This window comes from Melospiza melodia, chromosome 4 (genome assembly GCF_035770615.1).
Source record: "Melospiza melodia melodia isolate bMelMel2 chromosome 4, bMelMel2.pri, whole genome shotgun sequence".
Taxonomy (NCBI): Eukaryota; Metazoa; Chordata; class Aves; order Passeriformes; family Passerellidae; genus Melospiza; species Melospiza melodia.
The window spans coordinates 72,736,211-72,880,389 of NC_086197.1; the positions used below are offsets into that span (position 1 = coordinate 72,736,211).

Sequence of the window (144,179 nt, forward strand, 5' to 3'; positions counted from 1 at the left end):
GCTGTGGCCTCCCCCACCATGAACCCAGGCAGAGATGATTTTCAGCACAGCTGCTGAGTTTGGCTTCCCTTGTGAATTCATTCTTCTCCCTCAGCCTTGTTTACTTCTCCTTAGATCTGAGATATTTGGACAAAAGTACCACCTTTATCTTATCTCAAGTTCCCATCAGAGTCCAAATTCCTGTCTGGAGCCATATTTAGGGAGGGGTGGCCTTCACTGGACAGTAGTCCCTACAGTGGACAAAGGTACTTCAATGATCTTAACAATGTGTAAAACATTAATCATTGATTCAGTCTCTCACATTTGCATGATCAGTATCTGTGACAAAGTTAGGAGAAGAAAATATGAAAGAAGGGAAGTAACTTAATTACCTTCCAGGCCCATTTACTCTAAATTCTGACAAAATCCCAGAAAAGAAAATCATCTGAGTATTAGTTTTGAAAATTTACTTTAAATTCTCATATATTAATGTGAAATATTGATTTGAGGTAATTTTCAAATAATACATGAAATCTGTGATTATAAAATTTTAAACTGAATTCAAGACAGTACAGTCCCAGATGTTTTAAGATCCATTTGCACTAACTGATAAAAAAGTGGGTAAAATGTTTTAAAAATATAAATCTGACTCAGTGTCTCTGGATTTTGTCCAGGTGTATGATCTTTCTTTTATATCTTGTAAGAAAAAAAAGCAGAACTTTGGATTAGGTCAAGAGTTCCTTTGTACAGAAAAAAAACCAGCAAGACTGAGGCCTCATGCTAGTCAAAAAAAGAACAGAATCATATTCTCACATATAAGATTTGAGGTGAGAACATCATTGTGTTATACAATAGGATGCCCTAAGAAGCTTCCATGACAAAAACAGGCCTTCAGCAAATGGATATATTTTAACTAAGACAGACTTACAGTTTGATGTCACCAGGCATGGGTAATTAGAAGTCATCTAATGAAACAGAACTACTTATTCAACCAGTGGATCACAATCACCAATTATGTGACTTAATACACATACTTATAATACATATATATCACTTAATTTTCTTTGACTTATGATTCAGACTTTAAATTTAAAAAAACCATGCCGGTACCTCCAATCTCTATCTGTAATGTAAGAAGATGAAGCAAGACATAATGTGCTATGGCAAATGCAGATGCTTGCCACCTTCTAGTCACCTGTGTCCTCCTCAGATTCCCAAGACTGTTGAAACACAGTTGCTAGAAGTCTTGCAATGACATCAACCAGTACTCTTTGAGTAATCTCAGATTAATCCCATCAGGTCCCATAGACTTTTACGGAACCAGCTGGCACAGCAGATCCCACACAAACTCAGGGTTGACTGCAAGTTATAGATTAGGAACTTCAATGAATGATAATGTTTTTAAAGTCCCGATCAGAGGAATAAAACTGTGGAAGCCATTAATGTTGAGTTGCAATGGCAATGCAATCTATTTACTCAACTTGGAATAACTAGCAGAGTTAAAAGGGCTCGATACTAGAATAAAATAACATTTGTTGGAAAACAGGAACAGCTTATATTAGAAACGGACTACAGATTGAGGTCTCCATTTATCTTGCCACTACACTATAAAAATACAAAACCTCAGTTATAGGAATTATTTTTCTGAAATCAGTATCTATTTCTCAGCAATGTATTTTAGTCATGCATTTAGATTCAGTGAGGCAACATATCTTTAAACATGAAAAGTGATATCAGCTGTGTCTTTGAGCAGGGTTAAATATTGTATCTTGTTCATTGTTGCAAAGGGACAATATTACTACTAGAATTTTTAAACTGTTTTTTGTTTTTTTGCTTGGTCAATGACTGAAAATGGATTTTTATGATTATTAAAACATTTATGCAACTTTTACAAGGGTCCATAAACTAAACAAATTCTAAACATATATCGGCAGCTGAATCAAAACTTCTGTATCATGAAGATTATATGTATAATTCTTTGAAAACAGATTTTACAGTTATTAGAAATATAACAACCATTTGTTTTGTTAAAGTTATTTCTTTCTTATTTGATAGTTCATTTTTTATATCTTTGCTTTCTAGTAGCTTTCTGTGCATCTATCTAAAAGGTAGATAGTATGCAAAGGTGCATCTTAATATTGTCTCTAACACCCCCCATAATACCTTAATTGTAATTATCCAATCACATTCTGTAAATAACAATTTAACTGGGGCAAGCAATCATAGACTGAAGTCAATTTACAAAAACATAGGAACAGATAATATTCAGAGGATACAAAGTAAGACTTATCTACACTATTTCAAGTAAATTTCTGTAGCAAAACGAGTATTGGTGACCAAGGAATAATATTGTATGTGTATGGAATATAGGACTACCTCCAAGTCCAAGTAATGGGGAAAAGAAACCCTGGTGTCCAGATGGCACTTGAGTTATGTATGAGAATAATTATGGTGAAATTAGGAATAGCAATGGGTTGGTACAATGTTCTGTTACTAGTAGCAGCTTTTCTCCACAGGAAATTTGAAGTTCTGTTTCTGTACGCAACAAGAAGTGATTCAGAGATCTTTGCTACAACTGAATAGTGAATCAATCTAAATATCTATGAATATTTGTGCACTCTGAAGGTGTAAATAATATACTATTAAGAAGACTGAGAAAATAGAATTTACATCCTTTCAGAAAAACTTTACATGGAAATTTTATTTTCATTTTTCTTTTTTTCTCCCAATTGCTTATTATACACAATTTTAATTGTAATTTCCCATAAATATATATGGACAAACTTGACATATTACACAGTAGTACAGGCCTGGAATAGAAGTTATTGAACAAAAATGCATTTAAATACAATTTAATGCAATGCATAAGCACTTTACAGGGTTAATATACATTATGAACAATGAATTTTGTCAGGTCAAAAAAAGGATTTGGCATCTAGAAAGTTATCATTCACTCATATCTCTTTGGAACATAAATAGCACCTCTAGCTAATAAATGATTGTCAAAAAAAAATCTAGCCAATATATTCAAGTAAAAACCATACAGTATTGCAAAATACAGAAAGGAAGAAACAACTTTATTAGTCAACAACAATGGTTACTGCATGTTTAATTATTGCATAGCAATACCAGGTTCTCTTGATAAACTGCAGAAACGGTGAACTTTCCAAGTAGGCTGTAAGTGGAAAATGCAGCTGTATCACTCTTTGAGGAAGGGAATTTATGTAAATAACTTATGTACCACTCTGAAAAATCTCCCACTAATTTTAAGGTAATACTTTTTTAAAGAGTGAGAGCCAAATGTAGACTTTTCATGGGCCTGCCTACTTGCAGACAAATTAAAACCACCAAAACCTGTTAAAGGTATGGTATATTTTCAGTGTTTTTAATGACTAATGTTCTGGACAATTTCACATATTAATCTAAGAGGAATATTGTTTGCACAGGCTTGAGTATTCTCACTTTCCATACTTGTTACAAAAAATATCATGCCCACCACTATTTTGTATTAAGTGGTCATACATATCACATTAGCTGAAAACTCAGTATATTGGTTGCAGTCTGTTCAGAGATCATTTAGTTAATATTTCCACAGCAATGATACCCCACTAATGAGTTCACCAACAATGTAGGTTTTGCCATCTACCTCAATGAACATTATCAGTGATCTTACGCTGCTTTGAACTGAGTCATGGTTGGAAACCAGTGTTACATAATACTGCAGCTTTTTGAATTAATTTCTACTATAAATAATTTTAGCAGAAACTGAAAAATAGCATATGCTCTTACAAAAAAAGCTTCAAATTTTTCTGCCATTAGAGGAAGTTTTTATTTGCTTACAATTATGTTTCATTTATCAGGCACAATATGCAACTTACTCTAAAATATTATATATATTTTATATATACATAAATATATATAATATATATAAATTAGAGTTTTATATATAGGGGAATACATATATACACATACCACATCTGCATATATATTCCCTTATATATGTCCATATATACATTCACAGATGACATAAACCATTTTCTCGGGAAATAAGAAAAATGAAGGTTATAAACTGCTCAAAGAAGGCTTGAAAGGAAATAAATAATTTCCTTTGGGGTTAACAGACTTGTTTGGATATTTATTCAAATATATCCTCTCTATTTTATAATCTACATTCAGAGTGTATGGTGGGATTTTTTTTAAATTTATTTACATAGGCATTTAAAATAATACATGTTGTGCGTTAATTTAGGGACTGATTCATTAGGAATATTATGCAGGCATAGAAAAATTGCCAGCTGTAGCAAATCCTGTGTTTACTGAGTTATATCTGATGGTCCTGAGATTTGGAATGGAGAGAATAAGGCTGAAATCTCCACTGAAGCCACATCACTTCCAGTGTCTGGTGAAGTTCTTTGATTGGTATTTTCATTTTGGCTTTAGCGGACTATGTACTAGGTCCTAGAAGGCAAGAATAGTTTGAAGAATATCTTTGATGGAACAATCATCTCTGGTTTTGTGAAGAGCATATGAAGAATAATCATCATTCCTTGACCCCAATCTAATATTTTGTGACTACTTCCTTCAACTGCCCCAAAAAAGGAAAAGCAAGCTAAAATTTGCTATTATTTCTAAATCAGAAACATATTTTATTTTTCAGGGATGCAAAATTTTCTGTAATAATTTTATAAACTGTTTGGATATATTAACTTTGTTAATTTCCCTAACTCAGAAATTGTAAGAAAACAAAAAAGAATAATGGGCCATCATCTCACAGAAAAATCATTAGACTTTCAATAGCTAAATGACACATTGAGTTTTTAAACCAGATCAGTGATGCAAAAACTTCACAGGTAAGGGTTAAGATTAAAGATATGTGAACTGATACAAAGATGTGGACACAGAGATGCCCTGCCTTGAAAACAGAAATGTAAGCAGCTTTAAATATTTGGGAGACTTTCTAATAGTCTGTACAGGTTTTACCATTATGCATTTTGTTAACACTTCTTCCAGGGTTGTGCAAGTCTCCAAACTTCAACTGAGAGGTAGATGATGAGAAAAATTTGAACTGCAAAACTACAACATGCAAATTATGTTGAAATCACACAGCAATGCTTATGCAAATTCTCATCAAAAATGTGATAGTACATGCAAACACTTTCATTATATATAAATTTGCACAAATATCAGAAGTGCACCCACCCCCAAAAAATTCCAAACAACCTTATTAAAACTGGTAAGCCATCTCTGAAAATAATTATTTCAAAATTCCCTTTATATTCCTCTCTGTGAGTAGAAAAATAGTCATCTATAGAGAAACTAACAAAAATTGCCTGATTCAATTTTGTTATAGGCAAAATTGTCTGTGTCATTTATAGCATGTTCATCCATAAACGCAGTGACCAGCTTTGTTTAGTGAAATCCTGATAGCAGTCCAAAATCTGGCTGCATATAGTATCTTTAACTTATGTATCCCAGTAATATCTCTCCACTAATATTCACAACCAGACATGAAAAAAGGAAGTGAAAAATGTTGCATTTAGCAACATAGAAAATGTGTCATTTCAGGAAAAAAACCAAGAAATATTTAAGGATAAGTCACTACATCCCCAGTCCAATTTTTTTTTGTTGCATCAAACAAAGTATGGGGTGGTGGACGTGGAGAATGTTTAAAAGGAATGAGAATTCTCTGGGAGGAACAATCATGTCCACATTGCCAAATGCTTTTTAAGCACAGTGGATGCTGATACATAACACGACTATTAAAATTCACGTGAATTTTGCATTGATTTGAATCAATGTTGGTGAAATTGGCTGCCATTCACTTCAGCAGTAAGTAAAACTGTATCTCCTCTCAATAAGGACAGCATCACTTAAAAAAATCTATTTGAAGATGAAGTAAGATTTTCCCTAGCTCTGTCAAAGCAGTTCACAAAACACACTCCTGAAATAAAAGCATTGTACTCTTTCATACAAAAAGATGCTTTTCTGAACTTCATGGAAATACAGAATTAACAACAATTGTAACCACAGTTCAACGGGGAGAGATAGGAGGGGTGAAATTTTGATATGTTCCTGAAATAATACAGAGAATTATTAGTGAAGAGTCTTTCTCTGGAGTTGAAAAGGGCAATACAGGAGAATTCTCCAGCTAATAGAGTATATGACATAAAAACTGAAAAGAGAGAGAAGTATCTGAATGTGTACTTTAAAACAACTTGAAATTTAACCCTGATATGAAATTGGGGAAAATATTATTGATGCTATCCACCTTCCTACTACTTTTAAAATTTTTGCATTATTATTTCTAGAAGAGAAAAAGGGCAATCAGCTTAGAAATTCTGTAGCAGAGAAATTAAAAGAATGAAGTATGCATGAGTATAAAAGAAAACAAGACCAATTATGGATTTGCTTGCACTGACTGAGACTATAGATTCTTAGAGCGCATAAGAGACACATGTGCTAGAAAATTGGGGTAAATTTCTTCATCACTGATCAGGGGAATGTCTTAGTCCTGACCCTTCAGTGGTTCAAACTGAGGGAGAGGTAATTAAGAGAAACCAGAGCAATTCAGAGAAATTATGTACATACCCAGGTCTAATCTCAAAAGCAGAAATGTAGCGATGAAATTATTTGCAGTACAAATTACAGGTCAGCGCAAGTAGGAGTGACATTCAGGAGTTTGAAGGCAAGTTATACTCATTTCACTACTTGATGTTCAGAATAAAGTTGATTCAAGGCAATTTATTATTATCATTACTTTTAGAAATAAGAGCTACCTATACTAGGCAATTGCCCCTTTAGGACCTGCTATTTGGAAGACACAGGTTTTTAATTTGAGGCAGTTTTTGCATAGATACAGTTCCAATTTTCTTCACTCATATCTGGTTTTTAACTTCTTTAATATTCATTAATATCAAGAGTATGCTGATAGGTTTTATTTTGTTGTCATTATTAAGAGAAAGAGTAATGCAAGGAAATGTTTAACTTGTCTCTTCCTACCTTGTATCACTGTAGTTGCCTGTCACATCATTTTGCCTTATGGGATTAAAAACTGCACATTGGTGAGTGGTGGTAAAGCAGCTCTTGCACTCCTATTAACTTTTAACATAATGGACCAGAGATGAAAGAGTAGCATCTCCGTAGAGTGTTTACAGAAATTTTTATTTCCTCTGAGATAGTGATATAATTTTTGCTACTAGAGGTCAGATGTGTCTATGGCTCAAGGAACTTTGTTTTTCCCTTATTTCCTATGCCATGTTGTTTTGTATTCTGAGATCCTGCATAGAACAGGCAAGTTGCCTGCATATTTCCTGAGAGTCTTTTTTTTTCATAATTTTTCTGAATCCTTTACTTACTCAACAGCAACTTGTAACAGCCTTCAGTCAAAAGTTGACACTTCTTGTATTCTACCCTTATTCTTAATCATGTTCTTTTATTGCAAAGAGATAACAATAAGCACCTACAATTTTACCTCAGACATTTTGGTTCAGTTCCTGTATTAATCTCTTTTCAAATAATCTCTGCATTTCTATCAGTGGCTAGCGAGAGCAGAGTGATATTCTTGATAACCACTCTTCAGCTAAAATTTCAGTTCGTCTTTCATAATCCAGTATTTACAACTGACAATCCTCACTGTATGAAAGCTTAGCATCTATGAAACATCCCTTTCTGGCTATGGGCACACAAGGCTCCTGGAATTCACTCAGTGTGTTTGTACAGCCATAAAGAGAGCAATGCTTCATGTCATGGGGTGCTGGCAAGGCTAAGATTTGGATGCAGGTGCAGTGAATTTACTTCTTCTCTGAAGCTGGGGCTTGGGAGAGGAACTGTAATTTTACTGGGACTGAATCATTTCTCTTTACAAAGTACACAGCTTGAGTCTGAACATGCAACCCATATTTTATACCGAAACTCTGAAATGCACATATTTTGATTCTGATGCTCCTAAAAATTTATAGGATTTGTTGGAGAAGTTTGGTTTTCCTGAATATAACTAGGCAAAAAGTAGGTATTAAATTCTGTACCATGATGAGAGTAGATTCATATTTCTCCCCAAAACAGTGATGAGAAAATTAAAAAAAATAAGCAATATTGTGGAACTCTATGAAATGATAAACCAGTAAAATAGAAGCAAGCACTATCCACATTTTTAGAAGAAAAATTAAAATAATTTTGAACATAATAATATTAAGAAATTACTTTCTTAAAAGCTCTCCCGTATCTACTAGATTTTACTATTGAGTTTTTAATTTTGTTATTGGCACTTCAAAGTGTGTTTATCACAGTTAGCTCTCTGTCCAATATATTTCAAACTTTTTGGGATTTAGAAGAGGACTAAAATGAATAATTTTCTTTTCCTGGAATTGAGTGTAGGTGTATCCTGCATAAACAGTGCATAAATGTTTTATGAATCAGACCCTTAATTTTCACAATTTTTGAGGCATTTATAAGCATCCCTCAAAAATGAATACCACCTTTCCTTACCTAGAAATAGAACAGAAATAATTCCGCATATTATCTTCAGAAGCTTTCACTTTTAACTTTTAAAGCAGTACTAAACAATTTGTGTAAAGTAAAATTGTAGGTTTATGCCATGTTTTGTCTAAAGGAAGGGGAACAATTGTGTACATTTTAATTTATATGATGGTCTGCATGAAATTGTAGACACAAGACTAAACATCCTGCATAAAACTGGTGTGTCAATACAAAGCTTCCAGACTGGCATTGTCAAGGTGCCTTGCAGCATTTTTGCTCAAAGCAGCACTACAAAAAAAGAAGTAGCTTTTCACTAAATTCCTGGGAAAGGGAAGTGGGAACTGGGAAGCTACCCATCTGCAAAGATCAGAAGTTAGATCTTACATCTCCTCTCAAGACACCATCAAACAACTAACGACTTGTCAATAAGGCCAAGCATCTACTTTGAAGTCATTGTCATGAAACTCAGTAAGGCCACAAAAGCCAAGGGTTAGTATCCTTTTAACATCAGCAGATTATGAATCTAGTCCCTTTAGGAAAATGGCTTCACAGTCTGATCCAGATCCTTCAGCTACAGAGTAATACATAGGCAAACAAACTGATTGCCGCTCTTGTTAGAAATGTAAAACTTGGGTTTAAACCCTTTATGTACAGGCAGATTTTAGCTAGTTTGAATTAGCAAGGTGTGAACATACTTTGAATTCAAATGTACATGTTGAAGTACTATGTAATCAGTTATCACTGGAGGAAACTACTTCTGGAATATATTATAAATCAGCTTTTTATTGCATTTTAGAGGTGTGATCACCAATTATTTGTCTCCTACACTTAACTTTTATATCCATAATTGCATATGCAGCCATATTTTTTATCAAGTGGATGTACAAAAGAGAAGAATGTCTCAGTGTGCTACAGTCAGGTATTATGTCTCTTTTGAAACAAATCTTAGACTTTATGTTCTCTTTAAAATTAATGGTAAGTAGAATTTGGACAGATTATTTCAAAAGACTTTAATCACATCATAAAGATAAATGCAAGTATCTTCCCAAATAAGAGCAGGAGATACTCTTGCACTAGATACACTTCTGAAACAAAACTGTCATTGGAAGGCTTTATAGCATGGTTTATCTGACTCTTGATTGTCCAGAGTCAAAATTCAACGGACTCATTTGCATTGAGTCACTACCTCTGTAATCGCAATTTTGTATCTCTGAAACAAATTAACTGTAGATAGTAATTTAGCTTTGAGTCTTACCATAGGGCAAAAATCTGTTTCCATCCAATATTGTGACTGATCATTATTACCACAAAACCTGGCCTGTGTCTTGAAGACATATTCCTAATGGAAGTCATAAATGTTGCCTTCTTAGCTATATTTCAGATTAAATATTGGTTTCTCTTTCTGATGGATCTTCAGGAGCTTTATCAGCTCTGCTGGAAGCATCTTCATTCTCATTGTTTGTTAATGGTTCTGCTTCCTTTGGGTCGGCGTTCTTCTGTGCTTTCAGCTTCTCATCTTCTAACTTCTTTTCTTTTGCCAAAAGCCTGTAGTTGATGGCATTGCCAATGAACAACCAGATACTGGCCACAGTCACGATCACTCCGCAGACAAAATACATGTACTTATATTCCCCAGTAACATCTACTAACCAACCTGAAATACAAAGATAAGAAAAGAAAAAGTTAGGATACTTAATAAAATCCACATCTTTCCCTTGGTAAAAGTATCTATATATTTTTGGTTTTGAAGTTCAAGCAGAAATGCATTTTCAACATGTTAAAGCTGTCTAACATAAACAGTGGAACTCATAAAAAAACCCTGTGTTAATCCAGAGAGCAATTGAAGACACTGACAATCATAAAATGTTGAAGAACAAAGTAAGTAAATCTTAATGAATAATGACAGTTTTTCAGTTCTTTTATGTTCATTCTTTCATTACCTTATTATTTTATTCACCTCCTAATTTTGTTTTCCTATTGTTTGGAGTGACAGTCTGACACTCACTGAGGCTGCATAAAGACAATAGGATGAAGAGGTATGTGCCTTTTTAGGCTCTCTGTGCATCAGCTGCCTGCTTTTCACTTTTACTTTCCTTTGACTGGTGAGAGATAGAAAGGCTTCTGCCTTCAGCCATCACACTCAACTGCTGAGTTTTAAACTCTGAGCCCTGTACCTAAAACTTGCATTCAGACCTCTGAGATTAAATTTCTTTATGACAAGGAGAGTAAAATATAACAGTTCTTCCAATTTATGAGACATTCCTTCTAAATTTTCCCAATTCCCAAATTAACATCTGTATGTATCCAAGTATTTAGCTCTGAAGTTTCCTACACTATAATTGAAACTCACAGAGTAAGGTGCACACTTCAATTTAGTATGCATTTAGATGCTTTTACTGGGCTGAAAATATAATGCCAGCCTATTCACCTGATACATGCTTACAAGCCATGAAAGTATTCCAGACTTTTTTTTTTTTTTTTCACAAACCTAGTATTAGGACAAATTCAAATAGCATTGCAAGTGTACAACTCACTTATTAATCTAAATAGTGCAATCTGTTGATTTTTATCACTGAGCAGTCTCATAAAAATATATTTAAAAACAAAATTCTGAATTAGAAATGCTTCAGCATACTATTTTAAAACATATGAACTAGTCAAAACTGGAGCTTAGCTTTTCCATATGTTCACCCCCTTTGTTGCCTCTGTTCAACAAGTTAAATCAATTATTCATGGTGCTATAGCACAAAAAAAATGCTTTCCAAAACTCCTGAAAAGTTTTTATACTGAAAAATAAATAACTGTGTAAGCTACGTCTCCATAAATATTGGATTTTACATCTTTTGAGTTGATACTGATCTCAGAACCTCACTGAAAAGGCTGGACTCCAGTGGTTAGAGGCTCAGACTCCCCACTAGGTGGCACAGAAAGAGTCTGTGTGAGGATATATTCTGGTCTACCTTAGCCAATGCGGATTTGTATGTTAAATGATGAGAAAAATATGGAATGCTTTTAGACATATTAAAAATTTACTTGTATAAATATTATTTTACTGAAGGGAGTGTAACTGTTTTGGCATATTCAGAATTGCACACAACAATGCTATTTTCATTGAAATACTGACAGTAATCTGAAGTATTTTGGTATATATAAATGCTTTTAGGCACACAATCTTGCTGACTTCTGAGGCAGTGCTAATGTGGGTACAGTGCTAATGTTCATTAGTCTGGCAATCTCACTATCTTTATATTTTCATATTGTTGGGCTTATACTGCGACACATGCACCAAGATAGACATCAATGCTTCTCAACAAAATTAGAACATCTATTTTTTAATCTCTTATATAATCAGAAATCTCAATAATATAAAGCTTGTTATCAGCATTACTGAATACTGAGAAAATAGATAGCAAACAGAAAATACTTTCTGAAAATACTGTTCATTTTTGCCGCTAGAAGGCCAAGTGTCTTGAATAAAGTCTAGGTGATACACCTAGGCTCCCTTTAAGCTCCCCTTACACTTGAAAAGAGAAGTTGGTGACGCTAACATCTTTCAGTCAGTTCATCCTCTGCATTGCCTGCCCCATCTATTGGCTACAGAAACAGGCTAAAGGACTGGCTGTGAGCAGAGCTGGAGTGTGAAATGATGCCAGGGTGCAATGCTCCACAGCACTCTGATGGAACTCCACCATGTGTGCACCCTGCCTAAAATGCTGAGCCGGCCTGTGTTTCTTCTGACACTTTCCTGTTAGTTTTTCCTCTCTGGAAATGCCCGTTCTCTCTGTTTAGATGAATTAAAGGTGTTTAAGCAAGTGTAAGTGAGCACTCTTCAGGCTGCCCCTAGGTTGGAGAAAAGTAACTGCTGCAGTTATTTTTTACTGTCAGGCTGTTACGGTACATTTCTAGTAAAAGGAAAACATTAAGGACAATGTTTATATTAATTCAATGTTACATTGCAAGATTATGCAGTAATGTCTGACAAAATGGAAAGAAATAGATTCTTACCTCCTAGAGGAGGGCCTATGAGCACAGGGCAGCATTCCACAATGGTGACAAGTCCCACCGCACTGGAAAATCTGGCAGCTCCAACAAGGTCCATCAAGGTCTCAAAAAGAACGCTGCTAACCATTCCAAATGCAAACCCAAAAAATACAGCATATATCACCAAGCCAGTGTAATTTTTTGCCAGAGGGCACAAGATATGACAGACTCCATTGTACAAGACAGCAAAACTAAAAAAGTACTGAATCTTTGGCCGGATAAACCTGGAGTTTGCTACAAGTCCCATGGAAGGCCTAGCAAACATGTCTACAAAGGCTAAGATAGAGAGCAAAAATGCAGCAGAATATTCATCAATTCCCTTGTGCTTGGCATAAGGAGCCAAGAATACTATTGGAGCAAAGAAACCAATAAACATAATGACATTTCCTGACAAATATATCAGAAACCCTCTGTGTTTGAAAAGGGACAGATCTAGATACTTATTCATAGTTTGCCAACAAGACTTCTTGTTGTTTTTGTGCAAGGCAGAATCTCCTGTGCCTTTTTCAACATCTTTTTTCACAGGAGGGGCTTTTTTTGGTCCAACAGGTCTCATAAGTGACCCAGCCACACAGCAGTTCAAAAGAAGTCCACCCAGAATAAGAAAGCTTCCTTTCCAGCCAAAAGCATTAAAGAGGAATTGATTGAGAGGTGCCAATGTGCTCAGAAACACTGGACTTCCAGCCATTGCCAATCCATTAGCGATGGGACGCTTCTTATAGAAATACTTGCCAATCATGGTCAAGGCAGGCTGTAAGTTGAATGCTAAACCCAGACCTAAACAACACATAAAAGACAGTATTATTGCACGTCATGCAGTGAAAATCACATCTCAGCTCTTTCAAGTTATTTTTAAAATGACCAGTATCCAATCCAGTGATTCTCAATATTGAAACCAACTAGCATCAGAAAATGAAATACAGCCTCATAGATGTCTATGAGTGCTCATACCAAGACTGTGTCATGGTGGCACTTGGTACATTTCCCCTGCAGTGCTGCATTGAAAGCCAAAACTCCTTTTCGTGTTTCAGCAGTGATAGAGACAGGGGAATCACATACAGAAGAATGATGGTATCTGTGCCTTGACTCACCATTTTTTTATTTGCTAAACTATAATACAATTCTCTCCTGGCTCATTTAACAAAACTTATTAAATGTCACCTCAGCTACAATGAATGCAGTGTTTATTTAAATGCATAAATCTCCTAATTTCCTATTTCCAACCCTAATTAAGATACAACTTGTCTGTAAAACTGGAGGATAAAATAGAAAATTATTTCCCAGCATATTCAGCTCTCCTTCCCCAGGTCACTATTAAGAAGTTTTAAAGGACACATGTGGGAGCAGACCACCCACCCAGATCAGTTGAGTGTATAAACTGAACCCAAAGCTGAACCTCTTGGCCTTCTCTCTGTATTAAGACATCTAAGCCATAAATTCTAATACGCCATAAATTCTAATATGCCTCTGCTTGATGGTACAGGAGAGAAACTCTCTTCCTTGATAGGCCCATTCCCAGATTCTGACATTACTCTTTCAGTAGGCACCAAGTTTAGGATGTCAAAAATAAAGACTTTTAAGGAACAATCACTGAATAAAAACAGACTCCTTCAGTCCCAACATAAAGGAAGATGAGCCTGAATATACAGGTATTATCTCATTCATTTACTACCTGCAACATTTCACCCATCCTTCCTTATTCTGAGAAGGGAGTTAAAAAAAACCCAGAACTTTTAATAAGGAGATTCTTTAATTTACTGGCATTACAATGAGTTTAAATCATTACTTTAGGTGATATCTAGGCCTGTGATAGGTGATCATGAATAATTTTATTTGGTGACTGACCCTGGGGGATTTTAAACAGAAAAAATTTAACTGAAAGTTGTTAGACTTTTCTGTGAGATTATGTGTATGTAAAAAACCTACAGAAATCTGGTGCAAGTTTTCACAATTCTACTAGAATTTGGCCAGCCTCTGCCACCCTGTTTGCAGTGCAACGTGACTGACAGCTAAAACAAATGTGAAATTGTACACAAATGACTGTAGTAAGTGCTGTCATGAGCCAATCAATTTTTATACCACAATTATAGTGCAATGTGGAAATACATACAGCATTTATTGAATAAATTCATCCGTTGTTTCTGAATTGTCCTAGGAAATAATTTAATATCATGCCAGTTTCCTTTAATTTAAAGGATTAGATAGCTGAAATGAACTGATCTTACTACCTTCTTGGATTGCATCTGTACACAGAGATTTCTTGGTCGGTGAGGCTGATTTGTAGAACAATATTAGAAATGGTTTGTTATACATAATATAACCTTTTAAACAGGACTCTTACCTCCAACCACACCAATACATATATACAGCTCAAGGACACTATTGCAGAAGGAGGATGCAATCATTCCAAAAGAACAGAGGATACCCCCTGCTATCATCACAGGCCGGCTACCATACTTATTCACCAAAATGCTGCTTATGGGACCTGTTGGTAGAAAGAAAATGCAATTTCAGGTAACAGGTAACTCTATCTTTGTATTTACAACGTATTGGAATGCTTTCCTCTTCCATCCCAGGAAATGTTAAACTGTTTCTATACCAATCTGTCTTACAAACACTCTGTGAATTTGCAGACACAAGACTGGATGTGGATATACTGCCTCCATGACAATATAAATATTGATCAGTTATGGAGATGGATAAAAAGATTAAAGACATCAGACAAGCAAGAGGGATTGTTACAGTTCACAAACAATCAATACCAAGATCGGTCAATGAAAATTTTGAAAGTGCAAGGACTGAAGAATTTCAAGTATGAGACAGGTATCAAAACTCCACAGAGCAGGAGGAACCTCCAGGCAAGCAGGCTAAAATTACTTAAACTGCAGCATGTCCTGCACCCCTACTTAGAACCACACATAGGCTTAAAAATATTGTCAAATCAGAACATAAATCTCTGGCCCCTGAGGCTTGCTTTCCCTTACCTTATCAAGAGAGGAGTGCTAATGCACAGTAAGATAACTATAGACTGTCTGGGAAAATCTAAATTGTGGTTCAGCATAAAAACCTATAAAACTAAAAAATATTGCTCTAGGTCCATTTTCAGTTTCAACTGCAATTCAGTTTATGGTATAATTACATCCATACTAACCAAACAGCTAGTGTGCAATTTAGCATGACATACATTATATGTTTTTGAACAACCATGGCTAGAATAGATGGTGTGCTACACATCAAGACTAAGAGGTTGTCAAAGCTCTTTAGGTAAACCTGCATAGCATCTGCTTGCACTATATTTGGTCCAAACCATTACAAACAGTCTTCCTTTTGCAATAACAGAAGGTAGCCAATACGAATTTTTTAAAAAATAAAAGCAAAGGATGCAAAAAACCCAATATCATAGAAAGCAATGTATTTCAAACTTAAGACAGAGCAGGTACATATCACACAATGGAATGCCGTGATTTGCATCTGAGTTCACTGCAAGTTATTCACTATACTGGTAACAGTTTAAAGTGTCTGGTTTTATGAAAATCTAAAGGAAAAAATCCCAGAAACTTCATGCAGTGAAGAGCCAAATCAAATGAAATTTAAAAGTGTGCTTTCATAGGCAAAGTTATATTTTAGACTGCAATCTTTGAATTACCTTAAATGCATTAGAGAATTACTATTGATAGGCTGAAAATGTTAATTACTATTTGCATATACACAACAGAAATCTTAAAAATATGTCAAATGATCAATTTTTACCTTACTTCCTTATGGAAATAAGCTTCTACAATAGAGTTGCCCTGTGCCTGCCTGTCTTTTCTAATATCTCATTAATAGAGAGATCAAATTGAAATTAACTTGATTGGAAAGCAAAGATTTGAGTAATGTTTGGATCTTAGTTTGTGTATTTAAAATAGTCCCAGGGAGTCTTAAGCATAACTATTTATTGAAGCCAACAGACTTAAACATCCACAGCATGGAACGGACACCCAAATAGACAACAGCCCAGGGGCTTATTAAAAGACTTTAAAACACTTATGAAGCACTAAAAGATTTAACTGAGAGCTTATATGACAACATAACTAACATTTCTTTATTTCCATTTGCAGGGAGCCACTAAGCAGAACTGTGACAAGCAAGGCTTTCCCCTTTGAAACCATATGAAGAAAGCAGTGAAACATGGAATAACATTATTCTAGAGTTGTGTTTGGAAAATTAATGGTTGGGCTTCTGTCTGAGTTAGAAAGCAAGCTCTTTTGAAATATGTAAACAATAGAAATAATTTCTCTAAATAAAAAAAAAAAAAGACCCTTTTAACTGGAAATCTCTTTTTAACTCAAAGCAAAAAGTTTCATTCCGGTATCAAATAATAGCTATAAGTTTGAAAATAAATAAATCTAAGGCAAGTAAAAAAAATCTAATTGTTGTTATTGCTAAACACAGTAACAGTATTCACTTAAGACATGTAAAAACAATTCTTTTTCATTAAAAAAAAACATAATTCCCCAGTTCTTCTTCCTGTGATGACATGGAAGTATTTACAAAATTGAAAATGAAAAATTTGTTTAGTATTTGCTAACAGACAGTTCCTTACCAGGAACAGGAAAACTGCATCTCTGCTGATCTTCACTGTAGCAGTTAGGCTGGGACTTTTAAGTTACAGCTCTCCAGATCAAAGCACGTAATGTTAGCTTCACCTACAAGACCTAATAGCTGAGCTCAAATATGGATGTATTAATTCAGATAGGTTGTCTGAGCCTGACTCCATACTTTCAAATGAGATAAATTTGGAATGTATCATGAATTTAAAAACCCTTCAAATATAATACTCCCTTTGAGCTGTTTTCTTTAAGTTAATGATGTGTACTTACCACCACACCTCCCTTAATTTGAGGTTTTCTTTACGTATATTCCAGTATTTTAATTTAAAATTTGTGCATGTGGGAAATATTAATTTTTGTACAAGCCACAATGTTAGTTTAAGCTCCCTAAATTATCTAGGACACTCTTCCAATGTGATAAGTTGGAGGTTAAACATTTTATTCTGACATCCGTGCATACACTTTGTTAAGAAATCTCATAAAATAATGCATTTTCATACCTTAACATAGATGTTTCTACATAAATTCCAGCTGTTTTCCTGCCATCATATGTTTCATAGCCTTGTACAAATTTCATGTCGCATCTAACATCTTCTACAATTATTTAAGTAATACTCACATGCCAGCATTCCTTGTATATTCTTTATTTTTAGACAAAGGAAGATTAAGCTGTTTAATTACTATTACACTGCCAAAACCTTGCTATACATTAATATATATTAATGCACTAAAGGACTGCTGGATCTCTGAATCTACTTTCCCAAAGCCTGAAGTAACTGCATAACAGATGTTAAGTCAGGAGACCCACAAGAATATTTACTCTGGTCTCTCCCTTAACACCCACAAACCATCAGCCACAAAAGATTATATGCTCCCTGAGGCAAATTTAAGACCATTATCGTAATATGCTAACACTCTCACAGCTGTACTTTTGTTTTATATCTTTCTGTTTCAAGCAAAGGACCAGGCTGTGAGACAGTAACTGTAACCAGCACCACTGAAAAACAGTTTCAGGAAGGGCTGTGCTTTATAAGACAAGAAAAAATAGCTGATTTTCGCATTGTTTGTCATTATGCCAAGGGAAAAGTGGCAAAAGTAATTTCAGTTGTGTGAGCAGAGATGGGATCATGCATTTTGGAGCTGTGTATGATGTTTCATACAGAATCTATAATACTGTGACACCTATGCTGTGTTTCACTGGCTCAGAAGAGCATTTAATTGCACTTGTGCACAAAGAAGTTATGGATGCTGAGAGCACATTTTCCCTGTGAGGCTGGTGAGGTCCTGGAAGGGGTTGCCTAGAGAAGCTGTGGCTGTCCCACCCCTAAGTGTTCTAGGCCAGCTTGGTTGTGGCTCTGAACACTCTGATCTACTGGCAGGTGTCCTGTCCATGGCAGAGGGGTTGGAGCTAAATCATACCATCAGTCATAGATTGGCCTGGGTTGGAAGGGACTTTAAAGGGTATCTAGTTTCAAACCCTTTAAGGTCATTTGCAAAAAGTGTCTCTCCATCCTTCTTGGAGGGTCCCTTCAGGTAGTAGAAGGCCACAAATAGGTTACCCCACAGCCCTCTCTTTTCCAGGCTGAACAATCCCAGTCTCTCAATCTTTCCTCACAGGAGAGATGCTCCATCCCTCTAATCATATTGGTGGTCTCCTCTGGGCCTGATCTAACAGGTCACTCTTCTTTCTGTGCTGAGGGTCTCACAGAGGGATGCAGCGCTGCAGCTTGCAGAATATAGGGGCAGTACAGAGCAGAACAGAGAGGAATCCCCTCCCTTGCCCTGCTGGCCACGCTGCTTGGGATGCGGCCCAGGACACGTTTGGATCTCTGTGCTGGAAGTGCCCATGGCTGGGTCATGTCCAGCCTCTCCTCCCCCAGCCCCCCGAGCCCCTCTCAGCAGGGCTGCTCTCCATCTGTCCATCCCCAGCCTGTGCTCATACCAGGGTTTGCCCCAACCCAGGTGCAGCACCTGCCCTTGGCCTTGTCAAACCCCATGAGATTCCCAAAGCCCCAATGCTCAGGCCTGTCCACGTCCCCCTGGATGGCATCCTGTGTCAACTGCACCACTTCTGTGCCATCTGCACCACTCAGCTCAGTGTCATCTGCAAACTTGCTGAGGGAGCACTTGATCCCTTCATTCCTGTCATTAATGTAGATATTCCACATTATAATTTATAAAAATAAAAAATAAAGTCCCAGTGCAGACCCCTGAGAGAAACCATGTGTCACAGATGTCCATCAGGACTCTGAGACATTGACCACTATCCTCTGGATGTGGCTGTCTGACCAATTCCTTATCCAGCTAAAGTCCACTCATCAAGTCCATCTCTCTCCAATTTAGAGACAAGGATGCGGGGGTCAGGTCAAAGGATTTACAGAAATCCAGAGAGATGACATCTGTAAACCTTCCCCTGACCACTGGTATGGTGACTCCATCATGGAAGGGCAGTAGGTTGGTCAGGCAGGGCCTGCCCTTCGTGCAGCTGTGCTGGCTGTCCAGAATCACCTCCCTGTTCTCCACGTGCCTTAGCAGAGCTTCTAGGAGGAGCTGTTCCATTAGTCCTGGTTTGATTTCTCACTGCTGTAATACAGTGATATAATTAGAGAGCACTCTGTAATTTCTCTCGCATACTGCCAGTGTATTCATGCTTTCTATTTTGCTACCTCCATTAATTTTAAAATGGAACTAGAGATAAACTTTCCTGATAAAAAGGTAATTCTTTTAAACATATATTGACAATGCCATTACAGTGTTCATAGTGTCATCAACCCAAAGCAACATGAAATGACTCAGTCTGAACAATACGACATTTATTTAAATGAAGTGAATTTCTGAAAGAAGTTGAAAATAAATGTAGTAATATTTCAAATTACACTAATGCTACATTGTAGATTGCATCCTGTCAAGTGGCTTAAAAACATTTTCAGCCATCTGCTCTGCAGAGTCAATGCAGCTGTCTTTCCAGTCAAGGTTTATCTTTTATTTCTGTTTCCTACAAGGCTGGAAAAGCCCAAGGAGCCCCAAGAATTAATATTAGTATAAACTATTTGCTAAGATCAGTCCAAATTTTCTCTTTCTTTTATTTTTTTAATATGAAGTCTACTAATGAAAACTCATTCAATCACAAAGGCTTTAAGCAAGTTCTTAGTTCTGCTAACAAAATCCTATCTCTGGTATTCAGAGGAAAAGCAACTCAAAATGCTTAAAACCTGTTAATTATCTTGGAAAATACTTTCAAAGTATGCTGTTTTTCTCAAGTAGGTCTAAGACCAATTATGCATTTTGTGACAGTTTAATCTCTCATTCAAAAGCCTTTTGCTAAATTCTTTTAGTATTCTTGGACAGGCTTTGACAGAAGAAAAATAAAAATATTAAAAAGTCATGCAACTATTTTTGCATTATTTTTTACATTTGTATTCTTTATCATGTTTCTGGGAACGGTAACCTGCATTTCTGACATATCCCATGCGTTTGTGTAACAGTAGTGAAGTAAATTAGTTCAAGAATCCTTGGAAAGTTTTCTCTGTAGTTCTCTGTGCATTTGGCAGCATTTTTTTTTCCGTATCATATAACATTTACAACTGGCTGCACTGATTCCATACACCTAGATAACACAGTAACCTTGACGGAAAGCATGAGAAAATATGCTCTTGCAGTAAATACCACCAAACAGAAATGTGTAACAACGAGTTAGGGCTGTTAGACTATGAGATAGGAGAGCTCAGCAGCTAGAAGCTCAGCCTGCCAGGGAGGACGCAGTCAGCTGCTCAACCATCCATCACACTTGGCTCTCCACTTCCCCTGCTCTTAACTACATTCCCTCAGTGTCATTACTCTGAACGCTCACATTCTCACTGGTGTCCTGAAGGAGCCTTGTATTCCATCAAGCTTTTATCTTTTGATCTCTAATGAGCATTAATTTGACCTTCCTCTATTCCTTGGAGGTTTACAAGGAACGCAGTAATTGTGTGTGTGGTAACACACAGGAGCCTGACTGATGAAAGAGTGCTCAGCTCTGGCTTCTCCCTCACAGTTCCTCCTCCCAAAAAGGCTACATCTGCAAGGTTTGAAGTGAAGTGTTGAAGTTAGAAACACATATGTCTGACTGCAAATATAAGCTGCCTTTTCCTAAAATGTTCAGGAAAAGCAAAATAAGTTATCAGTGGTGCTGGTACTTGCTCTAAATGTATTGCTTTTATGGAGGCATCACTTGATCTGCTTTGGTATTTGTGCTTTTCTAGTGATACATCAGAGACATGAATCAAGGTTTTTACATATTTTGATTAAAGCTCTTGTTTGGCTTGCAGGTTTTTTTCTTGTTTGTTAGGGCGCAAATGTGTATGGAGTTATGGACCATGTAATTTAGAAAATGTCTTCAAGTTAGCAAATTGCTCTATATCTATGAATTTTAACAAGCTGGAAAAATGCCCAGTTTTTAATCAAGGAGTAGCCATGCTGATTATTATTTACATGGATACGTATCAATGCTTTATATTAATTATGTTTTGCATGCTCTACTGCAGAATTTTTTTCGTGAAAGGCTAAAACACTTGATCACAATGCAGAAGACTTTCAGACATTTCATGGCATTTCTTTTGAAATGAGCAATATGAAACTTCATCATATTTATTAGGAAATTAGTGCAATTCTGTGAGCTACTGAACACTCAGCAGATTTCAGAAACATATATGGTCACTGACTAAAAAAGCTCTGGCCCAAAATTAACTGCCAAATTTCATATTGACACCTTTATCATGAAAAGAAATAAGATGCAGAAAAATACTTCAGCATTCTTTAAAAGTTTCCTTATATTTGGTTTCCTGTTACCTTCAGTATCACTGAGTAGACTGAAACCCATGCATAGATATTTTCAAAAACTAGTCTTTCAACTTAGAAAAAGGTAGTAAACAATAAAGAAGAAAGGAGGGAACAAGTTAACGATGAGATGGAGCACAAGCACCTATAAGAGAGTTGTATTTAAACACAGACCCTCTAACACCAAGCACATTATTTTTCCAAAAACATCCTGCATCCCTCTGTAAAGGGAAATAGCATCAGTGATGCAAGATTACACTGCAAGTAATCTTCTTCATTTCTTCACAGAAAACCAAAGCAACCAGCTTGTAAATTGAGCATGTAGTGTATCAACATGAAGATTAGAAAATTCAGTGGCAAATAATGAGATATTGGGAAAAATTAATGAAAGTTTTCTGCAGAGGAAAAGACAATGAATTTTAAAGCTAAGTATTTAACAGTAATTAAGACCTCAGGATGTCATAGGCTTGCATGAATCTAAATTTAAAACAACTTTTCTGACTCAAAAAATGTGTTGGGGATTTCACTTAATATTACTGTTAAATGTACAATGAACCTGTGCCATTAAAAGCTACTTGTTCTTCAAATGAAAAATCAAACAAGGACTTATTCACTATTCCCCCCTGGAAATACAGAAAAGATAATACAAATATATAAATATTAGTAAATATAATTATCTACAGCAGTATACCCTATACAAGGCAATAATTTCCATTTCTTTCAGGGATTCATTTGAAATTTCATGAGGCATAACTCAAATGTTCTCATGAAAATGTGCAGTGGGTTTTTTTTCTAGAGATATCATCTTTGGAGTGTTATCCTTCTGTAGTTGGTTGAAATGACAGGCTAAGTTCAATTTGGTAATAACTGTGTTTGAGCATGTGAACTGGAAGTATCCCATTTCTGAGTATTTAAAATAAAAACTAATAGGTTTACTTTGAGGGCACAAAGGGAAATTAGTACTACTCAGAAACTAGAGGTTTAATTATAGTTATGCAGAATTTCTATCTAATAGTTTTTCTGTCTCAAAAACAATCTTATTAAAAAACCTGCTATACCCAGACAAGGAGACTACAAACTCACACAAACACAAAACAAAAAAACCCAGTGTTTTCCCTCATGTGATTGATAGACTCAATGATAAAAACTGATTGTTTTTTCTAGAGATAACAGAAGATACCTATCCCATTTATAAGTATTTTTCACCTGAAACCTTCTGAACTCACTCTAACTTCCAAAGAACTCAAAAATTTCTAATTGAGGACTCTGTGTTTAGTACTTTTTGCCTTTCCAAAGCAGATTACATTTTTTAGTTATCTATTTAAGTTACAGCTTACTAACTGTGAACCAGATTGCCAAACAAGTTCTGTATATTCTGCTGTACCAAAGGGGGGGTGATGTTCTGCAGATATAAAACTAAAAAAAAAAAGACAGAGGTTACACCATACCACTGTAAAAATTAGAATTATAGCAAATTGAAAATAAGAGATATGTAGTTTATCTAAGAGATAACTGTTGAGAACTAAAAAAGAGCTAAGCCCCCCATCCCCTAAAAAAAACCAAAAACAAAAACAACAAAAAAAAAATAAACCTGAGGAATTCATGCAAATATTGATTTTATTTTGTCATAGACATTTTCCATAAACCATGTTATTGGATATTTACAAAGGCTTTCCTTCTTTTCTTTCTTTCTTACTTCCTCTTTGAGGAATGGCTGCCTTTTCTAAAAATCTGTGTGTATGCACATGTGAACACAATAATTGTAGATGTACATTACTCACCACCTTCTATTTATTATTCACTATTATCATTCATTATTTTTATAACCCCTAAAAAATCCATGGCTACTTTTCCTGGAAGCAGAATAATACTTTGTCAATTCTGCCCAGAAGAATTTTAGAGAGCAAAAAGTCATAACAATTACAATAGCCCAGGCTATTGAGTAGTTCTTGGGAATGTATTCTCTCCAACTCGAACCAATAAATTTTTCAGATAATGCATTTACACTGAAAGATCCAGCCAACTTCAGTTAAGATTAATATTATCATTTGGATTTCTCTGTCTTCTACAAATTACCCATCATATTAAAGTTCATACAATATCCCATTCCCATCCTGCACCCCATCCTACAGTTTATTTGTTTTCTTCCAGAATAATATTATAACTGACTCAAGTTAGAAATTATTCCTTATATACGGTTGCAGGCAATAATATGTAATTTCAGAGAATGCACAGGACACTTGCTTCCTCTCAGTTGCTCCTTTATCATATTCCCTTCTGCTCTCAGTTTTGCACTGTATAATTAAACTTCAAATTGAAAATACTGAATCTATTACCTATGATGTGTCTCTGGACCTCTTACTGTGAATTATGGATCATGAGTGGATCATTAAATCTCATCTACATACTTAGAATAAATGTGATGAGAAGTATAAATCTGGATGTATGTATTTATAACTTGGAAGTGTCCACAAAAGTCATCACATTTAGGTCATTGTCAATAACATTGTAAGATTATTTCCAAATGCACTTAACATATTAGTATGATCAGGCTTAAACTCTATTTTATAGGAAAAAAACCCAAACCCTAAAGCATTATCATTTTAATTACAATTTTTTTACTAATATCCAGTAAAATGCATATGGCATCATTCAGTGCTAACATTTAGAAGCCTAAGTGTGTCAGTTTCCCAAACTCCTTTACAAACCATAAATTAAGCCATAATTTCTAAATAATTTGATACTTTAATAAAATATTCTATTTAGTAATAAAATAAATATTTAATGATACATCTTCCCATAGTGCTGAGGGAATGGGAACATGGAGGGAAAAGAGAAAAGGGAAAATGGAAAGTTGAGGGGAAAAGAAAGGACAAACAAAACAGAAGGGGGAAGGGAATTTATCTGTGTTTTAAAGATATCATATAAAATGGGAAGTAAGCATTCTCATTAGATTTTGGCACCTATTTAGAGTGTAAGTGGAGACAGTGGTAGTGTATTAACGGGATCATACTAGTTCCCCACTATTTTTCAAAATATATTCAGTTGCCAGTTAAAACTGAGACTCTGTGAAGCTTCATTTGCTTTGGTTTTTTCCCTGTTTTCAGACAAGTGAAAAATAGAACGTCCTTATATTGAGAAAAATCTGTTAAATTATACAATTATATATAAAGTAAAAAACACTGACCATTTGTCCTCCTGATCAAAAAGACTAAAAGCAATATAAACTGTTAAATGCCTAGAAACATGAAGAAAAAAAAAATCGAAATTAGAATAATGAACAGCTAAAAGTTATCAAAATAAGTCTTGATCGAAAACAGTAACAATATTTATGCGATGTAATGTTTTTCATTTTTTTCATTGCATGTTCATTTCAACTGTGCTCAAATTAGTAGCCTTCATTAAACCCTTAAAGAAGTGGAAATTTTGAGGACACCTCAGTCAACATGTATAAAATTCTGAAAGTGTCCCAACCCAACCATTCTATGAGCCTATGATTTCCAATTTGCTTAAATTTGAGACAACCTATATTTAACTGCTTTCTAAAAATAATATTAAGTAAAAAATTTACTGAATAATCAAAAATTTAAGAGTGGTTTCTAATATCTTCTCATTCTATTTTCCTTGCATCTCTCTAGCCTTTTATGGACAAATACATGTCTCAGAATAACTCTATACAATGAAGTTGATGGAGAAATCAGATACACTTCTTAAATCTTTACTTCTGAGTAGATGTCAGTTTTTCTTTGCATATTCCCATACTCACCTCACATATGTTTTCTCATCATAGCTGAATTTGCCATTGAACTGTCACTTTTAGATTTCCATCTGCTTTAGAAAAAGCTTTACTTGATGTGGTTTCAAATTTTTAAATTGTTCTCTGTGTAGAGTCACATGCCATTTATTTTGTGGACTCAATCAAAATTAGAATAAGTTATGACCAAGTTAGGAGTGAAAGAGTCAGGAAAAAATAGTAGAAAAAGCCTGGGACTTGGACAGAGGAAAAGAAATATATTATAAGGGAGTTGGACAAAGGCCGTTATGGCATTTGCATTTTGGCTGGACTAGAGAGGAAACAACATTCATAAAATTCTCTGCACAGTATATATTGTAGAGCAGAGGATGCAGCTCCACAGACAAGATTTTCTGAAAGTGTGCAGGTGGGAAAGTCTAGGTCGGCTCTGCTTACATGAACAAGGAGTACGTGAGCTCTGCTTCAAAAAACAACGTGAAGGGGCTTGGTGACCTAGTCCCATCCTCTTGCACCTGAAGATAGTATTTGTGTGGCTTTTGAAAAAAGAGGGGGTTTTTACCTGCTGTGAAGAAATAAAACAACCTGCCACTGGCAGAAACCTTATTCTCCATCTAGTAATGTAAAGCAGCTTTCTTCTAATGACTGTGATGCATCATAAATTCAAAATAAATTAGTGCCCATTAAAATACAGGCTTTTCATCATTTGTATTACAGATATTGCTGGAGCATCATGCATTTCTGGAGCCACCTTTCCACTAAAGAATTATGATGACATTCTTCAGCAAGAACATATTAAAATAATCCAATGAAATATACCTACTTCTGCAAAGATTTACCATGCGTGCCTGTGAGGAGAATATTACTGAAGTTTACTGAGGAAAGTAATATTTTCTTCCCACAAGAGGAACTATGTTTCTTTTAGTAAATTTTAATGCATCTTACTGGAAAGCAGTTGGTCAGAACTTTGCCTGATCTAGACAATGTGTATATCTGAACACCCTGTCAGGTAATTTTTTATAACATCAGGTGAAATAATCTGGAAGAAATTCCATAATACAAATTTGTTCTTGTCTTAACCCCATTTGCCACTTCAGCTCTGGCTCTCTGAGCATAGGGTCAAGTGCTTTGCACTCAGCTTACTGTTTACATTTGAGTAAGTAAATATGAAGAGCTTCTAAATCACGGTGGCAAATGTAACCTTGCACACTCTTTCCACAGGTATAAGCTATGGTGCTGTGTAAAAGACAAGAGAATCACTCCCACATATTTTATGCGGCATGCTAGTTGATTTTTAAGGAACAATACAGAATATTCAAAAAGCATTGCATGAACCAACTTTATGCTTTAACATCAATTTTATTCCCAAGATGAAATAAAAATTTCAAGCCTCAGAATTTCCAGTTAAATTAAAGCTCTTAAAAAAACTCACTCTGAAATATCTCTACTGTGTTCTGCCATATAAATAAACAAATTAAAAATATAACTGTGTGGCATTACCAGGAACTAATTCTTCCTCTTAGCTCAAAATAATTACAAACATTTTTTCCAAGGTTATAAGGTATCATATTGCATACCATTATCAAGCAGTCTTAGGAAACTTGCAACTCTACAGTTTCTTATTTTAGTAAAAGCCCAAAGTGGTGTTTATTACTGTATATGCAGTCACCCAACACACACTGAACCTGTCTCTGAGATGAACTGCCACATCTCATTCTGTGAGGTGTAGTCCTCTGAGTGATTGCTCATGTGAGGGGGCTCGAGCCCCTCAGAATCATCTCCAGTGTCGACTACATTCTTTTCCCATGTGAGAATCGTACAATTTCAGGTCACTACCTGGAAATGTTTTGTTACAGAATCTGTTGTTTCAATGAATAATCCTTACAGTCACAGTCCCTGATTCTTGATTTCTCAGAGAACTTTGCAGCACCAGAGCTCTAGGGAATGCAATAAATTAAAATCCAAGTTAGAAGATTCATACTTAAGGGCAAATTGTACTGCGTCCTTAGATTTTTGTTTTCCATTTATGAAGTAGATATCAGCCTACTAACAAATAAGTCAGAAGACGTATCCTATGACTACTTCAATAAAGTTAATACCACAAGCTTTGCTCAAATCTTGTAATTCTTCAAAGCTAGTATTCTATATTTTATTTATATTTTATTTTGGGGAAAAATATTAATCACTTATGAATCATGTCTTTTTAGGGTGAATATAAATAAAAATGAGATTTTAATGAATGCCTCTGAAATCGTGAAAGTCATTGAAGATACATTGTCAAGAAATCTTGATGTTGCAAACACACCTAATGATGAAGATATTTGCATAAATATATAAACATGTTTATATGTTGACTTGTTGACTTTAGGTAGGTGAAAAAAAAATTATTTAACTTTGAACTTTATGAGATCACTATGGTATTTAAAATGAAGCATTTCTTGAAGGATAAGCATCAATGCTCATACTTGGGATGGAGCCCCAGGCAGTTGTTTTAGATGTCTCTGATAAGAGAGTAACATCATCAATGAAGCTATTCCTTCTCTCCAGCTTTAAACTCTTATGCTCCTTAATCAAATGTTTCATGGTACCTATTCTGGAATCTTGGTTTCTTATGGATTGTATAGTTCCTCTAAAGACAGTCTTTAAGTTAAATATCAAGAAGTAAAACCTCCTGCACTTTGTTTATTTACTTGCTGCTCTGAAAATTACAGCTATTCTGATGAGGCAAGTAATAGCAGATTCATTTACTTTATTATGTACACTTAAAGCTAATCAATGCCACAAAAAGGAGAGATTAATTTTGCAAGTTGGGTACATGCCAGTAACTCAAATAATTTAGACCAGCACAGCTCTAGAAGCTTTTCTGAGTGAAATTTCATTTCCAAGGACATAAGATTACTCCACTTCCTAGGGAAGGCTAAATAGGACATTTTCTGCCTTCTCTTGTGCCAGTCCAATCTTGAAAGCTTGTGCAGAGTTCTTGGGAAATCCTGCAAACCTGGAAGCAATATATGTGGGACAGAGAAGCTCAGCCTTTTAAAAGAACTACAAATTTCACTCAGGCAAGTTCTGTTCCAGGAAGAGCAAAGGATTCCTCCATAGGAGAGCAGTATGAGTATGGTTTGCAGCATGACAAAGTTGGTGCTGCCAGCTGATACCAATAAGAGAAGTGTTTGGGGGTCTTGTTACAAAGAGAGTGAACTGTATTTAACTTTTAAATCATTCACAGAGCATAAGAAAATATATCAGATCCACGGATTTCTATCAGCTTATAATCAGCCACAGAAGAATGTAAACCTAGACAATTATTAAACAGGCCAGTTTTGTTTTTTTTCTTATCTGCTTATGGAAGAAAGGGAATTACAGGTATGAAGAAAGTCATTGCAAGGTAAGAGAAGATTTACAAGCTCAAAGGTATTGTTAAAATTACCAGGTATTTTTAATAGGGCTAAAACTAATGCAACTGAGTCAGTGTCACTGGAACTTGGGAGAATTATAACCCATTCAACATAAAAGAAGATTAAAGAATAAATCAAACCTTAAAAGGTTAAACAAGCTTAAAACCCTTCACAGCGGGTGTTTATCTCAAATAAGAATGTTCTTAAATTTCAAGGTCTCTAGGTAGCAAAATATAATGTATTAGTGTTGGGCAACAATCATGTAGGGTGGCATCAACTCAGCTTTGTGGAGAATTTGAACTTTACCTCTAGATTCTTTTAGTACTCAAAAGCCAAATAAGTCTTTGTATTTGATGTGTTTTGGACATTTAGCTTCAGAAGGAATGAATTAGAAATTCCTATCTTTATTGATTGACAACAGAAGATGTCTAGACAACTGGTCAGATACAGGTGCCTTTGTTGAGGAAGATGAAACACATGAATCCTGTTCATATTATCTCCAGCTACTATTGCAAAACAGCGGTAAGGATACCATTACTTTCTTCAAAATTTTCTAAAAGTTGAACCTCTTAATGATACATGCTTCCAAGTATTACACATAGAAAACCAAACGGGCACACATTTCCATCATCAGTAAGAAACTGTTAAAAGATGTGTTTGAACTATATGAGGAAATCAACATCTTATTTCACAATAGAGTTCCTGTTTTAATCACATTCTTTCATTTGGATGTCATGTCATAGTAGATATTCCTCCAGACAAAAATCAGGTAGAATTGCAATGCAAATACTTAACTGTTTCTTGACAATGAAAAAATACCGGCCAAAATTTGTGGAAAAGAAAGCTAAGATTTTCTTTGGCTTGTATGCACCAAAAAAACATGTATTACCTACTAAAGCTGCATTTATTTGCATTCTTGGAGGTACAGAATTTCAATAGAATATAACTATTAGATTAAAAGGTTTTTGACTCCTAAAAAATGCTTCATATGGTTTATACATTTAAACACATTTACCATGGTTTTTGCAAAAATCTTCAAAATTAGTGAATCAATTTAAAGAGTACCTAATACAATGATAAAAAACATTCTAAACCATCACATTTTTTTATTTCTGCTGTTCCTCTGGCATCACCATAAGCCTGTCACGAAGTGCCTGGCACACTCACCTCTGCTAATGACTGCATAACTACATATCTTGAACCACAGTACGTCTCAGCTGTTGCCATTTGATACTGGCTTAGAATACCTTCTAAACATATCAGTACAACTCTGTTTTCCTTGAATATACTCTTCAAAATAAACAAGGAATAGTTCTTAGACATTCCAAAACAATGGACCAGTAAAATTCTATAATAAGTTCTTTGTAAAGTGCTGGGTTTACTCTTTCATTTGAAGTGCTGGGTGACTACAATGGTATACACAGACTTTTCCTTCCCCACAGTTCTTCTCTGGTATCTGCATAAATGTCTCATGATTTCCAGTTGCGCTAGACCATTGTTCCATTACCTTTGAATTACCCAACACACATCACGAACACAGCCATTGTATGATCCACTGGAAAACTATATGGGAACTAGTCCAACATTTGCAGTACTCACAAAATAAGCATTCTTTCCTCAAAGTTTTACAAGCTCAATGAACATATCAAAGGCCACAGTTTGTCCCTTGATACCTTTCTTAAACAAACCCAAAGTTTTAGCTCCTTAGAAAATGATGCATGTTATTTATTATTGTTAGACTTTGACCTATTAATTGAAACTAAGTGGAAATCAAAAAAGCATCATTTTTGCAGATAAAAAGCTGTCAATATTTATTTACTTATTGAAATCCCTGCCTGTAAAACCAAATTAAGATCAAGACAAAGTCTTACAAAGGGAGAGTTATTATTATTGTTTATTATGTAATCCACATAGCCTACTTTTGTGTAAATGAAACCTGTTTTAGTAAAAGGCTCAAGTTAATTAAACTTAACTTGCTGCAAATATTTCTATAGAATCATGGAATTGTTAAAGTTGGAAAAGACCTCCAAGATCACCAAGTACAACCATTAACCCAGCACTGCCATGTTCACCTCTAAAGCATGCCCCAGGTGATCATATGTATCAAACCATGACAAATACCCTGTGGCTGGAACATCAAAAGAGGTTTGTAGAAACACAGTGGGAACTCATATAATGTCTTTCTGACAACTACTCAAAATTAACACAAGCATACAATAAGAGACAAAAAACTCCGTATTTCTCCCAGTGGAAGCATGTCCTTAGCTTGAGATTGGCTTCCTAAGTGTATCCAGATCCAAGCAAAGCCCTTTTTTCATGAAAACTTGACAAAATTGGATCCTCAAAAGGCAATGAATATTTAGCAATTAGATCTTATCTGTTCAGCAAAATGTAACAAGTTGCAGAGTAAAAAGCCATCTTGTTCCTGTACATAAGGTGACAAGCCTTTTGGAAAAGAAAATTTATAAAACCATCTAAAACAGATATGCTTTTTGGTTTTTTTTCACCTTTCTTCCCTTGACCATTTTAGAGTGTTTTCTAAATGTCTAGGAAGACATCTCGGTTTAAAACATCTCTGTTTAAAACATGCATTGCTTCTGCAGAACGCTACCATATAATGTTCAGTTTTACTAAAACTCAAAGCCTTGAAAGAAATACAAGACCTGGCTGTATTACCCTTCACAGGCTTTAGCATTCAGGTCTTGTTTTTTAAGAACTGAACTAATGTATATTTATAATATTTTGTTACTCTTATCTCCATTTGCTAGTAAGAGTCAAAATGCTCTGTTCTTGTGAAACCTCATTACGACTCCTTTTCCTTTATCTGTGAGTCTCAAATTAACTTGACATAGATGCTTTTCATATATCTCAGGCTAAATGTGAAGTAATCCCTTATGCCCATGAGGAACTCAGAAAGTTAGTAAGTTCTGCTTTCAAGGGCACTCTAAATGAGGTTATTAAAATGCAACACTTTGCATATTCTGATGGGGAAAAACACTTGCCCCTGACAACAAAGGAGATAGGTCAATTCAAGAAAGCGTCTCAATCTCCATATTGACGGCCACTGAATTCCTTGTGCCCGTATTTGCAAAACCGAAATTAGAAAATGTTATCAGGAAGGAAGAAAAGTGTAGGAACCCAGGTTCTGCCCAAAAGTAAAAATCCATAACCATCTGTTGTTTGTGTTACATGGATTTCACAACTGTCATCTCTACCGTGCACGCCATTTCATCTTCACAGCAATATCACCAAAACACCCACTGAGATAAAATCACAAATATTTTGAACATACCATATGATATGTTATTTTCCAAATTAATATTAGAGAAAGTCAAAATGAGGACTTGTCTGTAGGTTACTTTTGTGCTGTCAGATGAAAAATCCTTCAAGGGTTTGCTACTGTTTGGAAACACTTAACTTTAGACTTTAATAACTTATGCAATACTGAAGAGAAAGGAAGATATAAGTGCTACCTTTTTAAAGAATAAGTGTGTTTTGAAAAATTATAATGGCCACTCCATACACTTATATAGCAGCTTTATTCCAAAGCAGTCTAAAAATGTATTTTCAACTATTTACTCAGAAACATTATCCAGAATTTAAATGAAACTTTTATGTTTTCTGAACTTCAGACCAGCAAGACTGTCCCACATTTCACACCTGGGTATGGCTTGAAGGATTTATCAGCTCTCAATCTAATCTTCACAACCCAATGTTACACCCAAAAAGTACTTTTTGAGAAAACAAACAAACAAACAAACAAACAAAAGAAACAAAACCCGCAAACTGAAACTGTCTTGGAAAAATGATAGAAAAATAGTTAAGGACCAGTGAGTGAACAAACTGCTTTTTCCCTGAGGAAATCTAATACTCAAGGTCAGTTCTGTCTGAAATCACCAGACCGGTCACATGGCTTTCATAGCTGCCACTGTGGCTCCTATCAAACCCACACTGAAAGCAATGAAAACATTTTTGCTGGAAACAGATCGAGCTCTGATAAGAAGCTCCTTAATCACCTTTGGCTGATAACGCTGCACAAAGTGAGAGGTAAAGTTTTGAAAAAGAGAAGAGTGAACTAAGAGAACTTGAGGTCAAATGTATTTGACCTTTTTCTTTAATTCCTTAATTTCTCTGTGTGTTGGAGCAGGCATATTACTCTGTAAGTATAAGGATACATATATATTTTATATACATAGGAATACATACATGCACACGCATTTTATACACATATCTGTTCATACACATGCAGGAACACAGATTGTGCTGTCAGGATAACTCAACTAATTCCATTTCATCCCAGCTTCTGTCCTCCAGTAACAAAAGTCTGGTGGTCCCAGTCTCAGTCCCTTAGGTGTAGGAATCCATCACAAACCCATCACCCTTAATTTAATGCAATTGACAGTCTCTGCTCAAGAGAGGCAGAAGAAGGAGTTACCATGGAGACTGAACGACTGCTCTTCTCCAGAGGATGCTTTTATCAAGCATGGCCTGAACAGTAGAGGCTGTGCAATACTTGCAACCTTAATCACATCACTGGATCTTGCTTTTTGGGATGCCTTTTTAGTAAACTCTAACAAACATCAAAAGGTTGGGGGGGTGAGGGAAGAAGGAAGAGAGAGCTTAAGAAAACAAACCAACCAACCCCCTAAAACACGACAGAAAACAGTATGAAACTGCATATTGTACCAGATTGAGAGAGAAAATTAGTTTCATATTGATTTGATTTATCAGATTTGTCACCTCTGCCTGGTGCTTTCCTAACAGGGTGAATGCTGTGCTTGACCTATTTGCTGGAATTAACCAGGACTGCAGGAGACCATATGGATTGCCAGATGGTCTGCTATAATTTAATGCCATTTATTCTAAGTATGAAGTAAATGATAAATATAATTAACATTCTTTCAGCTCCTTATTGGAGCTTTTTTCAGAGGCATTGAAAGGTAAGTTAATACCTTGTTGCAGAAACACAGATGCCAGCTAATTACTGCAAGAGGCTGCAGCCTCCAAAGCAAAAAGTGTCTGCACAGAGTCTAACTTATTCACTGACCCCACTGTGATGATTAATAGGTTGAATGCTAAGCTGTAATGAGGATGACAGATCTTAGATGTTTTCAGGTTACCTTCATTAGTAGCATGATGAACAGTGTTCATTGCAGGTGCACGTATCACACTCCATAGTAAACAACGCACCTTGTACTTGTGGCCTGAATGTGTATTTCACATTACAGCACATCAAATGTGAAAGAAGAATCAAACCACCTTCAGACAGTAAAAACAATGAAGTGATTTCCTTCAGAAATGTTTTTCCGGATTGCTATTTCATATTCTGCCAGTGATTGTCTAAATGGCCCAGTTATTAGGAAGTGATCCTAGAGAAGCTTTGGCTTCAAAGAGTGTTTATATCAGGCAGGGTCGTCACTCTCAGCATTTTAAAACCAAGAGTCTGTAACAAGATATCCAAACAACTCCGCTTACTGTTCCTCTGCTGATAATCTTTGTAGTAAATGGGGTAGGTGTCAGCAGAATGAATAGCAAACAGTTTTGTAGTTTTTAATGTCAATATAGAAGCACAGTTAGTAACTGGTAATCAGAACAGTCAAAGAAGTACTAGAGAAAAGGCAGAAATACTGAATCTTTCGTATTTAATAGGAAAAGTTGTGCACATTGAACCTCACAGATAAAAATGACCACAGTGAAATGCCCTGAGATTTGCAGGTGCACTATTAATGTAACCTGGGTGAACTTTGACCTGACAGAAATGGCATAGATGAAATGCTACGCAGAGAACACAACATAGCAACACCTGCACTATTGAGCAAACCTGCCTCACATTGTTAAAGGAGCTCAGGATCAGCAAGTCACAGCATACAGAAAGCAGAAAAATTATCCAGCTTTTCAACACCTGCGCTCTTCCCATACAGATGGGAAGATGGGTTCAACACTTGTTCAGAGGTTGCCACAGTTACTCAGGTACACTCCATCTCCATAGTGCAAGTACTGATGCACCCTTAAGAAAGTGCTCCATTAGAGGGGACTTGAATGCAAGGAGATATACCCTCTTTCACTCCACTCTTGAATGCTTCAAGTTATTTCTTCACCTGGTGAATTTTGGTGAATTCACTTGACTATTGTCGCTGGTTCTATAAAATCCTTTAAATTTCTCCACCAGCTTGTGATGAACTCACAATTTTCTATTAGTATACGAGTAAAAATAGTATCAAAATACGTCAATAGCATACTTTTGTTGACACTGATACTATTTGTCAAGACATCTTCATAAGGTCTCTGTAACTGACAGAATTTGAAAAAAGATCCATTTTTCCATGCCATCAACTGAGGTGCAAAAGCTAATGCTCCAGCTTCATGATTGTAGCCAGACAGGGAATAAGAGGGAGTTGGAGAGAGCAATCCAGATAGCCTGATCCTCTTTGTAGGCATGCTCCTTACTTCCCTGACTACCAAGTAAGGTAGGGCCATTCATGTGTCAGAGTTTAGGGAGAGTGAAACAAGAGATAAAAAAACTACCATGCTGGAAATGACACTTTATTCACCCTTCAATAGATCATTTGCTGGACCTGACAACACTGTACTTTTACACAGATACCTCTTCTGAAAAATACTTGAGCAACAATCTTCAGCGATTAAAGAGTTTCAGTATCAGTGTGCCATCAGCACAGTGTTTTCAGTCTCTATGTCTATACATTCACACATATGTACATATACATAAACACACGTTTTAAATGTATCCATTTAATTGCTTCATCAGTGCAATCAGTCAGATGCTCCACGTGGTTATCTTTTAACATTAAAAGAAAGGGAAATACCAGATCTGTTGCCTGAATTAACATAATTCACACCTTTGAACTGTCTAAGTATTTTGCCTAAACAGCAGCTAGCTCTCACCAATATTTAAAGGAGAAAAAAATTCTGATAAAATGAAGAAACCACGCATGATTTAACAAGTTAGTCTTTGGGGTTGATAGACACAGATCTGACACTTAGTTCTTAAACATAGCTTTAGTTAGTTCAAAGCAGATCTGACACTTAGTTCTTAAACATAGCTTTATACTTCAAAATCCTTTTACATCTGTCTTGTTCTTTACTTGCTTGCTTGCAAGAAGAAAGGTATCAGAGAATTTATGTTCCCTGTTCAATCCCAAGAATAAGATTGTCTGCCTCTTAGCTGTCATACAGATGGCATGTTTGAAATATCACTCTTAGGACAACTAAGGACCAGATATAAACCCCTGTCCACAGAGGAATACCGATGCCTCATGAACGAACCCTCATTGCCATAATAATTTTCTGTGATTAAGCTTCATCATTGGATATACTGAGAAATCTCACCAAGTCAGTGGAAACTGACCAAATTTACTCCTAGACCCAGAAGAAATTATTTGGGCGATGATTTGTTGGGAAGTTATACTCTTAAAAATTGTGAATTTAGGGAAAGACTGCAAAATCTTTTTTTATTCAAATTACTTGAATCTTAGGTAGAGGAACAAAGAAAAGGCCCAAAGGGAAAAAATGCTTTAAGACCATATGAAAAAAACAACCAAGCAAAGTTATTTCCTAATTTCAGGAATGTCTTACCTCCTGCATACATGACAGCAAGCATTATTGATGATATCCAAGCTATCTCACTATATGATGTGTGGAAGATCTCTTGTATTTCTTTGAAGAACACTGTGATGGCTTTGGGGAAAGCATAGGAAAATCCAATGGAGATAAAAGCCCCAAAGACCACAACCCATCCCCAGCCTCCATCAGGAGGTGGGTAATCTGGCGCTCCTGTTGCAGGTGGCATTTTTGGTCTCTGTCTCTTCTCCAATTAGACTGAAAAACAAGGAAAAAAACAGATTGTCAAATATTTTTTCATTTTTTCCATACCAAACTATGTTATTCAATAGTCATCTGCAGGGAACATAAAAAACCCTTGGAGGAAAGATCAATTTCCATCTTTCAAGGGACCACAGAACAAGAGTACCTGATTTTAGAAACAAAAGTTTTTTTGCAAAAAAACTTGTGGCAAGAATATTTCCAATAGCCTAGTCAATATGTGGCAACTGTTAAAAATCACTCATCTCAGTCGCTGAAGTTGCATTTGCAATTAGTCACTTATTGCGAAGTGACTTGTTTGTGTGGGTTAATTTATGTAGCTCTACAATCTACAGTGTGGAAAAGAAACAATTTGAAAAAAGTTACACCTAAATTATAGCTAAATGCTATAAATAAGTGTTAGTGAGATTTATTGGTACCGCAGCAATATCATCATCAACAACAGAGAGGAACAAATTGCAAACATCTGAAAAGCAGAGATCTAAGCAGAGATTTAAAATTCCCTCTGTATCCTAAAATAAATACGTAATATTTAAATTCCACATTTTACTCTTAAGATTTTGATATTTTAATGTTGATATTACTTGCAGGAACAAGGTAGAGCTTGATGGTATTAGCTTTGCTGTTTCCACATATTAGTAGACATGAGGAAGCTTTCCACAGGGCTTCAATAATTTAGAATTGATCTTAAGAGCTGCCACCACAATGATACTTTACAGAGGTTCTTAGAGGTGTAGCCAACACATTCAGGCAGCTCAAATCCACACAAAATTTCTGAGGCTTGAAATAAATCTCATATTGCTAATATCATCCTGATATCTAAAACCTTACTTTTTTACATTCTTCATTAACTTTTTTAGAAAATATGTAGTGATGAAAATATGTTTTTTATTTCTGAGATTTTTTCCACTAACAAATCCCGTTGTTATTATTAAACACTGAACTGGAGTTTTTTCAGCCTCCACATACAGTATGAACTGCAAATTCTTCTTTCCTGCCCATTTCTTTCTTGGGCATTTAGGCAACATTACTCTTGATTGGTCTCCTGCCATACTAGTATTCAAAACTGTTGATGATAACAGTGAGTAGGTTTCTGTTATGCTTATGATTACCAGCAAGCCTCTCCATGATTCCTTCAGTGTCACTTACAGCATTTTCCAATTTCTCACAGTAAACTGCATTAGCAGTGGGAGTGAGATGATTACTTTAACAAAAACGAAAAAAACCCAACTGTGTCAGCTTATACTTATCTCTTGGGATAGTGCCTGGAGTACTTTTAGGGCAAATGCCATGTAGCACTGCATGCAATATATGCCACAAAACAAGCAAAATATTGTTCTTAAGATTACCTATTACTAGGCTAGCCCTGTGATAGAAACCCAGTGTACTTTTGATTCTCCAGTTCACTGAAGCTGACTGTAGACATCAGCTACAATCTCATATAGGTAGCACATCACTGGGGAAAGCTAAATCACTGACTAAAACATCAGGCTTTTAGGCAAAATTTTAAAAGCCTAGGTAGTTTGGCTTCTGCATCATATAACTGAGATTTCCTGCTGGCAGCAGTAGATATCTATTGCTCTGTACACAGATCTTTTTATATGCATGTCCAGAAAGAACTTCTGGTATGTACTTTTTTTTCTGCTTATTCCAGTCTCAGTTTAATGTTAGTTCACTGAGAAAACTCAGAGAGAAAAACCTGGGCCTGTCACTAGAACAAGTTGGACAAACAGAAACAATTCTGGTTGCTGAGACTGAACTTTTTGAACACTGCTAAACACTACTTTCTTTTGGCTAATAAAGATCCATTAGAAGGAAGAGTATCTCAGAAAGCCCACTGTAACTTAGAGCACAAATAAAACTGATCAACTGCCTGTTCAAGAGCAGAAAAACTCAAATTTGCCATAAAAAAGCAGAATTCTATTTCTGTGAGTTCAGTGGAAGTAAAGAACAAGAGTTTGCCATCCATCCCCAAAAAACTGTTGTTCTGCTCATCTGAGAAAACTTTTAGTTGCTTAATGAAAAAAGGTTCACTATTGTTTTCTTACACTTCAAAGGCTTCAGCATATTTGTTTTCATATTTAATATTCACATGACAACACTTCTATCGCTATTATGAATTTTTGGGATAGCAAACAACATCAACACACTGCTCTTCATAAAAATGGAAAGGGCTTATCAATTTACTGAGGAAGCACTCCTTTTCCTAAAAATAATACAAAAGCACTTTGAAAAATCACAGCTACCACATTAGTTAAAAGAATGCTGAAGTTTCCTGAATGTCACTAATAGTTTGGAGACATCCCACTATATCCACCCCTTTAGGGTAGAAGAACAGGCTCTGACAGTTCAGTGCTTTCCTCCCTTTAGAAACTTCACAGTAAATTACAGCAGCATTAAGGAGACAAGCAAAGGGGCATTGGCTGCTCCTGTGCCTTAGCCTAGAGGCAAACTGGTGCAAAGGCCACTGCATGGTCCTGTCTGCCAACCTACAGTGGGCATCATGCTGCCACAAAGAAGAGCCTGGATCATAGTATCTCACACCTCCTGTTTATTCCACAAAGTAGAGCTAAGAATAGCTTCCCTGATATTCCTTTATGATCATCATGGCCAATATTAGCTCCAGTCAATGAAAGGGGAAGAGAAAAAAATAACAAATACATGTTTGTACCAAGGTGAAACTAAGTGTTCATTTTCTCACAAACATTAAATCCAACATCTCACACACGCTCAGGACCTAAAGAGGCATTCTCCCGTAAAATCTGAATTTAATGTCCTGCTGCAATTCCTGAAACCAAATCCCTCCTAAAGAAGGGATTAATACACCTAGCTCTAACCTAAGCCTAACTAGTAATATTTGAGTAATACAGGTAGTATTATGACAAGTGCAAAATACATCAGCAACCAAAAAAACCCAGGATTTTACATTAGTAGACACAAATGTTGATAAAGGAAGAAGCAAGAGATGGAGGAATGAAGCAATGATAATCAAAATGCCTTTTCAGAAACTCTTATAGGTTATAACAGGCTGTGAAGAATAAAAAGAAATATGGCAGAAATCCTAAAAACAAGCATGTGTGATGATGTTCATGCGAAGGACACAGTACCAGACCAAAATAAGAAAAAAAAGAAACAGCACTTGAGTAAATAAAGATCACCACCAGTGTTCTTAGTCAGTCATATGAATTCTGTCATGTGCTTAAAGCTAGCAAGAGAGCATTGCTAGTACCTATGCCTTTATAGGCAAGCAGTGGGCAAGGAACACTGCCTGCCCCCTCCCAGGGAAACAGCAGGGGAATAGTGACTGGAATGGGTCCTGAGTGAAGCCATCAATCTCACTTCTCGCTGTCAAATACAGAGATTCCTCAGCCTTTACATACCCTGAGTCAGATGTGCACAAGGATTTTCTCCTAAGCTCTTTCTAGTTCCCCTGTATAAACCCCATCTATGCAAGCACTGAACAGGAATGCAGTTTACTGTGAGTGGAGCTGCATGCATCTGCTACAAAATAATAGAAGAGAAACAAGAGGACACTTTTATAACATATGATAAGCAACATTTTTATTGCAATTTTCATCACATTTGAACTTAATTAGGCATACAAGAACTAGTGAATAAAAGAGAGAAAGAAAAAAAAGGAAGGAGGAAGAAGGGGAAAATGATAGATGTGAAAGGAAGGAAAAAAGGGAGAAAGAAAAAGGAAAAAAGTAGCAAGCAAGCAAGAAGGTCAAACTAAGAGCAAATGCTACAAACAAATAATGTATCTTGATACCATGCATTGTAGACTTCAGTTGCAATCAACCTGTTCAGAGTGCTCATGTGCCTACCAATGCTTCATTAATATTCTGCAGTTGCCAGCTGCCAGAATCAGCTATCAATACAACAGCTTGTCAAAGACCCTTCTGAGAAGGGTTTATATTGTTCCCTTGTTTACTAAGACTCTGCTTTTACTGGGAGTTTTAGTTTTGTTTTTCTGCAAAGTTAGAGTAACTGTTTGTTTTCCTGCTTGCATTTTGTCTGCCTTGTCCTTAATGTGCCCCATCACCACTTGACTCAGCAGCCACATGTCCCAGAGTATAAGAACTGGTGTGTGAAAAATCTATCCCCAGCTGCTGTTAGGATAGTAGAAATACTCCATATTTGTGTACTGCCCTACAGTTCCAGACAGTAGGCCAAGAATTGCAAAAAGCTTTGCAAACTTGAGCAAAATCAGTCTTATAACATCCCTGTGAGGTGACTGAGAAATATAATCCACTTTTAGATGTGGGAAACAAATATGATAACAGACTGAGTGATCTAAGTCTCATGTCCTAAGATCAGTGTCAGAGCTGGCATATAGACTAATGCCCAAATAAGATGTGAGTTATGACTGAAATTTTTAAATATGTGCGCATTTTAGAATCTCATTAAGTAGCCAATGCAGATTATTTGTACTGCTTAATACTAGAGCTAGGAGCTCAGGTGGGGTACAATGTTTGCTTTATGGGTTTGAATAGTCTGATGCTCCAACTTACCCTTAACACATGTTAATTACACTGCTGTATTTGAAATAAATTACTTAGAAGCATAGAAGCATTACATAGAAGCATTAGAACATAGTGAGTTAAGAATTCTACTCTTATCAAAGATCCTTGCTTAAATGCTGTAAGTTTTTCCATTTTCATTAACCCCTCTTTAATGAGTTCTAAGCAGGATGGCAGATTAGCAAGTACCATCTCATCAAATGGCATTGCCTCACCAACTTCCATAAGTTATTGTCATAATCTTGGGAACAATTTTGAGCCTTTGAAGAAAAACATATCTTTTTAGTTTTGTGAGAAGGCTTTGCTCCTACTTATGATGGTTTTTTGGTTTTTTTCTGAAGGAAGGGAAGATGTGCAAAGACTGTAAGGTAGCAGCAAAGTCTGTTCTCTGCTTTTAGTTCTAACTTCTCAGATCTGGAGGAAAAGTAGCTCCTAAGGAGCTCTGGTACCTAGCCTTAAAGAACTGGTTAATTATCCTGAAACGGGAAAATAGTCTCCTTTTCATCTGTGTTCAGAGACTTAAGGGGTATGTGATAAATAAAACCCAGGTAGATGAAAGATGCACTCATAGTCGGAACTCACTGCCTTTTTTCCACTAGGGTTTAATCTTCAGGACAAATATACCCTGTGTGAGACCAAGACTACTAAATTGTGCCCAGGCCAGACAGCATTTTAGAAAGATGCTGGGTTTCTTATTTTAGAAAGATGTTGGTTTCTTGAATCTCAGGGTCATGTCTGTAAATGCTTTCCAGGCTTCTATGTGACAATAAATAACTTACATATAACATATTACATTAAATTGTACTTACAGGCCTAACATTAGAATTTGCTACTCTTGCTAAAAGTCTAAGCAAAAATAATCCCAAAACCACCATTGTTACTTAAGCTTATTTCACTTCATTCTTAAAAATATATCTACAGGTATTTTAAGCCCAAATCACTAGCTTATTGAGAAACAAAAAATTTTGTTTTTTCTTGAAGAGCAGATGAAGGAACTAGTTCTAAATATCTGTATCTATGAAACAAATATGTAATTATCTGCAGTTCAGAATCAATATTGTTGTGTACTCGTCATCCCGCTGAAGCAGTAACAAAACAAGTGCTTGAAGCGGTGTGGGAACATGAGAGCCCCTCACACATCCCAGGCAAACATGCCTTGATATGCAAATCATTGTGCCAGCTGTCTAGGAGGTTGGCAGAGATAGGCTCCATGGAGGGAAGCAGAAAAGAGGGGAAAAGCTCACGTTGAAAGATAAAATTAAATGAAAAATCCCCATAACTTTCTTTCTTTTTAGGGTCTAGCATTTCAATGGACAGATTCTTAGGAACAGCATCAACTGGGCTGATGACTGGATGTTACAGCAAAAACTGTTTGCTGATCCATACTGGGATAAACACAGATCTGAGCTCACAATGGCTGTGGGAATATTCACAGAATATGCTGAGTTGGAAAGGATCATCAAGTCCAACCCTTACCTCTGCACAGGACACCCCAAGAGTCACACCATGCACCTGAGATTTCTGCGCAAATACTACTTGAACTCTGTCAGACTGGTGCTGTGACCACTTCCCCGGGGGGCCTGCTCCAGTGCCCAGCCACTCTCCATGTGAGGAACCATTTTCTAATATTCAACCTAAACTTCCCCTGACACAACTTCAGGCCCTTCCCTCTGTCTGTCACTGGTCACCATAGAGAAGAGATCAGTGCCTGCCCCTCCTCTTCCTCACAAGGAAGTTGTAGAGCACAAAGGTCTCTCCTCGGTCTCCTCTTCTCCAGGCTGGACAGAGACCAGGTGACCTTGGCCACTCCTCACACATCATCCCCTCAAAGCCCTTCACCATCTTTGTTACCTTCCTCTGAACACTCTCTAATAGTTTAATGTCACTTTTATATTGTGGTGACCAAAATTGCACACAATAATCAAGCTGATGCTGCACCAGTGCAGAGTGTATTTGAAGGTCTGATTCAGTTTGACAAGAAGAATTCCTTTCTTCCTCTTAGAAGACTCAAAACAGGATTACTGACACAGAAGTGAGTCCTGAAAGATACTACCCTATAAAAAGCAAAAACATATAAATTATGCTGTTAGTGTAATTAAAATTCCATTTGCTCTACAGCCAAAAGTTATTACTAGGTCAGTAACTGAAGTGAGTTTTTTTGCAGTACTGGAACCTGCATGTGGGAAAATTATATTGTAAATATACTGGAGTTATTACATCATTGAAATCAGATTTCGAGCACTACTAAGTCAGTAGTGAGATGACTAACATAACCTTTTCAAAACTAATATTAATGCAGTATTTATAATTAATTTGATTTTTGTTGCTGGGTTTGGTTTTTTAGTTGTTTTTTATTTTAAACTTCATATTTTGTACATATTCTCCTGGGAATCCATTATTTGCCTTCACAGTCACAGTCATGACTTGGACTTCCATTCATCATCTCTTCTGTTACTACATTTTTCCACTGTTTTTAAGGGAAGCCTATATGACTCTGGATGACTAAACATCTACATAGCTAGAGTTAAGTGAAATGAATTCCAACCAAAGTCATTGCAATTTTGTTTTAATTACTCCAAAAAGACAATCAATAGAATAGCTAACCTAAAGAGGTTGTCACTCCACCCAAATTGAAGTGCACTGAAATGAACTGTTGATGGCTAAATTGAAAATGCCAGTGATCCAGTTTGAAGAATTAATCAGATTTAACAATAAGTTGACTGACGTTGATGAAAAATTCTTCAGACCTGAAATAAACAAACCACCAAACTAATAATCTTTTCAAAAAAACCCAACCCAAAACTTTTTTCTGCCATTAAATAACTAGTTTTAATAAGCTCAGCTAAACCCTTTATAAGTCAAAGTCTTAGCTCCCTACACTGCAAGAGTATTGATAAACTTATTAATTAATTTCTAACCACTCTTAAATTCTAGTGCTTCTCCCTCATAGTTAAGTATGGTGGTTACCAGGTTGACAATTTACAGATGCTTGATATTGTAACTCTTTTTAGACCAATATTGAACAATATTGGTAACATTAGCCTTTCAACTACATCAGCACACTCATCTTCTCTAAAACTCACACTGAATAAATGTTTTAAAAATAAGACTTTCCAGAATAACAGAAGTCATGTAAATTTGGAGCTGTTTGTTTGATATGTACTTGAATAATTCTGATGTTTGGAAGGAGGGAGTTATAGATTCACGCAATTGTAATAAATGGAAGAACTAAGGTTTTAAGTTAGTGTTAATGGAATTATCTGCACAGCTGTTGAACATTGCTTGAAAAATAAATAGCATAATCTTTCTAAAGCAGCAGATTTTCCATTATCAGTAATAATGGATATTCATTTTAATACCATTCTTTCAATACTAAGCTGCAGTAAAAAATATCAATCATGGGAAAAGCTAGCCTATTCTTAGGCTGCACCACTAGTTAATATTTTCAAAATCTAAATTTTTATCTTTTTACATAAACATGTTATTTGGAAGTGGCAAAATTGAATTCATCTATCGCTGAAGATAATGTTCACATTCATCTATGAGCTGAATATTTGGCATTGGGAAGATGCAATAGATTCCAATTGAAATTCTGCTGATGTTAAATTTTGTAAACTTTATAAAAGATACTCCGGGCTCTTGTGATCAGAATCCAACCCTCGGCTGTCTTCTCTGCTCCAGTATTATGGCCCAGTGTAATTTTTATGTATGTTGTACCACTCATTTAAATCCCAGCCCAAAAGGATCATCTCTTACATACTGGGAAAATATTTTTCTTCTATCCTCGCGCAACACATGACTCCCATGGGTGGAAATAGTTACTAATGTTTAAGTCTCTCAGTGACAACTACTTAGATTATGTAATAGGAAGTAAACTGATCTGGATTCTGTTCCTAAGAGCATATGACAGGGAATATATAGCAGGCCAAGGCTGGAAACAACTCCGGACTGCAGAAATTTATACAGGATTCACATTTCATTTATTCCTGCCAATGTGGAAACTGTTACCAGTTTAAGATATTTTTCTCTATTTCTAACAAAATCCACAAATTTAGGAATGCTTCTGATGACACAATCTTTTAGAAATGTGAACTAGGAAAGCTAATGAATTATAAATCACTTTTTAGCAAAGCTACAGTTCTCTTACCTTCTTTATAGAGAAATAAGTAAATAAGGCGAGAAGGAAAAGGGCAGAGCTATCAAAACTTACAATGAGGAAAAGACCTTTTAAAAGATATTACCTGGGGACCATTGCATGTTTAAAAAACCAGCAAAACTTCTGCAGTTCTGGGTATCCAGTATGAAAACCTCCCCAGAGCTTAGGTAATAAGCAAGAAGCTGTTTAGTTAATACAGATTTTAAAAGTTGTGTGAGAGTAGAGGAAGTAAGCCATCTATTTGTCTGAAATAAAACTAAAAACATATAGATAATTGAAACTGCAAAATCCAATTGATTAAACTCTGCCTTTAAAAGCTTGATGTGTGAGCTCTTTCTGCCAGCAAGAGTTAAAATGTGAGCCACTGATTCCAAACTCACTATAGCCAAAACGTAAATTAATCCAAAAGTCATTCTGGAATTACTAAAACATATTAGGTTACGTATTAGGTTAGAAAAAAGAAACAGAGAAAGAGGGAAAGGAGAAAAGAGAGAGAGAGAGAGAGAGAGGAAGAGAGGAAGAACAGAAAGAGAGAGAGAGAGAGAGAGAGAGAGAGAGAGAGAAAGAAAGAGAAAGATTTTTCCCACTTATAGAATTGAGAAGATATTAAACTTTTTACGCATTTATAAAAAAGCAGTTTTAGAACTAAATCAATGTGACTTTGCAAAACAAAGTGGAAGAATCTCAGAGTGTCAACATTATTCTCACAGAGACAACTAAACAAAAGTTTTTTTCAAGTCAAAGGCACTAATTTTCATTAATTTTCATCTCATGACCAGTGATAGCTATGGCTCTGAAAAACCAAAATTTGACAGCAAGTTATGCTCCCCTCTCCAACAGTTTCCAGTTCCTGGCAAACACATAATCACACAGTATCATGTCAGGTATACTGACATGGTGCTTGTGCTTGGGACCAACCAGGGGCCAACCCTGAAGATGCACTTGCCATTTCTCAGGCGCAGAAATCAGACGCTACTAGCACCTTGAGGACTGTGCAGGGGAATTTAACTTCTCTAACCACCTATCATTACAGCTATGTCCAGTCCACTCAACCTTCTGTCTTTCTTATGCTCATATTTATGCTGGTAAGAGATCATAAAAGAAAGTCTACTCCTATTTAATAATCCACAACTTTGAGCAAACAGCTAAACAAATGGGGAGGCATACATTTACATGGGACAGTGCAGTACTATACAGACATGCTTGCTATCTCTTGATGACCAAACATGGCTAGTAGGAACAGAAGAGCTGTGTTAGCTCAGAATCCCATTGAGGGAACTTAGCTCTGTTTGAGCATCATGGCATGGTGCTATATAAAATAAGTACACGTATGATGTTTATTTGTCCAGTCTGGAACATAATGATAAAAAATTCATTTGAAGTATGCACCAAAACTAACATAATTTAGGCAGCAGCAATGCTCTAACATAAACAAATACAGGGAAAGAAGAATTTGTGATTGTATTTGATTTCCATGGGAAGGAAGAGGATGTTTAATTACAAACTTACTATGTACTTTGTCCAAGTGTTAATGAGATGACCTCCTGGTGTATATACAAAACAACTTTAAAGACCAAGATGGTTTAATCAAATTCTGACACGTACTCCTCCATCCATTGTAAGAAATTGAGCATGGGGAGATCAAAAAATCTCTCTTGATTATTACAGAGGACACTTTTTCCTAACACAGAAAGTACACAACATCCAAAGAGTACAACATATTGCTGTACCTCTTAGAGAACAGTTCTATAATGCAACAGCAAAAACAATCTTCAATCAATTTCTGGCAAGCTTTATAACTTATCAACGGTTTTATGTAAATCTTATTGTTTATACATTATCACTTGTAACTTTTTTACTCTGCCATTTACTAAGTCCTCATAGAATACCCAGAACATATGCATGAAGCCCATGGTTCTGCTCTGGCACAGTGGCACTGAAATGTTGTTTGGTGCTTTGTCAATACACTCAAGGAGATGACCAACCAGCGAAGGATTTGTGAGAACTGCTAGACCTTTCTGAAAACCCCCCCAACTCATGCTGACATCAAGAATTTCTGAAGAATCTAGAAACCAACTTTTTCCCATTTTTTTGGTCATATTTTCCATTTTTGAATCTCTATTCAATCCCAGCACTATGGATTTAAGTTAATACCATCTGTTTTCAATTTCATTTATGATTAGGAAAAAAAAGCCTTCTGGAACATAAGCCTTTTTATCAGAACTTACCAGCTATCTCAGCCTGGTGTGAAAGTGCTCCTTTCACACGTTAAGGCAAGAGGAACTCTTTTTCTTACTAAGGACAATCCACAGGTCGCTGCCTGGGTTGCAGACCCAAAAGGCAGACCTGAAAGCGGAAGCCCTGAAGTACCAGAGCCTGTTAGTTACGGGATATGAACATGCTCATGCATTAGCTGTGTGTTAGCTGGCAAATGTCTCATTTTGCTTCACAGAGAATATGGGGTAGCACTGCTTCATTGCCCAAAAGTAACCTGATAAATCCACTACAAGATACATTTTTGTTGAGTTATGCTGGACTCTTAACTGTGAAACTTGTCTCACATACCAAAGTGCTTTGCTCTACATAACCCCTCTTTGCCAATGCCATACCTACGTGAACAGACTCACAACCATCAGCTCTTAAATTTCTGCATCAACACAAGAAAAGCTTTGCGCTTCAGATTATTTTTCTGCAAACTGAGATAACATAGTACTCATTATTGAGAATATAGAACAATAGAATTCAGAGCCTCAAAATTTGACTATAACAGCTACATAGAAACAGTAGTAGAATTTACAAAAATATATAGCAAATGAGACAAGAAATATAAAGATCTCTGTGACATTTGCATCCTTGCAATTAGCAAAAGGGCACAAGAAAAATATTCACAGAAGGGACTAGTTAAGTCATATTTACCAGGAAGCTTAATAAATCAAGACTAAACCATATCCAGTGTAGGGCAACAAGCACATCAATCTAAGAAATGAGTCTGTTGTCCCTTTCAGGACAGACGTTTAATCAGTTCAGAGGCAAAACACTGAGCTGTATTTTTCCTTGTAAAAAATGGATATATATACACATTTGGTTGTTCATGAACTCTGCTGAAGGCCCATGTACTCATAGGAGTTTAGACAAACTTTCTATATGCAAAATTGTTTGCAACACATAGAAACATGTACAGCACACTCCATACACCTATTCATTTTGTCTTGATAACAAGACAAAGAAGTGGTAGTGGAGTTGTGTAAATCTCAAGGTTTTTTCTTGAAAAGCAATACAATGCTGGGATTCAGAACCTGAGCATTACAGTCCCCTGAAGGCCACTTGCAGTCTTCAAGGCAGTAATATTCTTCCTTGTGTAAAAAACAACTCTGGAGTTTGTGTGTTTTTCTAAAGCCTTTAACGATACCTCTTTGAATTATTTTCACTGAAGTCTTAAACTATTATCTACCTCTTAAACTATTATCTATCTATGCATAGGTATGCATAGACTATGCATAAACTTCCTACACATAATCTTTCACATACAGGCCAACTGCCTTCAAAGAGGAGTAAATGGATTTGAATTCCATTGATGTTTTATTTACCTAGATCCTATCCCAGTCAATAGCTGCAGATGAAACAGCCACCACCTCCTGGGATGACTGGGTTTAATTACGATTTTGTTCCTCTGCATATTCTTCTCCAAACATGCTTTTCAATATTTTTCTTACTTCTCAAAATATTACTAGATACACTGTGAGGTGTTCCTGAGGGGAAGTTGTTCTTGTAATCTGATTCAAGTATAAAATCTATTTTCTATTCAGTCCTAGCATTATTATTTCAGTTTCATTATATTTTGCAATTTGAACATTAAATATGGAATTTGGGTTTGTCCTTTTTCTTTTCTTCCCTTGAAGCTAAGCATTGTGAGATTCATCATTCAACAAAATGTTTATATGAAAAAAGAAACACTGATTAAAACAAACTCTGCCCTGATGGGCTCCAAATAAATCTATATGGCTTTTATGTACAGAAAAAGCATGGGTACTTTCTTTCCTTTTTCCCTAGTATAACTTACTGATTCAAAAATCATACCTGTAGAATGCCACATGCATTTACTGCACCTTTACATGATGAAAGAAGCATATGATGGAAAAATATATTTAAGTTGGGGGTTTGTGCCTGTGTATACAGGAAATGCTACAAAGTATGTAGATCATAGTACCTATGGAATGACATTTCAATGCACAGAGTTTTTTATTTGGCCTTTGTAGGAAAAAGTGTGACTGGCCCCTGCATAATAAAGATGACTTTTAAAGATGCAGCACTGATAAATCTTGAATTTTTAGGAAGATAAGAAGGACATTAATAGAATGTACAGATTGCCAGAGCAAGGATCAGAGAGGAAAAAGATGAAGTAAAGAGTGTTGTTTTCATCTTCAAAATGTGAATAAAGCTATAACTCCTCTGCAAAGCAAAACAGGATTTTGACGTGGGAGCACATGAGACGATATCTGGCTCTGGCTATTTCAGTATTTCAATTGGCTCTGCTTTCTATCTGTTCTGCATCAGATCCAAACCTGCTGTGTAGGGTCAGCTGAATACATTTCCAGCTCATATACATTAAAAAAATAGCTATTAATAATACCCACGAAAGCTGAGAATATTTTAAATGGTACAATAACATAAAGTACTATTTAACTTCCACCAATCAAAAGAAAAGCATAACCTTTTTTAGCAGCATCCCTAAATAAGACTATCTTTTTCATATGCCAGTTCAGTTTCATTAAAAAGAAAAAAAAATAGAAATGCAAAGATGATGTACAAATTCTGAATGCAAGTGAATAAAATGTTTTCTGATACAGACTTCTTCATTCACATTTCTAGAAAAGACAGAGCGGGGATTCCATATTGTACTGATTCCATCAGTACAATAACAGAGCAGAAAAGCAATAACATGTAATGCAAAAATCTGATTTTGAATGATGGCAAACTTTTAAGTACTTTTGATACTTTTAAGTACTTTTGATACTTTTCACACCCCACGTTTGAACAGGCAGGTAAGTGGTGGTTTATGGATGTTTATGTACCTACCTCCTGCAAAATAAAGCATCAGTGCTCACTGAAGTTTAAAAACAAAAAGTTCCCCTGAACTTCATTTGTATTTGACAGTTAATTCTGATCTGGAAGGCTGTCCCACATAAACAAAGATAAAATCTTTTTAAAACAGAGCAGGTACTCTAATAATTGAATTATTCTTAGATATAAAATTAATAGATTGAAATTTTTCACTTAGAATATTTATACTGTTATACTGAATTTGTACTATTAGAAAAGCCAAACACAGAACTACAATACAGGTCTTAAATAAGAATACTTGACCGAAATTGTGACCAGAAGCGCTATAAGAAAACATAAATACAAAACCAACCAAACAAGCACTCTTGTCATATAAAGTTGAATACCTTCTGTGATTCAGGAAAAAATACATAAAACAAAGCACATCCTTTGAGGCACATAGGACAAAAAACACATGTAAAGCTAAAGGAATACTTTAGTAGATTTAAGGTTAAGATTAAGACTGAGTGATTACTCATTACTTAGTGCTAAGCAGATGTATTTCAGACCAGTGGCAGAATCACCTAACATAAATTTTTCTTTTATGAATGCTCTGGTTCATCTTGATTTCTTAAAATATAAAAAAAAAAATCTCCAGGAAGAATATACTACATCTATCTGCATTTTTCATTGCTATGGATTGCTTCTAAGTAGGTTTTGGAAAGTCCCTTTTCTGAGCCTTGAGTCACTCATGTTCACCCTCTGCAACACTTTTATATCATTCACTGAAATTCACTGTATTTTGGCTTCTGCATGAGGAATGTGTCCAAAGCTCATTGGAAAATATGGTAATGCAGACACTGTGGAATTATTTAGTGGCTTATTTATTTGGTGATTATAATAAAAACATATTTTCAAGTTAACACAGTTAGAAAGAAAATCTCTACAAACATTATCTTCCTCTAAAAACCTAAGAGAGTGAAACAGGACAATATCCTCTGTCAATAATAATTATATAATATCAAAAAATCACTCAAACTTGTGAAAATTATTTAGACATAGTAATGATGTTGACATTATGGCTAAATGACATTATGACTATGTTGACAATGATGGCTAAAAAACAAAGGTTGTACTTAGGCCTCCCTCATAATCACATAAGGAAAAAATAACTTACTATTACACAGTTCACATTCCCAATATATAAAAGTCTTTATGATTAACCTATGCACACTTACACCTTAATTCAATAAACTTATTTTGTCTGTTAACAGAGCAAAGTGATGGTTTATTAACTTTAATATATATTACATACCTGCTCTGATGTGAAATAATGTACTATCACCCTGCCATGTACTGCCAAATAACTACAAAATCATTGGTAATTGCCAATAAAGCATTTGAAATAAAGTGCTTTTTTAAGCACAGAAAAGATGGCTCTAGGGCATATTTGCATCATGGGACTGACTTAAAATGGCTCCCTAAGAATTCCAGATGGAGTCTTTATCCCTATCAATCACAAAGAAAAGACCTATTTTATTAACAAAGCATTATCCAAAATAGAATTATTCTCTCCGTTCCAGGATATTACACTTCACAGAAGAATGTGCAGACAGGTAAATATAATTTCACATAATAATTAGTCATATATATTTGTTTTATCTGGCTATCAATGCTGAGGAGCTGAAAGTGAAAAATATGCAGCCTTTCTGAATTAGAATGTTTATTTTATAAATAGCTCAATATACCCAGCACAGGACACACAGAGCACAGAGATGTACTAAGTCTTTGAAAGTGTACGTCAGCTCTTTCTTTTTGTAACATATTTCCACTCCAGTATGAGTTGATTGGTTCGCACCAAGTTGATTGACAAATTTAATTCCTCCTTTTTTTTGAAAATTCTTGCTTTTTTATAGATTCCACTGTATTTATTCTTTTATCTTAATGATTAATTTTTCATTTTCTGTACTTATGAGTGCACCAATAATATTAAGTACACACCTGCAAACTTTTAATTATATGCCTGACTTATAAGCACAATCGTCCAATCAAGGCAATGACTTGGGTTTCTGGTAACCTGGACCCATTCTCTCATTCTACATCAAACTTTTCTTGTATTTTTAGGCAAGACTTTCAACTCTCAATTCCACAAGGAGCTTAATAATGTGCATATATCCATCTGTATTTCAAACAAAACATTCAGACTCAAGACCTTTGCAAGCTGGTTGTTGTTACAGTTGTCTAATGCCTGTAGAGGAAAGTGAGTCACTTCAGGAAAACCCAAAGTCTACATATCCACCCCCAAAGTGGCAATTTCTCCTGCTTAGAGTACATTTTGTTAGTACTTGTATTTTTAGCAGCCAAGGAACATGAGAGCATTTTCTTCAAAATAGAACAATTTTATCAAGATCAACTGACAATGTCATCCTGAATAGTCTCAGAATTAAAATTCTCTCCTGGAAGAGAACAAATGATGATTGGAATCTTCTTCCCTAGAAAGTGAACTTAAACATTAAGAAATGTCCTAATTATTGTCCAAGTTCGTAAAAAAAGGAACTGCCCGTGTCACTTAACAAAACCAAGTGTTGCACATTATTTAACACGTAACCTCTAAAATGTAGAACAGTTCAGACCTAAAAAATTACCTCATGTTGCTTATTTCATATACCCAATGAGACCAAAATGTCCAGAATAATAAAAGCTGGGGCACTTCTGACCATGCTAGAAGCAGAACTTTAGCACTATAGGCCAACTAGGAAAAGAAATTTAAGAGTCTTCACTATTATACAACAGTTCTTTGAGGTGCTGGCTACTAGTTTATATATATATATGCTTATTTTTATTATCATATACCAAGCTTACATATGAAACATACTCCTTTCTGTATCAAACTTTATTATAGTGAATTAAAGGATGATGAGATCTGGTCAAACACATCTCCAATGCAAATAGCAGACAAGACCATTCTCTCCAACTATGAAAACCCCACAGTTTAAGTGCTTCTCCCTCTCTGTATATGTGTGTGTGTATGTGTGTGTGTGTATATATATTATTGGTGTTGTTATCTTTGTTCTGGCCATCAATATATTGTCTATCAGCTTCTTCTTTCCTCATTCAGTTTTCAGTGAGAGCCTATGTATTCTATTTAATGAAAGGTCCCTAACACTGTATTATTTTTGCCCTTTGAAGCTGCCTTTTGCACAGATCACTGTCACAACTTACTTAACCTATCTGCATTTTTAAAGCGTTTCTCACTGTGGCACTGCCACCAGAGTGGTGTCAACAATTAAAAAACAGCAGGCAGGCTGTCTGCAGGTAGGCAAGGGAATCTATGTGTTCAGAATACTGTAAGACCGTGAAGTTTCTCTTGAACAATCAAGGGCAACATAAAAAAAAGGTTCTGCATAAAACTTTCCAAAATGAGAATGGTAGAGGAGAATCCCAAATTTCACATTTTTGTAATGTATTTATTTTCACTTATTAATGAAAAAAACATCAGTGTTGTGTTTATACAAATAGCCTACCTCAAAGGAGAAAAGGTTATTTCAGAAAATTCTCTCTCTTCCAAAATGAAATGAGATTAAAAGAAAATTTAAATAAAATAAAATCTACAAAAAACATGCAAACTTCCTCCCCCACAAAAAAAAAATCATTAAACTCCCATTTTTTAATGCAACTTTTTCTTTCCATTTAGTACACTCATTTAAGTTTTATAAATGCATATCCTTTGCAAGATGAACAAGTCTGTTTTTAGCTGAAAAAGAGACAAATAAATCATTAAAGCAAACATTTCAGATGAGAAGTTTCAGTGATATGTGAAACCATTGCAGATTAAAGCTAATACTCCAGTTTTTTTAAAAATATTCCCCTTTGCCTTCAGTACAATCTTGGTGATATCAATGCCAATCATATTTTTTAATTGCAAGCAAATGAAGCCTAGTAGTAGTGTTAATTTGTTAACTGTATGCTAGCAACAGTCCCTCTGCAGCTCATCTCACATTATTTTTCCTAGGCAAAGAAATACATATTCCTGATTATTCTGAATACAACAGATTCTATCTTCAGCGGGCCAAGTAGAAATCCAACATTGAAGTCAATCTACTGGAAAAATATGACATCTTGATTTTGAAAATCTGGAATAAAAATGTAGCAAAAATCCTTTCTTTTTATATATTGCAAATGAAAGAATCAATCTGTAAAAAAGTCTAGTAATCATCCTGAAATCTCCTGATTTACTGGAAAAATTGAAATCAATGCTGGCTTTGGTGTTACACATCACTTAGCTGAAACTATACATGCAAAGTCCACATATTGAGCACTTATCAAACTATTGCCTGTTTGCATTCTTGCAGCATGAGCAAACCCTTCCTTAAAAGACACACACAGAGAAAGAGGAGCAGATTAGTATTTTTCGGTGCCAAAGTAGAATTTACTCATTAAAAAAAAAAAAAAATTACCAGGAAAAAACAGGAAAGCATTCTGAGAGATTAGCATTGCATACATAACATTTTTTGAAGATTTGGTTTCTTCATCACATTGATCTTATTTAAACAGTCTCCTATTTCTCCAATATTTTAGTATTTGTGCTAAACTCAACTCAAGGATCTCTCAGGAGGCCTCAGCTGAGATTTGGCACCACAGCATAACAAGGTCACCTTTTAGTCTCATGACCAGAGCTTTTGGTTCACCCTCATTGACCCTGCCTGTACTATATTCTGAGTTAAGTCATGCAAGGAGGTGGAAGGGATTATGCAAGAAAATGTGGGCAGGCTCAGCAACATGTATAACCTTATGCACTTCTTAGAAAAGAAGCATCGACTCTCCCCTCCCAGCATGGTTTGCATATTCCGTGGTGTTCAGCTGTCATTTTCCTTCTGTCCTTTTCTGGTCAAGCCAGATACAAATTCTGTGCTTTCACACAAAATTAAAGGCATCTTTCTTTTCTACTCTATGGCACAGTCACAGGTATTTTAGAGAACTATTTGTGGCTTGCTGGCACCCTGAAGCACTTTTTCCAATAGCCATTCTCACCTCAGCTGACCAGCACAGAACAACATGCCATTTCTGGAGAAGAACTGCCACGCCAGAAAGCTTTCAACTGTGAAATCATTCAACAGATATAGGAAACAATATAGCCAACTGGGCAAAACTACTGGGTTTTATTTGGAAAACTTAATAAACACAGAATTTCAGGGATATTTGTTAGTTGATACTTTCTTCTTCAAGTGGTGAAACACTAGATTTAGGTAATTTTTATTCTCTGTAACAGTTTTCTTACTCTTTAATTCATTTCCTGGAATCCAGCATATATCCAGTTCCTTCTTTAAAGTTATCAGATTTGTTATTTCTTGCTAGAAATACAGATGCATGGGCCTCTCCAAAACACTGCTGGCCAACACAGTATGAGCACAGCCACAGCTGTAATGAAGAAAGCATAGCAGCAAAGCTGGTTTTTACCTTGAACAATCAGATCCTGAACGAAATTAGAGAGAAATATCAAAAGGAGTTAATAACTAGGACCAGAGGAGAGAAATATCTACCATAAACCTTTTTTCCTTCCCTTAATTTCAGAAGTCTTAAATATAGGGCAGGGGCACAAAGAGGGTAGCAAACCAACCAAAAAATTTATGTAAAATTTTTCACATGCTTTTCTTCAGATTCTTTTAATAGCAGTGTCCAACAATTAAACCTATATGAAACTTGGGTGGTGGATTTATTTTTTCGCCAATATGTCTGAGATAAAAGTTATATGAAACATTAATGTTGATGACAAAGTAATTGAAAATAAAAATTGAATTAAATAGGTAGACAAAAAAAATCAATATTATTTTAAAACCTGTTGAAAGAATTCTCCAGCTTCATTCGCTGTTTGATGCATGTCTGTCTCATCTGTGCATGCAAATGCTAAAAGAAGCTTCTCTAGAAAGAGTATCTTACAACTGTTTAGGTTTCAATGAGGACTCAGAAATTATTTTTTAAATCAACTAGTTATTTAATGAATCCAAATTTCTCAGTGGTCAACTCATGTCATGCCGAAGGAAAGACTTATTTTCAGAAACTGTAGAAAACACATTCTGCAAAGTAACATGGTATAATAAGGATGTAAGGGAATAGAAACATGATTCCATGTATGCAAGACACTGAACAAGTATTTCAAAATTTTCTCTTAAATCAGAAGTCATTAAGTAGCAATGATGTTCATTTCACTTTCCAAACTTAAAACTGAAATTTTCATTTTAAGCATATATATATGAAACTTAACCTTGACAATGCAAATGAAGAATAGGATCAAAGTATTTACTATCCAACACATTATTTTATATGTACCCATTATTTTATATGTACCAAAACCAATTTTAGCATGTCATGAAGTAATTTAAGCAAGGTATGTATTATTTTTTTGAAACATGAGCAAAAAGGGAAATAAAGTACAGTGAGAAACATTTAAAATTATGTTAAAAGGTATAAAAGCAAATCAAAACCGGACTTATTTTAGTTCTGTTTCCACATAAGCCCAGCAATAATTCTACATCCTGCAAAACCTACTGCAGGACTTCAGGTACAAAATTGTTTGCTGCTACCTGACAAGAATAATTAATGATCCATCAAAAATGGTGTGGAAGTAAATTTTATACCAACAGGAAACATGCTGAACCACCCTCAGTTGCCTGAATCCAGACAAATGAAGCAAGGTATGCTGTACTACAGCACGGCTTAAGAACAATTTTCCTACTTGCATGGTATGCCTGGGACAAATACAGCCTGAGGTTTCCAACAACAGACATGTTGTTATTGTGGCAACTGCACAGGGTAATAAAAGAAACCTTGTGAAAACCACATGTGACAAAAGTTGAAAGGAAAGTCACAGTAAATAACTGCTTCCCTGAATGTGGGCTAAAAGAATAGCAGTAGCTATTCTTTTAATTACTTTCATGACTGCTTGTTATTCTATAGATTACAATAATTCTACAATGAAATTGTTTTCATTAACAGGTCTGCACATCATGGTAAATGCTGAAATGAGAAATTTGTAAAGCAAGCTTGAAGCTCAAAGGATGTAGTGACATTTGATTATTATATCATTATAGCATCAGTTCATTATCCTTAATGGACTTCATCCACACTTACAAGGCATAGGTAAGAAAAAAAGTTGGTTGTCTATTCATAAATATGCTGAGATGATCAAAAACTGAAAAAGTTATATATGCCCTTGAGATTTCCAAAATAAATTTTACCCTAATAACTGTTTAAACAGGTAAGGTATTTCTGATTTTTAATACAGAGATGAGGAAATTTGATGCAACAGAAATCACGGTGAAAATAAATCAATAAAGAACAGGAGACAAAAAGATAAAAATATGTACAAAAAATTTTTGAAGAAATGTATGATGTAACAGCAGGTAGCTTTGCGGCAATATTAATATAATGCAAATAACTTTTATAACTTGTAATGCTTTCAACATTTCTTCCTGACATCTCCTCCCAAAAATACTGTTTATAGAAATCTAGCACTTCCAATGCTGGACATATCTTTTCAGTTCTGAACGGGCAGAATCACGTTTGTACTGCTCGTACTGTACAGCAAAAGAAAAGATGAACAAGTGGCTAAGTGCCAGTACCTAGGCACTTCTAAATTAGGCTACAGGTTAAGAAAAATCCTCCTTCCAGTTCATTATAGAGTCAAACACACTTCAGAAATAATAGTACTCACCATGAAAAAAGAAAGCAGTGCTTTCAAAGCAAGTTCAGACACTGTCCTCTTAAGAAATGAGGAAGTATTAGAAGTAAGCCTTCATGTGAAAAAACAGCTCTCTCTTGCCTGGCATTTTGAGATACCACAATGAGGTATCTCACAAACCAAGATCTAGCTCACTAGTTTAAAATTACCCTCAGATTCATCAGCAATGTTTTTTGTGTGATGTCCCACTATACGGGGCCATCAGGATACACACATAAGGATAGTTATTCATACAGAAAAATATTTTCAACTTCTTAAATGTTATGGGTAGCAGGGAAAGAAGAATGAGGACTTTATATGTAGCTAAAAAACTACATTTCCCATGTAACATAACAAAATTAATGCATACCTACTTTTCTGTGAACTTAAGCCTGAATTGCCCTTCAGCAACCTGCTTGAAATTAGATGTTGCGCAAGAACAGATTCAACTGCTACCTCAGGTTTTAGAAGTGATTTGTTGCCTCATCAGATATAGATGCAATAACTAATGAAGCTGCATTTCTGTCATTGTTCTGTTTCACTGTGGTATGTATAATGCTTCTATTTGGAAAGGACTTGTAATTTCTCTTCAAATCTTCTCTTTCAATCCTACAATACCTGCCAAATATGAGCCTTACAGCATGATTTGATTGCACAGGGCTAGCAGCACATTTTTCCTCCGTTTGCATCAACTGCTTAAATTACAGTAATTTTATTTTGGAACTAATGGTATTCTCCCATATATAAAATGTTTCTGCTTTGTCAGTCTGTTTAATCAGCATTACACAAGAATACTGGGCACTTGAGCCTAAAATTATGTATATCTGCATGCCATTTTCTTTTACTTCTGTCACACAACTAATTCAGCTGCACTATGTGGCCAGATGTTAGTACACACTATTGATCTACATCATTCTTGCCAACTTAAAAATTAATATCATGGGATAGTTTTGAACAAATAAAATACTTATCAAGGGACAGAGAACAACCTGTTTTATGTGAAGTTTGCAATGCATCCCACAACGTTTTTTTATAGACTGTAATTAACTTCAATATTTTCATACATTATGGAAAGTTTTCCTCATAAGTCAGAGATAAAATATTAAATAAAGATTTCAAGCCATTTAACTTACAGAAGGAGACATCCAAAAGCCCAGACAGCCCAAAATGGTTGTTTTATTATATCCCTAGTTTAGTACAGCAATGGTCTACTTGTCATTAGTGATTTAAAGTGTCTGTAATGCCATGTTTGGTTAAAATACTCTTTAAAGATTCCCAATTCCATCAGATGGGAATTTCTCTTTTCCATTTTCTTTATTTCTCTACTCAATATCTTAAAGTACTTCTTTGGTGGGCATGAAAGTGGATGAAATGAAAAATTCCTTCTTCCTCATACTATGCTTATTCTTCTGATTTGCATAAGGTGCAATTTTGTCCTGAAAAAATAAAATTTTTCAAGTTGACTTTTAGCCTTAAGATGAGTGCGTTTAGCAACAGGGAGAAGGATGATGGCTTTCTCTCTTGCAGCTTAAGGATTTCTGCATTGAAATAGCTAAACTTGGCTAACCATGCAGCAAAAAAAAGCTTTTTTTGAATCTTATAGTCCCATCCCTTTGTCCTAATCCAGAAAAAACCAATAGGAAGGGATTTTTGGCTGCTTCTCATGGAGCCTTCTTCATGATATACATCACATAATTCGTACCAATTACCTCCTCAGTTCTTTTGCCTTTCAACTGCATGTTTCAAGATTCCACCTGACTTCGTGTCTGCCATCACTCCCTTTGAGCAAAAGAGCCAATCCTAAGGGGCTCGCAAAGGCTTTCTTTCCCAGATCAAATGTCCTAGTTTTGCTTTTCTGCCTCCTTCTCTTGACCTAATGCACCCAGCACATACCGCTTGAGTGGCACACCACCATCAGGCACTCAGCTGAAGTTACAGTGACCTCAGACTGAAGTTATATGAACCTGCCATTTTGAGCTTAGATTACGTTTCTCTTTTTCTGGTGCCCAAATTCAGATGCTTTCATTCAAGGCCTAGCCAGCAGCAGAGACATGAGTTACCTCCTAAGCTCTAGAAGTGCACAGCCTGCCAGGGGTTCCCCTTCTACCACAAACCCAGGCACCCAGGCTGCACCAGCAGGTCTGCACCTCTGCCTTCTCAAGGAAGTGCACGCTGCAAAGCAAACACACAAGCCAAACCCACTATGTTATCTAATGAGTATCAGGTTCTTTTGCAATATCACATATTGCAATCACATTTTTATCACACTCTTCTTTCACAAATACCTGGCACTAGGGAAAGCACTTCAGTTTTAACGAATCTGACAGCAGCGAGGGAGGGTGGAAAATGAACTAACACTTGATACAGCCACCACAAATAGAGACCCAGAATAAAGTGAAATACATGAAAAAGCTCCTCACACTCAATCTAAAGATGATGTAATGATATCAGTCACATACTCTTGCTGCTCAGTGTCTGTGACATAGTAAAAACATAATGATGTAGAGAAGGATAGTAGGTGACAACTATGTGCTATTTCCCACAATACAACCATGATGACCTACTCAAATAAATGATAAAGTAAATTCTTTAATGATGCATGGTTTTAGGCAAAACTATGAAGATTGAATTATATTTCATTATACTTCCTAAATAAACTTTGAACCTTGCCTAAAACCTAATGGGGGGTGGGAGCAGGAGGGAAACAAACAAAAAACTATCACCCTTTCCTTAGAAATCCAACTCCTCAAATAATCCTAACAACCATATCAACATTCCTTTCTCTCAAAACAAACATTAAAAGGGTGTTTTCATGGTATTTTATCCTGCTCCCACAGGTCTACATTTCAGAAGTCACTGTGAATTGCCCTTTTGCAGTCACTGTCAGAGCATTTCCTGATTATATTGCAAAATTAACCATTTTGAAAAAGGAAGAGTATTATTTGCAAATGTGGGAGTAAGTCCTTAGAGACAGTGATGTCTCTTGACACAAAGCAATAGTATATTTGATGAAATATAAAACAGTTGGTTAACTACCAAGCATTGTAAATGAATCGCTACCAACAAAGTGCTGATTTCTTTCAACAATATTCCCCAAAACAACAAACCCCAAAAAACAATCTCATTATGAAGTCCTAACAAGGTCTTTATTCTTCTCTCGAGGAAAAACTCCTCAATGATTCAGTGACACAAAGACACACTAAATATTTTTCTGGGTCAAAGCTAGAAAGCCCAACACACCCAAGGACTGAATTTTAGACAGGAAAGTGACTGTGAAGTGCACCTACCCCTTGTGATTCATGCTTGCAGCTCAGCTACATGATGGCTCAAGAGCATAACTACTGCTGTCAGGCTGATCTCATGAAAAGGAGGGGTATGTACAGGACAGCTGGCCAGCAACAGATGGGAATATGCTGTTCCATCTCACAGGTTGGTAGACTTCCTGTTGCAGCACATGCTGTCCAGAAGGAACTCTAATTCTAATGCAGCACCGGTCTTCCAAAGGAGGCCTGGCTTTAAGCCACAGTCAAGTCCTAGAATTTAAAGAACTTCTTAAATTGTCTAGCAACTCCTTAAGCAGTTCAGGCATTTATAGTACAGATCTGTTATTTGTGTTGAGAATTAATTAGTCAGTTCTTTTAATTCTTCTTGTGTGTTTGCTTTAAGGCGAAAGGTTTTATGAGCAGAACTTGATGTAACTGCTGACAGCTTAAAATTTTTTGGCCTTGAAGAAGAAAATTATTTAATTTTCTAATAACATGATAGATGCAAAAAGTTCACAATCAGTTGCAGTCACTACGAGGATTATTGCTTTTGCTCATTCTGCTTCATGGTAACATTAGTTTTGACCACCAATTGACTTCTAAAATAGTTAAGCTGCATTAAAATCAGACTGTTGTCATTGCAATTTACAAGGTAATTAATTTATCTTTCATTCATTCCCTTAATTTAATTTTTTTTGATGTTCCAAATTAAACATTACTTAAAAACAAAAAAGTTAAACTCATTTGAAAACATAGAGAAACAGAAATTAAGAAACCAGTTCATTCTGTCCTTCTGAGTGGAAAGAAATTAATAAATTAAACATTCATGCCACTTCTCATTATCAAAGTGTCTGGAAACAACTGTAGGGAGCTCATTCCATTATGCAAACTCACCCTGACCCAACTAGTCATTGTGTGTTCATGTAAAGAATTACCATATCATCTCCTAAAAATAGAACTATTGTTGTGGATAAGGTTATCTATACCATAAAAGACAGTATTCATTTGTAGTGCTACATTCAAACCAGTGGTTAACTTATGAGACACTAATATAAATTAATGGAAAAGCAGGTTAAAGGGGATTACAAAATAGGATTTGGTTGAGAAATATTGCTTTTTTGCATTATCAACTGTGGCACTGTGTACAAAGTGATACAAGTTCACAGGGTACAACAAGACACCTTCATTTCATACTTCGCAGATTATTAGAATTTCTATGCAAACAGTGCCTGTACAATTCTATACATTCACATAAGTGCTCAATAGCATAATTTTTTCCTTTTTTCTTTTCAAAAGGCTTTCAAGTAAAAATTATAACATATTAACAGTGATGTATAAACTCAACTCTGTAGTAAATGCTTTTTAAGCACACAAATTTCAAATTAGAAAAAGGGGTATGGTCTAATATTCATTAAATACCATTTCTGTATTATGTATTTCCCTTCTTTTAAACTAAAATATCAGTTCACAGAAAGACATACACAGTCTGACATTTTGAAATGCCTCCTGACTTCAAAGAATATCTGCCTAAGAACAATCATCAATGTTTTACAGTTTCTTCCTCATTCTCAACAAGTATTTCAGTATTCAAACTAAGGGAGCAATTCTTGTGAATACTTATACACAGCATTCTAGTACTTGAGCATATTCTTCCTAGACCCCACAGCAGTATATTTCACTGTGCTGAGCTTTAAAGAGGGTTTTGATGAAAAAGAGACATAACTTTGCATAATATGCTCTACAAAAAAAAGTCCCTGATACTCTGAGTACTCACACTAATAAAATTAATATTCAGTCTAAATGTTTACAAATATGAAGCTTAAACAATGCAGCAGGCTAGAATTGAGTTTAACTCACTCTCTAAGCCACTAATTTGTCCTCACCACAAATCAGAACATCGATATAGTTCTACTCAGAGAAATAAGTTGAACTTGCTGAATTAAATACTGCTAGTTTAATGTTTTCTCCTTTTGTGCAACCTCAGAGCCAACCCTTTTCCTTTTTTGTGGTCTCTCCACTCTTAAATTTGAGATCTACAGAATACCAACAGCTTATCAACTGTCAAATATTTTTAAATTATTATTAAAATAATTTGAATTATTTGAAGCACAAATAAAAGTATACTTCCATAATTTCCATAATTCATATAATTGGTGCATATAGTATATATAGCTTTTGTATCAGCAGACATCATATACACTGACATTTTTGTGATTACTGCAATGCATTAGTTATGATCTACTCTTGCTAAACATATAATATTAATTTGCTGTACTATAATGAAAGAATAAAAATTTAAATGGATATCTGAAGATGGAGCTAGTGGAGAGTTTTGTCAGTTTTAAGAATCTTTAGAACCAAACATCACAGATGGCAATTTTATCTGTGGTTGATGACCACTTCCATTTGTCTCTCCTATAAATTGATTCCATCAGTTTTTGCTGTGAATCACCAGATGGCACTTCTCCCTACTCTTAAGAGTTACCCTCTGAGCATGTAGGAGTTAGATCTGGGACAAACATTTCCAGCTGAACTGAGATGCTGTTTAGATTTGGAGATCCTTACCAGAAAAGAAGCACTTGTCTTGTTTCAATCCCTCTCTTTAAGTGAAAATATTCTTTCTTAAATTAGTTGCTGTAGACAAGCTATGTCTACAGAAGTGGAAAAAAAAAGTAATAAACCCCCCACATACTTTTGTCAACACATATGCACTGCCCTGACCAGGGACATTTTTAAATGAATTCTTTCACATTCTCTGACATGACTATATTTAAATCTGCACTTCTACCTTGAATAAAATAATATTGACAAAACAAAATAAAAATGTGCTGAAAAGTTTGTCCATTTCTAAGCAGCACTGTAATTTTGCAGCTTCCATTCTGGCTATGTTCTTCAAATAATTTCTCTCCCTTGTTTCCATGTGCATTCCATGGGAAGAAAAAAAATCAGAAAAGTATGCAGTCATGGCAAGAGCTCTCAGTGAAGTACAACCGTGATTCATTATCATCACATACTAATGGGATATCTCGGTGGAAACGCCATAAAGCAATGTTTAAACATCAGGCAGTGATTGTTTTATGCCTGTAACTGCACTGCACACATTTTTCACTCTCCTGCTTTCCTCTGTTACATGGGTCAAGCACAATGCTTCCTTTTCTCTGGGACTCTGGGGAGAAGAGACAGGCTGATTTGGATTTTTTCCCCCCCACTCAATTTCTTTCCTTCTTGTAGCTGTTTAATGGGACAGGGAGTTGTAAATAAATTTTGTGTGGAAATCTGCAAAACTCCAGGTTTTCAGGAGGAAAGTTAAAGCAAAAGGAATTTTCTTTACACTGAAACTTCACTAAGGTTGCATGCAGCATCATGAAAAGTCATTTTTTCAAGCATGACTCCTTTACACAAGGACTTGGGGACCTCTCTACTATTACCCTGTAGGAATATCTTTCTGTTATCTCCTGGTTTTGCTAACAGTCAAGGCAATATTTTTAGTGCTGGAGAGCTACAGTACATCAGTACTACATGACAGTGGGACTTTAAGAATATACACTGAAATCTTTTGTTTTTACCACATATTACTTCTTTTTCGATCTCCCAACTGATTTTTAGAAACATTTTATGAATAATATTTCATGTAGATTTATTGAGAATTATATCATAAACAAACACAAATGAAAAAATATAAAGCAAGGTATAAAATATCCATTGGAAGTGCTTGGGGTCTCCAGTGAGGAGTTTTATCTTTTTTCTCTTTTAGAATTTGACCCACTGAAGTCCACAGCCTTAGTGTGTGATAAGCCCTTACAAAGCTTCTGACATCAGAAGGGTTGTGAAGATGACAGCCAAAAGTCAAACCTCTAAACCACCAGCCTACTCTGGTGAAATCAAAGACAGCTTTAATCTCAGTTTTAAGCTCAGTAAACAAAGATTTAGACTTTAAGCTTCGATAACCAGGATGACAAAAAACAGCCCCCAAAATCACCAGGTTAACTCCATGAAATAAACTCAGCAAATTTTTCTTCAAAATTATGTATAATCAGCCATTCTAAAGCTCGCGGACTATTTGCAGAACTGTTTAGGTTGGTGGGAGATTTTAGAGTTGTTACAATGAAAAAAAAAAAACTAATTGAAAATTACTTCTGCACTTGATTCTAAGGAATCTAATAATTTGCAAGCACCTATATATGAAATGAGGCATACAACACTGAGTTCTGACATTGCAAAAGACTGAAACGGAGTTACTTGTGTCAGTAAAATACACCCCCATATTGTTTGCTTTAAAGCAACACCTCAACCTTTATTATAAAAATCTCTGGTGTTGGAGAAGAACTGACTGTCTGAGTGCTCAGCGAGGATGAATAACCTTCATTCCAATGCTTGGTTCCATGCAGGGGGATTATGTTATTGCTCCCCTCCCAAATCCTTATGAAAATAAGATGTTTATAATGAAGACTTGTCTTGTAAGTAAAACTGATGTTGCATTGATAAATTAGGTGTTACTTTAAAACACATGACATTAATTATCCCTATCTGACCTAAGCTACACTGATGCGTCCCCTTATTTTAACTTTCTCTTTAGAAACTCATCTTTGAAGTCCTTATTTTCTCAGAAATTTTGGCAACCTATATGAACAAATATGTCCATCAAATCCCTAGAGTTTGGTTATACTGGGAATTGTCAGAATACAGCATTCAGTCGTCAATCTCCTTCTTATAATCTTCCAGGAGTGGACAGAGTATAAGAATATTTTTTCTTTGAAGTGCTTCACACTGTTTTGTCAATACATGTTAGATAATGATTAAAAAGCCAACAGCAAATCCTGCGCAACACGTGCTGGTGTACTGCCTTGTCTTGCATTTAATTACTCAATTAGTTTTGCATGGATTACCACAGTAATCTGAAACTACCTATTGCTACTAAATAAAGCTAAAAGGAAATAGAAAAACAGCACATTACCTGGCAGAGAGCTGCTGTCCAAGACAATAATCGGAACTTGAGATACAGAGCCTTTGTTCAGTTTGAACATTTAAAGACTCTTTGGAGATCTGATTGGCTGACTATCACACATGATGTTTGGACAGTTTATTTTGTGTGACCAATGGCCAAACCTACAAACATCTCAAATTACTGAGGCGCAAGAGGTTATGGTGAAGCTCAACAATCAGAACACAATCCCTCAGAAGGATACCCTTGGTTTATTAACATTCCATCACCTGTTTAGGGTTTCTTTCACAGCTTCTTTGTCTGACATGAAGGATTTCCCCTTAACAACTCTGTTCAGTTTCAAAATTCTATTTAGGTGTTATATGTAGCCTTTTAAATGAGTGCTAATGTCTGGGGGCATCTTAACATAGTTTGTGTCTAATGCTCTAGGAGTTCAGCAATATATGGTGAGGCTGGTTGGGAAATTGCCTTTTATAACATACACTAAGATCACATTAATATTATTTTGTTTAATGAATAAAAAGTGTAATAAAAATGCTCGAAAGATCATCAGTAACAGCTTAAAAGGAAAATTAGAGGCACTTAATGCAACTATCATGCTGCAAAAATCCAATTTTTTCTCATTTGGACAAAATTTTCCAGCAATTAACAGTAAGTGTACAATTAACTTAGATGTTTTTAGACTGCTCAATTAACAGTAAAAGTATAAAATACTGCATAAGGCTTTATACAGTAATTAGAAACTTTGTATTAATAAGCAGTATTAGCCATGACAATACTTAAAAAGCTGTGTTTTGCTGGAGATAATGCAGAATTTCCTCTGGAGCTCCAAAAATTATTTTTCATTATTTCTTAAATTTACAAAAAACCTCACTATTTTTGTATAGGAATAAAATGGAATCATCTGTAGAACTGATGATAGAATAAATACATTACAAGGTAGGTTGTACCTAAGACCAGATCCTACCTTCAGATAAAAACTCTGAGCAAAATGCTTTTCAAAGTTCACATCAAAAGCCTTTTCTTTGTAAATGCAAAAATGTTGTAAACTATTTTGCTGGAAAACCAGGCAACAAGGTGTGCATGTCCTCACAATTGTTATTTTCTATCGGTCTCACACTTGCCTTGACCCAAAAAATGCTGGAAAGGATGAAACAGCCTGGCCAAAAGAAACAGAAAAACAATGTGATGACTCAGGCTGGAAAAAAAATTAAAGCTTTTTCTTGTCCTAGATATTCACTAAGCAACAGATATTAAAACCTCAAAGCCCTTAGAAGTGCTTTATTTGGAAATTTCTGGCTGCCTCTGGGACAGATTTTATGGGCAAACTGCTGTTACTTTCACTACCCACAACTTCAAATGGTCATAGGCAAGAAGCAATTCTCAGAATAAATTTCTTAATCTATATGAAAATAATGACACTAATGACAATCTGCATTTCTAGGATGTGTGGCAATCTCACATGAAAAGTAAAACAAGGTCTAGAATTACTGAAAGCTAACCCAATAGGAGACTTGCTTAAATAAAAAGGCCAGCCTATTAATGAGAAAATATTATCATTTAATTGATCTCTGTATTGTCAAAACTTAATTTGAATCTGAAACAGTTCTTTTGGGAAGAATGAAACATACTGGAGATAACACATGGCATTGATAGGTGAGCCTCTGATGCCAAACTGTGAGGAGGATACTTGCAAGGGCTGTTCATCTCATCGCTGAGGACAACAGCAGGAAGGGAATGTGCTTGCTGACACCAGCACACAAGAAGGGGACAACAAAGGAAGTAAACATGGGTTACTGAACTCTGACAAAGACCCTGCAGTGACAATACCACATTTCCTATAATTGGAGTGAAGTAGGAAAGGAGGCATTGTTACTGCTGGACACCTTCTGTTACATTTTGACAGCTTGTGTTTAGTCCTGGGTACAGCTGCTCACTTGTGTCAGCAAAGCTGCTCTCCCCCACTGTGCCCACAGGCCCTTCCTTCCACAGGATCCTCGTCCCTGCCCAGGCAGGGGAAGAGAAAATCACCGCTGGCCCCAAGATTTCTGCACCCGTGAGAAGCAGCCACGGAGAGATGGACCAACAGCAGGCACCACGGCAGTGTCTCCAGGGATGCTGACCACAAAGGCCACACGAGCAAGCACAGCACAGCACCAACTTGGCATCACCATGGGGAACCAGAGCTGCCTTTTGTCCAATGACTTCAGACAGCAGTAAGGACTAAAATCTGTGCCAATCCTGCGGTTGAGCTTTTTAAATTCAGGGAACTGAGCATGAGGCAGAAGGTCAGAACTATCACTAAAGTGTACTTCTAAGTTACAGAGCTAATTGCCATGGGCATGCCAGTGGCAGACAGCTGGCCTGCAGTCCACTGTCAGCTTGAACTTGACAAAAACAAAAGTTAATACAGTCTTGGACCATTTCTGTATAAAAACATATCAATATCAAGAGGGCTATTACACAACTCACCATATGAGACTGTATCCAGCAGTGCATTTTGTGAATAGTAATGCCAGTGGAATTTTACATCTAATAGAGATCCAGCTACTCAAGAGTTCCTCTGAGAAGGGTGCTTAGAGCTGGCTCAGTTTTCGCACCTTGCTGCCCCTTCACTCATAGGCACATATTAAATGTAACTATTCCTCCCTGGAAGAGAGCCAGACACCAAAAGGAGAATTTCTTTTGGGATCTTCAGATTAAACTGTTAAAATTGAAGTAAACTCATCATAACCATTTAGTCTGGCTGCTGATGTGAACTTCAGCTCAGGTATTCTACACCCTAACATCTGCTTTACTACTACAGTTTAGTAACAGACACATGAAAAGAAATAATCTTTGCTGCATATGCTTGAGTGCCTCCATTTATACTGCAGCACAATTTTTCCTTCTGTCCCAAACCAAGCCTTCTTGAAAGAATGCCCTAAATTATCATTGGCAGTAAAACCTAAAGCTATAAAGCAGCTTGTTCTAATAACGGAAGTTTGGTCACAAATTGTTTTCTTTTGGTGTGAATTTTTACTTTTTTTTATAACTCCATGCAAAACCTAAGGTACTGAGTGATAATCTTCTTTTCTCCAACTAGTATATGTTCAAGATTTACACATTTTAGAGAAGATTTAAGCTTGTGATACAGATCTGCAAGATATTCTTTGACTTACACATAATTTGATGTTTTCTCATTTAAGGAGCAATCCATCACAACAATATTTTGACATTAAGAATGCTGACATCTGCATGTGATCTGGATATGTAGGTTTCACTTAAAATCAGTGGGCAGAAACAAAGTTCTGGGATATCCCTCCCTAACCTGTTTTAGACATGTAAGCTATAACAAAATGAAATGTGGCCTACAAGGGCCTATATCTCTCCATTATTTAGAGTACATCTGGAAAATTGTTCAATTATAGATGCATATCCTACTAAAGTCTGTGCTTGGATGAATCCAGCCCTATATATAAAGTTGTAATACAACTTTTTTGTATTGCGGTGGACTGAAAAAAATGACCCAGTCCCTTCTTCCATTTCAGTATTTCTAAATCTTAAGTATGTTGGGGGAGGTAGGACAAGAGTTATCCTGTTGGCTTATTTAGCTCTTACAAAATAAGAAAGTGAAAAATGTATGCTCTAGATTCTAAAAATGTTCTTCCAACTTCTTTGAAGCTGATCCACAGCTTAATAGCATGATGTTGAAATCTGAAATTCTGCAATCTTTTCTGTACTGTTGAGAAAAATATGTCCAGTTTAGCTGAGTATTGCAACTCTGAAAAGCATGTGCTGCAAGACCCAAATTTTGTCTCTATGTTTGTAAAATGTGCAACTCAGGACTGCTGGATCACAAATATTTTTGTGGTTGTCATGGCTTCATAGAAGCCAATTTATGGAAGGTGCAGACAAACTAGCTTGTGCTTTGCATAACACAGACAACTATCTGTTTGAAAGTAAATCTTCAAGTCAAGCCTTATGCAAGAAAGTGCAAGATAGAAAATCACTGCCATATTAAGCAAAATAGTGACAGATTTCATATATGCAATTTTAATTGACAATTTACTCAATTAAGTCACTGGATAAACCACTAAATTAAAACTTGAAAAATGTTCAATGCTTTACAGAACAATACAGAGGACAGCTTACCTTATGTAAAGGCTGGACACTTGCCCAGATCCACAGAATTGTAGGGATCATTTTTAGAGCAAATTTGTGACTGCACTGATTAAATTGCTATCAATTTTTATGATGCATAAACACTTTGTCTCATATTTTTGTGACATTTTTTGAGATTGTATTTCATAATATCTGAATATGTGGCATTCTACAGTTCTGTAAAAGTACCTGGTATGAAATACAACTTCTTCCAAATGTGAAATAGAGGCAGCAGAATATATTTGATTCAGGCAACAAAACAGGCTGTCTCTGATGGTGTAGATACCAAATATACATCAGGGACTTTTCAAAATTTAACAAAAAAACCTACCTGTTTGCCCAAGATACTGCCAAATCTTTTTCAGTAGGTCCAAGAATTCCATAAAAGATCCCTTTGCAGAACAAAAAGAAAAGCAATGCTAATTTAAAAACTACTCTCTGTGAATTATTTGAAAAACATTATAACGCAGCCTGAATTTTTGTTGGCTTGGATAACTGCAGATACACAAGCTCTTGAGTAATTAGACATGCCATAGGGTGTGCCAGTACACAAGTTTGAGTGTGTTAGGTATGAAGGAAATACAAATCTGAAAGGTTTGTTGCACATCACATTGCCCAACATCCCAGCTTTCTGGTTGCTTCACAGCACCCTTTCAAATGAGCCAGACACACTGATGGGTCAAAAACCACCTGTGCATAAGTCACAAACACAGAGGTTAAAGAGAAATATCAGAGGTTTCCTTCTCACTCTTCCTCCCTAATCCCCCAGCCTCACCCAGCTGTCTCACCCCTCCTTGCTCTAAGAGCTCTATAGCTCAAAAACATGCCAGCATACAAAGTCCAAGGTAAGGAAAAACTACTCTACAAATGACTTACAGCTTCTTCATCACAAAACTGGTACTTTAGGTTTCCCCTGGTTCCTTGATTTCCCTTCAGTTGTCCTCACTATCTTGTATTTAAATGCATCCATATGAATGCATAGATAATCATACACAAAATAAGAGAATACAATACCTTAGAAGTAACATTTAAGGCTACTCTGTCAGGGCAGAGTTTTGCTGTGATTATTTGAATATCACTTTCTGCCTTAAATAAAGAATTATAAACTTAGCCACTAACATTCTTACTTTTTTTAAATGCTGCAGTAGCTCATGAAGACCAAATATGTTCAACTCATTAATATATGATGGTAATTTTCCTCTTTTGATCAGATCACTTTAGATGCTTATACTAATTCCTTTTCTTTGTCTTTTACAAATTATTTGTGAGGGAGTGTATTTTTTAGAGTAGATCTTTTTTCTAGACAGATCAGATAATGTATGTGAGCCTAATTCAGTGGAACTGAGTGTGTACATGAGACTGAGTATTAGAAACTAAAAGGTGTTTTTCAGAGGGGAAAGGATGCTGTGAGGACATCGCAAAATAAAAGAGAAAAGGATAATGAGCTTGAATGCAATAGCAGTATTGCCTTTAAGAGCATCATAATTTTTAATGGTATGCATGTTTTGAAAGCCTGTACCTCTTACTTTTAACTTAGCAATCCTTGTCATTGCACAATTATAATGTTAAGCAAAAAATACTTGTTTCTCACCTGTAAGAAAATGCAAGATGTTCTCCAGCTTGAAAGTTTATGATTTATGTACTGATATACAAGTTGCTAAATATGTACTATATTTGTTGGAGGTTCACTCAGATTTTCATCTGGAATTGGACCCTGATTAAGAGAGGAATTTAAAACAAGTAAGCAGTAAGTGTAGGTATATGCTATAGTGGGAAAATTGCAGCTGTACTTAGGTATGTATTATTAAAACAGACAAGCATAGTGATAAAAATATTCAGCAATTGAAAAAGTAGTTTTGTTTATAGACAAGAAGGAGATAAAACTCAAACTGATTAAAGGGTGTAATATAATATATTTCTACTTTGCCTCAAAGGGCAGCTATGCTGGCAGAAGTTTTCCCTCCTGCAGGATCAGCTCTTGACTGTAGCATCTACAAAGCTAAAGCAGGTTTATTTAATAGGTAAAAATCCACACAAATCCTGACAACTGAGGGTACTCAAAAGACAGAAACATTTTATGCAACTCCCAGCAGGCCTGAACACTGCAACAACAGAGCACCTTTCCATTGCAGCTTGCTTTTCTTTTTTGCACTCTGGACTAATCAGTTTCTTCCAAACCACCACAAGCAGGTCTATTTGAGATAAATACAACATTCTTAAATACCACAGGTGAAAGATGCAGATCAATGTACACTTTTACTGTAGCTCTACAGCAACAGGTTATTTTACAGATGGTGCCCTGGAAACCTCAGCAGTAACACAAACCATCTCCCAAAGGCCAGCCCAATGTTCACAGCTCCATCTATTCCACTTATGCTGCAACATTTTAGGATTCAAATTAAAGGCAGTGCTTTGACAACCTCCACTTTGAGGCACAGTGTGCATTTTAGGTAGCTCATGCTGCCATGGCTTTCCTCAAAAGCAGAATATTGCATTGCTGGGCTGCCCAAGAATGAAAGCCCAGTAACCTGATAGTTTATATCATTCCCTCCTTCCTTCTCTACCTTCACGACCTCGTGTCTTTTCACTGCTGTGAAAAGCCTTCCTACTCCTGCTTAAGGAATCATTGCAACACCCTCTGGATATTATCAGTTCTCTGAGACATAAAAAAAATTAATTAGAAATCATCTTGAATATGCTTTTCTCTCTTTAGGACAAGAGTCTCTCTTGGTTCCTGTTTGCAGCAGAAAGTAGGCAGCCCATTTCTACCCTCAGCAGGGCCCAGATAAGCAGCTCTACCAAACGAAGAAACAAAGAGGGATTCCCTCTGTCAAAATCACAGAAGCAGAATAAAGTGTGCCTGGGAGCATGAGTTCAACCAAATATAAAAGGCTCTGTGCTCAGTGGGGTTTGGTTAAATAAATCAGGTCCAAACTTTTAGGAACACAAACACAAACCATTCCCTTCTCAATGGGGTAACAGAAACAAACACACCAAGTTAATGAACGCAGCAGGGATTGACCAAACAGTTCAAACTCCCCTTTGGAACAGCGCAAACAGCTAAGAAGCAAGCAGCCTTAGCCTCTTGGCACAGGAAAACAGAACATGCTCTGCTTTGGTTGGATGACTAAAAAATTCCTTGATTACAGAAGTCCTCTATTCTAAAATGAGGAACTAAATTTGCTATTAAATGCCAACTAAAGATTCATCCATTCAGTTCTGACAGCTCACATGCCAAGTTAAAGTACTGGCACTGAAATGTCTGCTCCAAGCATTTGATCCTGTTGTTTTCATAGCTGGTCCAAATTCTGCATCTCCTCACACTCGTGTACTGCCAACATCACCCATCAGGTACCCACTACTCCTTCTGTGCACATGGTCACAGAGGCTCCAAAGAGGTCAAAAGGATCAGGTGGAAAACACATACACATGTGTATATGGTATTTATGGCTGCTTACTACAGGCTGTAAATACCATACTGCAACACTAGGGCTTCCCAAAACATCAAAGCAATATAAATGCAGCCTTCCAGGACTTTCTTCATTTCCCCACTTCACCTCCTGATATGCAACATGTTGCATAGTTCTTCCTGTTTTCACATCACCTTGTGTATTTGTATATATACATATAATTTTTACTACTGGAAAATTATCTGCTCACTCATGTATATTCAGCTGCCATATTGAGAAGTAAATGCTTCCTTCAGACTAAACCAGAATGCAAGATTCTCTGCAAATAAAACAGCTATAACTGCTGTTCAAAGTACTTATAGGACAGGGTGTTCAAGATACAGTTATAACTTCTGTTTTCACCCAGTACCTGTTCATTAGTAGAGGGAATTGATTTAAAAGTAGGATTTAAGCTTCAGTTATTAAGAGATAACAACCTGCTTACCCAGGATCCACTAACACAAAAATTAGAGAGCCTAATTTAGGTGGCTAATTTAGGTATCACAAGAGTATAGTCCTGCATTAAAAAACTGTTGTATTTAGACATCTGGGATAAAACTGGTAAATGGGGGACAAGAACAAAAAAAAAGGAAGAAATTTTCAACTACCTTATTAAAGTTAAAAACATATCCTGGATACCTAATAAAACATATAATTCAGTGCAATTAAACTATCAATTTAAGTATAATAATTCCAAAGTAAGCTTGGATATGACAACTACTAGAGCTTTCATAATTTTTCAGGAAATACATGCAAGAAAATAAAATCACGGCCTCATAGCTAAAATACATTTTCATTGAGAACAACACAATTTAAGTCACCATTTTACATATACAATATTTCAGCAATGCTGAAGTGTATCCAGAACTGCATGCTCATTACCCAATTAAGCAACAACATTTCATTAACACCTGTCTATGCTATTACACTCAAAAGAAGAATCTATTTTAATTGTGGAAAGGACAGGCTTCTGTACCTATTATTATTACTATTCATCAACAACAAAAACCTTTCTATGGCCAACAATTAGAATAAAGAAAATCATAAAATCAAAGGGCAATATAGTCTCTATTCCCTTCTCAAAAAAAAAAAATTAAAAATCAGAATACAACTAAAACCTGCTCTGACTGAAAACATGACATGTCACTCCACTTCTGCTAGGTTGAAGACATCTGCCTCTGTGAAACTCCTCAGAACACTATTTCCTCAGCTTAACGTGTTCTCCCATCCACTCTGTTTTCACCTTCTCATGTGTCATTCTTCCAAGGCTACATTTTTTCTGTACCCTAATAATGTCACCGGAAATGCAGAATTAAAAGCCATAAGGATAAAGAATGCAAACATATGTAAGTCTACATATAAAAGTAGCATGGTAAAACATCAGTACTGGTAACTATGGAGGATCATCATCTGTATCCTGTGAAAGGTGTCCTACAAGTGACAACTGCCACTGGCAATTTTAGTGTGGAAAACCCAGCATCCTGGTAGGATGAGAAGAGTAGAATACTCACTTGCTACTCTATCTTGGTTTTCATTCTAATAAATGGGGAGAAGGACAAAGTTCTAACCAAAATAGAAACAGGAATGGCAGAGAAGATGGACACATTAAAGAACTTATTTGGAAACAGAGACATCATTTTGGTAATCACTATAATTTCCATTTAACCTAATCAGGCAAGTCAAAGCAAGAAATCAAAAAGAGTACATAAGAAGTCTTAAGAAGCAGTCAAAGAGTCTCTTCAGCCATTACAGGGTGTAAACCATGAGCAATTCCTTATAACCCAGTAGAACTGCACCACAGGAAGGGAGCTCAAGCAAGGACCTGGAGTCACAGAAAAAGAGGAAATGCCAATCAAGCAACACTGACATATTAATTGACTGAGAGCAATCACCATGGTGCTTTTAGGCGTCACTTAAAAATGCCCTTCCTGGATTTCTCTACCTCATGTGATCTTGGCCTTTATATTCATTAGCTTAAAAATCACTTTAATTATTTTCATGAAGCTAACACTGAAACAGATCATGAGCCATGCAAGGCACTCATAATGTTCTAGTATTATTTTGTATGAATGAGGAAATGAACTAAATTTAAATAATGCACCCCTATTTTCAGCATGACTACAACAAAACATCTCTTTTTGAATAACTACATGAGAAAAACATGAGAAAAAACCCTGCCTTATGCCTCTAGCCAACATAATTGTATCTACACAAGAAAAAGAAAACAGGCTCTCTTTTTTCCTATTCTTCACAAATATGAAACATACTTCACGCTCTGCAAATACAGGCTATTATGGCATATTCTTTTCTACGTATATTCTTTATATATACAACCTAGAGGTCAAAAAATAGAAAAGCTTTTTTCATTCCTTGCTAAAATATGTTGTTGTGGTTTCTAATCATGTGCTATTGAGTCCCCTGATTCACCTTTTGTAGTGTTGGTGAGAAGGGAAAGAGGCTGCCTAATGGAAGATAAGGAGTTAGGATCCCTGTGTGATAAAATGAATAGAGCTCTTACAAATTCCTCAGGGCAGAAAGGAATCCTTTAATTTAGTACTATGTACAAATTATTTTAAAGACGTACATTCTAAAAAGGGGCTGGTAATAAGAAGATAGGCCCATTGCCGCCTTCAGCTTCCAGGAGCGATTTCCTTTCATGGTCTATTCAGCTCTCTCCACCTGCTCTCAGATGCAACCCCCTTGCTCAGCCTCCTCGAATCTTTGTCCTAGGCACACTTTCTTCTGTCTTTGAAACAAGTCTTCAGTTCTATTTTGCAGTATATATCTCAAAACCTTTCATTTCTACCATCAGCAGGAGGCACTGCTGGGAACGCAGGGTCCACAATCCAGATTCAGACCCAAAGCCATCCCCAGCAGAGCATGCAAAAGCAATTAAATTCTAGAAAGGATCTGTTCAGTGGAAAGTATACTCAGCAAAGGCTGAATTATCAAGGAATTTAGCACATAAAATTCCAATTGTTAAGAAATCAGACACTTACATTACCAAGGGGAGCTGATTTGCATCATTAAGTTGTTCTTTTCTTGGCTTCTTTTGCGAACCTGCCCTGAGGGCCATATCAAAAATGCAAACCATAGGAGCTCAATCTAGTAATGACAACTCCTATGGTATTTTAATTCAATAGCACAGGTAACTGTTGAAATATCCCATATTTTTATCCAATTTCTATCTCTAAATAAGATCAGCAAAGAAAGTCAGCTATGTCTCTCAGAGGCCAGATTTTTAAAGCTGGTAGTTTGAATACAGTCTTGTATCACTTCAAAAATTTTCATCTTCACCACCAAGTATTTATATTGCTACTCCAGAGATTTGAAAAGAATGCCACGTACAACCTAATTTCTAATGTTTAAAATACCACTTTAATACAAGTAATTACAAAAGCATGCTGGAAATAAGCATATGCTCATTTCTCTGTCTGAAATACTAATCAAATATGTTGCAGTAGGAAGTAGCTATGTTAAAAAACATCAAATATGCATTTTGTATATATACTTTCGCCATTTTTGTCAGCACAAAAAGTGGGGATTTCTTTTGGTTTCTTTCTTCACATGTTTTTAGTACTTTAAAAGAAATACTTGTTCTCTGTATTTCTTGACTTCAGAACACACAAACTGAGAAGTAAATCTCCACAGGTGATACTATGAAGTTAAAATTCACACAGGGATGAATTGAGATTTCATCTTTTTTTGCCCCTTTTTCGCTTGTACCATAGACTCCAAGAGTGTTGAAGTGATGAATGGCAAGCAGGAATGTTAAAACCTTAATTAACCTATTTCTATGGAGGAAAAAAATAATTTCTATCTTTTGGGATGATGTGCTGCTGTTTTGTGGCTGATTTTAATAATTTTGATTAAAACTGTAGACCCTATGGAACAGCCAATGTACCTCATCGCACTGTCATTACCACCACGGCAGTGACAGAAATGCTGGAGTTCTTTGAGGCCAAGCACATCTTGAACATCATTACAACTCTTTGTGGTATGTGCTGTCCCTGGGTGCCAAACTTGGGAATGTTGCCAATGGTTTGCTAATCCCGAGGCCGCACGATGGAAGGGCACTCCACAATGGTGACGCCTGAAGCTGCTGCACGAGTCTGCTTGTAGCTATAGGAAGATGAGCTACTCTGAAGGACCAGGACTTTAAAAATATATAAATAGAAAAAGCTATGAAATACTTCATTCTGAGTCGTCTTCTGTGCAACATGCTTTCTGAACCTTGATTTTAACCTACACGAGTCTTCCACTGGAAAACCTCAAAGAAAGATAAAAGCGAAATAACTACCAAGCTTGCAGTCAAAACAATTGGAAAGTGTTTTTTTGGGGGGGATACAAAAAACCATGCCGAAAGACAATAAACACTTTTTAAACCTTGCATGTTTGGGCAACTCCAGTCTGCACAGTTTTATGCTTTGACTGTTTTTTTGCAGAGTTTGATACTGTCTTTATCTTTCATAGTAATCATAAGAAAATAATGTCAAATCCACATATTCTCAAATATTCCAACTTCTACAATATTTGGACGTCCAATATTGTCCTGTGGTTTGTTGACAGGTGACCTAAAAGTACAAGTTTCCTACAGTATAAAATTCATAGCAAATTTTATATGATTTACACTATTATTCAAAGCACTGCTTTCTTGTTGGGTGGGACTGAAATACAATCAATAGCTAACATTCAATAATCATGAAACTAAGTTGAAAGAAAATGCATCAGCACTAATTAAAAAAAAAAAATACAAAACCAAAAACCTGTCTTAAGTTCATTCTCTAGTGCTCCCTGCCTTTAGGAATTAAAATTAATTTCATTTCTTAAGATCTTAAGTCTTACAACTACAAAGGAAAAGAGTATATTGTGATAAGGCTCAATTCTTTTCCATTAATTTCCTCCTTCACTTTTGGGAACCTTCTAAAGTGGCCTAGTCATGTTCATATCCTTTTGGAAACGCTTATTCATTTTTATCAGCTCTTCATGGAAACCTCTTCATTTATATCAAGCTCCTCATATAAGTCATAAGACAGAAGAGCACTGTGTCCCAAAAATAAAAAGTATTAGCATGGAACTGGAAGCTTGACCTTGAAAACGGATAAATAAAGGAACTATTTAAAGACAACACATAAACCAAAACTAAGATCAACAAAAGGATCTAATGATAACGAATCTGCCTCCTCACCATCACCACCCCCCACCCCTCAAAAACTACTGTGAATTAAAAATCTTAAGATTGCAAAGATAAAAATCAAGCAATAAAGACTGTGACTCTTTCTAGTTCATCAGCCACTGTGACCTAGTTAGATAACCCTTTGCTCTTCAACAAGAGTTTAAGAAGATTTTGATTGCTTGATCATAAGACCAAGAAAAATAAAAATATATTGGATAGACTGTAAAGCCAACTAGAGCTGCACAGTCAGTTTGTCCAACATCTTTAAGCCATGGAATATTATCCTCTTACTCCTGTAGATAAATTCCTTTTGTTTGAATACTGCAAACTTTTTTCCAAATGTTTCAAGATGCACAATAAAATTAGAGAAGTTGGCCCAACAGATCACAAATACATGCAAGTCAAGGAATGCAGGTCTGGACTGAGATGTGTATGTGGGATTCTGCCAGTTCCTCGTGTTCATTTGACACATAAAACAGTTGGTCAATGACATCATATTTTCCTATCTAATCTCCTCCTTGGTGCTGTGCAAACATTATGCCATATATATATTACACAAACAGACAAACTGCTAACCTTCTTATCAATGATTTAGAGCTATGACCTAAAAATTTTAATAACGCTCAAAAGATAATTACATTTTTTGCAATTACACCAACCTTGAAACATAAAATTCATTTTACAACACAGATTATTAACATGGTCCAAGAACCTTCTTCTTGATTCCCACACAAGAAAATTGACAGCTTAAATTCTGGCAAATGGTGTTAAGGGGTACAATTTAATTGAAAATTATATTCAGGCACTATTATTGCTAAAGCAAACTTGTCCTCAAGCAAATGCAACTCTTCAAAAGTATCATGTGATTCTGCAATGGGAAATAAAATCAGGTAAGTCATAGCCTCTTTTCTTGAAATAAAAAAGTCCAATAATAACCATACTTACTGGAAATAACGCCACCTCCTCATTGCAAAAAGAGGACAAGATAATTTACTTAAGAAACAAAGGATACAAGCGAGGACTTTTCTTTTAAATTAAGAAAAAAGAAAAGCACTAAGTGTCGGGGGGAAAAAAATCAAGAAATAGAAGTATGATGTAGTGAACCACATCCAAGAAAGAAGAGTAATGAAAGAAAAACATTTTAAAAAACAATAGCTCGTGATTCAAGAAATTTTTTTTTCTCTCCTTTAACTTGCCTGTCCATAAATTTAGGCCGCCCAAAGATCTCCTGCCCTGATAAAACTTGGATTCTAGAATAAGAATTCTGCCATGGAAGAGCTGAGTGAGCTTAAATACATTATACACTACAGAGAAATGACAGATGAAATTAGGTTAAAGAGCCAGAAGGAAGCTTTTAAAAGATACTATAACACTGCATTTATTTACAATGAAAATTGTTGAAAAATAATTCCTTCACTCCTTACTGCAGCTGCAGAGTCACAATATTTAACTACACTCTGGTTTCTTTTTGGTATTTCCTTTTGTAATATTTCAAAGTCTCCCCCTTTACATGCAAAATACCTGTTCAGATCAGTGTATCATGACACAATCCAAAGAGTTTTCCTATCTGGAAAACACATGAATTTGGTTTTCCACCATGCATAAAGACGTTCCATGAAGACCACAGTATGTATTTAGGCTATTCTACACCTCCATAATATGAATAAAATCAGGTTTTCTTTGCTACCAAAATTATTTAAAGCTGCAATAAAATAAAAAACATAACCTCCAGCCACCCCTCTGCCCAATCAAAATGATCAGCTGTTTTGCTTTGAAGCCACTTACATTGTAACCACTATGCTGCAAACTAAGCTAGCTGGGCCCTTGCAGACACAAGAAGTTACAGTTCTGTAATTAATTGCACAAATAATAACAAACATCTCAAGTATAATCTCTTCTCTGAATGGTTTCCACCATGTAGAAGGAGTTCAGCACTCCAGGCTCAAGTACACTATTCAAAGTTAGTAGACAATAATGCAAGGGGAGAGGAGAGAGCCAATTTAAAAATATAAAGGGAATAACTTTTGCGTTATTCCAATATTTACTATTTGCACGTAAAAGTACCTCTCACTTTTATTGAATTATTTGTCAGTTTCCTCCTTCTTTTAAATATAAGTGTACATCCCTCTGTCTCAATGACTAACTTTTCTATCATGACTCATCTAGACAGAGCTAAAGCCCTCGAGTTGTTGGCTCAGTTGGTGTGTGATTAAGTTCATGGCCCCATTCCTACACTGCAAGCCACAAACACCTTTTCATTACTATTTGATCAGTAACTTGAGAACCACAGATGGGAACCACTATGGAAACATGAGCAATTATTATGGAGACCAACAAAATTAGAATGGACATCTTGAGGAGGTACCAGCTTTCTTTAGCTTCTCTCTTTTTACCAAAACACCTTTCAACAGCAATTTCAGTAAGACCCCTTTACCGAAAGCTCAGGCTGGCACTGGAAAATCCAGGTATCGCAAACGTTTTTCTGCTTTGTTTTGTTTTCCCATTGACCTCACTGGAAAAGCAGTGGAGAATTTGTGTCAGTTCTGTGACCCTGCAGGACTGAAAGGTAATGTGCTTTCACAGAAGTAGAAGGGGACACTGGTGTCTGAAACATGAACAGGGCAAGTTGTCAGACTCTCCTATGACTTACTGCCCTTTAGGGGTCACTTCGACAACGATGAACGCTGAACAATTGCTCCCTGCCAGGGAGACTCTTCAGACCATTCCCTTCAAGGACTGTGTGCTAGCAGAGGTCAAGTAAAGAGAATTACGGAGGACTATTTTCGTGGGTCTGGTACTATTCATACCAGGACCTCTGTACACAACCATTAACTAAAGCCAACAGCGTTTCGAGATAACAACGCAAGAGCCGCGGAACTCGGAGCAGCCCAGAGCACGGAGCAGCAGCTGGCACGGAGCAATAGAGGCTCCATCCAGATCCACCTTCTCCAAGGTCACCTCGCTCAGCGCTCCTCGCAGGCCCGTGTCAGATGACGGCAAGCGCGGCGGCACGGTCCGTGCTCCGCCGCTCTCCGCCCACATTTCCCGGGGGTGGCCGGGGCGGGGGCCGCGCTCGGCGGCTCCGCTCGGGTGGGCGCTGGCGGGCTCGGCCCCCGCGGGGATGCGCGCAGCGGCGCGGGGCCGGGATCGCGTCCCGCTCCCCCCAGAGCCGCGGCCTCAGCCCGGCCCCGCCGCCCGCCTCCCTCCCTGCCCCGCTGTCAGAGCCGCCCGCCCGCCCGCCCGCGTGGCAGCAGGGCACGGCGGGGCGTGCGGCGTCTCCCTGCGGTGCCTGCTTTGGTACTGGGGGTACAGCTGTGTCCCACGCGGGGTCCGTCCGTCCGTCCATCCATCCATCCATCCATCCATCCATCCATCCATCCATCCATCCATCCATCCATCCATCCATCCATCCATCCATCCATCCCTCCCTCCCTGAGTGGGCGGCGGCTGGTGTGTGTGTGTGACTGACAGTGAGGCGCGCTCAGCGCGGGGGCAGCCGCTCGCACGCAGCCCGCGGGGGCCACGCCGGCGCGCCCCGGCTGCGGCAGCCGCTTCTCCGTCCCCCGGAGCCCTCCCCGGTGGGGACAACCTCAGCGGCCTCGCTGCTCGTCCTCCTCCTCCTCCCTCCTGGCGGGTAGGTTACATTACCTGGTCTCTAGCTCGGACTGGATCTAATCCCGCGGCCGCCGCCGGCTCGTCTCCCGGCCGCGGGGGTGAGTGGGGGAATTAATTTATTTATTTTCCATGAGGTGTCCTCTGCGGCGGAGTAGCGGCGGGAGAGCCCGGGCCGGGCAGGGAGGGAGGCCCGGGTGCTGCTGTCCCGGGGGTGCTGCCGGGGAGCGGCCGAGGCGTTCGGCACCGGCGCGGGGGGGCGGGGGCTGCGGCGGAGACGCCTCCCGGGCTGCCCAACCCGGCTCCGCGGGGCTGGCGGGGGCGCGGCGCCCGGCCCGGGGAGAAGGGGATGGAGCCGGCGCCAGCGCGGGAGGTGGGACAGCACGGGATGGACCGGGCTGGGGCGGGCGGGCAGCGCCGGGCCCTGTGTCCCTGGGGCAGCCGTGAGCGCTCCCCGCCCCCCTGCCCGCCCCGCCGCACCCGGAGCCCCTCGCACGGAGCCGCGGCCGGGGGACGGGAGGGCACCTCGCTTCTGGCAGCGAGAAACGTGTCCATCCCCCCCGTCCCACCCCGATCGCCTCCTCTTCGGCACTGAAGCTGCCAAGTATTTCGCATTATAGGCAGTTTGCGCTCTCTGGTCCACCGAAAGTGTAAAACACGCTGTATCAGTTTCCTCGTGCTATGGGGAAAATAAAAAGTAAATTAACCGAATTCGTTTTGTGCTCAACGCAGGACCTTCGCCTTCTGAAACGGGAACTGAAATTGGGCTCGTCAGCATCGAGTTGCTGATGAAAATCTTGGTCACCTCAGCATTTGCCGTCTTTTTGTCTCCTTAAGAAAAAAAAAGTTATGAGAAGTGTTTTGTACGTGTGATAAGCATATTTATGAAAGTGACCGCTAAATTATCCAGAAATCCTGTCCTTAAGGCTAAAAACCTGTAAGGAAATAAACATAATTATATAATTGCCTAATTAAAACCTTTACCATAATGCCTATTCTCGTCTAAAGGTTACACATTAAGTGCAGTGCTTAAGTACTGTGAGGAGAATAATTATAGTTGTTGACATTGTGTTGTGAAATGTACAAAAAAAAAGTTAATATCTTTTTGAAAAAAAAACCCCCACTTGACTTCAAGCACTTTGTGCACTGAGTTAGAGCTTTATGATCAGGATCATTACAGGCATGTTAGGAACTGAGACTGCCTGTGCATGGACAGGCAGTTCATGGGCTGTAGTTGGGAGTAATGTAGTTTCCTGAACTGCTAGTAAAGGAAGGAAAGACTTGAACTTGTGCAGTTTATTTTTGTCTGTTTATTTTCCATTAATAACATTTGAATCTTTTAGCTAGAATCAACCACAACTAACAAAAAGTTTTGAAAAATAATCTGGAAAAGAGCATATCACCCTTCAAAAAACCAGCATCATGAATGGTAATTACATGAAAGAATCCATCCACAGACAACTGCTGTCTGAATCACAAATTAATAAAAATCAGGTTTCTTTGTCGCCTTGTCTTAATAATTGATTTGCTTTTATGTGAGAAGTGTTCGGAACTTTTCTATGTTTTAAACTGTAACCGTTAAATCAGAAGACACAGACCTGGAAATCTCAGTAATGTAACATTTAAGCATTCCTTCATTCTTTAGGATGTTATTGTTATTATTTATGTATCGTCCATTTCCAGGCCAAGTTTTTCAGATTCAGGAGGGAATACTTTGTCACATGTCTGTAAAGCAGCCAGCTTTCTACAGTCTCTGGGCAGCTTCTGGCACTGTACTCATGAGGAACAGTAAGTAGTTCACTGTAGAGAGGGCAAACACTGTTCTTCCTGAAACAAACTGAGCAGCATGGAGTCAATTTGTGACATTGCGTAAGCTAAGTAGTACTTGATTTATGTATCTGAGTCCAGGGGCATTTTTAGGAGCAATCACGGTGACTGCCAGGGCAGCAAGCAGAAGTCACAGTTGCGTTGTTTAGGTAGCAACACCAGCCATCTCTTGTGCAAGTGTGTCCAAGGAGCCTGTGCCCAGCTCACAGTCACTCTGTCTGTCCTGGCAGCAGGCTGCACTACAGCCTTTGGAAGGCCAAGGACCCACGAGGGGCCCTCTAAGCCTGTTGGAGGGAGAACAGACACTAAGCCAGGACTCGGGCATGCAGGCAAAGAAAGCTTGGGTACTGATGGCCATGGTCAAACTCTTCCAGGCAGGTCCACAGCTACAGGGTAAAAAATGTTGAAATTAGGATGAAATTGGATGTAAAATCTTTTGTTAAAAAAGCTTCCAGTGATGAAATCAAAGTGGTATTCTTGGTTTTACAGCAGTCTAAAGCCGTCTTCCATATTCAAACACTTTTTATGCCCTGAAGAAAATTGTAGGCCATATAGGACCTCAGACAGTTCCTGTAAAATGCAAAGCATGTCTACAATGCCCTTTACAGTGAAATGGTAAAGTTTACATGCTGTTTTATATAATTTTAGGAAAGTAATTTTCAAAGAGAGCTGAAAAATAAATACAGGAAGATAGAAATGATACCTGGTTTTTATTGCATACTTCTATTTCCTCCAATGATATGCCCAACTAAAATAAATATATATGTATATAGATATAAATATTTATTTTTAATTTGTAAATTTATGCTAAATATTATACAAAATAATTTTACACAGTGTAAAATGTATAGTATTACACTTATATGTCGTAAGGTGTATCACACAGACAGTATTTGCTGTAGTACATAGTACATGCTGCATGCTGGATGTATCAAAGTGCTACAAAAGTGTAAGTTGATGTATTCTGTGCTTGTAAATAAGTTTTTATTTATATTATACTGCATATATTAACATCTATATGGATATAGCAGATTGTATTATCATATGTTAACCATCACAGCCATAAACATCTTCTGTATATACCTATATACGCCTCATGCAGCTTCTTTCAATACCTCTTTTCAGACCACTCTCTGTAGGAAAGGTGATCTTAATTGACTCAGTGTTGCTGTGTGCTTCATTGCATTTGGTGTTTTCCAGTGCAAGGCAGAGTCAGAACATAAGCTAGCTGCAGGTGTAACAGTGTGGGTTCTGGCCTACAGTTGGCACAAGTTCAGATACAGCATGCTATGTGCCTCCAGCCTGCTTAAAGGCACAAAAATTACCATGAACCCTCAGACTAGAAGTTGATGCATTAATTAATTTTTTACTTGGACTTTGATTGCAGTGATATCATGTTTTTAAGTGAATAGACTCCTCTGTGAGTGTGTGTAGAGTGAAGGCACTGAAGTGGTTTGGTTCTCAGTTGTAGATTGAAAAACTCTGTTGGCATTCTGCCTCTTTCCAGTCTTGGTGCACCTTTGCTGTAGGAAGTCTATTATTCAGACTAAAAATGTTTAATGAGTGATGACAATTAATAATTTCTGAGGGAATTTTAAGAAGCTACTAACGGTTCAGATCTCTGTGTGCATGTGTGTGTGTCTGTGTATGGGAGTGTGGCATTCTGTACTTTTCAGTGAACTAATTGTTAAGAAGAAATTAAATCAACTGTTAAGAAGAAGTTAAATCAACTAATAAATGTATGACAAGAGTCACCTCTCTGGTTGTTAATTTTGTGTCCAGTTGATAGATAGATTTTTTTGAGGTTGCATGTTAAACACTATCCTGTTTTTGTTGTAACAGATTGAGGTTTTTTAGTGATATAAACATAAAAGACCTTTAAATGCTATTTTTTCACTAGAGAAAAAGAAAGTGCTACAAATGTTGAATACTTGATGGTACTTTTTGTAAGTTTCTCCACTAACTGTTTGGGTAAGTCCCCTTTGGAATAGTCCCTTTTCCCCACATGCCACTTGTCAAACAGTTTTAGCTGAATCCAGAATTTTTACAGGTCTCTTCTAAGCTTAGAACTTCTCTGCTACATTACAAGTTATGTCTTCTTGTCCCAGAGTCTGAATCTAAAGGGTGCATGTTTACGATCATGTGTTGTTCTGGCACACGTCAGATTGCATTCTGATTATATTCTATTTTTTCTACACTGATTTTGGTTCCATAAATACACATCTCAAACTTCTCTCATGTCCATAAGCAGGCTGGTGTGGTGTGTATTCTTGTCATCTCCAAGTGATACACAGGATAACAACACAAGTATTGTATTGGCAAATCATCTAGGCCGCCTTCTGTAAGCTTTATATGAACTGCTAGTAATTGTCAGCCTGTGTCTCACTCCACCTTCATTCATACACACAGCATAACATTTATGTCACTAGCAAAACACTTAATCCTAGTCCTGTTAGTGAAAGAGATACATGTACTTCAAGTTTTGTGATAAAAATCATATAAATATAACTAGAACATAGAATTCTATGATAGTATGTAGCCAGAGCGTGTCTTTCCATTGAGGTTAGTTTTCTCTGTAACCATCAACCATGGCCCAACCAAATTGTTTTCTTTTGCAGCTCATGGTGACACAGAACACAGCACATTGTAACTACAGGAACAGACTCGACTGTGAAAGATCTCTATCAGGCATCACAGAGAATTTGAGGCAGCTGGCAGTTATCAGCTGAAGCAGTTAGTCACTAGAACTGCACAAGATAAATAGATAATTGAAAAGCCATCTGGAAACCTGGGAGAGATAATAAGCCTCTCTTCTAGAAGTGAGGTAACAACTCAGGTAGGTCACAGATGAACTCAACTCCCAGATCAGTGCTTTGCCTAATAACACTGAAAATGCAGCAGCAGTTCATGCCTGTCAGTTCTGAAGTAGTATTGAGGTTGTTGTTGGAAAGGCAGTTTGGCATATTCAGTTATACAAATCATTATTGCAATAGAGTGAAAAAGGATTGTAGTGCTGTAAGACAGGTGCCCAAAATCCCCAGAGCAACATGGCCCTTTGTTAAATTACAGTTGCCTAAATAGAAAACTAGTTGCACGCACTTTTTACCCTCCGTGCTACCTTGTTTATACTGCTGTGCAAGTGGTAGTATTCCTGCCACGCTGACCGCGGTTGTCTGTGGGGCAAGTTACTTCTTTTTTTGTGAAATTTATATTTATATTGAGATAATGGAACTATCTTTGTTTTATTTACCATGAGCACAAAGAATGGAGCAGAATGGCCGATGTCTATGAGTGAAAGAATGTGTTGATCTTAGTAGTTGCATTTTAAAAGAGTCCTAAAGAGTCTTTCTGTTCAAGTCACTCTTATGATTCTCAAATTTCTGACTACAGAAAGTGTGACATCTTGCATGAACATGCCAGGAAATTGATACCATTTGGTAACTCCTCTTGCTAGGTTCTGATCTCTTATAGAACTATATTGATTGTAGGGAAAGAACATGAGATATTTTTGTGAGAGTGGGCACAGAAAATAAGTTTTTGGCCTTTTCAAAAAAGAAAGTGGCATCTTGCCATCAGAGAAGTGCTTGAGTTGATCCACTGACATCTGTCTATTCTGTTAAACCACTCAGGTGGATCACAGGAAATAACTGCTGCCAGTGTAATATTAATTCTTGTGAGGTGAACAAAACAAAACAAAACAAAACCCCCAAACAACCAACAAACCCAAAAAAAAAAAAAACAAACAAAAAAGAAAAAGGGTAAGACTTTTGCTGCTCAATTTACTTTGAAAGATGCCTTTAAAAATCTGTCTCTAAAAATTCTGTTTAAAAAATTCTGTGCATTTACACTGAAAGAGCATAGAGCAAAACACATACTTTTGTGTTTTGTGTCATCAAACCTTTTTACTGTATTATTTGCTACAATTACAGTGGTAGTTACAGTATCAGTTGTTACACTACAGTGGCTAAGAAAGTAACATATTAAATTCTCAAAATCCTTTAACAAAAATTTGCATGTGTCCATGTTGCTGGCTGCAGAAATAATGTAATTAATTTGAACAGTCTCTGTAAATCTTAAAAACCCCTGCTTTTATTTTTTAGGTATTGTTCTAATTTCTATTTTACTGTGGTACTGGACATGAATTAGTTGTGCATATATGTAAATTCTGCTTCTATGTATTGTCTGTTGAGGATGTTTTCCTTTCCTATCTCATTTTATGACTGCTAAAACAAAAAAATGGCAAAGCTTTAAAGCTTACAAATGCATGAAAAATTTTAAATTACCATTTGCTGTTTTGAGGCCTGATTCATCTTTCCATTATAATCCTAGTGATAGACTTTGGTCAGTCTAGAGCCCTTTTTCATATCAGTTTCTAAGTTTAGATACAAGTGTACAATTGTAAGTTATCATTGTGTTGTAACACATGCCTAACTTCATTAGATTACAAAACTTTTTAGGTAGCAGGAGAATTTTCATTCTCACTTATTTATTTTTATTTCCTTTTAAAAGAAGATGAAATGCCAAAAAATTGCTTTTTAGATAAAATTCCAAAATCTGCCTAAGTGTTTATTATATAAGAATGCAATATAGCAATAATTATAATCTAAAAAGATGTTGGCAACATGCTGTTGTAAACACTGCAAATAATACTTAGAATAATATGCAGAGTCAGAAGTAAGAAAGCATCACTCAGAGGGAAGCATTTTTATAATTAGGAAGAAACAGATCTATTTTACTTTTTTCTCTCTCTTATGAATCCTTTGAGTATTTCAGTCTTTTTCTGTGCTGTGATCCAGATTCAACAAGAAAAGTGCAGAATAAATAGTTCAGCTCAGGCTCACACTTTATAACTGAAATTTAGGCTCTACTGTAGGAGGTCTGAACAGAGGAACTATTTGTGGTCAAGTTCACTAATTGTGCATGAAGGGAGAGATCCTTCATTATCTGGTTGTGCTCAAATATCAAGTCAGCACTCTAAATCTCGGGGGATGAAGGTGTCTGTTTTATATAGGCACATGACTTAGATTAACTCTTCAGACAAACATCATGCCTGAGTGTTTCCAAAGCGCTTTGCTCTACCATCAGGAAAAAGGAAAACGGTTCCCCCTAAAGGGTTCTGAATTTCATCATGAAGGCACTTAAACCCCTGCTTGTTTGAGAGCTGGCTGCCTAAGGAACTATGTGTGAACCCTCCTGCAGCTATAATATTCTGAATAAAGCCCTTGAGCATAGATAGATTTGCAGAAATGTTAAGCATCAGTGAGCATACTCTGATGGGATCATAGTCTGCACTCAAGGTAACGTGACAGTCCAACTCCTGAGGAGGTTCACAGAACATAATGAATTTCTTGAATACCATGAGTACATTGAACTAATCTTCAGTACTTCACTTGTTATCCATTCTGATGAAAGCACTAGAATATATGGTCAAAATCATGCATGAAGAGCTTTCACTTCATGGCGTTATGTCTTATTATTATAATCTTGGTTTACTTTGCAACTCACTTCTGGGATAATCACATTTTTACAGAGTGGGTAAAACTTTAGAAATAGAAGTATGGTTGGAATACTAGTGCTTGGTATGCTTCAAAACTGTAAAAATCATCAGTATATAATGTATTTACTTTCTTTACTGATCAGGTCAAAAATGTGTGTCTACATTTTAGGGGACACTTACCAAACAAATTCTTCTCCTAACACACAATCAACACCAGGAGACTTTTGAAGAAGAAAAACCACAATATTTATGTCAACTTTCCATTCGGGGAAGGTCTCAGATTGCTAACAAACACTGTTTTCCCAACAAATGGCAATGGCAATGTGTTTGCAGGTATTCACACATGTCCTCTTACTTTTTGGTGACTTTCTTTTTCTTTAACAATAAGACCTGATGAAACTTCTGCTGGTGCCCCAGGATCACACTGTTTTGTTTTGTTTATTCCACAAAATCAGTAATAATAGTTTCTTTTTTACGATGTACATTTTTTCGTCAGTCATTGTCTCATTATCAGTAATGTCTTTGGATGCACAAGTCTGATACTGGATTGGTATTCAAATATCTACTTCTTATCAAATAGCTTGAATTGTGCAACAATTTATTGTGGTCTAGGGTGAGACTTAGGTGCAGATTGAGACATCTTAGGCATCAATATAGAAGGGCTCAGGTGTACACTATATGTGTAAACTCTTGTTCTGGATAAGAGTCAATGCAATCTGTGGACCTTTCTTGGTGCCTTGTCTGCTGATGAACTGCTTTGCAGATGTTTCAGGGGGATCTGAGTTATTCTCTAAACTCTATCTGAACACAGACAAAAGTTATGGCATCATGTGAAATGCACTGTCAGTTTCTGTCTTGCAGTTCTCTGCAGGATGAAATCCCCAGAAACTGGAAAAATACATTTAAAATATATTTTTATATCACTACATTCCTGGCAAAAATAGTGAAAAGAACTTTCCTGGGTTTCTCCAAAAGACAAATCAGGATTCTGTAAAATTGTTGGATCTTCTCTTGCCGTTTGCTGTGACTCGTGCACTTCATACAACAGTACCTGAAGCTATTGCCCAGGCAAAGCAATCTTGGGTATCTTCATGTGCTTGTGTTCTAAAACTGTGTATCAATGTACATCTTGGATCTCTCAGGCTTATTTAATACATTTAAGATATTAACAGGATTATTTGAGTTGGTAACCTGAAATAATCTGACACTGCATTTATTGATGCACAAGATTATTCTGAATTTTGTGTCCAAATGTCTTACTTACCTTACAGTTCCATGTGAATAAAATTATTTGCTTTAAACATAGATTTTGTTTCCTTTGTGGTGATTCTTTCTACTGTGGAGTCATTCATCCCCTATCCTAGAGATTTTTGCTTCTCATAACATCAACACCACAGGGTTTTTTAGAGCATTGGGTTAATCTGAAGATCTCCAGCTAATATACTATGGAGTAGGTTGGAATACAACCATAAAATAAAATCAGGATGCAATAGCAAACAACACAGTCCAAGTTATGGTCAAACTAAGGTTACAGAGTGTGGCTACTGCCTCAGCTACAGAGACAGAGCCTAGACAGCTGCAGAGCAGTGGCAGCCAGCCAGCATGCCTGAACAGATGAAGATGAGGCCAAGAGAAGGAGGACTTAAATCTCTGATATTAGTTGCTCTAATATAGAATGAACAAGCTATATAAGAACCTTACATATCCAGAAAAGAATTAGAACAGCTAGTTGGAAACAAAGTCCTTGAAGTTCCTTGTGCAACTTTTCAAATAGAAATTATCATAGAAATATCATATATTTTTCCCGTTCCATTTATGAAGGATATTATTGCTTTACGGGATAGTTGCAGACCCTGAAACAAAGATATGGCACTTGAAAACTAGGCAATTAAATAGCTCAAAAAGGAAGAAAAGAAATGCAATTTGAAAAGATCTATGCAGAGAATGCATAGCTGTCTGCAACCCTCCCCATTACTCTGTGTAGGTGGTACTCAGGATTAGCTATGGAAACAAATGATGTCAGAACCAGTCCTCTAAACTTTTTCAATTTTCCAATATGAAAATATCCTATAGAACTGCAATGAGGTATTGGATATGTAACAAATAGTTTGGGAGGTTGTTTTTTTTAATGTCAATAGAATATTTTTCATTACATTTTAGTTCATCTGTGCTGTATACTGTGTATATATTTTTTCCTATTAAATAGAAAAATCTTTCCTGATAAGGACATCTTTTCTGAAAGCATTTCTTAAAATAGACTAGCTTTATGCTGTGGATAGTGCTTTGACAGTGAAGAAAACCAGTGAGATGCAAACAAATTCTTGCAAGGCTGGAATTGATGCCTGTATACTTTAGAAATGGTTTGAGTCATTAGTAGATTAATAGGTTGCACAGAGAGCTGGATCTTTGAAAGAAGTCAGTGAATTAAGGGCAGATTATTACCCTGTAGCTCCCATTAGCCTGCACATTAACCATCTAGATCTACAGATTTTTCTGTCCCATACAAATCACTGGAATAATGGGTATAGGTTTTATATAAAATCATCATGGCCATAAAATGGAATGTAGGAACATTTTACCACTACTGCAATTAGAATGGCCAAAAATAACCATACATTTGAATACAGCTTTGTCAGGATTTTTATTCTCAAGAGCCCACCTATTCACAAATCTGGGGTAGCTGAATATTAGAGAGTTAGGTTTTCTGGTAGGGTTTGGTTTTATTTTTTCAGTAATAGTTCATAAAATCATTTAACTACTTTCATAGAAAAGTACAATTTGACAAATCTGGTAGAAAATACACCTGCTCTTGGCTGAGGACAAAGGAATGGCAAAGAGGACTTACAATCTCTGATTGCAAGCTACTCTTCCTATCCGTTATCTTTCAAACAGTGATGAGTTGTGGTGGTAGACACAGTGAAATATAGCAGCCCCTTCCAAAGGGCTTTTGTGTGCAGCAGAGGTCATCAGAAAGTTCAGCAAGGTCACAAACATTCCACATTAAAGAGTTACATCATGGGGAGGAGCCTTTGCCCATGGCATTTGGAATTTCAGTTACTCTAGGTTTGATTCATGAAACCTAATGAAAGTTCAAAGTAGTAGCTACATTGGAGCTAAGCATCTTGGCTTATTCTCAGTGATTAGAAATAGGTGTCTGAAGGCCACAGTTAATTTCATCAAAAAGGTCTAAAATGGGTCAATGGAATTGTCTTCTGGAACTACCCATTTGTCTCTGTTGACTATAAAGATGAGGCAGTGTGTTGGCACAAGTATAAACAGCAGCAGTTTAAAAATCTAAAGGTAAATGAAATTTCTTTATTTCTGACTTTTAGCTCATTTGCATATTGCCATCCTTTTTTGCATGAAAAGGAATCAGTGGACTCAAACCAGATTTATCACGATGCCTTTAGCTGAGTTTTGACTGCTCAATAGTTCATTATATCCACCCTGTGTTCTATAGTACAATAACTTGTCACAGACTTCAAATTTTGGGTGATACTTCTGCATTGGATAAGCACATTTTTCATTAAACTGAAGAAAATATAACCAAAAGCCATGTTAGGCATGATAACTTATGAACTTCCAGGGTAATAGACTTCTACAGTATTCAACATTGAACAGTGACAAAATGGAAAAGATGAGGCTTGCAGTATCTTCCTTGATTTTATTTTAGATGCAATGAGAGAAATTTCAGCCTGGTCCTGTCTGCTCACCAATGTATGCACCTAAACATAAAGACAAAACTTTACTGGTCACTTAACTGCAGGTTGCTAAAGTACTCCAAAATTGCTAACGTGCTCCATTTGAAAAGTGTGCTTTGAAAGGATCCTGTAGTGTGGATATAATACCAGTAAACTAAAAAATGGAACAATTTTGCTGTACTTGTATTTTCTGTAAGTTATAAAGACTCTTCTTACAGATGGTATGAACCCCATAAAGCTTTGTAGGAGCAGGAATGTTTTATTCATTGACGAGCCCGCAGCTACGGCTAATGAACCCAGGCCAGCGATGCAGCTGCTGCAGACCTGCCTCAGCTGGCAGCTGAGCTGGGATATTCGTGGAGAAGATTTTTGTTTCATGTGTGTAACATCTCTCTGTTGAGTGTGGTCAGACATGGCACAGGTAGAAATTCTCAATGTGCTCAATTTTCTGCTTTGATGGGAAATACTGGTGTTCAGTGAGTTTTTTCTCCCACATATGACAGCTAAATTCTCAGTTTCTTATAGACTTCATAAAAAAATTAGCTAACCAGAGTTACAAAAATACAGTAAAAGAAGTAATATTCATTTAAAAACCCTGCCTACCAGTCTTCTTGTAGGGATATGGATCATTTAAAATTGTCAGATAAAATAAGGCAATGACACCCACAGGATGTATAAGGCAAATTGGATGCATATATAATGAATTCAATTCCCATTCATTTCTCAGTGAGAATTTTTAAAGGAGAGAATGTTGGAAAATTATAGTCATGTTTTGAGTAAACACAATGGGACTGATTTCTTGTTTATAAACCAACACTCATGTTTTGTTATGCATATATGACTATACAGTTAATTTTGTGTCTTAGAGAAGTGTGTTATTTAGTACTTTTGTCATACATTTCTGTCATTATCTTGAACAAAAGTGATGAAGATATTGTGGCTTAAAAACATTTTGAAAAGGCCACCCAAACAAACAGCTCACCCTCCAAAAAAAGAAAAAACAAAAATTCTGATGGAGGAAATCTCTTTCTATATTGGAGTAATATTTGGGGTAATTTATTGGTGGTTTTTTCTGAGTATTTCATTTTGCTATGGGTATGGTAATTATTTTTATTGTGAATGAACCCAGAAGTGTTCAGATTAGCAAATGAGTGCTTTTCTAAATCTTAATAATGAAAGATCAATAAGTGATTCTAAAATTACTTGTGACAGATCTCAGCAATAACAAAAGGATATAGTTTTCAATTAATTTTTGTACTTCAGGGAATTTATGTCAGTCAATGACACTGATTATATGTTATGGCTGTGCAAAGAATTGATTTTTTAATTTTGCTTCCAAATTAAGCAATAGAAATAATTTTTCTTCTGAAAAACAAGTGTTTTGCAGTTGGGGTTTTATTTATCTACTTTAGTTCTGAGAGTAATGAAAAAAAAATTACTTTATTTGAGACTAAAATGTCATATGGCCTTGTAATAACAATTTCCTTCAAGCACAGGTAAGAAAAATCAAAGAAGAAGATGGACCAGATCCAGACAAAGCTGCTGGAGAAAGCCAAATCTTTCTTTCTGTTTGAGTGTTATCCATGTGCACTGTGCAACTTAGATTTAGTTTTCAGTTCAGCTTACAGGAATTAAATCTTAAACTTCTTTGATCCTAAATGCCAAGTTGTGAATGGTTTTGAAAAGAGGACAATTCTACCAGAATTAAGAGAAGCCTCATCTCTCTTCTTCTCTGCATTATTGTCAGAAAATCTATAGCCCCAGGAGAAATTAATAATTTAAACTATGAAATAAACTGTTTCACATTCCTATCCTCAGTCAGAAAGAGAACAAACCTGAGTTCAGGCAAGAACCATAGGAGGTGGGATGTGGAGTGTATGAAGCCTGGGAAATTTATGGGTAGGATATCCCCATGTTGGGGACACTCCATTTTGTATGAGACATCACTGAGTCAGAGAGAGAAATAGCTTGATAATATGTGGTTCAGAAAACCTTTCCAGAACCACTGGATTTAACAGCACTAAAATACAGCAGAGTTAAAGCTAAAAATGCTCTCCCATTTCTGCTTTGTAATCTGAAGTTAAGATGCTAACCTAGGATCTGTGAGAACGCTGGGAATTGACTCATGTACTGCCATATTTTGTATGAATTCGGGAGCAATGGATTAAACAGGCGTAATGATAGTCCTACATTTGTGTGTATGTAATGAAATTTTGAAAATTCTGGTAATGAGCACATTTTGAAGGGACTGAAAATGCATTTTGTGGAATGAATATATTTTGTAAAATTATCATCATCACCATTATCTCTACTCATGTCACCTTATCTGAAACCAGACTTAGCTGCAGTCCTTCAATGGATGAAGACAAAGCAGAAATAAAAGATACCATTGGGAACACTTAGCACAATAAGGGTGTTTGCTATGGGGTATGTTTCATTTTGCATCATGTTACTAAATTACTGCAGTTACAGGAAAGAAGGGAAGAACTATTTCTAGTTTGTCAAATGCACCCAGTGTTGTATTTACAGAATAAATACATTTGACTTTAGGAACTGAAAAGCATAAATGCAAATTCAGGGGAAAAAAAAAAAAAGAAGATACTGATGCACAGCAGTAGCTCCCTCTATTCCTATGCTTATGGGGCATGGTGACTTCCTCAACCCTATTTGGACAGATTTTGTTTTCTTTGTCATATATCTTAGTATTTTGTAGACTGAAGGAACGTCAATCAGAATTACATCAGATCCCATTTCCTGTCATACTATTACTTTACCTCCTTAATACAAAAGTCTTCTTTCTCTTTGTCCCACCTTCACATATACACTTACACACAGAAAATTAGGAATAAATGAGTTTTCATAATCTGATGGCTTCAGTTTGTGGATGAGATTAGAGCCTAAATTAAATCCAAATTAGTAAAAGGAAACAAGAGGTCATTTTAAACTATTAGTGCTATATAAACTTTGTTTTTTTGAAAGAAGGAACATGAATGAGGTGAACTATATTTGTTTAAACTAAAGTTACTCTTGATTATGCAGTTTTGAAGTTTCTAGGGAAGTCATGAAAGTGTTCTACTGAGAATCTAAAATTTCTTGGAGAGGAAGTATGCATGCACAGTGCTATCAGATGTTTCTTTCTCTAAGTCTCAGAAAGAGGATTTCAAAGGGCATTTTTCACAACCAAGCTTAATTTTCTGCTATTTATGACTATGTTGTTCGAATCATTTTTAAGATTGGACATCTACATTGAAATGAACATTTCTTCCTGGAGTTCATCAATATTTTCTTCCCAAAACTCCTCACTCCAAATGGATGCACTTTAGAGCTTCTCTTATCTGATAAGTGTTATGATCTCTTTCTACTGAATTGGGATATAGCATTAACCACATCCAAGGTTTCTGTTTACTCTCCTTACTCACATATTTAACTTATTTTGACATTGTTTTAAAATTAAGCTCTGAATTAAGATTTTGAACATATGCCTTTTTTTTTTTATTCAAGCTTGGAGTTGCTCCCTGTAGTTATTGACCTATTAGCTATGTATTGACTCAAGAAAGGATAAAACTTATTCATTGAAAAAACTCATTATATAAATTTATGAGTGAAATATTTTCTTTAACTGCACTATTAACACAAGTATTTTCATCAATCTATGAAGTTTACCCTGGTTCTTAATTGAGGCCATTCACAACAGTAGGCAACCATTGATTTAACAATAATCTTGGGATGTCTCATGCAGAGAACAATTTTTGAAACACACCATAATAATTTTGCCAAAAGACAAGTAGTTATCCTCTCCAAAGCTGATCATTTTTTGCATCATTTGCAGAGGCCAGGCAGAGTCTCTGCCTGCTTTTTTCCCTTTCAACTTCCTACTCAAAAAAAGAGTATAATTCTTAACTCCTTCAGCCCCAAATTACCTACCTCCTACAGCTATTCTAATTCAGATAGTAGCCTTTATTGTATTTTTATGGAACAATGTCTTCTGCTAAGACCTTTAAAAGTGATTTTCTGTGATTCACATATATTGAATTTTCAGTTCTATGCTTTCCATACTTGATCAAAATGTTTCAGAAGACACATACTCTTCTCCTATTCTGAATCTGGAGATGTCTGTATGTAATGAGCCCTTGTTTTTCTGTCTAGAGGTTTGGAGTAATGTATACGATTGCAAAATTATTTTCTCTTGAAAAATTTGAACTCCCTTATGTTTTAGAAACCCAAAAGACCATTTCCCAAAACATCCAATCTAGAAACTGCTTGCTGGACAGTCTCATGAGCTGGCAAGAGACAGTTCAGACTATGACAAGACACAAGTGCTTCCTTCAGAAACCGTTGCCTGAAAAAATGTGATTACTGGGGTGCATTCACTTGTCACACTGCTTAGAGGTTGGAGCTTCCTGGTGGAAGGCATTATACATAGGTTTAAATTCTCCCTAGATAATTTATGCACATCTCATTTAGTGTAGGATTGAAACAAAATAATAATGTCAGCAACACTATGAAGCCTATCCAAAACTAACACTTTTAACTGGGTGCTTTGGATATCACTGTGAGCCCCATCTAAGCTGCAGTTTTACTGGGAGGCAGTTTACTTTTGATATGAAAGCTGTTGATTTAAGCTTGTTGGAGTTGAAGGGAAAGACATAATGCTCTGCAAGATATTTGTATAGTGAGCTACATTCAAAGTGTAGCATCAGATGTGCCTTAAAAAAAGTTGAGCCCTTCTTGATTGTTTATGTGTTTAGCCTAAGGGAAGAATTTAGCAGCTGAATCCAAAATGCTTAGTGAAGTCTTTTTAGATTAAAAAAAAAAAAAAGGAAAACTTCATATAAACTCTATTTCCCTCCAGGCCCTCATACTAAGAATGTGGACCCATAAATAGTTAAGCCTTGACAAGTTTAGTGACTTTCTGTATCAGCAGTAACGTTGACCTGCATCTTCATCCCTGCAACAACCGGTGACGCCTCCTACTTGTGACAGCCAGGGAACTCTCTTCAGCTCTAAGGACAACTGACACAGACTGGCCACAGCCACATAATGTTCTTAGCCCTGGGCTGTGCCTGGGACAGTGTCCTTGGATCCAAAGATATAGTAATGAATTTTCATTTTCTTTATATGTCAGTTAATATGTTTGAAATAATGAAAGAATGTTGAAGCTCAGAGTGCTGTTTTCAGAGCTTGTTACTGAGGGCATCTGTTACAAGTTCTGAGGAGTCATAGACAGGACTTGTGGGTGTATTCAAGGTGGAAGACTTGCTGGAATAGTGCTGGAAATGATCGTAGGTTAGCAGGGGATTGCAGGGTGGGGAGAGCTCTGGGTGGGGGATGGCCCTTGGTTCTTGCAATGCCAAGCATTTTCCAGAAAAGTAGGAGGATACACGTGAAAAACATGCCAGAGAGTATGTAAATTATTAAGCAGAATGAATGGCTGGGTTCAGGGTTTGAGCTTGCTCTCCATTCCTACTTTATTCAGCAGGGTAGACATAGACAAATGAGATAAGGTTTTACTGCTGGGGTCATTTTCCCCTAATCCAAAAAATGTTCAAACATGAGTAGGCAAGGAGATAGAAACAGATCACGTCAGGCTGGCTTCAATAACAGGAAGTGGGCAAAGGTTGCACAAAAGGCTTGCTTTTCCCCTTCACAGCTGAAGTAAACTATTCTTTTACCCTCTACTACGCATATGTGTTTAGCAGATTTTTTTAGAATTGGAATGCTGCAGGGACACCAGATCAGAAATGGAAATTAGAAGAGGAAACCAGATAACAGAGGTGCAAAGAAAGAACTATGAATGTGTTATAAACCCGGAACTACAGCAGTGAGTAAAGAGAAGATCTAAACAGGACTTTCATAAATATAACAGATTGCAATGACATCTTCATCCTAGGCCCACAATAGATCTTTGGAAGGACTATTGATGTCACTCCTATGGTATCACATTTTTTTCAGGTATTTGTTATAAATAGCAGTTCCAAGTAATAAATTAGTCTAGAGATATGTCAGTAGAACAGAACAGCTTCTTGAATTTTAAAGAGGAACTGATACATCTTTGGACAACCCTGGTATCCAAATCTATTTCTCTTAAAAATTATTAAAGTGGACATCATCTTTTGAAACGTTTTGAGACAGAATGTACATAAAATACAATAAAATAAATACACATACACATTCAAAATATAAACATGGAAATATTGCCATTTATTTAATTCTTTATAGATTTTTTAATATTATCACTTAATTCTAAATGATAATTTTGTAGTTTTCAAATTTAATCAAATTGGTACATTAATATAATTTGTGAGTGTTTGGCTGAAGATTACTGTAGTCAATATTTTAAGAGCAACAGAAACAACAAGAGATTTTGCAGTTGTCAGGTTTCTGAAACTAATAATATGATACATAAAGAAAAAGAATTCTAATTGTATTAATTTCAATTAATTGCAATTATATTACAATTTAGTTGTAATAGTGTTTTTAAAATACAGAACAGTGTTGTTGCTTCTTGAAAAAATCTCTTTTATTGTAATTTTCCTCACAAGCCTCCATGCTGATGGTTTTGTGATGCATTTATTTAAAGGAATATTAAATCACTTTTTAAAACATTGTAGGTGGTCATCACGTTACACACTTACACTATTTATTTCAATAAGACAAATTTAATGCTGTGGCTACATCCTCAGCCAAGTGCATGGGCTGCAGTAGAAATGTGGATCTGTAAAGGGTTGAACTGGCATTCTCTATGCAGTGCTTTTACCTTTCAGTTTCAGTATGATTTTTGAGACTTAGAATGAGAGGTACTTCACAGAATAATGGGCTGAAGTGAAGAAGAGCTGATCAAGTCTTTTGTCATTGGAAAGTAAATCATCAGCCTGCTGGTTTTAGAATCTCATGGTCATGGCTTTATAGTGCCTCTCTGAGAAATATTATTTCTGATTTTTCAAGGGGATAAGCAAATCTGTAAGAAATGTTTGCAGAAAAATCAAGATCCCAGGTTGGGAGGGAGGGACAAGATAGAACTGTAACACACTTGATTCCTTTGACGATCCCCCACTATAACTCTCTCTTACTTCTGGCAGGAGCACTAACTTATTATTTTTTAGTGCATTGACAGCCATATAAAGCTGCAAAGGTACTGAATCAAGTACATTATTTACTAGCAAAGATGACAGTGGGAAAAGCTTGAATGACAGCTCTATGCTCTGCACTACCATCTAAAGATGAAGATCTGAGAACAAATATGTCATAAGGGCTTTGTACCGTAAGGACTTCTCTTTCAGAACAAAGCCCAAAGGGCTGCAATCACCTACTGATGAGCCTGAGAAAGCCACATCTCCTTCCTGTCTAGGAGAAAAGACACTCTATTGCACCTTCCAATGGCCAGTTACAAGCACAAATCCCAATAAACTTGACTTAAGTAGACTGTATATATACTGTAATAAAAGGTTTTTTAAAATGTCTTGCTTAAAAACATCTCTGATCTGCATAGATGAGATGATGATGTTCAGCCTTAGACAGGCAGTCAAGTAATTTATTAAGAGTATGGATTTTGTCCAGATTCTGCTTGCTACTGTTTTGTGAGTTGCTGTCCTGGAGACTCTAAATCCTGAGTAAACTAAATTAATTTTCTCAACTGTCTACAGTTTTCTACTTCATTCAACAGTGACAAATATTGACTCTATATGCTATAAAACCACCTTTTTTTATATATATGAAAGAAATCCATCTTTCAGCTAAACAGCTTGCTGCCGGAGTTGCTTTTATTTTGTTTTTGTTGGGCTTATGTGATATTTTCAGATAGCAAGAGAGGCTGCCCTGTACTGTAATCAGGCACTCTCTACAGGTGGGATTATTTGGCAGTGAAACTGGGAAAATCTTTCTCTGTCCTTGCATCTCAAAGGCAGGCAACATGTTCAGATGAAGTACACAAATATGATTGTGGATGGATCAAAATGCACTGATAAGGACTGGAAGGAGTTGCTGTAAGCTTTGGTGACAACATTTGCTTTGCATTAATTCTCTTCACCAAGGAAAGAATGCACCTCGTACAACAGATTGATTCAGGATGTTTGGGAGACTGTGAATCCCTCGTCAAGACAAGAGTGAATCATTTTTGTGGGAGAGGAATAAAACGGAAAGGAACAGCTCAACATCAGAGAAATGGTTCTCTGAGAGGCAGAGAGCCACATTCTATGTTGTCCTCCTCCGTGTTATTTAGAGCAGAAATTAAAATGCTGGTCTCGTTCTGCATTTAAGAGCAGAAATCCCACTTTGAGAAACAACAATGAGGTGAAATTGGCATTATGTATAATTGTATAAATAAGCCTGGTTATGCAGTAGCTGTATTTTATTTAAGTAACTGCCATATTTCCAAGTTACCGGGAATGAATATCTGAATGCAGATACTTTCCATGATGACATAAATGTTTCATGCCTAATTTTCAAGTAGTTGTGGTAAAATAACTGGCATTTTTCCTGCTGATGTGGCTGGATTCTTGTAGCATTCTTTTGTTAGCTGGTAAATCATCTGAAACATCCATCACACATCACAGGTTTTTCCATAGTTTATGGTCATACCCAAGGAAAGCATTTTAATGGATGTCTCTCAGTAAAAAAAGGAGCGGCCATCTTCAGAAATGTAAAGAAAATCTTTTGTTTGTTTCTTCAGTAAGATAACTGCATTCTACAAATAGCCTTGATTTTTGTGTCAGAGAGAATAAATTTACCATTATCTTCTAGATCTTTCTTATTCTGTAATTTAAATTTGAATTTCATTTTTAAGGAAAAAGTGTACAGGATCAGTAACAGATGAACCCACATTTTTGAATAAATTTTGAAAACTATAAAACCAGTAATTTACTTCCAAGAAGTTCCGGATTTTTCTGATTAACAAGTAACAATATCAATTCGCAAAGTTGTAATTTCTATCACTATAAAATATATTAATGAAATAATTATATATTGTAAAATTGGTGAAAAATTTATGTAAAGCTTCATATTAAGCTCTATATTTTATGGTATAGCTTTTTATCAGCATACTTTGTAATATGGTAATGGAGCTTGGTAATCACAAAAATGGCATTATGCCAGATGGGTAATTGAAGAAACAAACAACCAAAACCAAACAAAAAGAAAAAACAAACCAACCAAACAAAAATGAAATGAATGTTAACATCTATGAAATGAATGTTTACATAGTATTGAATTTGAATAAACAATTCAAAAACATTTTTTAAAATTTTTGTTTGTGAAATATTTCCACACAATAAAAGCTCACACTTGTATGTGAATGAATGTTGAGAAACTGCAGATGAAATTCAAGACTGATAATAGCACAGAAATGCACACAGAAAGAAAACCCAGTCTTAGCTATAGATACAAACGCATGCATCAGTGTAATTGTTTCCACGTGAAAAGAGGTCTAGGGAGGTTTTTGTGGTCAGATCCTGATCTGAGTTTGGTACAGAGCAAAGCAGGGAACATAAATATACTAAGGTGTAAAAGTGATATGTGCAGATAACAACTATTTTGGTAATTTCTGAAAATACAAACACACAAATACAATACAAACACATAAAATCTCCAAAACTGTAAAAAGCATGGAGAAGGGTGTATGGCATTGTTGCTTAGGACAAGTGGAAAATCAAATTAGAGATTTTTTGGATTTCAAATTCTGATTGCTTTCCCTTCAGACATATTATTTCCAGAATATGTGCTTGTCATGTTTTTATCAAAAGGACAAATAACTTTTATCAAAGGACAAAGAATTTATATTCTAGGATGCTCTTTAGGATTGTATGTATTTTTTCTAAAAAATTGTTTGGAAACTAGACACTAAATTTAGTCCTAGCTATCCACCTTAGCTATGCCATCTAATCAACAGGGAAAAATAGATGCTACAGAAAAGATTCAGCTCACCTTAATGTGGTGCTCCCAAATTGCTCCAGTGAGTTGTCCTTGAAGTGTCTAGTGTCATCCATCAATTCTAAAGATGGTTAAGAGTATCTTACTCAGCCACAGTAATGTGCTACTGGTATTTCTGCCATACCTGTTTCTGCCACCTCTTTGGCCTACAGCACTGTCCTGAAGAAATCCTCTATAATCCCCTTCACTTCTGAGACAGCTGACTTGTCACAGCCTGTTGGCCATTATTTTATCATACAAGTCTTTAACTGAGGGGTAACCAACTAGTTAGCAGTTTATAAAAGAAAAGCCTGAAAAAGCCACATAACAATCAGCTGGGGCTACTGATTGAACAAAACTCTTCTAGGGCGAGCACTAGCGAGGAGGGAGGAGAGCTGGCATGCTGCACCACTGCCTGCCTGTCTGCAAAGTACACTTTTTGCAAAGCTCCTGCTGGTCCAAGATTAGCTAGTAATTACAGAAGAAAACAAATTTTTTGTGGAGTGTGATGATTGAGTGGAATGGGAACACATGAAATACTAATAAAATCTAATAGCTAATATCTAATAACAGGTCATGAGTTAGTGAAATAGTTTTTAAATTTCCTTGCAGATCCTGCTGCTTTTCCTACCCTCGAAAAAATCAGAATGCTTAAATCTGACGACAAGGAATTGTTTGTAAAGATGTAATTAAGGTTCAAAGCCAGTTGTAGCCAAAATACTGCAGTGTATATGTTTATAGGAATTTTCTGCATGATTTTATCAGTTAAGGCTGTAGTATTTCCAGTTTTATTGTTACCTGAGAAATCCATTTCCAGGATAGTTTGCTCATGACAGTGCTCACCCATTGTAAGCACATAAGATTTGTCCTTCAGACACTGCATAACCTTCCTGTCAGTTTTTGGGATGATTTAATAAAATCATTGTTGACTTTAGCATGCTTAATGGTCTGGAAAATTTTTGTATTAACAATTTGCATATTCCTAATGAAAACACTGTGAGGTATTTCACTGTCAGCTGTTTGCCAGTCAGAAATATCACCTTGCAACATTTGGACAGAAAAGTGGTTTTATTTCCATGTGCCCTTATTATATGGGGTTTTTTTCTTGCTATTTTTTGCTTAGCATTGAGGCTGATTTGAAATGAGGTGCATAAATAAGTCTTTTCTTGTGTGTTTTTGCATAAGGCAGTAAGGGTGGCAAACTTGAACCTTCTATGTTTAGTAGCACAAGTCCAACTTAAAAATACAGGAGTTTGATGTGGTTCAGTGAAAGCATACTCATATATTAAAGGAGAAAAATAAATGTATCAGGAATAAGTGCAGATTTAGATACAGAAGACTATTCAGTAGAGTTAATGAATATTATCCTTTTATTCTAAGCACTGAATGTAAGAGTTATTTTATTTCAGGCCATTATGATTGTCTGCGTCCAGCATGAACTGTGGAAAAAGTACAGTGATTTGCATTTTATAAAAGAAAGGTTATGTTTGTGTTAGAATTAGAAATATGAAATATGTGGTAATTTCACCCTTGGAGAGTCCCTGTTGATATGGTAACTATTATATTTAGTTTTTTTAAGTAGGAAAGATTATCTTTCATCTTAACAAATGTCTTACACTTTACTTTCTAATGAGACAAAATTCCTTCCACAGCAAATTTGGTTGTAAGTTTTGTCAGTAGAATCCTGTCCTATTTAACATTGTTCTTTCTGGAACTTCTCTGTCTTGAGGTTATTAGAGAATGCTATAGTTTTGGGCAGGGGGGAGATTCGTGACACTGTTAGTACTGTGTCAGTACATATGACATCAACACTGGAGTTAGAGAAAGCAAAAAAAGAAAATAATTTTTTTTCTCTTCCAAGAAGCTAAAGCACTGTCATGAATTCAGAACTAAAATTTGGGCTCTCAGCAGAACAGGAGATGATCATTCTGAGGAAAGAGTTTATTATCAAGTTCAAATCAATCAAAATAATTTGAAATAACATACATTCCAGATTTTTCCTCATAGAAATGTTTTTCTTTTCCAAGGTGAGACCTTTTCATGCTCTATTTACTAATATTTTTTTAATCTTATTGGCTCTTCTCTCAAACTAATACCCAAAACATGAGAAATCTCTACAAGCAGAAAAGGTCTGTGTTCACATCTCGAGTTGCAATTAATTTTCCACATAGATACAGATTTAGATAATAACTGAAGAAGAGAATTCACCTTCACTGTGGTTCTTCACAGGGGTGAGTTTTAGTTGCAGAGCACTTAATTTCCTTCTCTCTAGCAAGAATTTATACGTCATTTATATGAAGAGAAGCAACTACGTGGAGATATTGATGTTTTAGACAATCACCCGTCATGTACAAAGGGCAGGTGAGTTCAGAAAAGTCTCCACATTTTCAGTAAATATCAGACAGGTTCTTAAATCTGAGAGTCCCTTTTCAGGCTGATTATCCACAACATCCCAATGTTCAATACTTTGTCAACAGTCCACCATATGGCTGGGTGGCATAGCTTATGCTGAATTTCTTCATCTTCTAAGTTCAGGATACTTAAAACTTTCCTGGGATCTTTATTTTCTTAATTTTTTAGGAGTTTTCTCTGAAAACCTGACAGTCCCACTTAATTTTTAAGCATTTTTTCAATACCCATATAACCTATGTATGGCCACCACTCTTCAACTTCCTATCATGCAAATGAGCCTAAAATACCTATTGAAAAATCAGACTGATCTAAATCAGTTTTCTCCCAGGTCTTATGTTAAACAGGCAATTATCCTTACTTGAATTAAGGTACCCTTAATTGAACTCTAATAATTTCCTTCTGTCCTTGACAGATTGCTCCATCTCTACAACATACTGAAATACAAGTGCTTCACAAAAGTTGCTTGGTAGGTGTTTTCTTCTCCTTCCAAGGAAAAGGACAGCCAAGGAAGAAGCATAATTTGAAATGCCTTTCTTCAGAAGGAAGTTTCTGGCTCTAGTCTTGTGTTAAAGAGCTAGTTAAGCAGCTGAGACATGGAGTCTGCCTGCTGCCTTGGGGTGTGGGGGTGTGTGTACCTGTTACAAAAGAACAGTGCCTGCTTTAAAAACCTTTCTTTCTGCCACATATTTCCTGAACTGGAACCACAGTTTCAATAAAAAAATAATAGCTGTCTTTAAAATATTCAGTTCCCTAGCTTTTGATAAACTACAACATCAATTTTTCCTCTGTTTTTCTGAAAATTATTATTAGCAAAACTGAAAGCAAAAAATGAGTCTGTGACAAATAAGGTCAGACTTGCTCCTAAATATAATTTGCTCTTAGCATGGTGGAATTACTGTTATGTCTATTATGACATTTCTATGAATAAACAGTTCATATTATAAGAAGATCTATTTCCATTCCAAGTGATACTTTTTCATTTTTTTGCCTAGAAATATTAAACTAGAACATGATTTACAACTATTACCTAGTTTTTATGTTGCAGGGTCTTTTTTTCTATTGTATATTTACATGCACACATTCATACATATATAAGCATACATATATTCATAAATACTTTTCTACAGTTTTGAATCTGCCAATTTGAATTATGAAATCATATAACAGCTGCAAACAGACCAAGCAATTATTGTTGCATCATAAAAGACTCAATATACAAAGTTATGATGATTATAAGAACATTTCTTTACAGTGAAAAGATTACTATTTCAAGTATTAAGTTGCAGTGACAAGGTCCCCTTTGCAATGTAGCTTTAGATACTTCTTTAATCTTTCATCATCTCACCATTCTATGAAACTGCTGTCAAAAAATGAATGCAGTAAATTTTTAGGTAACCCTGGAATCACTATGTGTAGAGCTCAGGAGCAGACCAAAGGAGATATATAGAAGTTAAGAAGAAAGGAAATCCTTATGTTCCTTCCACCTATGAGACTCTAGGAAGCATATGCTTGGATGAGTAAGAAAAATCATGCTGCAGTGATTAGACATCAATGTTATTTTAGAACAGCTACTGCAAATGAAAAGAAGTTCTGTAAACCAACAAGACAGGCAAGCACTTCAAGCAGGCAGGTACAACCACAGAGGAAAAACTGTGCCTCACAGAATATTTAGCCTTTTGCCATCATGAAAGTCATTCTTCTGTTTTCCGGTTCTGGATGGTGAAATGGCCATATTCTTATAGAGATTACATGGAACTGCAAAATTTCTAAGCAGTAGTAGACATTTCTAGCAATGTCTACATGCTCTTACACAGAAATACATCCATTCCTCTAAAAAGGTTTGGTGGCTTTTTCTTTCATAGGAAAATATTGCATTTAACAGGATAAACATTACATGTTTATACAGGTGAATAAATGTTTTACAGGGCAAATATTAAATAAGATTTCCATTGAGGTGGTCTGGAATAGTTGGAAGACATTTGCATTTACATAGCATCCTCCCTCTTAGTGAGTGGGAGGGATTGTAATAGTGTCAATTTACTGCTGATAAAGCTCTATTCTTTGACAGAACTCCATATGCTCTATTAAGAGCATAAGTACAGAGAAAAAAGTCACTACAGAGAAACATGTTTTAGCATATGAAGTTTTCTTTTGTGTTTTGTTTGTTTGTTTGTTTGGGGGTTTTTGGTTTTTGTTTTGGTTTTTTTTTTAGTGGGTTGTTTGTTGGGGGTTTTTCCCTTACAGAAATTGCTTAGCAATAGGAAGAGTAACTCTGATGCTAATGATGATTTCTATACTGGCAACAGAAAATATAGTGGAGTCAGTGTCTGTTTCCATCATGAGTTTCCTAGGGGACCAGTATGAAATTAACCTAGTTAGCAGCCACAGCCACTGCATAGGCTCCCCTAAAATTCCCTTTTCAATAAAAGCAGCCTCATCTCTTGGCAATATCACTGGGTCCCATAGGAGATATGAAAGCCAAATGCACTGGGGATTTTGTTGTTGAGATATTTTTTATCAAAATATTGTTACTGTTATTATTATTGTCTCTCATAAGTGAAGACTAGGCCATCTTTCAAGTAGCAAAGTATTGTAAACCATCTCACATTCTATGCATTTTCATGGTATAATTTAAAATTAAGAATTATATCAAGAGTTTGGCCTAGAAAAATTTTTTAATTTCTTTTTTTGTTCTTAATTTCTTTTTTTGTTCTTACTCCTAGACAAACTCGCAGGCCGTGGTCTGGACAGGAATACCCTTTGCTGGGTTCAGAACTGGCTGGATGGCCGGGCCCAGAGAGTGGTGGTGAATGGTGCTGCATCCAGCTGGTGGCCTGTCACCTGTGGTGTCCCTCAGGGGTCTGTGTTGGGACCAGTTCTGTTCAATATTTTTATTGACGACATGGATGAGGGCTTAGAGTCTTTTATTAGTAAATTTGCTGATGACACTAAATTGGGAACGTGTGTAGATCTGCTAGAGGGATGTAGGGCTCTGCAGAGAGATTTGGAATGATTGGATGGATGGGCAGAATCAAACGGGATGAACTTCAGTAAGTCCAAGTGCCGAGTATTGCATTTCGGCCACAATAACCCCCTGTACCGATATAAGCTGGGGATGGAGTGGCTGGATAGTGCCCAGGTGGAAAGGGACCTGGGGGTGCTGGTTCACAGTCGGCTGAATATGAGCCAGCAGTGTGCCCAGGTGGCCAAGAGGGCCAAGGGCATCCTGGCCAGTATCAGAAATGGAGTGGCCAGCAGGAACAGAGAGGTCATTCTTCCCCTGTACTCAGCACTGGTGAGGCCTCACTTGGAGTATTGCATCCAGTTCTGGGCCCCTCACTTTAGGAGGGACATTGAGATGCTTGAGCATGTCCAAAGGAGAGCAACGAAGCTGGTAAGGGGCTTGGAGCACAAGCCATATGAAGAGCGACTGAGGGAGCTGGGGTTGTTTAGCCTGGAGAAAAGGAGACTAAGGGGCGACCTCATCGCTCTCTACAACTTCCTGAAGGGTGGCTGTGGTGAGCTGGGGGTCGGCCTCTTTCTCCGGGCGACAACAGATAGAACAAGAGGACACAGTCTCAAGCTGCATCAAGGGAGATACAGGCTAGAATTAAGGAGGAAGCATTTTACAGAAAGAGTGGTCAGATACTGGAATCATCTACCCAGTGAGGTGGTGGAGTCATCATCCCTCGAAGAGTTCAAAAAAAGACTGGATGTGGCACTTGCTGCCATGATCTAGCTGAATAGTTAGAACATGGGTTGGACTTGATGATCTTATAGGTCTCTTCCAGCCTTGAATTTCTGTGATTCTGTGATTCTGTGATTAATTTCTATCCTCAGGCAAAAGTAAATAATACAGTTCAACACTGAGTTTCCCTCTGGATTATTGCAGTATCCTTTTAAAGTATAAGAAAGATGCTAGAGCTCAGAAAGGCACCACGAATCTTTTCTATGTAGATATCACAGTGTAAGATATTTTGATATATCAGCTTATTTAAATTCCATTTTGGGTAACCAGATTCAGAATAACAAATTTCCCTGTGTTTTGACCGAGAATTTCAAGGCTGTCTGTGAGGTGAAGTGTGGGTCTCCTGCTGACAGTACTGGAGACTACCAGGACTTCATTAAATACAGTATCTGTAGAAAAACAGGCACGTTTAGAGATGGTATCTAGAGGAATGGCTCAACAGGGAAAGGTTTGAGTTATGCAATGATCAAGGCCATCAGGATTAGCAGGATAACAGGGTGCAAGGAGAAATGTAGTTTGCTGGGTTTTTTGAATTGAAGAATTCTTTCAAGAAACTCAAAATATTGCAGTAAGTCATTCATAAATCGACATTTACAATCAACTGGCTAATCTGAGACAAGGGAGCAAATCAGAAAACAAGGCTGTCAAAATGTGGGTATCATAGTAATTGAAGGACATGACCAATTTGAATTTTTGCACCTCGTACTTTCAACTGAAATATGTTCCTTGATCCTGGGTAGTAGAACTTTAATAATTAAAGTTCTATTATATTAGACTACTATTAATCCAATAGTAGTCAAGTATTGATGGCATCTCTGCCATTGTAATCCAGCTTCATAAACTGAGGGGAAGTGTCCTTAAATCTTACAACTTGGCAGTTTCTAATTCACAGTTGAATATTCTGCTTTAAAAAAATCTGGGGAATAAAAAAGCTAAACTTGAAAGCTTTTGAAATGCATCTAAAAACATTACATCATGCTTGGGGTTTCCATATAAAGATTTCTGTGTTAAACAGGGAAAAATGTGATTAATTTCCAGAAATAGTGTGAAAGTTGTTGCAATGGTCAGTTTGTGTGAGCACAGTTTACATAATTTACAAACTATGGCTTGGTCCAAGTTGAATTTCATCATTATGAAAAATAATGATGGATAAATTTTGGCCCAAGGTTTTGAAAATTATTCTCTTTTTTACTTGATAACACAGTTATTAGTAAAAAGATTAAAAACATCCTCAACACAGTACAAGAGTCCAAGCTGACAAGATAGGAATGAAAGACTGGCCAAAGGTTGCATGTGGATTTGAGTGACAAGAGTAATAGAAGTTTCAGCATTTTGTCAGGTCAGAACCTTTGGCAGCATGAAGGCCACTTATCCCTTCAGTCTTGCACTAGCTGCAGCTTCTTAATCACTTACAGTTCCTGTACATCAGTACTTTTCATACACCCCTCTGAAAAAAAAAAACAAAAAATGTGGTGTATAAATAGAAGCATTATGAATAAAGCAAGGATATTTGACAAGCTTATTTTTATATTTTTCCCTGGGTTCCTTGCATAGTTTAATGGCTAGAGGAATAATTAATCTGATATTTTATGAGAAATTTAGTATAATAATTTACTCTTTTTTTTTTATTTTTCTGTTTTTACATCTAAATGTGATTACACATGACTGATGATCTATTTTCTAGAACCATGGGAGATATGCCACAGAGCATCCATAAAGAGACTTTCTCCCCTGAAGACATTTTGATAGATTCATTTGCATGATACAGTATCATGCAGGAATAACCAAATGTGTTTTGAGAGACCCACTTTGGTACTTCCTTATCTGAGCATTTTCTAACCCATACTAACATATCTTGTCACTTAAGACCCTTGGACTTTCTCCTGCTTTGCACATCAAAGTACAAGGTTTCACGTGTTATACTCAGTTGTATTTTGACCAAAAAATTCAGGTGGGGGCATTTTAGCACTGAGGTCCACAATTTAGGAAAATAATGTTTTACAAGGGTTTCAGGTAGTATTTTTCTGACTATTTTTGCAGGTTTCAGTTTATGCAAAAAATGTGCTTGCAATACTTTAAAAATTAAAACCTGAGCCCTGAAACAAATAAGAGCTGATTGTGAGACAGATGATCTAGACAAGATTGTAAAATACTTCCAAGGGTTCTGCTCTAATGTCTATGTCAGAGAGCCCTTGACTTCAAGAAAAAAGATCATTTCACATGGAATATTTTCTTTTGGAGAGCCCTTGACTTCAAGAAAAAAGATCATTTCACAAACGGAATATTTTCTTTTTGGACAAACTGTGAAATCTCATGGCTTTTCTATCTGATATTCTTAGTACAAAAGATAGGTTACCACTGTCTGGGGATTTGGATAGAGTCTATGTATTATAAGTTAATCCTTGTCCATATTTTCCCTGAAACTTTTAATTAATGTTTATATAATCTATGACACTGGAATAAAGTTGATTTCTGTCACACATCCCTTCTGGCACTATCCAATTTTATTATTTATTTTATACAGTATTACTGTATATCTGGGTCTTTTAAGCATGCAGATGCAATAATAAGATGTGCATAAATCATTATGAAATTTATCAAAAGTAGTATTGGGTAATGACTGAAATCAGTCTGCCCATAGATAAATTTGTGGTGAGATTTCCCAATGGAAAGATTTTTCTGAATGGTGGAAAGAATGGCAGCAGTTACCTAACCACATTTCTGTTGCAGATGGATTTACAGGATGGTGCAACTTTATTAAACAGGTGCCATGTTTGTCTTTCAAAAGGACACTCAATTCAATACATTCATTCTCTGACAAAAGAAAGTTTTTCATTAAATTTGAGCTAAGGGTGCCCATGTATTTGTGCCCTATCTAAGAATTACGGTCAGTGAAATGTAACATTTCAAAATCAGAAAATTCCAAATCGTAGGACCTGGAGTTGTTAATCTGCCACCTTTGAGCAATGTCTTTAGAAGTGCACAGTTATACAGACTCTCACCTAGCCTTAGCCAGCAAGGTTGATTTGAGAACAAACATAATGATATCTAATATTTTTTTTTACCTTTTCAGAGGTAAAAGTGTGGCTAAATGAACCACAGTGGTTGAAGCTATCCCCAGCAGCTGTATCAGTGGGCTACAACAAGGAAGTAACCCCAAATAGGCAATGCTTTACAATCCCTTTATAAATTTCCATAAATTAAGTTGATTTTCTGCTGGATTTTTTACTCTCACAGCACTGAAAGATCTATGTCAAGAGATGACTTGATTTTTTGCACTGATACTGCATTAAGACGCAGAGACATATCTCTTTCCTTGAATAAAGGCAGTACAGGCTCAGACCCAGATCTCCTTACACTGCCAAGCTTCTCCAGCTAATCTCTTCACCATTCAATATCCCTGCACTTAGCACAGTGAATCCAGTTGAAATTCATGTGGATTTCTGCCAGAAGGGGAGGAAGAATACAGTCAATATTTCACTCTTATATTTTAGCATTCTGTTTCTAGATATTCAAAAATTTAAGTTGCATATGCATCAACTCCTTGTTTCCTGGCTTTCAGATATCTGAAAGTCACTGGATTAAACATTCTGGGAAGGAACACGACTGTACTGGTATTTTAGATCCTGGTAAAAGACATTTTTGTCAGACATTTGTTATGTACCACACGCTTCAGATCCAAACAAACACGATTTTACTGCATGCCAAGGTAAGTTGCCAAGAAATGTTTTACAGAGAGTGTGGAAAAATAGGGAGGAGGGATTATGTAGCTGTTAGGAGCTGCTGTAAATTCTTGAGGTCATGAAAAAAGTTTGTGGAATTCAGCAAAGTAAAAAGAATGCATGGGATTCAGTAAGAAAAATAAGGTAAGGTCAGAAGATATTTTCTTGATTTAAAGCCCTGGAGTTGGGTTCTGAAGTAGATAACAGACAAAAAGGGTTTCTCTGTAGTGCTTGCTGCTGGCAGTGATTATAGGTGTCCTGGGACTAAGCAGTAGGAAACAGAGACATTATGAATACCAGAGGGAAAAGGATCAAGAACAGAATCTGCAAGAATTTCAGCAGACAGTTTAGCCCAAAAGTGAAATATAGTTTAATGGATTTCTTTTGAACTGGGGGATGTCTGTGGCATTGTTTTGTATAGGAAAAATAACGGCTTTGTTCTCTGTTTGTCCTAGAAATCTGGGACTTGGAAGAGAAAAATACTGCCAAACCACCAGTCACCCAGCAAAATATGAAAAGAGTCTATGATAACTCATCAAGGATCCAGTAGGGCCCATGGAAGGAAAACCAGAATAATTGTTAGAGAAAATGCATCATTCATCTCTGGAGCAGCTACACTCATGCAATGACATTGTACAAGAGATGATTACTGATGAGGTGATAAAAGGCAGTAGGAAGCCATGAATAAATATATCCAAGGAAAGTCACAAACACATGATTCATCAAAAAGGAGTATCTTTAGAAACATTTCACTTTTCAAACTGTTATGCAAGGTTTCCTTTAGGAAAAAATTTCTAAGCATGAAATCAAGTAATTTCCTTGTTTCTCTCTCTTAACAAAATAATGCTCTGATTTTTACTTTGGAAGGAGACTCTATAGTAAAAAAAAACAAAAACAAAAACAAAAACAAAAAATCCCAAAACTAAGCTGTTTTTTTTTTTTTTTAATCCAACTATGGATGTGCTTAAGTTTTAAAACTTTATAACATTATGAAAATGAAATGGCAGATTGCCACATAGTTTGGATCATAAGATACAAGGTAGGTATTTTCATGCTGCAGGATAATTACAAATAAATCTTCAGTTATCTACAGAGACAGCTACTGAAATTACACAACTATAATTAACAATAAGTAATAAATTATAAAGATAAATAGTTGAGAATGGCTTTAGCTGATAAAACTTTTGGCTGTAAGTAAGAGAGAAGAAAGGGAAAATAGAAAACCAAGTCCACAGATGTTTAAACATTAATTTGAGTTCAGACAAAAACTTCAGCATTCTAGATCTCACCCAATAACCCTCTAAATAACATTTTGTCTCCACAGAGTTTTAGAAGTTCATGGTGGATAATAGTGTCAATCTGAAAAAGTAATAAAATCCACCAATATCAGATGTTTTAATACTGTCTTTTTTACTGTAGCACAGAGACTGTATGTGAATACAATATTTCTACATCTGTATTTAGGGGCTGACTGTAGAGCTAGACTGGTGTTGTGGGTGTTTAACTGTGTGATTGGAATAGTGGTGCTACACAGAAAAACTATTACCAACTTCTGGTGCCTGGGGGTACTCAGGATTTCTGGATTGTGACATAATTTCTGATCTGGATAACGCCGTGTACCGCAGTATGAAGACCTCTGTCTCAGGTGAACTCATGGAGTTTGCATCCTCAACAACTTATGTCTTTGAAATAAGGTTTTCATTACATAGTCTATGTGTTTATCCTTTCTTGTGTAAACTATCCTTCCCATACTATAATTCATTTTTAGTAGGCCATTATTATCAGTATTGAAATGACCCCTTCCTCACCTCACAAGAAAAGGATGTCAGATTAATACTGGGATCTTTTTTGTCTTAAAGAATGGCTACTCATCAAATGTACTTTACCCAAAATATTTTAAAAAAAGTCTATTTTTCTTGTTTGTAATATTATCTCTCATTTGAATTCTGAATGAAGCAAAAACCCACTCAGAAGAATATGTATGTATGTATGCTCAAAAAACTCATGACTTTACATTATCCATTGCTAATGTGAATGGATACTTTGTGCTTAGGCTTTATGTTGCATGTCAAGCTTGAAGTTTTATTTGTTCTTTATTTCTTTAAATCTGAGATAACCCCTTAATAGCATTTTTCAGTGTTGACAATAGAGTAAAATCTAGTCTATTTGTTTTTAGATAACAGGGACATGTCAAAGTTTCCTATAAGAATAAATAATCTTTGAATTCATATTGCTCATATCATCTTTAGTTATTGTTCCATTTAGAAAGTTTAGCTAGTGCTTAAGCTACATTAAAGTATGCAACTGATATGACTTACTTATAGTCATTAATAAATAATTTTCGTAACCATTAGCAAGTAGGAGCAGAAGGAAGTGGGTTTTGCCATCATACATTTTATGAAATATTTCTGTCGTGGGTCCTAAATTATGTAAACAGCTGCTTAAAAATACGCATTTTTCCCATTAAGATCTTTGTTCATTCTTTATCTATGTTACAATAGCACCTAAGGAATAAGAACATAATATTAAAACTAGGGAGTATCCTTAAACTCTGAAATAGTACATTTTATTACTTAAAACCAAAATAAAAAAAAAAAGAAAAGAAAACTGAACAATTAAACATTTATTGGTTGGGATTTAAAAATATTTTAACAATGGCAAGTACTATTTATTATTCATTTCAAAGAAAGAATCCTAGAGGTCTTAAATCATGGACAAAAAAGCAGAAACTAAAACCCAGGCACCTACTGATCTTAGATTACTTTTCACAATTACCCACAGAGTAGCAGTTTTCAGAATTGAGTGTATCTTCATGGACAATGGGGTGATAACAGCTGCTAAAATAAAATGGATTAGGGTTGTATAGGGATTTGTAAATAATCAACAGTACTATAAAGAGAGTTAGTCTCAGCAAACTGAGACTCATTGCTGGCACCTCCAGGGAAAGCGTGAATGCCAAGAGAATGAGCAAGTTGCTCCTTTAAATTAGCTTTTCCCTGTGTAGTGTGGGAGTTATATCTAGAGGTTATCAAAGATTAGGTGATCCATTTGGTCTGGTTGGGCATTATGTGTGATCAGAATCAAATAACCAAAATAAAATGGAACCAGCAGTGCATTAAAGAGGGGAATAGAAAGCCCAGCCTATGTGGTGAATCACATTTATCTGTTTTGAACGATGAAGGCTTTCTTCTGAAAAGCCCTTTCAGGAAATGAAGGACTTGACAAAGTCAGGGATCTATGTTTTAGCACTTATCTACATTAAAGCAAACTCTTAATCAAGACGTTATGTGTTACAGGACTTGCAAGGGTCTTCCAGGGTGAAGAGGGAGACGAGAATGTTGACATCATGTTCAGAAGGCTTGATTTATTATTTTATGCTACATATTACATGATTACTATGCTAATAGGTATAGAAGCAAAGTTCTCAGAATGCTAGCAAGCTAAGAATAGAAAAGGAATCAATAACAAAGTTCTGTGTCCAGGCAGAAAGCAAGAACAGCTCTGCCGTGAGTGGTCAGTAAATCCAAACATTCACCCAAGACCAATCATGGATGGATCTACCTGTTGCATTCCACAGCAGCAGATAACCATTGTTTACATTTTGTTGCTGCGGCCACAGCTTCTCAGAAAGGGGAAAAATCCTAAAGAAAGGATTTTTATGAAAAGATGTCGGTGACAGTGCTGCACCATTATGAAACTGAGCTTGCATACACTGTAGACTGTAGGTTAGTCAGCCTTTTCATACTGAGGAACTCAACCTTCTTCAGGCAACAGATGTATTAAAGGCAAAAGTCTTTTGGAAATATCATCTTGTCAGTAATCACTAATTTTCAGAAGATTAGCTATAATGAATATAAACTGGTAACATCCCTTTTCAAAGCAATACATAGGTCTTAAAATTTAATATATCTCAGGATCCCCTACTCTTACCCACTCTTTTCTTATATATGACTGCAACTATTTATCCTTTGGGCAAGCGCATGGGCTCTACTGACTTTTCTTGCACACTGCTTTTTGTGTCCTGAAAGAAAATAAAGCAAACACGTCCTAGATTCTAATTCCTTATCTACATAGCACTTTATGCATGTTTATTAATTTGGGCAAATTTTCTAGCTGTTTCTAGCTATTCTAGCCTAGTGAGGGTTGCTATGGGTAAGTCATTCATAGAATCATGGAATAGCCATGGAATCTCCACTAGTATCGTTAAATTTGAACTCCTGGCCCTGCAGAGGACCGCCCTAAGTTTCACACCATGTGCCTGAGAGTGTTGTCCATCTGTTTCTTGAGCTCTGGCAGCCTTAGTGCTGTAACCTCTTCCCTGGGGGAGCCTGTTTGAGTGCCCAACCACCCTCTAGGCAAAGAGCCTTTTTCTAATGTCCGATCTAACTACTCCTTCCATCCCCACTCCTCTACCCAGTGCAACTTCAAGCCATTCCCTTGGGTCCTATCCTGATCAGAAGAGAGAAGATTAGCAGTGTCTAATGCATTAGCAGTGCCTAATCCTCCTTGAGAGGGGTGTTCATGACTACAATGTAAATAAATCTCCAGGGCTCTGCTGAAGCAAATGTGAAATGCCAGAAGTGAGATGCAAGAGAAGATGTCAGAAACAAAAGCAGAAGTGGAACAAAAACCAATACTTTGGCATGAAAATGAAAATAATTAGATAAATAGGTTTTATCCAAAATTAACAATTAACATGTAAAGCTTTTAGATTCAATATCTCTGCCCACTCAGGGCAGCTTACTGTGCTTCTTTTCCCTGAAGTGCTCTCCAAGGTAACTTTACTTGTATTTTGACTAAATCAAATAAGTAACAGGCATCTTAAACATCTAAGACAGCCCACAATAATTTTGTTTATCTTTTAGTGTTTTAAATAACTTTTTTTTTCAAAATTCCTTGAAACATTCCAGCATGTCTACTCATTTATTACAGACTGACAATTACTGAAGAGAATGTTTTAAAGATTGTAAATCTGGTCACTCAAAAATTTGATGAATGTCATTCTGTTTATCTGTTTAACCTTATTTTGATTATATGTGGATTTTGAGATAGTGTTTATGATAAAATTACTATCCAGTTTTCTGCCTTTCCAATGAAAACAACATGCTGTGCAAAGGCTCCAGTACATACTGATAAAGCAATAATAGTGATAAAGTAATAAATAGTGACAAAGCAATAATTTAAGTTCCATATTAAGTAAAGGGAGGGAGAAATGCATCTGCAGGAAAGGTCTAGTTTACTGAGGGTGGGGTCTGATATTGTAGATAAGTTTATCTAATTCCTGGTTCCTGATCTTAGACTGTATGCCCCATCTGCATCATGGTGCTGGCTTATTGGCTTTTTTGTTTGTTTTATTGATTGTTTTTTAACCTCAACTGTTCATGGAATTAATGTGTGAGAAAGACTTTTACATTTATATGGGTTACATTAATTTTTTCCTGCTATTTTTGTCATTGAATAGGGACTCAAAAACTGCAGAGTTAGCAGAAGACATGAAGCAGAACTGGGAGTTACACGGTGGAAGCTATGAAATCAGCTTTCCTTCAGACACACTTTGAATTTTCTTTTCTTTTTTTGTTTTTTTCCTCTCTCAAACACAGAACATTTAGCCTTCCCAGAGAAGGGTCCAGTCTTAAACTACGTATCTACATCCTATTTTCAGGAGTTAAAGAAAAATAGGAAATAGGAGTAGGAAATAACAGGAAGTGTCCAGTGTTTCAATTGTCTTGCTATTTAGTCTATGTAAGGAAATAATTATTGATGCCCATATGAGATGAAGCACAGGATTCATGACCTTCATAACAGATTTTAAGATTTCCTGGGTCAATAGGCTCTTCAACCATTTTCTTAACGTTGACATTTTCACTATTCCTGTGGCCATAAAAGAGAAAATAGAAGAGAAAGTCAGACTGTAGTGGTTTATTTGGATACTCAGCTGGGAGTGGCATGATTCTAATTCTGCCTATTAAGCATGGAGTGGCATGATTCTAATTCTGCCTATTAAGCATGATAGGCTACTGCAGTGCCAAGTGAGATGTACTTAAGTTCTTACAGAATCACAGAATAAAATGAGTTCTAAGGGACCAACAAGGATCATCGAGTCCACCTCCTGGCCCTGCTCAACACCATCCCCAAGAGTTTAGTGGAACCCACCACCTCCCTACAAGGTAGTGAAATGCTCCTCTTCTTCATGAAAGGAGGAGCAGCAGGAGAAAACAACAATTTTACAGGCAGAGACTACTCAAGAAAGATACATTTCCAAAATTGAGCATTACATCTGGCATGCATAGATGCTGGAAAGTGACCTGTTGCTATGCCTGAAGACACAGTAAGTAAGGGGAGGAGTAACCCTGGTCTCGACCAACATGCAAAGATTCAGACTGGGAACCTGGAGAATCCTTCCTACTTTGGGTGATTTTAACTAGATGTGAAGATAAATCAGATATTGATAAGATAGATTTCATAATTGTTTGGGAACATGAAATACTAATGCCAACAGATCAGACATGTGTGTTTTGGTTGTGGTTTTAGGTGATTTTTTTTTTGGGGGGGGTAGGTGTTTTGATTTGGATTTTGTGTTTCTTTTAAAAAGCTGCTATAATGTAGGACAAAAAAATCCTTAGAGAGACAAAAATATCTTTCTAAGACACCATTAATAGAAGAGATAATGTATCAACAGATTATGAAACAGAGGAGAGAATGTAATATTCCTGGAATACATGTAATAAAAATAGTGCCCTGCTCAAAAGAAATCACTCAATGATAATTTAGGTAGATCTGTGGCATCTAGTATTCTAGGAAGTTCAGTAGCTAGATTTCACTGGGAGGAGATGGTTACATAGAATTTGTCCAACTATGCTAAAAAATATCACCCCCTAGGTACTGAAGAAGAGATTTTGTGACAAAGAAATATATGTGCAATATTCTGTATTGATTGAGAATTTTTTTCTTTGAAAAGAAATTTGTTTTGCTTTGAGAACTGTGGCTTTGCTGACTTACATTTGGATTTAGCTTTGTACTTGAAGTAGTCCCAAATAATATAGTTGAAGCTGTTCAGATTATTAATGTATAACACTATTAAGGATAGTATAAGATGAAACAATATGGGAACATAACTAAACACTCTGGTAAATTCTGAAATTAGTTAATGTAGCAGATTTAAAACACAACAACAGAAACTAAATAAAACATATAATTAGGAACAAGTGTCTGGTGGGATGTGTCAAAAGATTAGAATTGATTCCTTCTATAGAAAGAAAATTATGTCCAAAAATTTCTGGAAAGATATATTTTGGGAAAAGTTTTTACCTATTCAGTTGCTTTATTAAGAGCCTTTCTTAATAAGTAAAAGTTCAGAACGGGGGAAGAGATTTCATCAAAGCAAGGAGCTTGCCGTTTTTACGCAATTCCAGCAGAAGACAGCTGTGCTGACATTCAGGCTCAGTGAGTGCCAGACAAAGCTCTCACCTGATGCTTGTACATGGGCCCTCAGGGCAACTTGCACAAAGGCAGAACGATCACTTGAGGCTTGGGAGGTTTCCAAACCATGGACTGACTGAGCAGTGGTGTGCCAAAGCAGAAAAAGGAATTCTAGCTTTACTGCATGCAAGGAGGAATGTATGCTGCTTCTTTTTCCTGTGGGAGACCAGTTTTAATAGAAAAGGTTCATGAGTTTTGAAAGATGACTGCAAAGGAGAAGTTAAAAAAGGCTTCTGAATTTTAGAAACTTTCCGTTTCAGTGATACAATTTACAAACAGAGATGGAAGAGGAAAAGACTTTGTGCGAAAGGGAAGTTTGTTTAAAGCATGAGATAGAAATGAGGTAAGAAGACATGAAGATGTGATACTGGAGCTGGGTGAGCCTGTTCAGAAAAAAGGTGTGACAAGTCCTCTCTCAGAGGATGTGGCCTGTCACTGCAAAAGCCACAACATAAAATCAAGCTGCCTAAGATAGTGATGGTTATGAATATGGTTATTAATATCTTGCCCTTATAACAGCTTTGAAGCAGATATTTCTGACACAGATTGTACTGTGTTTAAGAAAAACAAACTTTATTCTGTGTTGATTTCCGGTTGTAATTTTCTACATATGGTAGTGCCAGAAACACAAATGTAAAACACAGACTTGGGTCAGCTAAGTTTGTGGTTAAATTACAGAGTAGTTAGTATACTTTGGTCTGATCCTTTCACCTGTTCCAGTGTTCAAATCAAATCAGAAATCAGATCTTAAACCCTTTAGTCAACAGTACCATTACTATATGGGGTTGTAAATACTATGGAAGATTGGGTGGGGAATGCTGTATAGATATATAAGCATAAATAAGGAAGAGGGATAAAGATAGGCAGAGATTTTTAGGCCCAATATATAAATTCTATTAACACCATAGAACTGAGTTTATGTGCATGTTATTGAAATTCAAATAAAACATAAGAACAGGAGCAAAAAAATAGGAAGTTTTGAAGAATTTTGCCTTATTCTGGGGAGGTGGTAAATAAGCAACAGCAGCTGTATAAAGATTGGAAAATATTTTCAGAGCCTTCATCAAGAGAAGACAGGAAAGAGGTGGATCCTGTATGCCTGTCTTCTAGAAAAGAAAAATCTAGAGAGTGAGAAGGATCAAAGGAGGTGCCAAGGTACAAGACACAGAGCAAATATGTAGTGGTGTGCATTGTCTCTTTGTAAAGGGTTGTTGAAGGGCAAATAATGTGTAACTTAGTGTTGCAAGGCAACACCTCTGGAACATTCTTGTAAAACTGGTTTGGCGTCTGTACACAAGGAGAGCCAATTTGGATACAAGGACAGCTGCAGACCTTTCCTCTTCCTTCTCAGATCTTAGAAAAATATTTGTAGCTTGCTTGTTAAATAACAGAGATTTGCCTTAGAAATTAGACCAGAAATTTTGCTACTTACAGAAAAGCTGGACGTTCAGGGCCGGTTCCTGTACCTGTGAAGGTCACCAAAGCTGTTGTGGTCACTGCAGCTCCTGCCCTGCTGAGGTGGATGGTGTTTCTGTCAGGGGAACCAAGATGTGTCTGCTGTGTGACAAGGTCTTGTCTTGGATATATACTGGGGAAGATGAGAACTTGGAGTGAGCAATGGGGCACACCATCCCTTCAGGGCCAGTGCTTTGTCAGAGACATTAACAAATTTACAGACATTAACACTTAAGAACATTACTTTTCCCTGGAGGCTGCCCAGTTTCTGACTGCTTAGTCTAATCCTTAATTTTTTGTTCAGTTCTAATGAATCTAATCTGACAGCACCTGTATAATTTCTTCTGTTTCATTACCAAATGTACTCTTCTCTGCTCAGCAGCTCCGTTCCCTGAAGCCCTTCTAATTGCCAGTCATTTTCTCCTTGTTTTCTTTATTTCACTTGGGATATTTTTCAGTCTCTAAAAGATCTGTACCACAATCTGCTCTATCATCCATTTATTTGTTCCCATTTTCCCTCTATGAGCCCAGACTTGGATCTTGTCTCCTCTTTTAGATCAATGCTTAGACATCCTCCTCCATATTTCTTGCAGGCTGGAGAAGCAGGGTGTAACACAGCCTCTGAAGAGACAGATTCCCTTTTATTTTTTCTAGTTCTAGCATCTGTGCAATCCCACTCCTACTTTCCTGATGGTGAAATTTGCTAAATGGAAAATCTGACTTTTCATTTAGTGATTCCATCACTTTAGTTTACATTTGGGTTCTATGAGCCCATTGCTGAGCCCATGACTCACTGCAGAAGCTATGAAAGAACATATGGTCTAAAAGCACTCTGAAGGTATGAAGGGACTGAGCAAAGTAAGCTGCCCCACAGATCTGGTGCCTTCAAAGGCTGGTCTGAAGCTGTGATAAATTCAAATGTGCTAGGAATCTTGTTTCCTCTGGAAACTTATTATTAACCCCACTATAGGTTATAGCATTCTGTAGGTGCTGCCAGGGCCCTGAGAGCATGGAGATGCCCGACCCACCCTCAGCTGTGGCCTTTCCCCCACACCCTGCCCAAGACTCCCATTTCAGCTCAGGCTGGCAATCCTGATTTAAGGTGTGACATAGCTGTACCTGTGTTACGACCTTCTTCTGGCCTTGTCTCCTGGCAGGTTCCCCCATACAGGCTCCAGGCCTAGAGTTTCCTAGCTCATCCTGTGCTTTGCCTGTGACTGTCTGAAGGCTCTACTGGCAACCCTAACACAGGGCAGAACAGACACTGGGAGCGATGTGACTCTGGCTTCCCAGCCCTGAGGGAGCAGCCATCCCTTGCTGGGCCCTGACACCCATTTGCCTAGTCAGAAGGTCAAAAGGGAAAGACATATCTCAAATGCCAGTGTTAAAACAGAGCAATGATGCTAAAAGTGCACAGAATCATCTCAAGTTATCCTTCCTTCCGGCATAGCTTCCCAGTGTGCCGCTCCATGGCAGCTTTAGCATCATGAGGAAGTTATTTACAGAAGGCACTGTAGGTGGGAAAAAGAAAATTCCATCCGTTCTAAAAGCTGGCTGCTTATTCAGCTCCTCTGTGTGCTAGATATCTCTGGTAGGTGTTTGTCTTCATGACAGGCTTCTGTTTAATGTTGTACTACTTCCTGCAGTGCACTCACTCTTTCAGCCCTGAACTTTACTTTACTGACCTTGATTATGCACCCTTTTTGTGGGTGACAAGTGCAGGCTTCAAAAAACCCCCACATCATTGTAATTCTTAATTCCCTAGCCAGTTCAAGATCCTTTCTCTTGCAGAAAATGTTTGAAATTAGTATGAGACTTGGGTTTGCCTGAAAAACTAATGAAGCATTTGTACCTTTGGCTTGTGGGCCTTTTATTTAATTTCAATCCTCCCTCACAGCTTGGATCATGGAGCTGGAGCCAAGGGAGCAATGGGCATGCCTTCAAATTGTAATTTGCCTTCAGCTGTAGCTTTTCCCAGCTCATGAATGCAGTCCCTGAGTGTCACTGCTGAAGTGCCCCCATTCATGCTGAGTCTAGCAGCACTTATGGCATACTGGTATAGGCACCTCTCTCTGTCTAGGAATGTGTACACTACAGTTTTATACAAAAGCTTTTACACTGGGTTTGTAAGCTATGGATTGTCTGAGGGGAAGGATGATGTCATAGATAAAGACACTTTTCTTCCTTCCAGTTGGAAAACTTTCATTCAGCATCCTTCTTACTCTTTCTGATTCTTGTCATCTTCCCCTCTTCCTTCATCATTGTTTTGCCTGCTTATTATGGGTCAGAGGCTATTAGTTCATTACTTATGAATTTTCAAAGGAGAGATATTTTGGATTTTTTCTTCCATTTCTGCTATGGTTTACCTAATTTGCTATTTGTATCATCTAATCTTTCCAATCATATGATTCTACTGCATGTCTGATCATTTGACTGGATTAGTTTACAAAACTGGGATCCTTTTCTCCTTGAACACAAGAATGGTAGTGTGCAACATTTAGTTGTCCTCTAGTGAATAAGACTTTTACTTAAAAATTGGTTTGGTTTTCTTTTCCTCTTTGCCTTGCATTTTTCCCCCCAAGCTTTCAAGCAGAAGTAGCATCAGCTGTTGAAGCATTACTTCTCTTTTCACACTTTTTTCTCTTTATAATTAAAGTTGGTTTGAGCATTCAGTATTTATACCTATATTTCAATTTTTAATTTGGGATTGCATCTCAGTTGTAATGATCTCAGGGGAATGATTTCACCAATGAAGATTTCACCCAGTATAAAACGTACCGGATATGTATTAAGAGGGAGTGGTATTAGCAGATGTCTGTGAAGTACTTTTGGACAGTAGGATACATCTTCGTTATGACTGCTTATGAATGATCACACTGGATTCCAGGACAGCAGAAGGCTTATCAATTTGGGGAGGAGGAGCTACAGATATTGTTTAGTGTCTTTGTTTTATTTTGCATTTTATTTTATTTACAATCAGTTTTACTTACAAGAATGATAGAAGAGCCATTAAGCCATTACAGTTAGAAATTCCACCAATTCATAAAGGATTCTTCCCATGTGAGTGGAGTCCTACTCAACATTCTTGCTGTGCATAAATTCAGAGTACCTAGTTTTTTAGGATAGGGATGTTGAATACATCTGAAGACAAATATAGTTACATGAATCTTTGTAATCTGTTGGATATGAAACTGAAGTGTGCTTTCATGACTGTGGCTTATTACAGCATCTTTAGTATGGCAGGTAGCAAGGTGTAAAACATGTTATTCACCCTCCTTCCCTATTAATTCCATTCAGCCCACTGCCACAGATCACATAGCCTAGGAAATAATGTGGTAGTGGTACCTCAAAGAACCTCAGCAGATCCTAGGGATGGTAGATTTTAGAGAGATTGAGAACTTCAAACTTCACTTGATAACTGGGATAAAGCCAGTTACTAGCATTGACATTTGACCTGCTAAAAACATGTCTATCTCAAAACATTTTTCATCATTTCTCACATTTACTTTCTGAATCAGTTGGTTTTTCATAGTGCATTTCCAACAGTACCTGTATCGAGTAACTGGGAAGTTTTAACCTATGTACATTAGAAATGGGTGACTCCAGGCTTTTAGATTTACAGAGGAGAAAGGATTTAAAATCAGTTGCCTGCATCCAGTTTCCTAGTTGTTTTTCCAATATTTATTCTCATAGCATTACCTCCTGCTATTTCAATTTACACTGCCAGTTCTGGCAATTTCTGTTTCCCTGTAAAACTCCTGTAAAGCCCATTTCTTTGCCACGTAAATAGAGCATTTACGAAGCTGAATGTCTACTGTGGTAGTAGCTGTTCATATTTGATTTTGTCTGAATATCAGAGCAAGCTCATACTGAGCAAGGTGGGAGGGTGAATCTACCCTGTGCATTTGTAATGGTTTGCAAATACAGTCATATTCTTTTTCATTTACTGAGCTGGCTTTTTTTTTTATGGGATGCAGAAGAGAAGCTGCTGTTCTCATAACACTCTGGAATAGCAACACAAACTCAAAGAACTGATTTATGCCCGATTTCTACTAAGTCATGCAAATTGGAAAGCTTCAAAAGCCTTAGCAATCTGATGCAAATAGTAAGATTATTATTGGAAGCTGATTTCCATGTGTGTATGTTGTATGCATGCCTTCAACAATGCACAGATCTCTACAAGCAAACAGAAGTTGCATGCATTTACTAATGACTAAGGACAGCCTTGTTTTCAAAGAGAAAGTAAAGAAATATTTTTGCCACAAATTGGCAAGAGTGGAGGTAAAAAGAAGAAAAGACTAATTGATCATTTACTGTATGATGTATTCATGGATTTTCAGAAAAGTATCAAAAGAACATATCTAACAGACCTTGAATACAAAGTAGGATTCAAACTGACTGTTGTGATTTAACCCCAGCCAGCAACCAAGCACCAACAGCTGCTCAGAAGGGAGAGAGAATTAGTGCAGTAAAAGTGAGAAAACTCATGGGTTGAGATAAAGGCAATTTAATAGGCAAAGCAAAAGACATGAGCACAAGCAGAGCAAAGCAAGGAATTTTTCCACTACTTCCCATGAGCAGGCAAGTGTTCATCAGGAAAGCAGGGGTCCATCATGTGTAACAGTTAGTTGGATAAACAAAGGCCATCACTCTGAACATTGCCCCCTTCTTCCTTCTTTCCCCAGCCTCATATGCTGAGCATGAAACCACATGTTGTGGGATATCCCTGGGGTCAGCTGGCATCAGCTGTCCTGTCTGTGTCAGATTCTCAGGACTCCCAGCCCACCCTGTGGTGGAGTGGAGTGAGAAACAGGAAGGCCTTGACTCTGCATAAGCACTGCTCAACGATACAAAGGCATCTGTGTTATCCACAGTTTCCAGCCCAAATTCAAGACAGCCCCATATCCAGCTACTGTGGAAAAAAGTAGTTCTATCACAGCTAAAACCAGCACAATGGCCTAGAAATTCGTGTTCGAAATACATTTTATGTTGCTGAGGGAACCAGGGTTCCTTATTCTGGAGAAGGCTCAGAGCAGACCTTATTGCTCTTTATGGTGATTGATGCTGTCAGTGCAGGTATTTCGGGGTGCAGCTCCATTGTGAGCTGCAGATTGAGCTCTGGGGCCTGAGACAAGAGGCCATGAACATCTGAGCCTCTGCATAAAAAGGGACCTGTTGCCTGAGCAGGTGACCAGGCAACAGCAGGAGCTGTATAAAAACCCACAGACTCCTTTGTTTGACTGATCCTGATCTTGCTTCTTGCTCTAGCAGACCCCACACTGTCATTCTTTTCCCTGGCCCGTGTAATATCTTACCTATAACTGTTTAAAACTCCAGATATCCACATACACTACATACAGTGCAATCCTTACTTTGTTGTAAGAATATTGTAAAATTAGCATAAAAGAATAACTACATTGCATCACTACTCATACTGCAACTATATTTTTATTCTGGGTTTATAGTCAAGACTAAAGTGCACCTAGAAAAAATATTGCATTCTAAGAAGGGTCGTCTGTAGAATCAAGGAAAAAGGAAAGGAGAAGTGGGTTTTGGAAAGCTACTCACTGATCCACAAAGAAATGGGATAAGCCCTTCCAAGGGACATGTAGATGCAAATCAGAAAAGGTAAGTAGTCAAGACTTCAAGAGGAAGTCTTCACTGTGCTTAGAGGCTTTGCTCACACTGCTAAATAAAACGGAATAACCTTGTGGAATCAAGCACTAGTGTGTGGCTGCATGTATAATTTCTTTGTTAGCATAATTACTAACTGGCAAGATTTTGAATGAAATAGAAATATTTCAGAAACTTGGTAGCTTTGCTTCTCCCTCCTTTTGAAAGGAGAGTGTTTGAGCAGGTGAATATTAACTAGAGCATAATGGCACATGTTGACTTCAGGGTTAGAAATTTGCCCCATCCTCTTTTATTTTCTTTTGTAGATGTAATCACAGGCCTCAGAAAGGGAACAGACCATGGGCAATCCCATGACAGCGTGGTTATATTGAGAAATGGATAGTAAAGTGTAGTCATTCACAGTAAAGTGTTGATTAAAGATCTGATGGATTCCAAGCTTATTCTGCATTTTAGCACTCCCATGAAATTCCATGGGGGCTTTAGAGGTGCCTTCTCTGCAGTCCCCAAGGGGAGCAAACAGCTGCTTTCCCTTATAGTGCATGACTCCTGAAGACTAATGGGATTTGCTAACAGGAGAAAAATAATTTGCACCTGTCTATGCCATCTTCAGAGCATCTGGTCAATTTAAACCAATTTACATCAATATTCAAAAAGTGTGCATATTGATGTAATATTACACTTTGAAATTGGTCTATTCATTATTTATAATAGATGTTGCTATGAGTCAGTTTCTTTATGGACTGTCTAGAAGGCGGTTTACTTGTTTCTGTGGACCAACAGTAGTGTGAGAATTCTGGATTTTGCTACAGATGCTTGTGAAGAACACACTTTCCCACTGTAAAAAAAAGCTGCTGATAAATGAACGAAATGCAAATCCTGGTTCTAAATCATTTTTATGCATACAATTTTTAATTGGGACACAAAAGAGTCTTGAAATATTTTATGAAGTTAAGTTTCAAACAACATACAAACACAAGATTTCAATAGTTTGTCTTCAATTTCTCTCAACTTTGCCAGTTTCTAAGCATTCATTTCATAAAATGAAACTTTACATCTGAGAGCTTTGTCCTAGCCTAAATTTCACTGTAAATCATGAGTAAACAGCACATGGCCATTTTCTAGTACAAGGCTGAAAAAAATGCATTTTCCTTTCAAGTTAAAAACAAGTGAAAGAATTACAGTGGTGTTGCTGTCAAGCTTTAGTAACTCAATATGGAAAAAGTGACTTGACATTTGGCACCAGAGCAGGGCTGCATTTTGAGTGTACCATTTACCAGCAAGTATCTGTGAAACCTACTGGCATAAATTGAATCTGTAGGGCAGATCAATATGCTGGATGAAAAGTCAGTGATATGTTCTATGAAGTGTGTATTATGTCCAAGAGCAGAGGCTGTGTCATGGATGAGTTGCCAATCATTTCTTCAATGCTCTTGAACATCGGGAGTGTGTCTAATGATTCTTTGATTTTTGTTTGGTTTACTTTTTTAAATCTGAAGACACATCCATCACAAAGATAGCAAAGTCAAGTGAGGAAAAGTTAGGAAATAATAGGTTTTATGTTTATTTACAGCCTTAACAAAATACATATATATTAGGAGTGCATTTTGTTTTGTGTGCTTACAGTGTTTTGTTTTTGTGGGATATTTCTTTCCTTCAGTGTTCCTGGTAAGCCTGGTGAATCATCAGGATGATTCAGAACCCTACCACACAGAGTCACTACTAAACTTAGAAGATATGTACTGGCAAGATAGGGCACAGGAAAAGTATTTCATGGTGATTGCCTTGGAACTATAGTGTGATTTTAGGCAAGTCATTGAAACCGTGTTTTTTAGTTGTGATCCCTGCAACTATCTAGACTTAATCAAGAACAAGTCTGGACTCGCACTGAGGCTCACAGAGATCCATGAGATCCTCTTCAAAGCACTCTTCTGACTTCCTGAAAATTTCACAGACAAAACTGCAAACAATGAACTTGACATTAAGTCTTGACTTACTCATTAGCTCTTTGTCTAGTTGCTTGTCCACTTTGAGCCAAGAGTAGGAAACAATACTCTGAGAAATGGAATCCCACAGCGATGTCTTGTCTTGAGCAGGATCATTACACGGATGGGTTTATTGGAATGTACTTCCAGTAGGAGACTCTGGAATTTCCCATCTCGCCAGGCCTTAATTTTACAACTCTTGAATTTTATGAGCATTTTGAAACTCAGAAGTAGCATGGAGCTTTATAATCCAAAGTTTAAATGTACTCAAGTGAATAATTTTATAATAGAATACGTTTTATAGAACAGCACTATTTTCCTAGGTTTTTTGGAAGTTTTGTTGGGGGTTTTTTTTCAAAAGTAGGAGAATTATTACCTTTTTTTTTTCACCCTTTAATTGTTTTCTCATTTAAGTCTGGACAACATGTGGGATCTCCTTTTTTCATTTGTTTGCGGCCATTCACAGTTGGTGGTTCTGATCGTTTCTCCTTCCAAAAACTTTCAACTACCCAACAGTTGTAGTATTCATTTTCTGACTGAAAGGTCACAGCTTCTGCTCTGCAGTGCTAAACAATGTCATTGTAGAAGAATGTCAAGAGAAGGCCGGTGAAGACAAGGTGAAAATAGTGGAGACAGGAAGATGAGGAAACTGGTGTCTGGCACAGACTGGGGTCTTCCCAGTGTGCCTGGAAACTAATGGAACAGTGACAGGCAGTGAAGAACTGCAGTCTTGGGCAGTCCCCCCATTTCCCTAAAGACTGTTGATTCTGTAAAAATAAGGACTTAGCTTAAGGTGCACTGGCCTTCCTACCTGCTGACCTTGTCTCCCTTTGTGTGAACAGCTGTTTTGTTGCTTGTTATTTATCTGCATTTCAACTGATTCTCAACTTGCTTTGGATTTTTCCATTACTACGTAGAAAGTGTACGCACTGAAGCATAACGTGAAATCTCATTTTTGGCAGTTACTTGGACACATAATAGTTCTCCTTAGCTGTTCACTATATAAGCATGATCATCCCATTATGAAGAGCCCTGGCAGGTTACAATAGGTACTGCCTCTTATTCATGCCTGCCAAGCCTGTTCACTCAGCAGCAGGTGACATTTCCAAGAGAGTCTGAGCAAGTCTCACCATTAGGCAGCATCTTGCTGGTTCTCTCATTATAGCAAGACGTGATTTCCTTCATTCAAACATGCCAGTACTGGCAATAACTTCAGACTTTCTAAACTGGCTTTCAAGCCCAAATAGAATTGGTTAGATTGCTTAAATAAAGAACAATTTTAAAAATCCCCAAATAAACAAAAAAAAAAACCCACCCCCTAAAAAACCTCACCAAAAATACGACCAAAAATACCCCCTTCAAACAAACAAAATCCCCCTTCAACTAATTCAAATACAGGACTTGCTTTTTCATTTGTGGGTTTTCATGGAGGGCTCAGGAGTTTGGATACTCTTGTAAACACACTTCTCTGAAATACTGTATTCCACCTCTTTTATAGTCTTGAGACTGACTGTGTGGCATTAGCCTTTTTTACTTGTTAATGTTCTATCCAAATTCTATTCAAATATCTATTTGCAAATAGCTAGATGCTAAAGTAACTGGAAATACATAGGCTTCTCATAATATTCAATCCACAAACTTTTTGCAAAGAATAAAAAAAACAGTAGCAGACCATTTATCTGAAGGCTGTCCAAAATTTTTAATTTATTTTCTAGATTTTTTGCATGTGCATCTAGAAATTAGTGACCAATTGTTTGTAAAAAAATTGTGTATTTCAAAGCCATTCAATTTTTAAACTTAACTTAATTTTCTTTTTTGTGACCAGGCTATGGTTATGCAGATATTCATAAACATGTATGGCAATAAAATTCAATGATTTTCTTTCCCAGAATATTTCAGAATTCATACATTTCTACTTCTCCCTTTGTTTACACCATAATGGTTCTCTGTTTACTATTAGTTCATAGAAATTGTTTGAAAGGAATTAACTGGCCAAGATACCTACAGCCAGAATATTTGTATTTCTTTTTGTCATACCCACTTATATTCCCAGTAACCTGAGAAGGATGACATTTTCAGTTGTATTGCTAATAAAGGCTATATCTTTGCTTAGTCTTCTTTGATTTATGTAGTTCCTTGCTTTGCTTTTTGAACAGAGAAAAGAATACCGAACTTTAAATTAATGGCTTGAGTTTTAATTTGAATTACTTTCTGATATGATACATTAATTCTCATCACAAACTGTGGTGTCATAAGGCTTCAGAAGTGATTCAGGTGAAGCTAGAGAGTCTTATACCTTGCTGAGGTCTGGTGCTATAGCATTAAATAATTATTTTCACCTGCTTTGCAATCTGAAGACACTTTAATTTTTCTGCTGGCAGGAAATGATGAGGGCAGGAATGCACTCAAAGCTTTTAGTTCCTTGTAATTAAGATGTATTGGTACTGCTGAGCAAATGTCTCTATACACTATCTGGTTTTGGACGTATTTCTATTACACTGCTATTCACTTGTCCCCTGCAACATTGTGGTTGATGACAGTACAATGATTCCTTGCACATTTTTATTTGGTATAGCTGAAACCCATGTGGCCTACATTTGCTCTTAAGACAGATTTCTGTACAAAGGTGGTAGAGAATAGTCTGAAAATGGAATAGTAAGGTTCTATATTGTATCACACACAATATTATATTTTTCAGAACAAGTCACTCCTACTTCACCATCTTGGCATAACTTTCAGTAAAAACCTTGGAGGAACTGTAATGTGCAGGTATGAAACAATGCATGGGACTCAATTACACTCAGTATAAACTAAAACACTGATACTTACCATCTTCTGAGTCACATTTGCTCAAAAAATATATTAAAATTAACAAAAACTTAACATGACAAAGTTATTTCCTTATGCATATCTTATTGGCACTCAGAAATCTGATCTAAACTATCTCATTATCTCTATTCATAGGATAGTTTATGAACTTGTTTACCACAGAGAATGAAGAGGTTTCTTGTAAAATTTGTCCTAATTTAAGTGAATGCTAGTGATGAAAAATTAAATTATATTTACTACTAAATCCTCCTTCTTTCCTCACAGGTTTACAAAATCGAAAGCAGCTGGGAAAAGAAAATAAATTGACACACAGCATGCAAAAACCTGCAATATGAACCAATTTCTGGAACACAACAGTTTTCCCAGATATTTACAGTTTAAACTTCATTGTAAGATACTCCCTGAATGTCAATGGTCCCACCATCTCAAAAGGAGCTCCTGTTTTAGATTGAGTTTTGCCAAGATACAAGTACTATGATGCACTTGTTTGTATTTCCAGGGAACTGTTTAAATTCTCAACAGTCCTCCAACGATTTAAAAGTACTTAATATCTTTAATAAGAAAATTCAATATGTGACTCAGCTTTTAAATTGTGAGCATACCATTTACTTGAGGGAAACTTGAATTTTGCTAAAAGAAAGTAGAAGATTTAGATAAATGTTAAATACTTTCAGTGCCACCTATTGGCTGATAATTTTTTTCAAATGAGTATCAGCTTCATAATTGTGGACAAAGTGAGGTAGGGCTACTTATAGCAATATTTCTCATTTGTACTGAAGATAAAACCAGCATCAGAATCTGTGATCATATTTGAAGACATTATTTCATCTCAAAGAATTTAGTCTCACCACTTTTTTTTTTGCTTTTCAGAGAACAACAAATCTTGTGGGATGCTTCAGACATATTATGATGCTATCAAACTTCTAAGGCATTTAGAAAATAAGTATGGTGGTGGGAGACATAACAACAGGTCTGGAATAGATTAAAAATTGCATTTTTAGTCTGAAAATGGAGTTTTATTTGTCTGAACATATCATCTAATCAGTATGGCCACAATTAACTTTTCTGTAAAACTTCAAGCCAAAGATACTCTTCACTGCATCTCAGATTCCATTTCAGGAATATGCTGAGTTCTGTGGCATCTCTCAGCATTTGGTCATGTCCTTAACTTGCCTAAATGCATTAACATGCTTTTAAAATTGGTCTTGATCATAGTGCCCTGTGTCAGACTCAGTATTCCACACAGCTCTTTGTTCATATTTGCTGAAACTTTTTTAAGAAGAGTCAGCTTGTCTCTTTGATAACCTGGATATTTTAGATCAGCTGCTTGGGAAAGGAGCAGAGCTATACCTGTGGCCAGAGAGGCCAACCACTGCAAACTGACAATGGCCAGTTCTGTCCTGGGAGCAGGAATTTATCTAACTACCTGAGAGTTTGCAGCCTGCTTAAAGTGAGACTTTAAATTCCTTCTGTAGTCTAAGATAATGTCTCTGGGTTGGCAACTTGGAGAGAAATCCTTGCTATAGGACAATGAACCCAAACAGTAAAGTATTTTTACAAGGTGCCTGTCCTGTATCAGGGGCTATACAGGGAATGCAAGTGACCATAAATTTAACACTAAAACTTTTTTTACGAGGCTGACATTTTGAAATTAATCTTAACCTTTCTGTCAAACTTTTAAGCTTTGAACAAGTCCTTTGTGAGCATTTTTAATTGTCTCAGTTTTTTAGAAAGAAATCCCACAAATTGTCAGGCCCAGGTTACAAAAATAATCTTGGGATAATGTCCCAAGCTGGGGGCAGGCAGGGCAGGACCTTTCTGGCTGAGGCCCCACAGATCATGGAACAGGCCCTGGCTGTTGAGGTTCACCCTGTCTGGCCCACGGGCAGTCTCCACCATTCCTGTCCTCATAGTGCACTGACACCGTCAACATTTTGGCATTGATTTAATCCGTCCTTTCAGGTCTTTTCTACTCCTGGCATTCATTTTTTGCTTCTCCTTATGCCCTCTCTGAATCAGACTGCCCTTTTTTGGCACTGAAATGCAGCTAAGCAGCCTGAAGGCTATGAACTTTTGGCCACAGACTCAGAAGCCATGACAGAGGCTGAGTCAACAAAATGACTCAAGGCCTGAAATACATTTGAAAAAAGAAAAAATAATCTGTCCCATGGGATTTTAAATAAATTAGGTTTTAACGAATGACAACAAATCCTCAGCCAAAGCAGAAAAACCCCAGCATAGGAGCAGTTGTTTTTTTCAGGCTAATATGGTGAAAATAACATGAACTCCAGCGCTGAATTCTATCCATTGGTGAGGGAGGAATTGAAAAGTGCAATAATTATTTAATGACAGAAAAAATGTCTGACTCAGTGTTCCTCTGAATCCCAGCTTACTACACTGGTAGCTTAATTCCCATTTCCAAACCTGATGCTATATAGGCTGAACCAGGAATGACCCTTAGCTGTAGAAAGTTGTTTCCTGGCTAGGGTCAAAATCATGTGAGAACATCTAATCTTGCCAAATGTGAGGACTATAAAAATAAGTATGGAAGCTGATTTTCGATACTTCTGGTGTTAAAAGCTTTACATGAGTCACAAGATTTTGGTACTGTCATATCCAAACAAAATTTACATTCTAACTAGTCCTCTGGATAAAACTAAATGTGGACTTGGAATGCTATTTTTTAACAGAAAAAAATCCATTCAACTTAACATAGCTTTTTTTTGATTAATGTTTTGATTCTTAATAGATTAATTTATTTAACTTAATTGGTCTCTAATTTTCAAAACAGTAAAATTTTTCACATTAAATTTTCAAGCACATATATATCTGTGAATAAATCTTTTTTGAGAGTAGCCTCTGGCGTCATCCTCTCTTTGGTACTTCCCTTTTCCAAATGAATAGAAATCATGCAAAACTTACGTTTCAGGTGGGTTCTTTATAATTTTTGAATGTTTATATTGTTTGACTTAGAAAATCGTTTCTCCTGTCCCATATTAAAATAATTTTTAATTATTTTCTGAGTGAAAAACTTGTCATTACTATGATTAATCTCAACTGATGACAGTTGAGACTGCACAATTAAATACACTTTAATACACTGCACATTTAAATTGTCACTCTAAAAAAAACCCCTTTTAACAGGGGTCATGATGCTTGGGATGCAGGGGTCATGATATTTCTTGGATCATGATACTTTTTCAAGTATTATGGAGTTCATAATAAATTATCTCCATATGTTATTAACTATGTTCATGTCAAAGACATAGGTCCCAACTGTGTTGATTTAAAATTTCTATAAAAAATGTTTAGTAGAGTCAGTCCCTTGAGAGCACAGTAGCAGTATAACTCCAGCACTAATTTGCTGTCACCAAGACTGCCTAAACAAAGTGGTTCTGGGTTTGTCTCACTACAAAGTATTTAGGTACAGTTCCCTCTTTTGTTAAAGATCTCTCAAACAACCAGTGTGCTGCTTGGACGTAAAGTAATGAAAACTGAGTATGACTCTTTTATACACACCAAACTGTTAATTCTTTGTTCTCCCTGCAGTTATTCACAAAGATTATTGCTAAAAAATTAGGCAATTCCATGCAATGGAATGTCATGAGGGAAAAAAAGAAAAGTGAGGGTTTATATTGTTGAAGATTCATATCTATGGAATAACCTTGTATGAATCTTATGATTCCATGCATTTTAGGTCTCAGTTGTGTCTCCTTTACAAAAACTATGATTCTGAGTCAGGTACTTGTTCTGTATCCAGAAAAATGTCATACAATTATAGAATGTCACTGAATGGCCTGGTTTGGAAAGGACTTTAAAAATTATTCAGTTACATCCCCCTTACCATGGATGCCATTAATAAACAGCTTATCACTGTTATTAATTAGAAAAAATTATTTTTGTAGTGGTTCCTGAATGTTTTATAAGAGATGAGTTGGAATTCCAAGTCTCCAGAATTTCTAAAGTGCATAAAAAGCAGACTGGACTTATCTTGAGAGGGTTATTTTAGTTTTCTTCATTTTTAAAAATAACTAGATTATGGGGTTTAGGTGAAAATGTTAAAGCGTTATTTCTGTTTTAAGCCAGCTGAAAGCAAACTCTTTGTTGACAAGTCAAATAATTTATTTGTTTCAGCTTAAGACATCGTAGTCCAGAATTATGTTCCCTGGATACCCTTAATGTGATGTTGTCGCTTCATTAATTGCATCCTGAAAAGAGATGAGAAAAAGAAGAATCTTAGTTATTTTTCATAAAACAGCTAATAACAAAGTTTCATGGTATCTAAAAATGTTTACTACAATTTTAAAATTATGTTAGGAAAAAATTCAAATGCACAACTGTTTCTGGACAGCTTGATTTTTATGTTCCACAGCTGTGTCGCTTCTATTTTTGTCTACAGATTTATGCTGTAGAATTTCAAAATACACAAGATTCCGGGCTGAGTGGATCCAATCTGATGATGCATTCTGAGAATGGTACAGGTTCTTTAATTCTTGTTTAAAAAGCCTTCTCAGTCTTCTTCTGAGTACCAACAGAGTGACTAGATTCCTGTTTTTGCTGAAGCATCAGATTGCTTAGTGTTTGCACCTCATAGTGTCACTAGGATAATGTACCATTTGATATGGCCACAAGTCTTTAAAGTAGGATTTTTTTGGTTATTTTAATAGTAGCATGTTTTTCCATGAAAGATTAATAGTACTTACTGTTCTCAAGTGAAAAAAGAAAAATCCCTAAACCCTTAGAGCAACTAGATTGGCAGCTGGATTAGTCAATTAATTTCCAGCATCATTTCCACTGTGATGGTGTCCTTATGGGACTTGACTTTCTTTTAGGCCTGATTCTGGACTGAAAAAGGACAATGGTAATTTTATTAATTTGTATAACACAGATTACCCCTGAAAATTCTCACAAGCAATGCCTTGTATATGCCAATATATTTTTTTCTCTTTCCAAGACTTTTTTTTAAGAAGTTTGTCTATTTTATGCATACAAGTGTAGAAATTATGTTAATAATTTTTATTACCCAGAAACACATTTTCTGATAATTCTCTCTCTCTTCCAGTACTGCTCAAAACAGATAAAATGTTTCTTCCATTATAGATGAGATCATGAATCCATTGCAGAAAGTGGGAATGTAGTGATCTTCACTTGGGCAGGCATTTCAAAAGGAGGTTGTCGAATTTCTGTCTCCAAGGCAGACATCAGACACCAAGTAACTATGCTATAGAAGTAAAATTTTATGCAGGCTGAGTCTTAATTGAGGGAGCTGAGTAAGGTTTAATTCCAGAAATCTGGATAATGTGTAGGGAATAATTTTAATATTCAAAGTTCCAATACCAATGATTTGAACATTTGTGGTGTTTGAAGGATATAATAAAATTGTACTCCTATTGTTTGTTTTATAGCACATGGCTATGACTATGGAGAAATACTTTTCATTTAGTCTTGTTTTCATGTTAGCAATATCTCTTTCCTTATTAAGTTTACCGACGTATTATAACATGCATAACCATTTTTCATACATAAAGCTGGAACTCATTTCTATAAGAGACACTGTATTACATAGTCTGTGGTACAAATAAGCCTTATTAGAGCTGTCTAGATAATTGTAGTCTTTTGCTGAATTTTTGCAAACAAACACCATATATAGAATGAGAAGAGAGAAGGCCATTTATTGTCTCCAATACTTTTGACCCTTCTCCATTTCAGAAGTGACATAATCTTGTACTTAATCTCACTGACCAAAGTATTTAAATCCATTGGACTTTGGGGCTGCTAAAAACCCTAGGGAGACGCAGTATCTTCAATATACCAAAGTAAAATAAAGGACAAGATTTTAGGGATTTTCCACTGTGAAACTGAATCAACCATTAAACAAAAAGAATAGATCTATGTCCTCTGAGCTAGGTACATTCAAATATTGCTATTTTCACTAGTCTAGTTTTTGGGAAGCTGGTAAAAAGGTAAATGTCAATTTATTTCCCCCAAATGATTTAAGGAATAACCTATTTGTTTTCATGTATCCAAACACCTCCAGACAATAGATAGTAATACATTATTGATACTTGGAAAAGTTCCAGAACACCTTAAAATGCATCAACCATTTCAATTTGTGAAAACATTTTCTGCCTGTTTGGCCACCTCCGTGTAAATTTAATCATGAAAGCCATTAATTCCTATGTGGAGTTGCTCTTAATAGATATTTTCACTTTAATATCAGAAAGGCAGAAAAAAAAAAAAGGCTTTAGTTTTCTTGAGAACTTAGAGCAGTGGCAGATAATCTGTAATTTGAAAGAAGAATATTTGGATGGAAAAAAAGTGGTAAAGTGTTGCCCTTACTTTACTGGTTCCAGTTTAGGATTTAGAGGTTTTTTTGCGACATTCAAAATGAAGTTTTGCACTTTATTGCAGTAGGTGTTATGCTATACTGGACTCCTTGTAAAAGTGTAATTAAGGAGGAATTTAAAGAAGAAGAAGGTTCTCAAGCTTATTCTCAATGCTAATAATTGAGGAAGATAATGAAAAGGTTTCCAAGAGTGTAGGTATAGCTTTTTGATCTTAATAATTCTAGGTGCACTTGGTCATATTGGTGTATTTGAGGAGATATTTGTCCGAAGTCACTTACACTATGCTAGGTTTAGCATCAGGACATTTTGCAGTTTTGTGGCTGAATCTTAAATAAGTTTGAAAAATAAAACATTGGCTTGTTCTGTTTCTTGTATATTGCACACTACTGTTGCATACATTTTGAGGAAAGTAGCTTCATAATCAACAGATCTTTCCTGGGTGCTCAATAAAATATTTTTCTCAAATTCCCAAACTAAATAATGATTCTTGCGATGCCCACGCACACATGAACTTTTGTCATGGATATTAGACGGTAATACAGAATTTATGGTTTTTCTGTCACAGTGCTTTCAATACAACCCTTCTTCCATGAAGGATCTTTTAAACAGACTAATTCAGCTCTGTCCATGCCTGCTGTCCAATACATTATAACTCCCCTTGACAGAGGCGTGTGTTCTAATGCCCAAACTTGGTCATCTTCCTTTTCTGTTCAGTAATTGAAACCTGACACACTTTACATGCTTTCAAAGTCATTAACTGCTGTTTTAATTCTACATAATGAGTGGGTCATTCAAGATGCGTCTTTTTACAAGGCTGATTATTTTAAAATAAATTTAAATATCTTACAATGCACAGTATCTTTCCAAAACACTTGAGATTAATGAAGGATCTTAGCCTAACTGGCAGTTTTGGTTATTTGATCTCTATATTAGGTATCAGAAATTTCTGTGTCAGGGTCCTGAGTGCACCAAGGTACTGACAGAGCCCTGGCAAGTCTGGGCGGCCTTTACCCATTCAGCCTCTTCTCTCTGACTTGAGGGCTGCATCAGTGTAAGGCTCTTGCCCTTCTTGGTCCTTCCTGAGTTATGTGGTAGGTTTGCTGCCCCTGCAGCAATTGTCAATGCATCTCTTCTATGCTGCGTGGTAGCACAGAATGAGACTTTCTACCCAAGGAGAGATGGGTGTGCGCCCTGAGGAGGGCTTAAATTCAGAGCCCTGCAAGGGGGATCCACTTCTGAGGGGTAGTTATTAAGACTCAAGTCTCTTCTGAGGTTGGGGTTTTTTTTCAGTCTAGTATATATTGTGACTGTTCAGCAACTAATATTTTAGCTTGTTCCATGTCACTAGAACTCTCTTTCTGAACCATTCAGTATTCCGCATACTCTTCCAGTGAGTAAGGGGTGGAAATTGATTTCTATCCTGACTAAGAGTATTTAATCTCCTCACCATTACGTGCCCTAAAAGCTGCTAGCAGAAGTGGGTGGAGAGATATCTTTGTTTTGTGTAGCATTAAACAAAATATGAAAAAAAAGAACCTGTTTCATATACAACACTAAAATTATTTTATGTGGTAAATTAACCTGAATATTAAATACTGCACTACACAGTTTTCCATTGAGAAAGTCTGTGAATCATTTGCATAATTCCCAAGCTTAAGCTCGTCTCATTGTCCTTCAGCTTCTCTTTTCTTTGCAATATTATTTCACACTAAGTCGTGAAAATGTTAAGAATCATGGATTGTTCTCTCATTTTTCCCAAAGCCTAGCAGTACTAGAGGAAGATGACAATTGTACATGCCTATTTCTCACCTTAAAAGTTGAAATAATTGGGGCCATTATTCAGGTTTCTCTTCTCTTCCTTCTGAACACTGGTCACTTGGCAGTGTTTACACACATCATGACTTGAGTGCCAAGAAAGGATCTGTAGCTGTCACTGAATTCAACTGCTTTCACTGTGCTTCTGCTTATGGTGGATCACATTCAGAAAAGTAGAGGCAATGAGTTATGCTATTCATAGAGGGATTTAAAATACAAATATATTTGGTTACTTGCTGACCCTCCTAAGGGCACTGTAATGGTGAAGAAGAGAGGCACATCCTTCAGCAAAGTGAAAGACAGAAATGAGTGCTTTTCCATCACCAAAAGCCATGCTATTGTCCGGGAGGTTAGCTTATAAAATGGTTCCTTGAAGAAAATAAGTTCTTCTTCTATTGAAGAATAAAGCCTATGGATTTTTGTTTTCACAGTGTTCTAAGTGACAAGTGAAAATCCTACATCAGAATTTCTACCCAAATTTGTCCTAATGAGAGGTAACTTCATACTGCAAGTGTAATAGCAGCCCCTAAAGAAAACTTAATTTCAAATTGCTACATAAGTTCTCAAAGATGTCTTTGTTCTTGTGGCCAAAAAGATGAAAGTTAACCATGATCAGGCTACAAAATATTTAAGAATTTGTAAACCTGGAACTGAATGTCAGGAGACTCCTATGATTTCAAAAATAGGTATCATTAATATAATTTTTAAAATGCTGATATCTTCAGCCTTAAAAAACTAAGAACAGTTGTTTGTATATTTATAGTATTTTGATCCTGGATTACAGTGGGGGAAAAAAAGAAAGAAAGAATTATTTTCCAATATAAGATTATCACCAGGTCTATTTTAAAATGAACTCTAGTTCTTAATACCCTGGAATAGGTATCACTGTCTTGTACAAAGTTAGCATTAGTTCTGAAGTTTGTTTTTTTAATGTGTCTATAAAATCAGTTAGAAATTTGACAGCTGTATGCACACAAAATTATGTGAAAATCGATTATATAGGGGAATTGCTTCAAGCATGCTTTGACATATTTTTTTCTATCCCAAGCAGCATGTCATCAAAATTATATGTTATGATATAATTGTATCTATTTATGTTATATATCTATGAAATTTTCATATTGTAGAAGGTTTTTTCAGTGCAGAAAATCAAAGTAAATAAAAAAATAGCTCTTTCCCAAGAAATGAAAAGGAGTCCTGGGGATTCAGAACTGTCTGAATTTCAGAAAGTTATTATTAGTATAGCTTTTTCTCCAAAGTGGAACATCATTCATAAAAATTACTTAGGTATGTTCATCTGAATGTGCCTTACTAAGAAAAAAGAATGGCTTATCATGTCTTCTGGTCTTCAGCAATTTATGAGATCATACAACCAGTAGAAAGGATCACACAAGTTTCTTAATTTTCTTCTTTCTCTTAAAAGACACAGAGTAAAATAAGGTCTTATGTGAGGTAGAACAAATTTACAGTTATATGAGTTGCATTAAGTGGATGATATTTTGCAGATGACCTCAGAGTACACCTGTATCCATTAGCAAAATCTGTGAAAAAATGCCTATTTAGGGACAATATAACACTTATACCACATATGAAGTCATATTGGTTCAATATGATATATTGCAGGTATATATTGTTTACTTCAAGACACGAGCAAGGACTACATTGTCCCTTGGTGTCACAGGGAGCACACATTTAGGCAGGACTTGTGGCAATCTTCTACAGTAATCTGTTCCCAAGCAGGATTTTATGTGGCTATGTTGCCACAGCCCCACTTTGAACATGGCTGGAACATTTCCCAGATGAGAGGAAAAGAATGTCATAACCAGAATTATGATCTGCCTAGCAGACACAAAAATAATTGTACACAAGTGTATACATGTGAGGCCTTTACTATGTCCAGATTTTGTCTCAGTTATTTATATAAATGCCAGATCTATGGCCAGGCAGTGTTGGTGTCTGTCTGCTGGGTATTCCCCCCATCCCACTTAAAGTGCCATCTGCTGTTTCAGATATCTGCCAAGTATATGGATTAAGTCTGCTGTTTCCCATTTATGTCACGTTATTAATAATGGTAATGAATGTTTGCTAAATGATAGTTGCACAGACTGTAGTTGTAAAATTCATGGTCACACATTCTTGTCCTTTGTCTTATTTGTCTTATGAGTGCCAGAACTCTGGACTCATACTTTTCAATTCTCAAATATTTATTTCTCCTAATGATCCCTTCTAATGTCCCACATATCATAGCTCTTTACAAAATATTACTCCCTGACTCTATAAACTGACTGCATGTACAAACCCATGCATTTTCAACTAATGCAGGCAGTGAGTACAGAAATATTACAATTTCCCCTGTAGAGTTCCCCTGTTTCTCGTATAATTTCAAGGAGCCATCTTTTCACAATCCCAACAGTAAAGATAGTAAGAAAAGAGACCTTCTCCATAGCTGCCCTGATTTCAAAATTTTTAAGCCATTGTGATGAACAGTGTGCAGCATGCTTTGGTATTTGTAAACAGGATAAAATGCAGTTAATTTAATTTTTAAAAGCCTCACTCACACAATAATATTATCCCCCCTTTCAGTAGACCTTCCTTTTAAATTCCCGAGCTCTGAATACTCTTGCATCTATAACATAAATGAAAGAAGTTTCAAAGGGACATTCCATGTGTAATTGTTTTTATATGTAATTCAGTTTCATTGTAACTTAGGATACTTATGACAGTTGCATGATATACACTTCACATATTTATGGTGATTATTTTTCCACTGAAATCTGGTATCAGACTTCTGTAATAGGGGACAGTGCAGAGTAATCAGAAGTAATCATGTCTTTCCCATCAGAACTGTCTCTCCCAGTGTTCCCAAGTGTGTATAAAAAGCCACTTAATCACTAACTCTAATATGTTTGTTGGC

General features: G+C 36.5%; 1 protein-coding gene and 1 long non-coding RNA gene across 4 annotated transcripts; one reads left to right on the forward strand and one right to left on the reverse strand.

Annotated features, from left to right (window-relative positions):
- Nucleotides 1-2,653: 2,653 nt before the first annotated feature.
- Nucleotides 2,654-83,146, reverse strand: SLC16A7 (solute carrier family 16 member 7). 3 transcript variants are annotated; one of them, XM_063155159.1, is made up of 5 exons: nt 82,951-83,146; nt 36,648-36,890; nt 14,837-14,980; nt 12,460-13,272; nt 2,654-10,108 (listed from the first exon to the last, which is right to left on the reverse strand). In XM_063155159.1, the coding sequence occupies exons 2-5, from the start codon at nt 36,859-36,861 to the stop codon at nt 9,837-9,839; spliced, it is 1,443 nt and encodes a 480-aa protein (XP_063011229.1). In that variant the 5' UTR covers nt 36,862-36,890; nt 82,951-83,146; the 3' UTR covers nt 2,654-9,836. The 3 variants fall into 3 exon arrangements, with proteins under 3 accessions (XP_063011229.1, XP_063011231.1, XP_063011230.1); XM_063155161.1 differs by lacking the exon at nt 82,951-83,146 and adding an exon at nt 66,547-66,674; XM_063155160.1 differs by lacking the exon at nt 82,951-83,146 and adding an exon at nt 61,617-61,792.
- Nucleotides 83,147-83,385: 239 nt separating this feature from the next.
- LOC134417669 (uncharacterized) lies at nt 83,386-91,543 on the forward strand. Its single transcript, XR_010027606.1, has 2 exons — nt 83,386-84,702; nt 87,360-91,543. It is a non-coding gene; the product is annotated as an uncharacterized LOC134417669 (long non-coding RNA).
- The last annotated feature ends 52,636 nt before the right edge of the window (nt 91,544-144,179 follow it).

Bases quoted from the DNA above. Each gene is read 5' to 3' on its own strand.
- SLC16A7 (XM_063155159.1), bottom strand. From the start codon at position 36,861: ATGCCACCTGCAACAGGAGCGCCAGATTACCCACCTCCTGATGGAGGC. The intron at 14,981-36,647 runs GTAAGACATTCC...TTCTACCAACAG, and splicing joins TGCTGTCATGTATGCAGGAG to GTCCCATAAGCAGCATTTTG. The intron at 13,273-14,836 runs GTAAGAGTCCTG...TGTGTTGTTTAG, and splicing joins ATGTATTGGTGTGGTTGGAG to GTCTGGGTTTAGCATTCAAC.